The 144179-nt window shown below is 44.9% G+C and overlaps 3 protein-coding genes across 5 annotated transcripts; all 3 read right to left on the bottom strand.

Moving 5' to 3' along the window:
• Window positions 1–23543: 23543 nt before the first annotated feature.
• HLX (H2.0 like homeobox) lies at window positions 23544–29022 on the bottom strand. Its single transcript, XM_079930984.1, has 4 exons — window positions 27965–29022; window positions 27003–27182; window positions 26051–26235; window positions 23544–24304 (listed from the first exon to the last, which is right to left on the bottom strand). The coding sequence occupies exons 1-4, from the start codon at window positions 28554–28556 to the stop codon at window positions 23807–23809; spliced, it is 1455 nt and encodes a 484-aa protein (XP_079787110.1). The 5' UTR covers window positions 28557–29022; the 3' UTR covers window positions 23544–23806.
• A 53133-nt stretch (window positions 29023–82155) lies between these two features.
• Window positions 82156–104623, bottom strand: MTARC1 (mitochondrial amidoxime reducing component 1). Its single transcript, XM_079945186.1, has 7 exons — window positions 104238–104623; window positions 101373–101546; window positions 98109–98271; window positions 97100–97240; window positions 91242–91303; window positions 91079–91150; window positions 82156–83731 (listed from the first exon to the last, which is right to left on the bottom strand). The coding sequence occupies exons 1-7, from the start codon at window positions 104510–104512 to the stop codon at window positions 83602–83604; spliced, it is 1017 nt and encodes a 338-aa protein (XP_079801312.1). The 5' UTR covers window positions 104513–104623; the 3' UTR covers window positions 82156–83601.
• Window positions 104624–108870: 4247 nt separating this feature from the next.
• On the bottom strand, window positions 108871–143734 carry MTARC2 (mitochondrial amidoxime reducing component 2). Of its 3 annotated transcripts, XR_013828429.1 has the most exons (10): window positions 143182–143734; window positions 135813–135986; window positions 129295–129457; window positions 128168–128308; window positions 115729–115790; window positions 115584–115655; window positions 114526–114664; window positions 114226–114360; window positions 111118–111177; window positions 108871–110176 (listed from the first exon to the last, which is right to left on the bottom strand). XR_013828429.1 is itself a non-coding variant. In XM_079921933.1 (8 exons), the coding sequence occupies exons 1-7, from the start codon at window positions 143454–143456 to the stop codon at window positions 114538–114540; spliced, it is 1014 nt and encodes a 337-aa protein (XP_079778059.1). In that variant the 5' UTR covers window positions 143457–143734; the 3' UTR covers window positions 108871–110176; window positions 114526–114537. The 3 variants fall into 3 exon arrangements, 2 of the variants coding, with proteins under 2 accessions (XP_079778059.1, XP_079778060.1); XM_079921933.1 differs by lacking the exons at window positions 111118–111177; window positions 114226–114360; XM_079921934.1 differs by lacking the exons at window positions 108871–110176; window positions 111118–111177 and having other exon boundaries at window positions 112494–114360.
• Between the last annotated feature and the right edge of the window lie 445 nt (window positions 143735–144179).

Here is a 144179-nt window from a genome sequence, read left to right as displayed (position 1 = left end):
GCAAAAAAAAAAAAAAAAAAAATTTAAGACAGAAATAACACTGGAAAAAATATTTGCATTCAAAGAGTCACTGCCTTAATCTGTATAGGAATCTTACAAGCATTCATGAAAGAAAAATATAAAAAAATAATAAAAAATGTGCAGAGGACATTAACTCAAAATTGCCTGAGGGGAAAATACCAATAATAAATAAACTTATGAAAATATAGAATCTTACTAGTAACAAAAGATATTCAAATTGAAATGAGATCCCCATTGCCATTTTTTGCCTACCATATTGGCAAAGATGTTTTTCATTTTATCAAGCGTTTGGAAGAAGTTTGAAAATTGTGCTATCCGGAAGCTCCTATTGGTACCAGAAATCAGAAAACAAAACTTCACAGAAAAAAAAAAAAAAGAAAGAAAAAACACAGTAAACCTTTGATCTGTAGTATTATTTTAAAAAGTTACCCTAAGGAAATACTTCTAAGATGAATACCAAGCTTTCCACAAATATGCTTTTTGTGGCATTATGTATAAGAATTAAAATTGGAATTTTAATTGATTTAAATTGGAACCTAAATTAATAGCTTATCTGTGAGTGTTGTTACAGAGCAAATATTGTTACAAGGAAATGCTCCCACAAGTATTAAGTGAAACAAGCAAAGCAAGCATGTCATGGAATTGGGTAAGCGTCTTGTTATAAAATGGAATTTGGTAGTGAGGTAATGGCAGCATGGAATTATTTTTTTGTCTATTCTGAAGTTTCCAAATTTTTCTGTGAATTATATGTATTATAGTCAAAAATTGTTATTTTTACATGGGAGATATACTGACAACCTCTCTTACTCCAATATCAGAAGCCCCGGAGTGTGCTGTTCTCAGTAGTAATTCAAGTCATACGAATTAGCTCCTAGTCACTTTACAATATTGACACAGACACCCCTCACAAAGATATAATGCTAACAAAATAATTAATATGCATCAATAATAATTTTTTGAACAAATTCTGTTCATGAAAACAGCAAATTTTCCATATCCACAACCCCTTATACAAACACTACCTTGTATAACTGTATAAGAACACTCCGAGGGACAAACTGGCAAACTGGGGCTCAGAGTGTCTAAGTGCTAAGTCCAAGGAAGAGATAATAACTGCTGGGCTGCTGGCTTCACTACACACTTGGGCCCCTCACGCGAAACTAAGTCTGAAGCCTGTGCCTATGAGTCTCGTTGACTCAAGCACTGTGACCCTGGGGGCCCGAGGCCTGAGAGCCTGCTCCAGCCACTGCACAGCCCCAGTTTCTAGCACTGCCAGTGCCCCTCAAGGATCCTCCTGGGCCCTGTCCTCCTCTGCCTGCAGCTACATACCTGCCCCTGCCCCTCCTAGGGAAGGGTGGACCCGCTAAGCAGCATCTGTAGACAGCCCAGGATGGGGCAGGGCTGAGTACAGTCTGACTCAAAGCCTTACGGAAGAGCCAAGCCAGGCAGGAGGTCGTAGCCCAGCCAGAACGGACAAACTGGTCTCTGGCATTTCATCACCTGGGAGCCCTCCTCCTTCACACGATGCTGGGGACCGGCAAGGGGACCTGAAAATACAGCTGTTCCATGCTCAATGAATATTGGTTCTCTGAACGATGTCTTATTACAGGATGATCTTTTTGACAGAACATAAGACAAGCTCATAATACAGATCTAGTTTTGTCCCACTTACTATCATGACACAGACACCCGAACTCTAAGTCCCGGGCTTTAATCACAATTCTCAGGTGACCTACACACCCTTCTCCACGTTATCTACCCAGTCAGTAGTGACTGCATTCTCTGGGGCCCACAGCCAAAGCCGCTACCCTGAAGCCATCACTGTCCTGCCTGCTCTCGCACGGCCCACGCGGATTCCACTGCCCCTCATCAGAGTTCCCAGGGCGCACGCTCACTATGTATACTCCCGTGGCACCTACTGACTGTGTTACAACCCGCTGTCTGCTCGTCCGTCTCCTCCGCTGTGCTCTGAGCACCACGTCCAGTTCATTTCATCCCCCCGCCACCTGACGCAGATGCCGGTACGCGGTCACTGCTGTGCTCCTCCAGTGAGGTAGCTGCTCCTCCCTGGTACTTTCAGGAATCCCAATGAAAAAGCCAGCAAAATAGGACCTCACAGCCAATGACAGGGAAGACATGAGAATCCCAGACATTCCTGCCATGAGATGGAAAACATAACTGCAAAACATGAATGAATGAATACATATACATGCAGACATGCATACATACATCTATACATACATACATATAAATGCATATGTACATACATATATACATACATATATACTTTATCTCCCTGGTTTGGGAAGAACCAAAGACATGAGGAAGGTGTTCACAAGAGAAATGACACAATTTGTTCATGGAAACATGGTGCAAGAACTGGGAATGGGCAAGATAATCCGGGCAGGATATCTAGAAAGTTATCTTCAACTGTGAAGCAAGTGCTACTAGACGAAGCTGAATTATTCTGATTATTGAAGCACTACATGAACCAACCCAGAAAAAGCAGTGCCTGGTGGTGGCATGGATCTGTTGAATACATTGAATGGAGGCCATAACACAGCCAAGTAAACAGAGGAGGAGTGAAACAGCCTTTACTCCAACCCTTTATTTCACACGTGGGAGAATTGAAACCCAGAGGGGAGAAAAGCTGTATCAATACTACCTGGAGAGCTGGGTCTAGAACTCAAGTCTCCCGGCTTTCAACTCATTGGACAGGGGAATTCCTCCCTTAAAAAAAGCAATATGGCAAATTAGAAAAAAAAATTAGAAATTTCAGAGAACTTGGTTGTATATGTATATTGTGTATGTTGGTGGGGAAATATACACTTTTGGGATATTAGACACTTCAAAAGCGCTCTCTTTTCTTGCTGCTGCAGCTTTTTATCTGGCATGTGGGGTAAAGGAAAAGAGGAGCAAATAAAAAAAGGAGAAGGAAAATATCACACAGCCTCCTTCCTGCTCTCCTTCTCCCTGCCCTATACCCAGTCCTCCTTTCTCTACCTGGTACTTTCAGGAATCCCAATGCAAAAGCCAGCAAAATAGGACCTGCCCCAGGGAGTCTGAGCTCCATGACCTGTCACAACCACTAGACCCCAGGGCAAAAGTCAAACCATTCTCCTCCAACTCTGAGAGCAAATGTATGTCTGTGTTACCCTCTCCGCTGCCCTCCTCCTAGAATCTCCTCTTTGACCTTAGAGACTTAAGCGATCTCTTTCTTCTGCCTTGAATGCAAATCCTGAGACCGTGGGCTTGCCCCTAAGACTTGGGATCCCCTCCCCCATCACATCCTAGCCCCCAAGTCTTTCACTATTTCTGACCCTTTGAATCACAGGACCTTAACTCCTGATTTAAAGTCCTAATTGGACCCTTTCCCAAACCTCTCCAAGTCTCAGTAGCACATAAAGGTCTTCCTAGAGAACCTGGCAAATCATCCGAACACTTAAGTTGGAAATGATTGACGAGGGAGAAAAAAAGTGGTCAGTGCTGAGAAATATAGTCCAAGACAGTTTTTTTTGCCCATCTACAAATATTCTGGATTAGTATAATCTAAGAATTAGTGAGGAAGATACCAAATTATCCCAGAGGTGTTGTTAGACTAGTTCCTCTTTGAAGTGGTTGATTTCATTATTATTGGGTTGGCCAGAAAAGTTCATTTGGGTTTCCTGTAACATCTTACAGAAAAACCCAAACGAACTTTTCTGGCCAACCCAGTATTTTCGTAATCAGAGAAAATCGTCATGTTTCATCATATACGCCAAGTTGGAGAGATCAAACCCAGATACCAATTCCAGCTTCACCACAAAAGATAGTGTGAGTTTGGGGAGGTTACTCTACTTCTCCCAAAATTCAATTTCCTTAACGGGAAGAATGAAAACAATAATATCTACCTCAGGTAGATTATTTCTTATGATTAAATTAGCTATGGTACAAAGACCTGGCCCATAGTAGGTACTCGATCAAAAACTAGTTCTCCTCTTCAATTTTCCTCCTCTGCAAATTATTCAGAATGTATCATCAGAGCATGAGGAAGCTACTACCACCTGGTGTACGGGTCTCAAAACTGTATAAGCAGTAGCAAAGGTGAAAATACAACCCCAACTCAGGAAAGCACAAAACCAAAATTCAGAAATGATGGAAAGCCTCAGACTTAAAGTATATCAATTATATGTTGTTTACAGGCCACTAGAGATGCCAGGGTGACGGACAGAATTAATCAGGGCAAACTTCCTGGAAGAGGTACATCTTAGTTTGAAATGTAAGGGGAAAAAGGAAAAAGGATGTGGGCTGATTAGAAAGAAGGAAAAACAATTTCCTGTGCAAGTTGCAGGGAAAATCTTTGAAGCAAAAGAGAAAGGTCTTGGAGAGCACAGGGTGACACATAATGTCAGCTGGTCCTTTGGCACAGCCCAGCCTTTTAAGCCTTTAGGACCTTTGATCACAGAAGAAAATAAGAGAGAACGTGAGTGGCTGGGTGTAAGTCCCCCGCTTTGCAGGGCACCTATCCCAGGACAGCCAGCTGTCAGTACTCAAGCACAGCATCGCTAACCTGGGGGTGTCCTCCTTTTGAGTCGGGACTTGCGTCCATGGGCAGAAGATTTTAGAAGCAACCATGTAAGACCATTGTGACAAAAAGCCTCAGAAAAGGGTGGAAATGTGTTCCTCCTCAGGCATAGAGGTCATAGGCAGAGGAAATCTCCTCAAGACAGCAGTTCTGGCTTGCTCATCTGGTGTCCCCATAATTCCTAGCTCAGAGCCCAGTGCCTGGAGGAAGCACCTTACATCCCTGTGAAGTTGGCTTCCCCACCTGCTAATGATCTGAGGTTGGCCTGTGCAGCAAAGTCCCTACCCAGCTCTCCACTCTGCACCCCTTCCTCTGCATTCTGGCCACACATATTCTGAGACGTACAAAAGAAGACACATGTTCTGTGGAGGTGCCGTAGAAACATCCTGAATGCAGGGATTTTCCTATGTCTCCACCCACCTGTCCCTGCTAAGGGCGTCATGAAGCAAAGAATCCTATCTCCCCAAATCTAGAGGGTCCTAATGGTGTCTCTATTCTGCTCTTCTGCAGGGCATGAAAGGTCACCGAGGCAGGGGCAGTGGCAGGAGGGATGCAACAGAAAAATCAGTCTCAGAATAGTGGTCCCTCCCAGTGGTAGACTTCCAAGTCAACCTTGTTTCTGCATGACAGCACTAATATTTTCTCTCCATAGAGCACACCCTTCCCTTCAGCCCAGTTCTGCCAGAAGACTCCCAAACGATTAAACCACTCATCCTTGGCAGGCACCAATAATATCATTATGCAGTTCTGATGCCACTTACATCCCAACAGCTCTATGTGGTGGCTGCTGGACTATTGCAGTAAGAGGATTTGCCAAGGGCTGGTTGCCATCAGAGTTCAGTCCTCTTGAGTTCCTCACCGCCCCCCCCCCAACCCCGTACTCTCATCCTTTATAATCCCCAACCACCCCAATTCCAGATGTTGCCTTCAAACATGGACCATGACCTTGGCTGGGCTCTGCCCCACAGGCTGATTATGACATAATTACTCCTGCCCTGTGACCATGGGTCTAGCCAAGCCTGACCCTCACTCTATCGATTCGCCCTGAGTCATTTATCAACAGGGTGGCTGATTCCCAATGTCTGAGTGAGCGGGAGAGGTATTTCATCAAGACATCTGACACCTTCCTTTGAAGGGTGAATGACAGAACATATGAATGCCTCTGATTAACATCTAAAGGCAGCCTGGCCGCCCTGAAATCGCCGCTCCATGGAGCGGCTCTCCGTAAATCCAGCCGGCTCTCAGGATAGGGACCTCTACCATGTCAACTCATTTATCAGCAATTCCATCTGCTTCGTTTGGGGGCATTCCATGTGTGCGTGGTCCTGTCATGTCAGGGCCTGGTGCTGCTCCCCCAAGGGTTGCTGGCCTCCACAAAAGGCCTAATCCAGGCCTGTCATCTTGCCCAGTGATAGCTGGAGCAGCTGTTGTTGCTTCCTCTATCGTATGGTGGTTGCCAGAGAGACTTAGGGGCGCGCCACCTGATTGCCATGCTTGGAGCTAAATCTGTGTGCGCATGATCTTCCCTTGAAACTGTAGGAGGGAATGATGCCCCTCTACCTTTTACACCAAATTGATTTAATGTCTTCTTGAGGAGTGGTGAGCTCATCCCTGTTCCCCTTCGACTTCAAAAGACCAACTGTCTCATTAACCTAATTGCCTGACTCTAAGTAACTAGCTTAAATTACCAACTAACGGATGGCCTTTTCTGTCCAAACAAGACATTCTAAAACGTTCCTACTCAAAAGAAATTGCCTTCAACCATGACGGATGGATGTCTCCTTTAGAGGATTATTACGATAATTATGGTAGCTACGCTTCTAAGCCCTGAGAAATTTTTAAAAGAAAGATACAAGTGGCAAATTTGTATAGATTACCAACTGTGGAATCCTTTCTCAGAGATGGCATTTTGAAAAGTTTGTCATTCACCCAACCTACACGAAATTACAAAGACAATTAAATGGCAGTACTACAGAATATTTGTCCTTTTGGGGGGGTGGGAATCCCTCAGGAAAAAGAATATTGCAACTATCAGTAGCCCCTGTTGGCTACATTAAACCTAATAAAATTACTAATGATAAATTTCTTGTCAATGAGCGTTCCCTGCTGTGCTGCTTTGCAAGCTGCTTTGCCAGTGAACGAGGCAGGGAGGTTGAATTATTGGTTAGACTCATTTTATTGGCTTGGGATTTGGGGGGCAGTGGGTTATATGGGAGATTCTTTTCATGTTTTGCTTTTTTCTCTTCAAGAAGCATCTGGTTTTGTCTTTAGTTTCAAATGTCCATAAAAAAAAAATCAGGGCGATCATTAGAAGGTGGGAATTTGTACATGGGAGCTTCCCAAAACACCTGATGTCAAGCTCAGCCAGTGTGCCAGGAAAGGTTGCCCAAGTCTCAGCGGGGGGAGCAGTAGGGGGAGGAAAAAAAGGGCAGAATTGCTGGCCGTGGGCCTGGCTGAGAGGAGGACCCTGGGAGAGGAAGGGAGGAGGGTACCTGTTAGGAAGTGGCAAAGGGAAAGAGAAGCTGTGAAATGCGTGGCTTGAACCTGTGCTACAGATGGCTGCAGCCCCGTGGGCTCCTGCACCATCACCCAGGCCCGGCCCCAGCCTCTTGCTGATCCAAGCTTGGTTTTAAATTTCTCTACGGAGATGGCAGCTACGGTATGCAGGGTATCAGAATTCCACTGCCAGTCTTCAGAACAGCATGGGTTCCTGCAGACAAGATAGGCAGCATAATTTCCTGGGACTGAAAGCTGATGGAGAGAGAGGACCGGTGCTGATTTCAGAGTGTGGTTTCCTGAACTCCCGGGATCCTATTACCGCTCAGTCCCTTTAATGTCAACCCAACAGCCTTTTGCTACCTTAGACTAGGGCACTGGGGATAACAAAGAGAAACCCAAACCCTGGACTGAGACTGGGCCTCAAATCTCTCAGGCCATCTCCGCTTAACTGGAAGGGCCCGGACTCAAGGTTTCCATGGAAATGCTGGAGCATGTGTCTGAGCAGCTAACTCTGGCACGGGACCCTCCTCTGAGAAACACAGCTCAGGGATCAGGACCGCAATCCTGCCCGCAGCTCAGCGGTGGGCTGGTATTTCAGTGCACTTGCAGACCGGTTATTCTCCAGACCCGTTCTCTCTGCTCTGCCCTGCCCTGTACCCAAGGAGCTGACTCCTATGAACCTTACCTCCCCACTTAGCTGATGGGATGCAGCAGCAGGAGGTCAGGGCAGGGGTGCGGCGGAGAGAAAACAGGTGAGAGTATTTCTTCCTCCTGTTCCCTCCAGGGACAGGGGACAATATTGTGAAGGTGGCCGTGCCTTCTACCTACAGCCATAGCTGAGTGTGCTCTCTTCGCCAGCTCTGGGCTCCAGGAGCACCATTCTTTGTGTGGGAGACTGAATAATGGTCCCTGAAGATAACTAGTTTCTAATCCCTGGAACCTGTGAATGCTACTTCCTATGGCATTAGGGACTTTGCAGATGTGATTAAGGATCTTGAAATGGGAGATTTTCCTAGATTATCTGGATGGGCACTAAATGCAACACGTGTGCTCATAAGAGGAAGGCAGAGGGAGATTTGACGCAGAAGGAAAGCTGTGTGACCAGAAAAGCAGAGACTGGAGTGACACAGATGCAAACCAAGGAACTCCAGCAGCCACCAGAAGCTGAAAGAGGCAATGGATGGGTTTTCTTCCCGCACCCTTCCAGAAGGAACCAGCCCTGACCACACCTTGACGTTAGCCCAAGGAAACTCATTTCAGACGTCTGGTCTCTAGAAGTGTAACAGAATAAATTTCTGTTGTTTAAGTCACTCAGTTTGTAGTAATTTGTGACAGTAGCTCTAGGAAATATGTACACCTCCCCAGTCCTTAGACCTGGGATCAGAATGGTTTCCCAGCTGTTACTAGATCCTCCACATCTCTTGTGGGTTCCCTGAATCCTGTCCACACCACAGTAAATAGTCCCTGCTGAAAAAGTCTCTTCAAAAATCTGCTGAGTGTGTTTTCTGTTTCCTGCCAGAATCCTATCTGATATATTCTACTGCACTCAAAAAGAATTTAAGATAGAATATCAAAAAATATAGGGTACAATAAGATCCTGTTCACTGAGAAAAGAAAGAAAGAAAACATGGATAAAAGAAAAATGCTGCCAAGACTAATATTAGTGTGCAAAATTCACACCATACAGCCCTGAACACTTTTCAGGAATTAGCCCGCTAAGCTTCCCAGCAGCCAATGCAAAGAGAAAAAGCATAACCAATTTTAGTTTACTACTTCTTAAACTAGCCTGATAATAGGAATCACCTAGATACCTTGTTAAATATCTAGTCATCACCTTATCCAAGACCTAGCAAGGCAGAACCTAGCAGACAAGCAGTAAGAATCTGGATTTTAACAAATATCCAAGATGAATTAGATGAGTCACAGCATCTATAAGGTAAGAACACAACATGGGAATCATTGACCATGGGAACAATGTTAAAGATGTGAAAAAAAGAGCCATCATCTCAAGGCTGGAAAGATGTCTGCCATTGAATACGCTTCCAGCTTGGCCGAGCACTGTCTTCTACACCCATAGAGCACACGGCTTATACGACAAAAGAAGTGATCTTAATCACGAACAATAAGATGACAACTTAACTGTGCCCTAAACGAAGATGCATACAGTAGTGGATTCCTGTATTGCCTCTTCAGTTTCCATTCTCTGTTCTCCTTTCCAAATACCCTCCCTCCCAATGTGCTTTCAGGGGTCCCCGTGATCAGGACTAAAGAAGCCACCTAGGCAAATGCAACCAGATGTTCCCTTCCTCTGACCATAATGAGTAGAGCAAGAAGGAGTGTGTGAACTAAGCCAACCCCACCAGGCCTTTTTCTGGGAATTCTGGGTTACAGACAGTTTCTTATTCAACACAGTATAGTATGTACAGCTATGAGGGAGGCCTTGATACCAGGAGAGAGGCCAGGTTGAGCATGAAATGAATACAGCGAGAAGATGAGAAACCCACAGAAAACAGAACAAGAGCCTTGATCAAACCATGCATGAAACTGACTCGGCCACTATACTTTTTCAATCATGGGAAGCAATAAATTTCCTCCATTGGTTATGCTAGCTTAAGCTGAGCTCTTTTTTACTTGCATCTGAAAGCGTCCTACACAGTGTAGCTATTGTATTTATCTAACATTTTCGATTGAAAATCCACACTGAAAATTTTATTTTTTCAATAAAAAAGTGCAGAAAACTAAATCCTCGGAGAGAGATGAACACTACCCAAAGGAAGCATTGAATTCTTTTCAGTCACTAAGGTGATTTTAGGGAATATTGTTTTCTTTCCTCCTGCCCACTCTACCAAAAGGATCGTGAAATATTCTGATTTTTGTCCTTCTCATGATCGTTAACCTTCACCAGGCCCTAGAGATGCAAACAGAGACTAATCTCGAGCTTATTTTTCTTATCTGCTATTGTAACATCAAGCTTTCAGATACTTCCTGGAAAGTATTTCAGAGATTCAGTGACTTAACCCACCAGTCATCATTAACTCCCTAAAACCAGGATGAGCAGTCATTTGGGGAACATCACATCATCCTCACCTCTAGGCTGTATTCAGTGCTTAGTCAGGAGGGGGCTGTTGGGATCCAAGGGGTTAAAGACAGAGGAATCAATGGAAAATGCACATTCAAGGGAGACTGATTACATCTGGGGGACTCTGGCTGTCCTTTCCCAACCAATTCAGCTATTTTAAATGACTAATAGATTTCTTAACTGGAATCGTTAGTACTTAGTCAAAACCATCGACTAAAATTCTAAAGCCTGGAGCCTAATTCACAGTCAGCATAAAATATTACTGATAAGGAGTTCTTTTTGATGGATATAGAATTTCAGTTTTGAAAGATGAAAAAATTATGGAAACTGGATATCTTACCACTATTGCACTGTACACTTAAAAATGGTTAATATGATAAATATTATGTTGTGTGTAGTTTACCACAATTTTGTGTGTGTGTGTGTCTGTGTGCGTAACTGAAAGGGGAGGAGAATTAACTTTTATTGTCACCAGGTAAGGTTTGGACTTTGTATATGTAATAATAATAATAATATCATCCAACACACATGTAGTAGTAATTTCGGGGTTTTAAAAATTTATTTTATTTATTTATTTTTGGCTGTGTTGGGTCTTTGCTGCTGCGCGGGCTTTCTCTAGCTGTGGCGAGCGGGGTCTACTCTTCTCTGTGGTGCACAGGCTTCTCATTGCGGTGGCTTCTCTTGTTGCGGTGCACGGGCTCTAGGTGCGCGGGCTTCAGTAGTTGCAGCATGTGGGCTCAGTAGTTGTGGCTCACAGGCTCTAGAGCACAGGCCCAGTAGTTGTGGCGCACAGGCTTAGTTGCTCCACAGCATGTGAGATCTTCCCGGACTAGGGTTTGAACCCGTGTTCCCTGCATTGGCAGATGGATTCTTAACCACTGCGCCACCAGGGAAGCCCCAGTAGTAGTAATTTCAATGTGCCAGTTACTCATTCTTGAGTGCTTTTCACTTACCTAATTCAATTCTCACAACAACCCTATAGGTAAGGTATATTATTATTATTATTATTATTATTATTATTATTATTATTATTATTCCAATTTCCTGATAAGGAAACTGAACCATGGAGAAGTTTTCAAACTAACCCAGAGTCATCTGAGCTGGGCTGAGCTATAAGCCCATTCAGTTTATGCTCTTCATGACTGCCTCTCCACCGTCTATTATCAGGAACTATTACCCCCTTTTTACAGAAGCAGGAATTGATGCTCAGAGTTAAGAAAATGGACCAAGATCATGAAGACAGTGAGTGCAGAGTCCAGACGGAAATTTAGCCTCTCTAGTTCCAACGCCTATGTCAAAGGTGTGACCTTGAAAATACTGTAAGGGAAGAATCTCAAACAGTATTGGCCTCAGATCTTCTTTACCATCTTAAAAACTGAGGATGCTAAAGGGCATGTGTTTGTGTGATTGTGTGTATTTATATTTACCTGTAGATTAGTTCTGTCCAATAACTTCCTATGATGATGGAAATATTCTTTATCTGCACTGTCCAATGTGAGAGTCCCTGGCCACATGTGGCTACTGAACAATGGAAGTGTGGCTGGTACGGCTGAGGCAATGAATCAGTGAGGCTGAAATATTTAAATGAATATTTCATTTCACTTACATTCATTTGAATGTAAATAACCACACGGCACAGGTATAGATATTAAACTAAGTGTGCTAGAAGTACATCTTGAAAAGTACTAAAACGTGAACACATTCCACAGGCCGTCAGAGCCATGACATCACCATGCTTAATGGGACTTTTGGGAAACTCCATTGTACACTGGCAAAAAAGTCAATAACCTTTTATTGTGAAAATAGTTTTGACCTCAGGAGTTCTCTGAAAAGGTCTCAGAGACCCTTAAGGATCCTGGGACCACACGTGGAGTCTTAAAGGACTGACAAGAAGAGCTCAGCTCCTCCCTGTTCCGGAGGAACAATGCTTCATCCACCCTCCTCTGGGGCTCCTCCCTCCCTTTGAGGGAGACTTTTGCCTCATCCCTGCCCCCGTAGTTGGTTTCTCTTGCTCATAGACCCAAAGTCCTCAGTGTGCTAGAGCAGGCAGGCAAGAGACCAAGGGCCCAGTCTGGATCAACACAGAGGACCTAAGGGAAGGAGAGCAGAGATGGTGGCGGGCTTGCTGCGGGAGAATTTTCCCTCCGAGCTTCCAAGTCTCCAAGGCAGTGAGGATCAAATCAAGAAGTAGAAAGAAACGCAGAAAGTGAAATTCAAGATGCTGGAAAAGATGGAAAGGCCTCTTCTCCCTGGAGTCTCCCCTTCTCCCCTCCTTCCGGCAGGCAGGAAAGAGGAGGCTGTTCCAGGCGGGGAGGAGAGGACTTCAGAGGGTCTTCTGGGGCAACTCAATCAAAGAAATTATTTTCCCACAGACGAAGCCAAGAAAATCGTAATGGCTTTTTCCTGATTGAGGAATAAATCTATTAATTTATGGCCCAGCCCCAAACCAGTTGTGTCAACCCCGCCCACCCCTTGAAAAAAAAAAAGTGAGAAATGCTTCAAAATCCCACTTATTTTGTTGGTTGCCATCTTCTCCCTCCTATTTCCCGTCTCTCTTTTTTCACTCTGTTCTCTCATACTCCACCCTCCCCCTCTTACTCCTGCCTCTTCACCTATTTTCCAATAAATGGCCATCTTTGTCAAGGCCACATCCCTCTCCCAGGACGCACCCAATTCAAGGTGCTAAAGTTCCGGAGGTGCGCCTCTTCACCTTCCCCATGCAAAGTAAAGAACCACCGACAAGAAGAATTAGGTGTCCTTGGAGAGACGCTGTAACAGCAAGGCACTCCTGCCTAAGTGGCCTTCTGCATCCCGGAGCCTGCGTTTTAACCAAGCCTGGGGTCTCGGAGAGTTTCCAGGTACACAGACCCGGGCCCAACAGTAAATCAAAAGAAAGCAGAGGGTGGAGAGAAGCCGGTGTCAGAGAGACTCACAATTACTACTGCAATTAACATGCCCCACGGGTAATTGCTAAATGGCCGGTATTTATGGACTCTGCCACCCTGAAGTTTTTAGAACAGTGCCTGACACAGAAGCACGCAACAATTTACTATGTGTCAGTTGTAAAGCTGTGCCCGGTATTATTGGTTAAACTGTGTTAAGCTAAACTGTCCTTACAGGGGCTTGGTTATGTGGTTACACTGCAAGGCACCAGTCCAGGTGACAACACGAATAAAAGGACCTGCCTTCCTCTGGCCTCAGTGTTCACAGTTCCTGTGCGTCAGTATGGCCTGGCCTGGGAAACTGTGGACACATTTGGTGCTAAGCAGGCAGCAATGAAGTGTGAGCGCTCAGATCTCTACCTAGTCGCCCCCGCGTTGGCCTTCCTGCCCAGCCGGTTGCGGACCATCTTAGCCTGCACCGACACCCCAGGACCCAGTTCTCATTCAATCTGGCTTTTTTTTATATAAGTAATTTTTATTGGAGTATAGTTGCTTTACAATGTTGTGTTAGTTTCTGCTGTTCAGCAAAGTGAATCAGCTCTACGTATACATTTATCACCTGTTTTGGGGATTTCCTTCCCGTTTAGGTCACCACAGAGCACTGAGTAGAGTTCCCTGTCATATACAGTAGGTTCTCATTACTTATCTATTTTATACATAGTGTATATATATCAATCCCAATCTCCCAGTTCATCCCACCCCCCCCCCTTCCCCCCTTGGTGTCCATATGTTTGTTCTCTACGTCTGTGTCTCTACAATCTGGCTTTTTGATGGGCCCTTTTATCTGTCACCGGTGGAAGGGCCGAAGACTGAGTCTAGGCCTCGACGTGACGCCGGGCGTAAGCGACACATGGAACCGGTGACCTGTTCGCACTGCGGACCATTCAGCCCTACACTGGGCTTACAATCCCACCCGCACCCAGGGCGCGATTCCCAACCTCCAGTATAGATGCGCCTCTGAATAGGTTTCCTAGGTTTGAGCCCACCTCCCGCCCGGACTTTCGTTTTCAGCCGCTCCCTCCAGGGATGTTTATGGGCTTAGCGTGCAGGAAGGAGAGACTCGTGGGCACCATACACGGCCGGGCGCCTGCGGCCCCAGTTCGCGGCCTCGGCTCGTGTGGCACCATGCTGCTGGTGCGCGGGCCTCTGGAGCCAGAAAGTGTACACAGACCATAAATTTCCCGCCCCGCCCGGCGCTGAGCTCCGAAGCCGGGGTCCGCCCGCCTCCCGCCGCCTCCCGGCGCCGGGCCCCTCATTCGGGCCCGGGTGGCTGAGACGGGCGACAGAGCGCTGCTGGTAGCGGCGGCGGCGGCTGCCCGGGTCGCCTCGCTCTTCCGTCGCCGCAAGGGCAGCACAGCAGCGCTAGGAGTCCGGCCACAGCCTGCAGGAAGCTCCTCTCCGCAGCCAAAGAGGTCGCGGTGGAGAGATGGAGCGGAGCGGGAAGGAGGCGAGGCCTGGGGGAGGCCAGGAGAGGATGGAAAGAGAAAGAGGTAACTGAGCGCCGAGGGGAAAGCGCCTTTGAGTTCAAGACCGCTCACTTCTGTCCAGCTGAAGGTGGAGGGAACAGTCAGTGCACGTGGCAACTAGTCGCTTAAAGGTGTTTTTGTAGTAGGCCCTCACCTCCCGAGGTGGTCATCCTCTGCCTAGCCGGAATGCGCTCTCCCTACCCGGAATGCGCTCTCCCTACCCGGAATGCGCTCTCCCTGGGGGTGAAGCGACTGGATTCTTAATAGATTTCTATGTGGTTGCATCTACACTCACAATTTAAGGTGGGTATTTGATAGAATGATCCGAAGAGGTCATCAAAAAAGAGAGCAAAGCTTTTCGTTGAACTTTGAACTTTTTCTTTGTAGAGTGACTCACAGAAGCCCACCAGTTCAGGAATTGTGGCAAGAAACTTGTGGGTTTCTGAGTCGGAGGTTTGGCCACGCCCCCTGCCAGCTGAGTAGGTACCAGGATCAAACTACCCAACCTCTACGTCTTACTCATTAAGAGTGGAAGAATAGTGTCTTCCCGCCCAGTGTTGCTGTGAAGGTTAAATGAGATACAAGATTTTCAATTCCCGCTGAAAGAGTGGAAGAGGATCGTGTCTGTTTCCTCTACTTTCACTTGCATGCCCCCACCGTGGGTGATTTCAAACCGCGAAGAAAGGGGCGTCCCCATCCAGGAGAGATTAGCGGTGTGATGATGGTAGTACTGGTGACAGTTTAATAACAATTTCCGCTTCTTGCGCGGGAATCTGTTTACCAGGATCACTGTGACCCTGCTCTGTGTCAGGTATGTTCCCCTAACGTAAGTAGAGGGGATACTGAACTGCCTCCAGGTTGCTGAGCAAATTGACTGTCAGGCATCGTGGAAGAGGATTCGGGAAGCAGGATGGGTCTCCCTACGACCATTCTTCTGCGATAGGAAAACCGAAAAAGGTGGGAAAGAGACGAGAAAGAAAGGTTCCGGCTGCTGAAACTTTTGGTTCGGAGGACACACTTCCGGGAGCCTTCAGATCGCTGCAGCCGGAGCCGCCGCCAATCCCTAAACCAGAACCCGCCCAGCACGGAGTCGGGGCTCAAACCATGGGCGCGTGTGTTGATGGATGACAGGGAGGCTACGGGTGGCCCGTGAGTCACAGACACATCGCCCTCGGCTCCTGAACAATGCCTCTGGGGAGGAAGGGCCCTTGAGGGTCTTTTATGTTGTTTTTAGGGGCCCATTCCTTTTTTTAAAATCATAAAGTAAATCACTGCCTTTCGGTACATTTTGGTTCATAGACAAGGCTGGAGTCCACCACCTCTGGGAGTGCCAGGTCGCTCCTCTAAAGTCACACACCCTGCCTCTTACGTTGTCCGCCTTGATCGCCCCAGAACCGAGCCAGCGTGGCCCAGCTCCTCTTCAAGACCTGAGTGGAACCTTGAACAATCTCAGAAGCAACGGAAGACCCGAGCGCAGGAAGGGAAGAGGGAAAAACAAAAATAAATGGGATGCCCAAAGCAAGAGAGGAGGAGAAGGGAGAGTGAAGACCGAAGTAAATAGGAAAGTTTAAATCACACTCGTCATTCAACGTCTAAACTGTGTATCTGACTCCTTTCCTTTCTAGCTTTTCACCCCATTTGTTCAACCACAACCTCTTGCTGCCTGTGCTGACCTCTGCTTGTGCTGACCTCTCTTGGAGAGCAAGAGAGGTCAGCACAAGCAGCGGGGACTCTGCGGGAGGCGGGGACAAGGGGTCTGGCTTAGATCGCTGAGGAGGACCCGAAGCAGCCTTACAGGGATGATCTCCCGGGCGCTGCCCACCCGCGCGGTGCTGATGTCTGGACCAACCGCGGCGACGTCGAAGCCCGAGGGCCCACACTGACCTTGTACTGGGTGCTCGGCCGGCGGGTTGAGGATCTGAGAAGACAGAGGACCCGGGACCCTCCACTAGACCCAAAAGAGTGGCGAACGGGGCGGAGTCAGGCGACCCCCGAAAGCCTGAGGCTTCGAGCCGGGTCTGCGCGCTGGGGGAGGGGGTGGCGGGGAGCTCGCACAGCGCTGAGCCTCCTGGGCACTCCCTTGGAGGGTGTGCACGGCCTGCGATTCTCTCCATAGAGGGATCCAGAAAATGGCCGGATGCAGCGACCATTGCCTGCGGGGATCGCGAGATAACGCAGTCTTATTCATGCATTAGTTCATTTGCTCCTTCATTTCGTCATCCGCTGATTTCTTGAGCTCCCACCACGTGCTGGGAACCAAGCGGTGTGCATTCTTCACCCCGATTCCGACAAACACAAATAACAGCCCTGATAAAGCAAAATGAGGCTGAAATTCACTGACCTGAAAATCACCTGAGGCGAGTTGCGGGTGGGGGGGCGGTGAGGGTAACTGCGGAACCGGCGAAACAAACGGGCGCTGCTGCGCAGCAGGCGGAGAAGGCGAGATGCAGACCCACCGAAGCCGGCTCATCGCCCCTTCTTTCCGGCTCTGCACTGCCCTTCCCTGCGCCCAGAGATGCTCCCGCAGCCCCAGTGCCCCGCGCGGCCAGGCCGCAGTGGGGTCCGGAAAAAGCCCAGAAAGCTTTTGGCTTCAGTCCTGGTCCTTCTGTCGACCGCTAGCAACGTGACTGTGGACGAGTTATTCAGCTTACAAGATGAGGCCAACAGTGCCCATCTACACTCAACACTAGGATGAACTGGCGCGAACAGCGTTTCGTCTGTTGTATTGAGCACAGCTTGTGAATTCGTTTTCTCGTTGCTCTGTGATGGCCTTAGTATCGGGGACCCTTGGGTATCCTCAGTCAGATGCTTGGTGGCTTCCAAGTCCACTTCTCCCAGGGTCACCAGTCGGTAGCTCTGTACTTTGTTCTTAGCTTCCTCCTGTGTTTACAGTGCTAACCAGGCGATCCTATTGTTCCTGAGACTCTACTGAGACTCTAAATTACCACAGGGGCCACAGTAATTGTGTTATTCGTTTATTCAATAAACATTTTCTGAGTAGCCTTCCCTGTGCCGAGCCCTGCGCTAGGTGCTATAATTTCTCCAACCGCGCGCAGAGGGTGACTTCCGCCACTTAAAGGGGCAGTTGATATCGTATTTCCGTTTTGAACACCCCCCCCACTACGCGATTAATTAAGAACTTAATAAAACTCCTGAAGTGCTATGTGTCCTGACATGATCTCAGCAGCGGGCATATACTTTTCCCTCCTTGGACCCCTGACACTTGGTTAAGCTTCCCTCAGAGCCAAAGTGTCAGAAAATTCTAGCTTCGTCCCCTTCCAACTCCCAAGGAAAACTCCCAACCACACCCACACGCACTGCACTGAGCACCTACTGTGGGCACAGAGGACAGTGCCAGGAGTACCAAGAGGAAGAAGTGCAAATGGGTATCTCCTGGAGTCTGGGTCTGCGAGGCAACCCCTGCTGTCTTCCAGAAGCAGGTCCAAGCACTCTAGGATACTCCTTAAAGGCTTTTCTCCCCCCACCCCGCGCCCCACTCCAGGGGGACACTGTGACTGCACACATTAAAGAGCCTCCATGTATGGATTTAATTTCCTGGAGAGTAAGGATTGTCATGCATTTTTTTCCAACTGTGCAAATACTAATAAGCACCTCAAATACTGCAGTGAATAAACGAATGAATGAATTTCATAACATCTAAGCCGACAGCACTGATTGTATGCCACCCACTATTTCATTTCACGTTTAATAACGCAATTAACCCTCAGCAATTTATAAGTTAGGTAACTTTGATTATTTCCTACTATACAGATGAGGACACTGAAGCCAATTGATTAGATAAATTTTCCAAGGTCTCGCGGTAATTGGTGAATGAATGAATGCTTCTTGGGCTAGCTTGGGTTCCCCTATTCCGGCTTGGGATCAGGCTTCCGCGCTCCACCCGCCGGCCTCTTCCCATACCCGCTCCCCAGAAAGAGTCGTTGGGGTCACCGAAGACGCGAGCTCTGAGCGTGCGCCAGGTGATGTAGCCGCTGTTCTTGATCTGTGGATTGCACAAAAGAAGGATGCTCAGTATCTACCGCGGCTGGGGCCAGTCCAAGGGCAGGGAGGAGAGGAGCTGGCGTGGCGGCTGCGGGGGCAGGCGCCGTCAGGCCTCGCACCCCGCGTCCTGCCCAGAATCCCAACTATCAGCAACGACCGACGAAAACGGAAGAGCACCAAGGATGTCGCAGACTCCTGTGAGCAGGGTGTGGCCCGGGCCCTAGACACTATTAGCAAAGCTAAACCTGTACGGAAAGGGCGCAGGCTGAAGGGCAGGTGCGTCAACCCCGGGGGAAGCCCAGGCCTGCGATTCCTCGAGGATCCCCCTCCTTCTTTGGCACCTCAGAGACACTAACCCCATGGCCCATCCGAGTCCTGGCACTCACTCTCTAGAGGATCTTGGGCAAACGTCAAGACTCCCGGCCTCCGTTGCCTCATCCTTTAAAATGAAGTAATCATACCTGCGGGGACATTTAATCTTCATTCCTAAAGTGAGTGAGGGCAAGGCAGCTAAGGAACCCAGGGACCTTGGGATTTTCCAAGCTCAGAGGCCCCCCCAGACGGTCTGGGCAGAGCCTGTGCTCCGTTAGAACCCGGGTGGACTGATACCTTAGAAAGTACATCCCATGTAAGTAGTTGGGATTCCCAAAGGGCACCGCTGCAGGGGTGCGCACTGCAGGTTCTAATATCCGTGTGTGTGAGAAGCCGCGGAGAAGGAGGATCGTTCGTTTTTGGGACGCCGGCCAATCCCATCACAACCTCAAAGGTGAGGCTGTGAGCCAGACATAAGCACAGTAAATCGGGGTGTATCACCCCCAGCTTGAACACCTGCCGTTAAAGTCCTCCTTAAAACCCAGCAGTTGCATCTTCACAAAGACCACAGTGTGTGCAACCCCCTTACACCTACCCCAGGCTAAAGGGGGGGGGGGGTTTGAGGGCCCTGAGCCTTTAGGGCCCTCTCGAGCATCTTTAAAGTAGTATCACCGCGTCGCACGGGGAGGTCTGAGCTCTCAGTCCTTCTACCAGCATTTCCTTCTTAAATAAGGACGAAGGTGGAGGGAAGACTAGGGCGCGCAAACCGGAGGAGGGTGTGTCGACCTCAGCCTCTGACTTCTCATTTCTGGCTCCAGATCTGCGCCTGGCGCATCCTGCACTCCCAGTCTGTTTAAAGTCCGCCACTGCTTGAGGACTTTGGTGGGGTCAGATCCGGGAATAGGTTAAAGCTCAAGTCTAAAACGCCCGCAGAACATCCCCTGCTGCAGCGCACCCCAAAGCTCCCGGAGGCTGTGGCTACGGGAGAACCCGAGGTCACCTTCCCGGTATGTCGGCTTCTGGTACCTAGAGCAGGAGGGACCAAGTAGGTCCGGCACTCAGAGCTCACCTGCGCCAAGCTGGCCGCAAACTAGAACACTTGCCCACACCCCACTTCAGACCCTAGTTAGAGGGAGCGGCCACAAAAAGATCCCAGAGCCGCTCGTTCCCTCTGAAGTTTGGAAGGATCTGTGACAACTGGAGTCTGAGCAACTGCCCCCCACCTCCACCATACGAGCGAATCCTAGCTGGAGGGGGGGCGGGTGGAGACAAGGAATGATCTCCATTGGAGGGTATGAGGGCCACAGCCTCCGTTAGAGGCAAGACCTCTCCTTGAAGTGCCACAGGATCGGACAGTTTTAGCCTCAGTGGGGACAGGACGGCGACGGCTACACGCTCCCAACAAGTCCCGGCATCGCGGCCCCTGCCCACCCTCGGCTGAGGCAGACAAGCGCAGGGGAATGCGGTGCCTGCTTTCAGTGGCTTAGTCAGCGAATCTTGGCGCAAGAAAACTTTTCTAGAGACAAGCGCCCCAGGCACCCACACTGGCAGAGGAAGGCGGTGTGAGTCTCTTCACTTTGCTTTGCCATCTGGAGGAGAACGTGGAACTTTATTTGCTGAACTAGCCCGTCCGCGTCTGCGTTTCTGTGTGCCTCTGAGGGCCTGTGTATTTGTATTTGACCTACGTGTGTAAGAGTTGTGTGTGTGTGTGGCGTGCGTGCACCCGAGGGGCGTAGCCGATCCCCCTCGAGTCCCAGAGAGGCGCGCGCTGCTCGCCCGCCCTCTGCGCGCTCAGAGCTGCGCAGAGGTAACCTTGCTCGGAGGGCTTGGCGCCGCCAGGGCTCCGGGGCTGGCGAGGTGGGGCCCTGCTCTGGGCAAAGAGTTATTACTGCTTTCAGCAAAGGGCGAAGCCTGGGGCGGGGTGCGGGGGTAAGGGCGGGGAGCTCGGCTCTGCTCTTCTCTGGGGCCCTGGGCCCGGGCGAACCCGCCTCCTCCAAGCCCCAGCTCTGCGGGCCAGGGCCGGTCTGGGGTCCGCGGACCTGGCGCGCTCTGCCTTTCCTTCCGTGCCTGCGAAATCTCGGTCTTAGTTCAAGAATTTCTAGCTTCCCTGGCCACTCTTGCTAGCATCGAGCGCCCTCGGGAAAATCCCCGTACACGGGGCCGAGCGAGCAGTCCCGGGGATGACGCGGCCTGGCCCGAAATGCTGCTTTTCCATCCCGCCTAGAGAGACCCTCCGACCCGACAGCTTTCCTTCAAAATGAACTTTAAACTTCTCCCGGGCTTATTATACTCCGTTCCTGATGAAAATCTGGAAGACCTCCACAGCCCAGGGGACAGACCCGCTAATGTTTCACGGGGAAAATATTCAGGAACGACAGACCACCGTGGTGGCTGAGGAAGGGGCGCCTCCTGTGACGACCCCCCCCCCCCCCCGCCCAGGAGCATCCTGACTCCCGATGGCCCATTTCATTCCCAGCCCTTCAGCTCCACCGTGCCCTGTAGTCTGGCGAAACCTGACTGGGGTAAGGGCGAATTCTACCTGAGATCACATGCCTGAAGTCCCTGAGCGAAAAGTTCTCCTTCAGTTTCAAAAGCCCAGGACCCAGACAGGAAAATGCAGCGCGGGTGTGGGATCATGAGCTCCTCGCGGGCCTCGTGAGGAGGGGTAGCTGCGATGTGCAGAAAGCACGGCCCCCTCCTCAGCTTGCCTTCCCAGCCAGAACTGAATTTAAGTGCCTCAAAATTCGATGTTCCTGGGATGTCCTGGTTTCAGGATTTCAGGATTTCTGTAGTGGGAGGAAATGAATTTCGGAAGTGAAGGCAAAATAAAGGTACAGAGAGACTCCTACCGTTCAGGTAGCAAAGCCTGTGGTGTAGAGGAGTCATCCTAACCCAGGGCTGGGACTCACAGCAAGTGTGGAGACTGCAATCACCCCAAAACATATGCTCCATTTAGGGATAACAGCTGGCTGGTGTCCCCATTTAACTTGAGGTCCTTCTGGGGCACTTTACCTTTCTCATCTTTCCTAGGCCAGACCACCCCGGTGGTTCCCCTCCCCCCTGTGCACGTTTCTCTAGGGGTTCAGCTCCATTGGGGGGGTTGAGTGGCTCACTTCAGCAGGCAATAGTCAGCCTTGCATCCCTGGGCTGCACTCTGGGACTTGCCCAGGTGACCAGCTGAGCCAGGCCAAGAAGACTAAATCTGAGACCTCTACTCTGCCCTTGGACGCAGACGTCTAGAAAAGAGGTCTCTGTGCTCAAGCGAATGGGTCAAAATGGGGAAACAGCCAAGCCAGACCAGGGAGCTGCTAGGAGCCTTCTCGATAAGGCCAGGGGTCTGGAGTGGGTCCTAGGCTTGCTGGCCTCAGTATCTACACAGGGGCAACACTCTCTCTCCCTAACGGGTTCCATGTGACAACCTGCTTCCCATAATGGATGACGGGCCTGTAAGAGGCCTGTGGCTTTGCCCCAGCTCAGTGTCAAATAGACCCGGGTGATCAGGTTTGTCCACCATGTCTATTTGTTCTAAACTCTCCTGAAATCACTTTTTACCAACTCCGAACATTTCGTGGTTTCCAGGGGAGGGGGCATGGGTGTTTTCAGAGAGAGATTTGACGCTTCAAGATTTCAAAAAAAGAGAAAAGAATTAAATGGTCCATCCCAGTAGCAACATGGAGACAAAACAGATGTGCTATATTCCAGTTGCAGTGTGATGGGGAAACTGCCTTTCATCTCACCCCAGCTTGGGGTGGGGTAAGACTTCAACTGGACACCTGTAGCGGCCCAATTGCAAAGGAAGATCGTGTGTGTGTGTGTGTGTGTGTGTGTGTGTGTGTGTGTGTGTCTGTGTGTCTGTGTACACGCCGATGGGGGGCAGATGGTGTGCGGTTTAGCAGATCCTTCACTGGCCAAATGGGAGCCAGGAACTCCGAGTTCTGGTTTGGGCTCCTCCTCAACCTTGGACAAGGGAGGGGATCTTGAAAAGATCACCATCCTGCCCTGCAAGTGTTTTAGCAGCTTTCAAGCTATCTCAGCCTCAGGCTTCCAGACCTAACTCCTGTGACCTGTCTATTCCGTCTACCCTTTTCTCTACACACTACAAACCTGCTGCGTCCCCTACTCCATCCCCAAACAAGGGGCAGTTTGCGCTGGAATTGCCTCTCTAGTACCAGCTGTCGCTAGGCTGACCCTGTCCCGCACCACTGTCTTCTCCACTCAACTCTGCTTAAGCTGGAGCTGCGGAAGGCTGGTGCGCACACTCCTCGCGTCCTGACTCCAGCTGGGGGAGCCATCTGCCCGACAGGCCTGACAGATTCTATGGCTGACTGAGCTCTCAGGCCACACTCAGCGTTGCGATCGCCGGATCAGTGGTGGTTAGCGAGGCCTACGAGACCTCTGAACTGGTGGAACCCCTAAGCCCCGGCGCCGATCTCTGCAGCAAGGTGGCTCTGAGGTTGCAGCATGTCCCCCCGAAATTCTAGTCCCCCACCTCCAGCTGCTGGGACCTGCAGTGTCCCGGGGCTAAGGTCCGGGTCGGAGATTCCAGACCCTAACGACTGCATCGCCCCAGCAAGCCAAGCGGCCTTTACAAACCATAGTAAACATTTTATTTACAAGTCTGTGGCATCCTAAGTGCATCGTCTTTCCGCCACGACCCCTAATGCGGGGAGGACTGTTTAGTCCAACGCTTCACAGTGCGAGCTGCTTGTATCCAGGCAAAAGTGCTCGGCGGGCGCTGGGAGCCTGGCGAGAGGCACTCCGACTCCCCTCGGCTCTGGGCGGGGTGAGCTGCACCGGCCCGGACAGCGATGCGCAAGCTGGGACTCCCGCCGCCACTGGAAAGTAGGCACAGAATCCAGCCCACAGTGGAAGGCTGGGAGCCTGCACGCAGGGCCCCGCGTCTCCTCCAACCTCGTCCAGTCTAGAGGCCGCCGAGCGGCGCCGGGGCGAGCTCGGGGCTTTTGGGGGCGCTGCCAAGGGCTGGCTGGAGCGCAGGGAGCAGCTCCGAGGCGCCGCTGCCGCTGCTGTGGCCGCCGGAGCTCCCGGCGCCGCCGGTGCTGCCGCTACTGAGAACGCCGAAGTTAAAACCGCCGCCGCCGCCGCTCCCGCCACTGCCTCCGCTGCTGGCGGCGAGGAGGGCGCCGGCGGCCGAGGCCTTGATGACCGTCGTTTGGTGCAGAGACCGCTCGGCCCCTTCAGTCCGCTCCGTGTCGCTGGGGGCCATGTCCAGAGACTCGGAGTCGCTACTCTCGCTCTCAGCCTCGCCCTCCGAGCGGCTGGGGCTCAGCTCCGGCTCGCCGTCGCCAGCCGGGGCTCCGCCCGACGGTTTCTCGCCAGCCTCCTTGTCTTTGTCCTTCTGGGCCTGGGCCTCCTTGGAGTGTCGCCACTTCATCCGCCGGTTCTGGAACCACACCTTCACCTGCGCCGCGCCGCACCGGGAGACAAGTAGGGACACGGTGGTGAGACGCAGGCTCGCTCCTATTGGACTTGCGCGCACCCTGGGGCACTCCCAAAGGCGGGAAAGCGTCGCCAGTTGTCCCCAGCACCTCTACCACAGGCCAGGTACTGTGCTAGAAGCAGGGACCGAGAGGCAGACCAGGGAAACCACGAGGATCACCAGAGATCCTCGCCTAGGGAAGCAACTAGGACTGTTTCTCAAAATGTGGCCCTCCGACCGCTAGACTGGAGTGACCTGGATGCCTGTTGGAAAGGCAGATCCCTGCACCTTGCCCTCAAACTAGGGAGGATCAATGCTCTAAGTCGATGCTTCTTGACCCCACTTGAGCCAGGAACCCCCCTCCCACGAATCTGATTACAATTATGGACCCCTGACCCAGGAAAATGCACATATACCCAAGATTTTGCACACAGTTTCAAGGGTTTGGTGACCCAATGTTAAGAATCCCTGCTAAGTTGGGCCCCTCCTCTACTGCCACTACCCAAGGCAAGTCCCTACAAAAACAATTCTTTTTAAGGAGCAACCGTGGAAAACAAAGGGGGAAGGGGGTTCAAAGAGTTAATCCCAGTGGGGTGGGGCACCAATGGACTTTCTATAAGAGAGCATTTCCTTGGCATGTGTGTACTCAGAAGCTGATAAGGACCCTGCTCCTGCCCGGGATAGACTAATCCTTCTGTGGGCTCAGAGAACACTGGAATTAAACCTGTGCAAAGTGGAGGAAGGGGGTAGGGATGGGGCGGAGAATCTATATAAATATACAATCCCCTGGGGGTCCAATGCGTTCACACAAGTTCCAGCTTCCCTTTTAAAAATAACATCCACAGCTGGTGGAAAACGGCTGGGCTCTTCCAGTGTGTGTGCTGGGGAGGGGAGTTGTGTGATGGAGGACAGAAGCACCCAGGGAGCAAGGGCCATTGTGGTGAGGTGTTCGAGAACGGTGACTCTTCTATTTTCAAAACTTAAAAAAAAAAAAAAAAAAAACACGCCTTGAACTTGAGAAAAGAAAACATATTGAATTCAGGCACAATAGATTTGCTATTTGAAGATTTGTCTTGGAAAAAGAAGAAACTCAACTAGGCAGAACCTGGTGAAATGCTCTTGGATGTTCTAAGAAAATCTCTTTTTCTTTCTCTTCCTCACTTCCCCCTCCCATTATGCCGTTAGAAAATCGGACTGACTGTGGCAGCTCCAAGTGGACTTCTTGCCCTACTGGGGCTAAGTAATTCCGTTTGAAATAATGTTTTCACTTCCTCACAACTGGGGATTTCACAATCCAGCAGCAGCAGCAGGAGGATGAGGGAGGGAGGACAGGAGGGGGGAAGAAACAACAACAATTTCTTGACTTTGGAGTTTTATCTCTTCTGAAATAAACTGCCTCCTACAGCAAATTGTGCTACAGTCGAGTATATAATTATTATCTCCTGCTGCCTCTTTGCCTTCTCGGCAACATGCTTTCGCTTGTTGGCCAAAATAAACACGCAGCGCTTGTTGACAAACCTCTTTGGGGATGGGCTATTCTTTCTGTCCTTCTCCCCCACCCCCTTCCTCTCTCCTATCTCAAATTGAGAAGTCCACCTAGTCTCCTGAAATTCGAGATCTAGTGTTTCCACTGCAAAAGGAGAGTCGGCCGGCGGAGGGGGCCTTGGGGCTAGGCCGCGAGCTGCTGCCCGTCAAGGGGGCTGTGCGTCAGGGCCAGAGCTGGCTTACCTGGGCATCGGTGAGACCCAGCATCGCGGCCAGCTGCTTTCGGTCTGGCTTGGTCACGTACTTCTGAATCTCAAACCTTTTCTCCAGACCTTTCCTCTGCAGGTTGGAGAAGACCGCCCGTGACCACGAGCGCTTTCTCTTGTACGTCTGCGGCATGGTGTCCTTCGTGAGCACAGCGTAGGGACCTGCCACCACGCGGGAGCAAGAGAGAGACAGGAGGACTCAGTTAGTGCCCTATCCACGGCCTGCACGCCTGGGGCTCACTGTGATGCTTAAACTTGTTTTACGTTAACAGTCGGCTCTGAAAGCCCTTCACGCAGACACAGAATGGCCTCTCTAAGAAGGAAATGTACGGCTCTTAAGACCATAGGCCGAAGGCCTAACGCGAGTCTGGAGTGGAGAAGCCCGGCGTTTCACCGATTAATTCCAAAGTAAAGACATAAACCGAATGCATGGCCATCAGGCATGCTAAGAGCAGGCGAAAATGCACCTCGGCCTAAAGGATCTAAAGATGACATCCTCGATTCTCCACTCTGTGTGTGTGTGTGTGTGTGTGTGTGTGTGTGTGTGTGTACTCGCATCCATGCCCATCGTGAAGACGGAACCTTCCGGCAAATGTTTAAGATCATTCCAAAATGAGTGTATGTTAATAACACCACCACTTGCTGCATTTTCAAAGCACCCTCTCGGGCGAAAAGACTAGAGAACCCCCCCCCAGCCCACCCGCTCGCGCACACTTTCTTCCCTCCCCAGGCTCCCCACCCCTTAACCCCGGGAGCCGACCGAAGAATGAGCTAGCTCACTGAGAAATCTTTCGGTTTCTCTCCGGACGTGGTAGCCTCCCGCATCAACTCCGGGATTGCTACACCTCGGTGGCCACGTGATACTCCAGTCCTAAGTGTTTTGGCAGTCGACCTGCCCGTTAGGCCGTCGATCAGGAGGGTTTCCGTACCTGGAAAGGTGTCTTGAAACTGATGCTGAACTGAATTTCTCGGGTTCGAGCTTAAGGGACTCAGGATGGCAGAAGCCTCGTTAATGGGATCTAGAGACGCGAAGAACTGGCCGGTGGAGGGCTGCAGAGCGGGGAGGTGCATCCCCGCGGGCCGCCCGCTGGTTAGCAGCGATGTGAGATCTGGGGAGGAGGGAAAAGAAGAGTTGTTACCCCTCCGGCAAAGCCACACTCACACTCTCTGGGACTTGTTCGTCTCCTCCCCCACCCCTCCGTTCCGTTTTCCTGAAGGGAAGTGGTGAGAGACCTCTGTCTCCGCGCCGCCGGGACGCCTCTCTCCCAACAGTGGCCCAGGGGCACTGCACGAACTGTTCCTGTGTGTCCCACAGGTCCACGTCCACGCATACAGCTAGGAAGGACTTCAGGTAAAGAGGCCTAAACGAAGTCACTTTCAGGTGCCTTCCAAGAATTCCACAGACCTAAACTGTCCCTCCAAAGGATCCCTCATCCTGCTCTCTTGGGAGTTTAGAGTCAATATTGTTCATCTATATTCCTTGGGTGGAATTTCACTAGAAAGCAGACAAATGGACGGGAAAGTGTTCCCCAAAAGGGCTTTTCCTGCCAAATAATGTAGTTCTCTTTGTAGATACGTGATTAAAGAGACAGAGAGATGATAGTCATTTTAGCAAATATTATTTACACCAACGTTTTTATGAATACTGATTCTGTGGCATGTGTTTTTAAAGCATCTCTGGATTCTTCTTCCTCTTTTTTTTTTTAAATGTAGAGCAGGTGAGTTTTAAACCTAATGTTTCACAGTCTCCTTACAACTCATTTTCTTCTCCCTCATTTTACCGATTTGTCCTTAATTGTGAAAACACTCAAAGGAATCCCAAATGGCCCAAGGATCGGGGAGTGCGTCAGTGCCCTGTTCAGAGGCCTGCAGCCTCTCGCCCAAGACCTACCTCTCAGTGTGTTGCCTTCCTTGACTTTTGGGTCAAATTCTGCAGACAAAATGCGGTCAATTCCAAATTTGAGGTCCTTACTGGAGGGGGCCGGGGCGGAAGCGCTATGGTGGGGATTCGGGACCAGCCGCGACCCGGAGGCTGGGGGCTGCAAGCTTCCAGCCCGGGGTGGAGGCGGAGGCTGCTGCTGCTGCGGTTGCTGCTGCTGCGGTGGCTGTTGTGGGTGATGGTGGTGGTAGGCGGCTGAGAGCGGGGACAGCCGCGGAGGGAAGCCAGCCGGGACTTCGGAGGGCGCCACCACCGGGGTGGGTCGAAGCGGGGATCTGGTGGCAGCTTGGAAAGAGGCGTGCGGGTGAGCCGATCCCAAGTGTGCGGTGAGGGCAGCGGCCGAGGCCCCCGCCAGACCCTCCGGAGCCGCCCCCGTCTCCCCAACGCCGGCGTGCAGGATGTCCGCGATGCAGAAGGAGGGTTTCTTGACGGCAGCGGGGTCCAGGGGGAAGGAGCAGCCGCCCGGGCCGGCGGAGGAACAGTAGGCGGCCGACCAGAGGCTGAAGTTGGACGCGTAGAAGGGAGCCAGCCCGGCGGCGAACATTCTGGCGGGGTGCACGGAGCTGCCGCCGCGGCCTGGCCGGGCCCGGTGGGTGGGGAGGGGCGCAGGGAGGGGCGCGCTAAGTCCAGGAGGAGGCGGCAGCCTAGCCGGGGACGATCCGCTTACTCTTCTCCGTCCGAACTGAAGGGAGGCCAGGGAGCCCTAGCGCCACCGAGGGAGGAGGCGAGGGCCGGATCCCGGCCACTCACGGCCTCGGTCCCTGGCCTCACTTTAAAGGCGGCGCGGCGCCCGCGCTCCCCGCGGGCTGTAGGCGAGCGAGGGGTGCTGGAGCCGCTAGGCGGGCGGGGGCCGCGGCTCCACAAACGCCAGGGAAGCCGGGGAGACAGGCGCCGGGCACCGAAAGAAACACTCAAACAGCTAAGCCTTAACAGCTAAATTTAAAACAATAACAATAATAGTCCGTTAGTTTAAAAAGAAAAAAAAAGTAATAAGAAGAAAAAAAAAAACTCCTCTCTAAAAACTCCCAAAGTTTTGGCAGGAGCTTTCGAGTCAGACCCAGGGTAGGACCTCGATCCGAGCGCTCATTGGCCATCCTGGTGACCAATAGGAGTGGAAAGTGGAGGGGAACTGGGAAAGAGGGCGTGGCCCGCCCCTTCGGCCACGCCCCGGCCACGCCAATCTGTTTGCTGCTGGCGCGTGGGCTGTGCTTGGTCGGGCGCGTCCTTCTCCAAAGGGCAGGGGACTTCGAACAGCTGCTCCAGGGAGTTCTAACTCCCACTAACTTCTGCAGCTCCGAACCGGCACCAGGCGTGGAGAGTTGGTCACAGCGCTCCTGGAGCTCTCGCCTAGGGAAACTGGTGCTCCCGCAGATTATCGCGGGTGCAAGGCCCGCCTTCTGGAACTCTGGCGGCGCCCTAGGTTTCCCTCCTGTTTACATCACTCGGGCCAGATTTTTCTCCAGTCGGCCTTTATCCCGAGAGTCGGTGTCTTCTACAAAGCTCCGTCCTTCGTGGGTCCCCACCCCCACGCTGCCCTGCTCTGCTCTCGCGCGGGAATGCGGCGGCACTGGGTCCGCTTCCCTGCCTCGGAGATCCTCAGGGAAGAGAGGAGGGGCGGTCGCAAATTAGCTGTATTCCGGGCTGTCACACACTGACAACTTGAACCAGTAACTTTTCAAACAAAATAAGATGGATGTCTCCGAACGTCTCTCTTGGACGCAGCCAACCTGAGCCTCGGAGACAGCAAAACAAGCAGCCGTCCGAAACCTGGGAGAGCGGCACGCGCGTCCCCTCCTTTAATGCACCTTGTAGGAAATGTCACCCTCCCTTCTCCGCCACATCCCCGATCACGTGGGGTCCATTGTTTTGCAAGGGCCCACAAGAGTAGATTTCCTTGGGGTTAAATACTACTTTCAATGCTGTGACTATTTCTCCAGGGAACCCCCTGGGCCTGGTCGCAGGAGAAGCTTCAGTGGTGACCGACGTCTTCACTTCAGACTTCGGGTCTTCAGAGCGCATAGTGGGTGTAGTGCGGGGTTTTCTGCAACACCAACATTTCTATTTTAAGAATTCGTTCTCTTTTAAATTATAGTCAGAGTGGATTTCCCCACCCCTCTCCCATACAAACCACAGGCCACCCAGATGAGCTCTTCTTGCACATTTTCAGGAAGAAAATAAAATAATAATAATGAAACAGAGAAATCTTTTGTTTTCGATTGTCCTAATAAGCATCTTCTAACAGAACAGAATCTTCTGTGGCGTTTTCCTCCCCAGACTTTCAATATAGTTGCAATAAAGTTTCTGTGGCTTTTTTTTTCTTCCCCACTTCAGTATTTACAGGGCTTGCCGAAGAAACCCAGGAAGGCAACTGAATTTGCCATGCCTATCTCGAGTTCAGGATTTGGGGTAATGAATTTGGTTTCTAGCCTCTGGTTGCAGATGCCGTCATTTTAAGCTTTTGACTTTGTCCTGGAAAGTATCAATCACTAACCAATCATTTGTAACCAGCCAGCACTGAGAACAACCGCCGCCCCCCTGCCCCCCGCCACCAGCTTCTGTCTGTCTCTGTCTCTACCTCCCTCTTTTACTAAGGGGGTTTCTTGCCCTGCTCCGTGCAGCCTCAGCCGCGACAGAGGTGTTATGTCCAGAGATGGAAAAGAGGGAGGTGATCTGCTGAGGTGAAGGGCACCTGGGGTGAGAGAAACGCAGGACAACCAGTCCTTCTGTTTCTAGCCAGAGGCCAAGGGGTAGACAAGCATAAAGCCACTCGAGGTGCTGGACCCTCCTTGAAAGGCTCCAGTGCAGGCCTTGCAGGAAAAGGCTGATGATTCTGGGGAGACTCCTGTGGGAGGGGGCGGCCTCAGTATAACGTCACTGCCCTCAGGGTAAAACACTAGCGCGAGTGTGGTAAGGGTGGCCTTAAGCCCTCTCTTTCTCTCTTTTCCGGTGTCACTTCCAATTCCGCTGCAAACATTGAAGCCGCGGCCTAAGCACAAACTCACAGTTCGAAAAGAGGCGCTAATATTTAGGCCTCACCCCCGGCAGCCGGCCGGCAAATAAGACGAGACCCTCGGGAGTGGGTGCAGGGTAAAGGCTGGGCGGAACGCGGGCTCTCCGGGTTTCCAGCTGCATCCACCACCCGCCTCTGCAGCATTTCAAGGCCCCGGGGAAGGAGGCAGGAAGGGTGAGGACGAGGCCCGAAGGCGAGTTTTCCCCCGCAGACTCTGAGCCCCGCCTCCCGCTCCTTTCTCCCGGCAAAACCCGCGGCTTGATTGTAAATTGCAACTTGCCCCGTGCGCCCTTCTGCTCTCCCAGACTCTCGGCTTCATTGCAACCGCATCAGCGCCACCCAGACCCACCCGGAGCTCCCGGAGGGAAACGCGAAAAAGGAAACCTTTGGAACGACCTCTTGCCTACCCTCCACACTCCTTCCCAGGCCCGGGCTTCGGCTCTGCGGGCCCCTCTCCCTCTTTTGAGTCCGCAGAATCCCCTCCTCCTCCTTACTCCCCCCACCACCCCTCAGAACCAAGAAAGCAGCAGGAAACCCTGGACTCGCCGGAGTTCAGGTCATCTCCTGTTTTTTGATGGGCTCAAACTCGGACTAAATGAGCGGATGTGCCTGCAAGATTGGTCTCAAAATAGAAGCGCCCTTAGTATTTTAGGATACTGCAGAAATCCTTATTTCTTCCGGAGAAAAACTCTATAATGACTCCTAGCACTTCCCCTTTCAATATTTGTACAACTTTATCTCCACCGACAAGTTGCTCGGGTGACGCAAATCCGCCCTTGTGTATTACAACTACCAAAATAAATGCGCGGAAATCAATTCCCTTCTAGCAATGAAAATATAAATATACAGCTGCGACTTTCCCCTTTAATCTTTACTTTCCGAGCGGCTCCGGGCTGTGGCGAAATGAACTGGTCCAGAGCAATTGAGACGGGGCGGGGGGTTACGGGGGAGATGGGGGGAGGTCCTGGGGGCAGAGGCGAGGGCTCCGGGGGCCTGGTAGCCGCGGATTCCGGGCTCCAGCAGGAGTGAAGACGGCCTGACTAAGCCGAATTAACTTGAGCTTAAATGTGGCTGCACCGTCCTTTGAGGAAGCTCAGATGAAAAGCCGACTTTGTCTGAGGTTGTATAGCTGCACGGGCAAATTACAGTTGACAATAGAGCAACAGAGGTAGGCGTTTATACTGAAAGGTTAAACAGCTTTGGGTGGGGGGGGCGCACTAGATGGGGAGATACCATAATAGCAGGGGTTTCAGATCAATTCTGATGGCTGTCTTTAATGTTTACACCCTCCCCTTCTAAATCAGAGGTTTATGCGTTGAAGGGAGAGATGGGTCTCATTACCCTTCGGTTGTCCTGTCTTCTGAGTCTCCATCCTTAAATCACCAATGCTTGGGAGCACAGATACACACCAAATGAGCATAAAAGCTCAAGGAGAGTGAATGTTGAGCTTTGCTTATTACATAACATAACTCTTCAAGGGCTTAACCTGTCCAGATGTGCTTTCTGCTTTTGGACTCTGGAAAAAATAATGTACAAGATACACCCCCCCCAACGCACACCTTTAATTTCAAATATTCATTCAAACAAAGAAAGAGATGGAAATAATTAAATATTCACGGTCAGAACGAGAAGGAAACAGCTCACCTAGCTATCAGGATATGAGAGGTTTGCGGCAATGTAGGAATCTGAGCATATTCTGCCTGTCATTCTGCCAGCTGAAGATTTACAGACTGATGGGCCCAGGGCTCGCATTTAGCGGTCGGTGCGGGCCTTCTCTTCCTTGTGACGCTAGATACTAGTTTAGGACTCTAGAGAACACACACACACACACACACAAACACACCTTGGATGATTCTAAGTAGGCCACAACTCCCTTTTCCTGGAGACCTTAGTTATTCCAGAAGTAAATATAGTTCCTGAGTTTTTTGAAGATAGTTAGGCTTTGATAGGGGGAAGGAAAGGTGAATAACAATGTGGTAGGACCGCAAGGTCCATAGTCCCTTGATTTATTGCTTTTCCTTTTCTCATTTCCCAGGTGAGGCAGACTTACAGGTGGCCATCTATTTATGTGGCCATAGCCCTGCCCTTGATCTCTTGCCAACAGATCTGGCTTCAGAGCTGCAGACAGCTTTTCGGGTCTGATCCCATTTGCCCTTTCTCCTCACAGAGTTTCTCACATATTTCTTTTTCCCCATTAATAGGATATACCACTTCACATACATGTACCTTCTCTCTCCCTCTTCCTGTCTTACACAAAAACAGACACACACACACACACACAAATATGTTTGCACACACCCATCACTGGGGGTCTTAGAGACTAGGGAAAAGGGCAGGACAGGCGGTTTGGGGTTTGCTCCCATTGCAGAAAGCTATATCTCTGTCTCTCCAAGTCTGCTCTCCACACCTAGCCAAGAAAGACCTCAGACCTCATAGAACCCATTTCCACATGGCACATTGTAACACAGACTCACACATATTTGCAGTGAAATCATGGCCTCATAAGAATAAAATATGAGAGACCATCTTTAACATGGAAGAGATTTAGTACTTCATTCAACAGGTTTCTATTCGGTCGCTGGAACCAGTTCTCACCCCCTCTCCACGTATTAGTCACGTATTAGCACATTAGCTGGATGTGCTGCCTGAGTTATTGAATCTGAATAGCTGGGGTTTTATTTCTAGTGAGTGAGTTGAACGTTAAGGTAGGAGAAGCAGGTGTAGGTGAAAATCATATAGTCCAAACAACTCTGGTGTTGCCAGAGAGAGAAGAAAGGCACTCCCAAAACAATATTTATCTAAACAAACAAAGCCTTCCTTTCCTTTGAGACAAGTTCCCCAAGTTAGAGCACAGGTTCTAAGAACAGGAGAGGGATTCAGACCCAGACTAAGAGGCAGGAACGGGAAGGAATTCTCTGAAGGGAGAAGATCCTCAATCCAAGGTAGATGGAGCCAGAGGGTTGCCCCCATCTCAGTGATTCCAATCTGTCCACCTGCACCCCTCCAGAATTGGAACAGCTCTGGATTTAACAGCAGAATCCTGCCAGCCCCCTTTCAGCTCCCCAGGCCCCTGCATCTCCTCATTCCTAATAAGCCTGCTTAGTACCAAAAGTTGGTTCTCTGCTGACACCTGCTGGGCCATCTCTACATCGCTTTCTGGCAGCACCCATCCTGTGCCAGCGATGTTGCTGTGATGAAAGTTGACTCTTCCTTTTGCGAAAACGCAGGTTTCTAAAATTGGCTTGGACAAGCAGCTGTTTCCTTCCATATTGCCGACAATATGAAAAGATCTTGTATTATGTGTTTGAAATCACCAGACAGGGTGAGGGAAGCTGTCATCCTTCAGTACTAAAACCTTACATTTCACAGATCTCAAGGCCAACTTCACATTTATTATCTTACTTATTCTGTAAGATAATCTATTGTAAAGATGAAGGGGAGGTATTATTGCCTGATGTGAGTTTAAGAAGTTGATCCTCAGAGAGGTTAAGTGGCTTGTCTGAGGTTACATAGTTAGGAAATGGTGTGGCAGGGGGCAGAGGCTACATTTTCTGACTCATCAGCTATGCCACTCAGTCAATTTCTTTAGGAGAAACAGTTTATTCAGAGGGAAAACTCTCTGCCCCCCAGTCAGAATGTGCATTTGTTACAGGCAAGGGGCTGGGGAGTAGAATTGTGTCTAACCCAGAGATTGTCATAGGAACACTGTTAAACAAGGACAGATTGGTGATCACATCACTAATTTGTGATTAGAGGTATTAGGGAAACCCTGGGTTCGCAATGTATCCCTTCCCTCTGCTCGAGATAGCTGAAATTCTACTCCTGCAGAATTCCTTCTTTGAAGATGAGACATCATACTATGAATTCATGTATCTGATCCTTTTCATTGTGCATATACCTGAGGGCAAGGAGGTTTTTTTGTTTTTTTGTTTTTTTTTTTTTTTTTTTTTGCGATATGCGGGCCTCTCACTGTTGTGGCCTCTCCCATTGTTTTGACCAGGAGAAGACAGAAGGAGATTCTGAGCATGAAGCAGCCAAGGGCACACGCCTTTGTGGGGCAGAGAGAGCAGTGTGAGAGCATTGGGCATGGTCTCCTTGCAGGGAGCTTAAGAGGAAGATTGCAGGATGGCATTTTAGCGTTTCTCTAGGGTCTGTCCTCTGTCCACAAGTTCTCTAAATAATGAGAGGGGAGCAAATATGGGTACTCCAAACTCTGGCACTGTGGCATTTATTTTCCCCCATCAGCACCAAATAGTTTTATAAGGTTTCAATGCTCAACTGAAATACACACAAAAAAATAGCCTTTCACTTTTGAAGCTCATAGTTATACAGTAGTATAACTGTATTATAGTTATTTCGTGTAGGTACAGTGGTTCTTTTGTCTGAGTCTTAGGTATTAAAAAATGACCATAGGGGCTTCCCTGGTGGTGCAGTGGTTAAGAATCTGCCTGCCAATGCAGGGGACATGAGTTCAAGCCCTGGCCGGGGAAGATCCCACATACCACGGAGAAACTAAACCCGTGCGCCACAACTACTGAGCCCGCGTGCCTTAGAGCCCGTGAGCCACAACTACTGAAGCCCACGCGCCTAGAGCCCGTGCTTCACAACAAGAGAAGCCACCACAATGAGAAGCCCGCGCACCACACCGAAGGGTAGCCCCCGCTTGCTGCAACTAGAGAAAGCCACACACAGCAATGAAGAAACCAAGCAGCCAAAAACAAATAAATAAAATAAATAAATTTATTTTTTTTTAAAAAAAGACCATAATACTCGTCTTCATGGGTCTTAAAAAAGAATCAGAATCGTGAAGAAGTAGAAAGGCAAGCCTGAGGTCACCAAGACCTCAGTGGGACAGGGATCTTTCTGCTAACCAGTGCCCACCCAGCTCAGTCCGGTTACAGAAACTTTATCCCCGAGAGAGAGATGGGGATAGCCTAAAGTAAAGCAGGGGTGATGGGTGTAGATGGGAGGTAGAGGGAAAGAATTCAAGATGCTTAAGAGGTAGAATGGACAGGATATTCAGTGACTTCATTTAACAGTCCCTGTTAAGAGCACATACTGTATTAGAACGTGGATATAACCACATTCAATCACAAATTTGTAGATGGAGTGCTTGATGGTAATTTAACACTCAGCTTTATGGTTTGTTTTCTCTTGTGCAGTTGCTTCCTTCTTTGGGAGATGCTAACAAAATGTTCATGATTCTTCCAAGTGATCGGTTGTGTTTGAGTTTATACTTTTGAATTCAGGGCTCATTTTTGTGTTTGTTTGTAGTTAGGTTCACATAAATAAGCTGGTAGGTTCAAAATAGAAATATTTACAAAAACTCAATTTGGTGATTTGGGATGGCCATGAGCCTGTTGAAGAGGGCAAGATTTGAAACATAATAGTACTTCAATACCCTCACTTTGTAGAAACTAAAACACAATTAGGGTACATTTAATCTTCAGGGGGTTTATCTTATTTTTCATTTAGTGGTTGGCCTTAACAGTGCTTTACCAGTAGAATGAGAAATCCCACCACTCGGAATGTATGAGGCCTCCTGGAGATGGAGAAGAAAACCATCATCGCAGAACCAACTGCCATTTTAGAGCATTAGTTCTTCCCTTCAGTCCCTTAATGGTCCTCACTGGGTTGTTTGTTCATTGTGTTTTTCAGAATCCACAAAGGAAAGAAGTTTTATTTCAAGAATACTAACATTTCAGATGCTCACTCCTATCACTAAATGGGAAACCATGTGAGCAGAAAATGAACACAAAGATCAAGATGGCCCACACAGGTGACTCTTCCTTCCCCACATGGAAGAAGGTGAATGGTTGACAATTCTCCACCTAATTCAGGCCCGACCTCTCAGAAGAAGTTGATTTGCCATTGAGTTCATGTGAATGATTCCCTGACTTCTCCATGTATATGGAGCACCTGCTCAAACTCTCTACTTGTTTGACTCATTTATACCTCACACTGAACATGTCCCAAACTGAGCTCATCATTTACTTCCACAAACCGTTTCTCCTCTGGGGTTCTTGGTAAAGGCACCACTGCCTTGCTGTTTTGTTTTGTTTTGTTTTGTTTTTTAAGCCCAAATCTGATCATCATCCTGGACTTTTTCTTTCACTAACCACATCTAATCAGTCTTCCAACTCTCAAGGATATCAAAAATCCTTCCACTTTTCTCTGTACCCTGGCCCCCACCTCAGTCCAGACCGCCATCCATCCTCCCCTGAAATATTATGGCGCCTCCTAATGGGCCCCCCTGCAACCATGCTTGTCCCCCTCCAATCTGTTCTCTATTCTGGAAACCAAGAGACCTACTAACAAGTCATTTTTAATCATAGCTCTCCTCTATCCAAAGTCCAACACTGGCTTCCCACCACCCTTAGCATACAGTCTCTAATCTAGCAATCACCTACAATGCTGTGCATGATTACGGCCCTGGGCACTGGTCCAGCCCCATCTGGCTGCACCGTCTTCACTCTCTGGATGGAGCTGAGTCAGCTTTCTCTAGATTCTGGGAGCACACCGTGCCTTGTCTGCTATGGGGCCTTTGCAGGACCTTTTCCTGGCTAGCCCTCTGTGCAGCCAACTCATTTCTCTTTCAGCTGTCAGTTTAAAGGACATTTCCTCAAGGAAGCCTCCCCTGATTTCCCAGCCAAGTCAGGTCTGCCCCTCTTTGCTCCAGCCTGTAGTTCTAGGTACCTCTTGGAAGTGGTCCTCATCACATTTGTAATCATTTGTTTCCTATCTGTCCTCTGTCTCTCCTATGAGGACAGGACCTATGTTTCTATATCTGGCAAAATGCCTGATACATATTAGGTGTTCAAGAAACATTTGGGGACAAATTCATGGTTGAAATTATGAGTTGGCTCCTTGATTTCATATCTAGGCTGATTCATCTTAAACTCTCCCATCTACTGCCACCCACATATTCTCTTGCCTATCTTCCCTTCCAAAATCAATAGACAGAGAAGTGGGGAAAATGCTCTCTTCACTCCTTTTACTTGTAACTTGACAATTTCCTTTGTTCTTACCACTGAATGGGGCTGTTGATGTAGTGGGAGAACCTGTTCCCTTACACATGGGTCTTCCTCTTACCCAAGACATCTGGCTTTATATAGCAGTATCAATAGATAGCAGAAATGTGGAAGACAACAGGTTGAGTCTCCTTCTCTCTTTGCAGTCAGTATCATGGAAAATTGAAGGTTATGAAAAGTTTTCAGTAGTACAGGAAAGTGCTATACATGTTAAAATATTTTCATTAGCAGTATAAGCTGAACTATATTTATACATGTATATGCATAGGGAAAAGATTAGGAAGATATCAGAGTGGGCATCTCTTATCTTTTCTATCAACCTAGCACGCTTCCTTTTGGAAACTACCCACCTTTTTCCTGAGAGCTTGGGATGTAAATCATGGGACCCTGCACAGGACAGGTATGTCACAGCAGACATGTGACAAGCTTATGAGAGTAGGACTGGAGTGGGACCATCAGATTCCTTCTTCAAGATGGATGGAGCCAGTGAAAAAGAGGATCTCTCCCTTTCCCTGGATTTACCAGTTCTGAGGAAAATATATGTCTGGATCGTGTCATCAAGAGGAGAAAACCTATCCAAGAAACAAGACAAGAACTGAGAGAGAGAGGGAGGCTTGATGTCAACATCTGACATTCTGTATGCTGCTGGGTGGGGCTGATAGCCTCCCTTTGCAAACTTCACTTTGTGCTATTTATTTCCAGGGCTTTGTTGCTCCTGTTGAAAATCGTGGGCTTTCATTTAATTTTTCCTTCATTGCTCATTGCTTTTGATTTGCGTAACATTCCATAATGTGCATGTATGGTAATACATCATCCCTGTATTGATGGGCATTTACTAGGTTTCCAGTTTTTTTCCCACTATGATCAATACCAGTTCTGCAAAAAAGCACTATTGTGTGTTGGTCCTTATATACTGGTTACTCTGCTTCTTTTAAAAAAATGATTCCCAAAAGTAAGGCTGCTGGGTTAAAGGGGACATAAATGTATAATTATATTTTAATTAATTATTAATAATTAATTAAAACTATTATATATTTAAATCTGCATATATATCTGTGTATACATATTAAGTAGATGTTGTCAGATGGCTTTCTAAAATAGCTGTACCAATTCACACTTTCACCATTAGTTATAACATTACCCTTCTTCCCCATAGCCCTGACAGCAATAGATGTTACCGGTCCTTTTAATTTCTGCCAATCTGATGGATATAAATTGATATCTCATTATTATTTCAATTCACATTTCCCCGACTTCTCATGAGGGTGCCCAATTTTCCCACAGTAGATGTTCACAGACTTCAATTTCTGCAGGTCTAATTGGTAAAAACACAATAACTCTTCAAGCACCCCCTGTTTTTGACATCCCCTTGTCAAGAGGAATCGCAACTCCATGAGCCCTCCACCCTAACCTTAACCCACTTTCTCTCTCCAGCACTCAATGTACACACTTCCTTGTCTCCCACCTTTGGTATCAGGCTGCCCATGATCAGAATTCAATGAGGGCAAAAGACAGTGTCCAATTCACAAGTGAAATGAAATCCCTCCGTTCATATTCAGATGTCTGTGCATTACTAAAAAGGAATCACCTTGAATACTGAAAATATTTGATCAACTAGGTATGGTTTGGAAACAGGCCTAGGAAGGCATTCATCCAAACCATCTGACCCTCTACTCGCGCCCTCAATCTTAACATCCAGGTCACCTTTTTCCACTGCAACTTGAAAGTGGAGTCTATTTTGGTTGCCAGCAAAGCCCCAACTCCAGCTCGATGACCCTCTGGCTCTGAGAACGCCTCTCAGCTTCAAATGTTTCCTCCTCTCTCTAGCATCTCCCCCTCCTCTCTCCACCCCGCCCTTCTCTCCCCAGCAGCCATGTGTGTTGGAGAATTCCACAGGAAAGGTGCAATCTGAGGTGCTCAAGGAGCAGAAGCCCAAGAAGCCTGGGAGTGGATTTTAAGAGGCTTCCTTGCAGGAGCCCAGAAGCGAGCATCCCGGATGGCAGCGAGCCTCAGACCTCGACTCAGGCACAGCATGGACCGTTACCCCAATCTGTGGGGAGGTAAAAAAAGGTTTCAGCTACCCTCTCCCTTCCTTTGCCCTTCTCTCTCCTCCTCCATAACCTGTATAGTTTAATTATCAAAGTCATGGAGAATCTTCTGAAATTTCTCTTAAAATGTTCCAAACTTATTGCCAACCTCCCTGGGTCAGGGTCTGCTTGCTGCATGCCTAGATATACACAGATAGTGAGCGCTAGGGCCCAGCACTGTGCGAAGCCCTTATAGACATTATCTCACTTGATTCTGAAAATAAGCCCAGTAAGGAGCTGTCATTAGTATTTCCATTCTACTTGGGAAAGCAGAGTTTTAAATGGCTTAGTAACTTGCCTAAGGTCACAGTTAGTAAGTGGTGCACACTGGATTTGAACTTGGTTTTTTTTTTGCCACTAGGGCCCATTCTCATCTCTTCTTTGGCCTTTCTTTCTTCTTGTTCTTTCTGTAGATAATGAGCCATAAATTTCTCTCACAGACACCATTGCCTCTTGAACAGTAGCTCCCTGCTCCAGAATCCTTTCCAGCCTTTTGTCTCTGAAATCCTTCATCTCCATTGACTCAGCCAGATTCCCTTCACCGAATCAACTCTGTTCTCCTCTGCTCCACTCTCTCCAACCTGATCTGGCCCTCTGATTTCATCTCCTTTCATTCTCCCTCATTAAATGTGCTTCAGCCTCACAGCCCTTTCTGTCCCTACAACATGCTAAGCTCAGTGACTTTGCATTTGCTATTCCATCTGCTTAGGACACTCTTCCTTGAGCTTTGCATGACTTGCCTATTTTGTGTTATTCAGAGCTCAACTCAACTGTTATCTTGTAAAGGAGGTCATCCCTGAAGCCCACTTGTTACTATCACACTGTCTTATCTTCTTTTCTTTGGAGCATTCATAAATAACTGGAACTGTTATTTTCCAGTTTCCAGAAAAACATGTTTTTCACACATGTTTATTGTCTATCTATCCCTACTCACCTGTAAACTCCATGAGAACAAATCTTTATCTGCAGGGTCACCACTGCTTCTTCTATAAATGCACTAGGCACGTAGTAAATGTCCAATAACTGTTTGTTGGTTGACTGATAACCAGAATACATCTTAGTGTCTTGATCATTCTAGCATCCCCACTGAAATAGTTTCATCCTCCCAAATCTACATCCACTATTTCTTTCACAATTCGAACAAAGCTCACTTATGCTATGAAGATCATCTTGATTAGTCCCTCCCAGTGATACCTGTTCAATGTCCCTTTTCTAAAAATCTACAGGAGGGCTTCCCTGGTGGCGCAGTGGGTGAGAGTCCGCCTGACGACGCAGGGCACACGGGTTCGTGCCCCGGTCCGGGAAGATCCCACATGCCGCGGAGCGGCTGGGCCCGTGAGCCATGGCCACTGAGCCTGCGCGTCCGGAGCCTGTGCTCCGCAACGGGAGAGGCCACAACAGGGAGAGGCCCGCGTACCGCAAAAAAAAAAAAAAAAAAAAATCTACAGGAGGTCTGATTCCATGCTCACTGCTTTCTCATGTGTCACTTTTCAGATGCCATTCCGTATGTGCCATTGTTTGTCTTATACATCCTATTTCTTAGGGGTGCTCTTTCTCCAAATATTCCAAGAAGATGAGACATATTAGGTAGTTTAAAAGGAAAATAGAGGTTTGTAGTTATCAAAAGAGTTTATCCATAGCTTTGAATTCTCAAACCTGTGATGTGTTAGTTTTCTATACTACATGACAAATTCCCACCAATTTATTGTTTTAAAACAAAACATCTCTTATTAGGCTAACCTGGTTCTCAAACCCACTACTTTAATTCTGTATTTGATCTTTCATGGAATTGACATTTTCACATGATTTTCAGTTTTCTTTATCTAAACTGTCTTTTCTTAATCTTTATTCATTTCTTTCTGATGAAACTTTCATGTTTTTCTTATTGGTCGTTGTGAACTTTTATATATTGAAGATGCGTTATAACTTTTTGTCATAGTTCCTTTATCCCAGTTTTGTGGCTTGCCTTGATTTGCTTTATCCCTGTGCCTTAACCTCCATGAGAACTTGGGGCCTTGCTGTACAGGCCGAGATGTCAAAGTGTGCGTGTCCTCCTTATAGCCATTGCTATGCTCCCTACACTTAGGGGACAACCCCCTCACTCCTTGTCAGACTTGTCCAGTGACGCCAGATTTCTTGTGCTGCCACCTATAATCTGAGGTTATGGCTTCTGCATATAGCAATAGCCTGTTGTGTCTACTTGCAGACCTAGCTTCCCTGGCAGCTGAGACTTGACTCTGCTTAGTTTTAGTTTCAGCTATTCTCAGTTAACCCCCTCAAGGCTGAGCTGAACATGTCAAAAATGTTAAAAGAGGGGAGCGGATAGTGACCCTTAATCTATCCCCAGCCAAAAATCTATGGCCAATCCTTTGATGAGCAGGGTTTGGTGGTCACAACTCATTACAGGTTGCTTTGAAATATATGTTTAGTTCAATTGTTTAGCAAATTTGATTGTAATGTTATTCTTGTGTTTATTGAATTATTTTAAGTAATTCTTTTTGTGCTTCACTATGAGAGCTGTTTGCTTCTTTGAAGCAGGAATGTCTCAACACTTTGTTAATGTAGACATTGTCTAATAACCACAGAAAAATGTAGGTGTCTATAGAACTATCATAGGAAACAATGTAACTTCACTTCTATGAACAGATACTATAAAAGGGGAAATATGTCTCAGACATATTGACATATGGAGTTTGACATAGCAAACTCTACACTTAACAATTGTACATAACCCCAATGGAAGATGCGAAGAAACCAACATGGGTATATGGGGAGGAGGGATGCTCTTCAATAGGCTTCAGTTTTGAAGCCTACCAACATCAAGCTTGAAGTTACCAACACCAAGACCAAAAGAGTGGTAGGAACCTCTACGTGTATTTGCCAAATGGCTAGAGCCCGTGGTGAAGTTAGACGTCTAACTTACATGATTGTTTAAAAAAAAAAAAAGACTTCTAAATCTATGTCTGAAAAGGATGAGAAAGCACCCGGTTTCAGTGAAAATCATGTGATATCAGCTGATAACAAAGAGAAATCAGAATTATTCAACTCATTTTATTTGTCTTCTACAGGGAGAATGGCTTTCAAATTGCAAGTAATTTTTAGTAGTCAATGTAAAGTTGGTGTTCTAATATAGTATACAGTATACTCTTCTATTATCTCTTCTTCCTTGGAGGGACTGAAAAAGAGCAGTTACCTTATATTAGTTCAGTTCTTGAGCTCAGAGTCACAATATCCCAAAGTGCTAAAAAGCATTCCAATATGATATTAGATTAATTGTTAACTATATCTTTGGGAATTTGTGAGGAGTGGGAGAGGTACCAAAACCGAGAGGCAAAAACTAGGCCAAATTTTAAAGGATTTTTAAACTTTAAACTGTTAAAGATGGTGATGTTCTCTAGTTCTGGGTTGGAATATCCAGTTGATAATTTGTCTGATTTTAAAAAACGTATAGGATTCCACTGAAGCAATATGGATTTTTTAAGAGAACAAATCATGTCAAACTAATAACTTTTTTTCCTTAAAAGTTACTAAGTTGATAGAATAATTCATTCATTTCATTCACAAATATTTATTAAGCCAGGTTTTACATACCAGGAACTCTTCTATGCAACCTAGCAGAAGAAAACGGATGAGTCCTTGCTTTAAAGAAGTTTGCATTTTAGTGGTGAGGCAGGCAAAAAGTGAATAGGTATGTCATATGTTAATGGTGATAAATGCTGTGGAGAAAAATAAAGCTGGATAAGGCGTTAAACGTAAGAGGAATAATACTGGAAAACTGCATTTTGATATAAGCAAAACATTCAACAGTGGCTGCATAATATATTTTAGGACAAGAAGGTGAAATGTGGATTAATGATGTGATGCTAGCCAATTGAATTTTTCGACCAAGCCTGACACACAGTTGTTGACAGAAAGACAGGGTGATTGAAGAATATGCCTCAGACTGTTTCTGGTCCAGTCCTGATCAACGCTGGCATCTATAATTTGGATGGAGATGTAGAAAGCACCTTAGGATGCAGTGCAGCAAAGCTAGGAAGAACAATTGGACAAAGCCAATAGAAAACCAAAAAAGGGCAAAATAATCGTAAAAGACCTCTGAAAATTCACTCCTTTATAAAAACAGTAAGAATACTGGCAAAAGTGGTCAAAATAAAAATTTTCAGAACTCTAGAAATTAACCAAAACCTTGCCACACTTTGAGAAATATTTACAGTATTTGAGAAAAATGGCTGAATCGTTTTAATGACAGTGTGCTTTGTGGCACTTTAGCTTGCCCCATTTTGACCCCCCTCTCCCCAGTTACGCAGTAGCCGTGAAAACCAATAATTTCACAATCATAGTACAATGAAAACCAGCAGCCTAGCAGCCATTAGACTAAGTTGAATAATTTTGGATTTCCCCCAAAATCCCATCCCCAGAGAAATGTCACTATTTGACCTCTCTGGCAGTTCACTGGAAACTTCCACTCACAGGGCTGACCTTTTTTTCTAATATTTGCTTTTTTAAAAAAAATTATTTAAGTTTTAGGTATAAAGCATCATAGATCTTCATCTGTGTATACTACAGAGTGATCACCACTCAAAGTCTAGTTAACATCTATCACCATACGGTTGACCCCTTTCACCCATTTTGCCCACCCCGCCAACCCCCTTCCCCTCTGGTAACCACTAATCTGTTCTCTGTATCTATGAGTTTGTTTTTGTTTTATTTCATTTGTTCATTGGTTTTGTGGGGTTTATTTTTAGATTCCACATATAAGTGAAATCATATGGCATTCGTCTTTCTCCATCTGACTTACTTCACATAACATAATAACCTCAAGGTCTATCTATGTAGTCATAAATGGCAGGATTTCATTCTTTTTTATGGCTGAATAGAATTCTATTGTGTATATATATAATATGTATATATTTTGTATAGATAGATAGATCATATCTTCTTTACCGATTCATCTGTTGATGGATATTTAGGTTGTTTCCATATCTTGGTTATTGTAAATAATGTTGCAATGAACATAGGGGGTGCAGATATCTTTTTGAATTAGTGTTTTTGTATTCTTCAGATAAATACCCAAAAGTGGAATACCTGGGTCATATGGTAATACAATTCTTAATTTTTTGAGGAATCTTCATACTGTTTTTCAATGTGGTTGCACTAATTTACAGTCCCATCAATAGTGTACAAGGGTTCCCTTTTCTCCACATCCTTGCCAACATTTGTTATTTGTGGACTTTTTGATGATAGCCATTCTGACAGGTGTGAAGTAATACCTCACTGGGTTTTTATTTGCATTTCTCTAATAATTAGTGATGTTGAAAATATTTTCATGAGCCTGTTGGCCATTTGTATGGGGTTTTTTTGAAAAATGTCTACTGAGATCCTCTGCCCATTTTTTTTAATTGGGTTGTTTGTTTTGTTCCTGAGTTGTATGAGTTCTTTAGATATTTTAGACATTAATGCCTTACCAGATATATGATTTGAAAATATCTTCTCACATTCAAACCTTTTCAATTTGAAGATGATTTCCTTTGCTGTGCAGAAACATTTTAGTTTGATGTAGCCCCATTTGTTTATTTTTGGTTTGGTTTTCCTTGTCTTTGGAGTCAGATCCACAAAAAACATCACTAAGACTAATGTCAATGAGGTTACCACCTATGTTTTCTTCTAGGAATTTTATAGTTTCAGGTATTACATTCAAGTCTTTAATTCAATTGGAGTTAACCTTTTATGTATGTGTAAGATAGTTGTCTAGTGTCATTCTTTTGCATGTGGTAATCCAGTTTTCCCAACACCATTTATCAAAGAGACTGTCCTTTCTCCATTGTGTGTTCTTTGCTCCTTTGCCATAGATTAATTGTCCTATGTGTCAACTACCATAGAGTCTTGATACTATAGCTTATAATTTGAAGTTTGGTAGTGTGATACCTCCAGCTTTGTTCTTCTTTCTCAAGATTGTTGTGGTTATTTGGGACCTTCTTTTGTTCCATACAAATTTTAGAATTATTTGTTTAAGTAGTGTGAAATATGCCATTGGCATTTTGATAGGGATTTCATTAAGTCTGTAGATTGCTTTGGAAAGTATGAAATTTTAACAATGTTAAATCTTCCAATCCATGAGCATTGTATATCTTTCCATTTATTTATATCTTCCTCAATTTCTTTTATCAGTATCTTACAGTTTTCAGTATACACGTCTTTCACCTCCTTAGTTAAGTTTATTCCTAGGTATTTTTTTTATCCAATAGTAAATGGTATTTTTACTTTCTCTTTCTGATAGTTCTTTATTAGTGTAAGAAATGCCACTGATTTCTGTATATTAATTTTGTATCCTGCAACTTAACTGAATTCATTTATTAGTTCTAAAAGTTTTTGGTAGAGAGACCTTCTACATGAAATATCATGTTATCTGCAAACAGTGACAGCTTTACTTTTTCCTTTCCTATTTGGATGACTTTATTTTTCTTGCATAATTGCTGTGGCTTGGACTTCTAATAGTACGTGTTGAATTAAAATGGTGAGAGTGGGCATCCTTGTCTTGTTCCTGAAAATCTTTAAGCTTTTGCCATTGAATATGATGTTAGCTGTGGGGTCGTCATATGTGGCTTTTATTATGTTGAGGTATAATCCCTCTATACCCACTTCATTGAGAGTTTTTATAATAAATAGGTATTGGATTTTGTCAATTTTTTCTATATCTATTGAAATGATATACAACTTTTATCCATCATTTTGTTAATGTGGTGTATCATGTTTGTAGAGTTGTGGATGTTGAACCATTCTGGCATCCCTGGAATAAGTCCCACTTGAGTGTGGTGTATGACCCTTTTAATGGATTGTTGGATTCAGTTTGCTAATTTTTTTTGAGGATTTTTACATGTTCATCAAGGATATTGGCCTGTAGTTTTCTTTTTGTCATGTCCTTGTCTGTTTTTTATCAAAGTAATGCTGACTTAAAACAAGTTTGGAAGGTTTCCATCCTCTTCAGTTTTTTGGAAGAGTTTGATAAGATAGATATTAAATCTTTTTTGAATGCCTTGTAGAATTTGCCACTGAAGCTATCTAGGCCTGGGCTTTTGTTTGTTAGCAGCTTTTTGATATATTCCAATCTCATTATTAATAATTAGTCTATCCAGATTTTCTATTTCTTAATGATTCAGTCTTTGAAGATTATATGTTTCCAGAAATTTATCCATTTCTTCTAGGTCATCCAATTTGTTGGCATACAATTGTTTGTACTAGTCTCTTATGATCCTTTGTATTTCTGTGGATTCAGTTGTAATTTCCCCTCTTTCATTTCTGATGTTATTTATTTGAGCCCTCTCTGTTTTTTCTTGTTAGTCTAGCTAATGGCTTGTCAATTTTGTTTATTTCTTCAAAGAACCAACTCTTAGTTTCATTGATCTTTTCTATTTTTTAACCTCTTTGTCACTGATTTTTTACTCTGATCTTTATTATTTCCTTCCTTCTAGTAATTTTGGGCTTTGAGTGTTTTTTTCTAGTTCCTCTAGGTGTAAAGTTACATTGTTTATCGGGGAGTTTTCTTCTTTCTTGAGGTATGCCTGTTTGCTATGAACTTTCCTCTCAGAACAACTTTTGTTTCATTCCATACATTTTGGTATATCATAATTCTGTTTTCATTTGCCTCTGATTTCTCCTTTGGTTTCTTTGATGATCCATTGCTTATTCAGTAGCATGTTGTTTAATCTCCATGGTTTTGTGAGCTTTCCTGGTTTTTCCTTGTGATTGATTTCTAGTCATACACTTGTGGTTGGAGAAGATGTTTGATGTGATTTCAATATTGAATTTATTGAGACTTGTTTTGTGACCTAACATGTGATCTATCCTGGAGAATGTTCCATATGCACTTCAAAAGAATGTGTATTCTGCCATTTTTTTGGATGGAATATTCTACATATATCTGTTAAGTCCATTTGGTTAATGTGACTGATACACCATCTTTATTATACATTTACCTTATCAAATGAAATGTTAATTTTTTATGTTTTCCTATTATTAATTAGTGCTATTCTTTTCAGCTTAAGGAAGTCCCTTTAATATTTCTTGTAGGGTCAATTTGGTGTTGGTAAACTCCTTTAGCTTTTGCTTATCTGGGAAACTCTCAGTTTCTCCTTGAATTCTGAATAATAATCTTGCTGGGTAGATAACTATTGGTGAGAAGTTTTTTTCCTTCCAGCACTTTGAATATGTCATGCCTCTCCCTTCTGGCCTGTAAGTTTTCTGCTGAAAAATCTGCTGTCACTGTATGGGGTCTTCCTTGTATTAATCGCTTGTTTTTCTCTTACTGCTTTTAGGTTTCTCTCTTCATCCTAAACTTTTACCATTCCAATTATAATGTGTCTTGGTGTGTGTCTCTTTGGGTTCATCTTATTCAGAAGGCCAGAAGCCAGTAGGATGGTATATTTATCATGTAGAAAGAAAAAGATTACCAACTAACAACTCTATGTCAAGCAAACATATCCTTTAAAATTAAGTAGAAATTAAGATATTTCTATAGAAATAAAATGTGAGAGAATAATTGCTAGCAGCCATGCCCTACAAAAAGTACTAATGGAGGTCCTTCAGACTAAAATAAAAGACTTTTTTTTCATGTATATTGAAAATATACATCAAAAAAATAAAGAGCACTGGTAAAGGCAACTACATAAATAAATATAAAATAGAGTATAGGTGTAATTTTGGTTTGTAACTTTTTACTCCTTATTTAAAAGATAACTGCATAAAGCAATAATTAGAAAGCTATGTTGCAGGGCTTACAATGTCTAAGATGTAATTTATATGACAATGATTCCACCAAGGGGAGCTATTTAAGATCAGAGTTTTGGTATACCATTGAAAATTAAGTTGATATTAATCCAAACTAGGTTACTAGGTTGTTATAAATTAAGATGCTAATTGTAATCCCCAAGGCAACCACTAAGAAAATAGCACCTATAAATATATGAAAATAACATATATATGGACAAGAGAACTAAAATGGTGTACTAGAAAATGTCTAACAAAAAATAAGGCAGTAATGGAGGAATAGATGAAGAGAAACAACTCGACTCATGTATAAAACAAAAAAATGGGAGATGTAAATCTTGTCATTAATTATATTAAATGGAAATAGATTGAACTCTCCAATAAAGAGGCAGAAATTGGAATAATAGATTTTTAAAAACATGATTTAACTATGCTGTCTACAGAAGACACACTTGAGATCCAAAGACACAAACATATTGAAAGTTAAAAATTTGAAAAAGATATATATCATGTGAACAGCACCAAAAAAGATAGGGAATGCCTATACTAATATCAGACAAAACAGGTGTTCAGGCAAAAATTATTACTAGAGCTAAAGAAAGACATATTGTAATGATAAGGTGTCAATCTATCAAGAAGATATAATTATAATCACATATGCACTTAACAATAGAGCCCTAAAATACATGTAGCAAAAACTGGCAGAATTGAGGGAAGAAATAAATAATTCAACAGTAATAGATGGAGGCTTCAATATCCCACTTTCAGCAATGGATAAAACAAGACAGAAGATCATTGAGAAAATTGAAGACTTGAATAACACTATAAATCAACCAGACCTAACAGACGTCTATAAAACACTCAAGCCAACAACAGAAGAATATACATTCTTCTTAAGTATACATGGAACATTCTCCAGGATAGACATGTTAGGCCATAAAACAAGTCTTAATATATTTAAAAGTGCATAGGTCATAAAAAGTATGTTCTCTAACCACATGAAACTAGAAATGAATAACAGAAAGAAATTTGGGAAATTCACTAACATGTGATAATTAAACAACACACTCCTAAATAACCAATGGATTTAAAAAAAGAAATCACAAGGGAAAATAGAGCATATTTTGAGATGAATGAAAATGAAAACCCAACATACCAAAATTTATGAGATATAGCAAAAGTGGTTGAGGGAAGTGTATAGTTATAAATACCTATTTTTTTTAAAAAAGAAAGATATCAAATCAATAAACTTTCGTCATAAGGAAAAAGAAGAGCAACTAAATCCAAAGCTAGCAGAAGGAAGGAAATAATAAAGATGAGAGCTGAAATAAAGACTAGGAAAATAATAAAGAAAATCAACGAACCAAAAGCTGGCTCTTTGAAAAGATCAATAAAAATTACCAAACCTTTAGCTAGACTGACCAAGAAAAAAAGAGAAGAGTCTCAAATTTCTAAAATCAGGAATAAAAGAGGTGACATTATTACTTACGTTATAGAATTAAAAATTACAAGGGGATATTATGAACAATTATATGCCAACAAATTAGGTACAATAGATGAAATGGCTAGAGTCCTAGAAAGACACAACTACCAAAACTGATTCAAGAAAAAATAGAAATTTGAATAGATGTATAGTGAGTCAAGAGATTGAATTGGTAATAAGAAAACTTCCCACAAAAGAAAGAAAACTTGTCACCAAAAAAGCTTGTCACAAAGGCTCAAATGGGTTAATTTATTAATTCTATCAAACCTTTAAAGAAGAATGAATACCAGCCCTTCACAAACTCTTCCAAAAAATAAAAAAGGAGGTAACACTTCTCAATTTGTTCTGAGGTCAATATTACCTTGATATCAAAATTAGACAAAGAAATCACAAGAAAAGTACATAACAATATCCCTCATGAATATAGATGCAAAAATTCTCAACATGATACTAGAAGACATAATCCAGCAACATACAAATAGAATCATACACTATGGCCAAGTGGAATCCAGGAATGCAAAGTTGGTACAACATATGAAAATCAAACAACATTATATACTCTATTAGTAGAACAAAAGGGAAAAAGCATATGGTCATCTCAATAGACAAAACAGCCTTGAAAAAGAAAGATAAAGTTGGAGGGCTCACACATCAAGATTGACTTTAAATCTTACTATTCATACAAAGCTACAGTAATCAAGACATTGTGGTACTGGCACAAAGGCAGATATGTAGACCAATGGAATAGAAATGAGAGTACAGAAATAAACCCTTACACTGGTCAAAAGATTTTGACAACAGTACTAAACCAACTCAATAGAGAAAGAATAGTCTTCAACAAAGGCTGTGGAAAAACTGGATATTTATTTGGAGAGAATGAAGCTGTTGCCCTACATCACACTATATATAAAAATTAACTCAAAATAGATCATTGATCTGAATGTAAGAGATAAAACTATAAAATTCTTAGAAGAAAACATAAGACTAAATCTTGGTGATCTTGTATTAGGCAATGGTTTCTTATATGACACGAAAACACATTCAACAAAAGAAAAAATAGACAAAGTGGACTTCATCAAAATTAAAAATTTTGTGCTTCAAAGGACACCATCAATAAAGTAAAAACAACCCATGTAACAGGAGAAAATATTTGCAAATCCTGTGTCAGATGAGGGACTTTTATAAAGAATATATAAAGAACTCTTACAATCAACAATAAAAAGACAAACCAATTAAAAATGGACAAAGGATTTGAAGAGATGCTTCTCCTAAGAAGATAAGCATATAGCCAATTAGCAGATGAAAAGACGTTTAACATCATTAGTCATTACAGAAATGCAAATCACAACCACAGATGTCACTTCACATCTACTAGAATGGCTAAAATTTTTTAAAAGACAGAAAATAACAAGGGTTGTTGATGTGGAGAAATTGCAACCCTCACACACTGCTGACAGGTTATAAAATGAGGAGGCCACTTTGAAAAACAATTTGGCAGACATCAAAATGTTAAACAGTTATCATATGACCTAGCAATTCCACTCCTTAGGTATTTACTCAAGAAAACTGAAAACATATGTCCACACAAAAAAGTTTACATAAGTGTTCATAGCAGCATTATTCATAATAACTAAAAACCAGAAGCAGCCCAAATGTTCTTCAGTTGATGAATGGATAAACAAAATGTGATATATCCCTACAATGGAGTATTATTCAGCCATAAAAAAGAACTAAATTACTGATACATGCTACACCATGGATGAACCTTTAAAATATTGTGTTAAGTGAAAGAAGCCTGATGAAAAGGCCACATGTTATGACTCAGTATATATGAAAGGTCTAGAATAAGCATATCTGTAGAGACAGAATGTAAATGAGTGGCTTTCCAGGGGCTGAGGGAAGAAACCTGATTGTGGTAATGACTGCACCATTTTGTGAATATACTAAAAACCACTGAATTGTACACTTTAAAGAACTGAATTTTACAGTATGAAATTAAATACCAATAAAAATATTATTTAAAATAAAATGCCAAGGCTTACCTTTCAGTTTAAAAACCACCTGCACAAGTACAGATTAGGGCAATTTGCTTTAACAGGAGCTTATATGAGGAAATTCTGTGAACCAACATGCCAATAAATAATTGGGCATGTTGAGCCCAATAAGAGAAGCAAAAACCATGCACAGGCATGATGGCCACCTTATTTGGCCATATATTTGAAAGAGCATCTGTATAAAAGAGAGTAGATTGATTCTAGGTTTTGAGACTGGGGAAGTTGGGACAGGAAGTGGAGGCAATCATTAACAGTGCAATGAAAGAAGTGTAATCTCAAAGCAAATTTCAGTCCGGTAAATCACAAACTTTTTTTAAAAAATCAAACTGATCTTCTTTGTGACTTCCCTGTCACACACACATAAAATTAATGGTAATAACAATAGCTAAATCATACTTATTCGGTGCCAGGCACTGCATCAAATCCTTTACATGTGTTATATCATTTAATTCTAGCAATGTTTTATGCAAAACACATCAGAAATTGTTCTTACTGCTTATTTCTTTAAACAGATATTCAACAAGGTCCATTTTAATGTATTCTGTAGAAGAAATCCCCCCAAAAGACAATAGTTTCTTTTTAAAGTGGTTGAATATGTATGCACATTAATATTTTTCTATTTTATTATTTTTTCTTCTTTTATATTTATTGACTTTATTTGTTATTGCTATTATTCCTGAGTTGAATGGTTTGGGGTTTTTTTTTGGCCTCACCACCAACTTGCAGGACCTCAGTCCCCCAACCAGGAATTGAACCCAGACCCTTGGCAGTGAAAGTGCAGAGTCCTAAAATGCTTAGGTTATTTTTTAATCTTTCATTTTCTAAAAAATAAATGCATTCTAAAACTACAAAATTTCCTCTGAGTATTGGCCATATATCATTTGTTTTAATAACTGATCTTCTTATAATTTATTTATAAATAATTTCGATTTACTTTCAAACCCAAGAACTCAGAAAGACATGTAAGACACTTTTCAAATGGGGAGATTTATATGTGTGTATGTGACAACCATTTCTGATAATAGTTATTTTTATTGCATTGCACACAGAGAATGCAACCTGTATGATTTCATTCATTTTGGAATGTGTTGATATTCTCTCTGTGGCTCAACATATGTTCTAATTGTTTTGAATATTTTAAAAAATAATATGTGTTTTATATTTTTAATCTTATTTTTTTGTATATCTTTATCAGTGTCTTCTTGCATTTTTATTGGTTTTATTATGTATATTTTGATGTTGTTAGATGTTGAGGTTAGCAAATTCTTAGTGGAATGTACTTTTAATCATTATGAATCTCTTTTTCTTTTCAATACTTTTGGCCCTAAATTACATTTTGTCTCATATTAAGACTCTAATACTAGCTTATTTAAATTTAATTTAAAATTTTTGAATAGTGTTCTATTTACCTATTCCAACCTCGAAAAGAAACAAAAGCATATTCAGAGAAGTTGCCTTTTCACTCTGGTTTTCCCAAGCCACAGAATTTTCCTCCCCAGACACAAGTGTTATCAGTATATTAAATATATATCTGGATTGGGGAGGGGCTGGAGAGACAGACTCACATGCATAAGCTGCCATCTTGATTCAGTCTCTGAATATTATTCCAGTGGGGGGAATGCAGCTAGCATATGTTCTCTTGCATCAGTCTAGAGTTGCAAATTCTCACGTTAGACCCAAAGAGAATTTCTTGTGATCTATCCACTTTGGGCTTTGTGGTCTAGGGAAGTCCTTCCATATTCCTGACCCTAGACTGTTTTCTTCCTTGTGGGGAGGGAAGAAGAGGGTATAGTAGGCATGTAAGTATGACATAGGTTTGAGCCTTGAATTTACTCATCTTGAAGAAGTTTTCCAGTTTTTATTTCTTGAAATGCCTATACATGACAGACCTTCTGACATTTCAAGACAATATGATTCAATCAATTAATTGATCAATCAACCACCAGTTTTGACTGATGCTTATTTGTCTTAATGTGGATAACCATTTGAGACATAGCCAGTTCTTACCACTGGGGAGCTTAAAATTTAGATGGGGCTAAAAATATTTATGAAACAAGTAACAACATGAAAAACATAAAACGAAGTGTATGCCTCAGGAGATCCTGTTGGTCTTAGTGCTATTGGGATAGTTTACAGAATAGCTAGCTAGTTAGCTAACTAGACAGACATATATATAATTATATAGTTATATATAGTTATAGATATATTCTATATATAATATATAGTGTTATATAACCTATATATATGTGTGTGTGTGTGTGTGTGTGTGTGTGTGTGTGTGTATTTCACAGAACTCCAATATATCTCTTTTTTCCTTATGTGAAACTCAAATTTTCTTTTTCCTGTATATAGTGCAATATTTATTAATACCTGGGAAGCATAAAAATATTTTAATGAAGAACATTTAAGTACTAGGATTAGCACTTTATATTTTATGTAGAACTACTATTTTTAAATGGAGCATTTATATCTTTAAAGGGAGCATTGTTTCCTGCTGGCCGTTCCTTACACGTAGCATTTGAAAAACAGCCCCCTGATATTAATGGGAATCGTACCCAAAGTATGATTTATGCTAACCGACGATTTACAGTTGCTTAATACTTTGTACCACAGATGGAGAATTAACTCTTGTCTCTTTCATTTATCACTTTCTTAATCTCCCCCCTTCTTAATCTTTTCTGTCTTTTCTTTCTCCCATGCCCTTTCCTTTCTTTCCCCACTATGCTTCTCCCGCCAGTTCTGATGAAGTCTTCCTAACAAGCGCTCTGAAGAGACCCTCCTCTGTGGGCCTCCCTCCTGAGAAGTTAGGTGGCTGTGTCAGTGCCTCTGATGCCTATTTTTACACTCGTGTTTGTCCGGAGTCTGACGTGGTTTATCACAGTCTCTCCAAAGACCCATTGTTCAGCACTTCAAGAAGAATGTTGTTATATTGACTGCTAGTGCGTCAGCCCGGCTCTCTCTGGAGGAGCTCTTGGATGAAATTAGATAATTTCCATTAGAAGACCGTGCATTATTAGTCCCTGGTGCCAAACTGGAGAATGAGCCAAGATGACTATTTCTGGCCAGGCTCACCTCAGGAAGGAACCTTCTCAGCTTTAATGGGATTTTGCTATTGTTGGTTGCCTTCTGTTTGACACCAGGCCAGCCCAGGGTTGGAAATTGTTTAGAAAGCTGCATGAAATATAATAGAACCCCAGCCATTTGTTGAGGCACATTCCTGCACAATGTTTATTTTGAAGAAGGGAAAAAAATATATTGTCCTTGGCAGACAACAATAAAAAAAAAAAGCAGTAACTTGAATCTCTGACCATATGCCTCTTGTTGCCAGTTGTGTTTAAAAACTCCCTGCTGGTATCAGAGATTTTCACACCGAAGTGTTAAATCTTTTGTAATATTTATAAGCATCTTCACTACAGACCCAGGAAGATATTTCAAGTCATCAAGGCCTTCAAGGCTGAGGCTATATGAAATGGGTGGGTGCCGAGGAGGGGATGGGGACTGAAAGAATATTCCAGACTCACACTGGTCCCAGTCTGGGCCCAGATGTGGGCCCACAAAAATCCCTCTGCCCTGCTGTCTCGTCAAAACCTTTCGCACCCAAGAACTGTGGGAGCTGAGTCTTTGTAAGCTGATTGTGTTCTGAGCAGACAATCATTGAAGCAGTGGAGGATGGTAGGAATAGTCTCTTCATTCTTGAGGACATTATAAAGATCAACCTTTGATCACAATGGTGTGGGGGGGGTTGCTTGGTTTTATTTTTGTTTCTGTTCCATAAAAGCTGGCTCATCATCAGAGTTGACTTTGGAGAAAAAGTTGTTCCTCTTTTGATAGAACTATGGCATGAACTAAGGATATTAAAACGTTGGACATTTTTAAATGAAATTGAAATCCCTAAATTGCTTTCTTAAAAATTTTCTCAGTGTCACAGCCTTGGCTTTTATGATTGTCCAGTCCTTTTGGAGCTAAGTGTATATGTGTGAAAATGGTAAACAGAACAAAATAAAACCAAGGAAAAAAACCTAAGGTGGGGTCTCAATGGACAATCGTAGAGAAAGCAATCCAATTCCATTATAAGAGTTTTTTGGTTGAATTAAAATGCAGTTTCCCAAGACTGCTTAAAGATAAAATCTTCAAGTCTAGAAGCTGATTCCATCAAATGACATTTAGATGTCCTCAGACATGTTGCTTCCTTTCAATTATTTGGCCTTAGCCTTGGCCTTTTGCTCTTTAGCTCATTTAATAAATAATATGTACAACTACGTCTTGACTGTCAACAATGGGACAGAGGGGAAGAAGAGCTAATTAAAAAATATTCACCAAAGCTAATCACCAAATCAACTTTTGACATAAATGTCTCCCCTTTCCCATGAAATCTTTCATCAGAAATGCTGACCCACGGCCAAAACTGACTGAGGGGTGGTAGATGGGCCCTGCACAAGGGGAAATGGAGACAAAGAATTTCAAAGTACATGCAACCCATAGACAGACTTTGCTCTGACCCCACCTAGATAATGGGGTCCTGATTTAACCAGAGGGAAGCCAGCGCACCCATGGACACCAGGAATGAGTTCCAAGTGACTGGCAGAATTCTAAAATGACCTCAAAATTCCACTCCTCAGGTATACATGTCCTATATAATCCCCTCCCCTTGAGTGTGGACAGGACCTGTAAGTAGGGTGGGATATCACTCTTGTGATTAGGGTACATTATATAGCAAAGATGAAGAGATTTTGCAGTTGTAATTGACATCTGAAATTGGTTAGTTTTGATTAAACAAAAGGGAGATTGTCTTGAGTGGATCTGACTTATTCAAGTGAAGGCCCTTATAAGGGGGTTGGGTACCTCCTCAGGAGATACTCTCTTACTGACCTCAAAGCAGCAAATAGCTCTGCTGTGAACTACTGTGGAGAGGGCAGAGTCTAGGAGTTGAGGATTCCTACAGCTGCAGGGAACTGAATTCTCCCAACAATCTGAATGACCTTGGAAGTGGATCCTGAGCTCCGGATGAGAATGCAGCAGGCTAACAGCTTGATTGTAGCCTTGTGAGACCCGGGGCAAAAGACCCAGCTAAGCTGTGTCCAAGCTCCTGACACACAGAAACTGTGAGATAGGGATGGTATTGTTTAAGCCACTAAATTTGTAGTAATTTGCTATGCAGCAGTAGATGACTAATACAAAAGCCCTACAAACAACTTGACCAGTTTTGAAATGCTGGACGCTCTACCTGAAGTCTGCTATTGCTGAAGACCTACCCGTGGCAGGTCATCTATGTGGACATACCTACAGGGGGCTGAAAGCTTTTCAGGATCCATTCCTGAGATCTCTCAATGCCTTCAGTTGGACATGACTGCCTTCCTGGAGTTCCTGAGGCCCTAAGGGACCATTCACTGGCCATTTCCTTTTATTGAGGTAGCATTGTGGATAGTGGGATAAAATGATATATTTTGAGACCACACTAGCCTGGGTTTGAATGCCTCTTGACATTTATTAGCCATGTAACTGTTCAAGTCATTTAATCTCTATGAGTCTCAAAATGGGAACAATAATATAATTTCCAGAGTTTTCATGAGAAGTGAATTATCTATATGAAACACCTGGCCCAGAGACTGGACTCTAGCATGTGCTAATATGTCCATTTCCTTCAATACTTAGCTTAAGCTCTGTCAGAAAGCCAGCTTTGATTCTGCCTCTGCTGCCTGCTAGTAAGTTACTTAACTTTGCTCTGCTTCCATATTATCATGAGTTAAATGAAAATAACATTAGCCCGTATGGTATACTGCTATTGTGAGGATTAAATAAAATAATCCAAGTAAAGCATTTGTCACCTGCATTGTACACAGTAATGTTAGTTAGTTTATGTTTGAATTATCATTCCTCTCCCAATTACCAAACTGGAATGAATCACTTCCTTCTCCATGGTCTCATGTGCTTTGACTGGATTTCTAAGAAAGCACTTCTCATATTCTCAAATAAGCATATTATAAGAAGTTGTATGCATTTCTTTCCCTCCCAATCTACCTCTTGCTTTTTGAGGGCAGGAGCCATGACATTCATTTCTGTAAGCCACCCAAAGCCTTGCCTATTGCCTTCCACATAGTAGATGATCAAGAATATTGGCTTGACAGAAGTTTCAATTGACTCGGACAGAGCCAATATCAGATAAGAGCTAATTACGGAACCCAAGCAATGGTAGTGACCTTGTAGGATCATTGGGTCCTTCCTTCTTGGTAGAGCAAGTCATCCAAGATCAATGTGTCTCTAGCGTTGGTTGAAAGATCCCTACATTAAGACTTGTCCATACCACTCATTAACCAATCATTTGAACATTAATTTTCTGGGAACACATGTATCTAGTAGGTGCTATGGTGGTGCAAACCAAAAAGGAGAAGATAGATTCCTTCCCTCAGGAAACTTCATGATCTGACAGGGAGCGCTACTCCCCTAGACCAGGAACTCGTTCTCACTCTAACTAATATCCGTCCCTCCTTGCTGAAGTTCTGCTCATACCCTCTGCTCTGAACTCAGGAGATGCCCAAGGACAGCTGCTTCCCATCCTCAACCACATGACCCTCACATAGTTAAAACCCATTACGGAGTCACCCCTCAGCTCTTGCCTGACTTAAGCTCTGCCTCTAAAGCAGGGATATTGATGACGACCTGCCTGGTAGGGCGACTGTGAGAAATAACTCATTAAAATGGCTGCAGGGTGCAATGAAAAGGCCAGAGAACAAGGCCAAGCAGCTTCCCCCAGCACTCCATTCATTTTCAAGGGAAAACAACTCTGGATCAGAGCTATAAAAAGAACCCTGAAGATAAAGTGTACCTCTCTCCCCACCTCACTATTTGTCTCCAGTGAGGACCCAGGCACTTGCCAGGCCTCCTTTTCAGCCTTTATCTCAGCACATTTCTCATCTGTTCTTTTATTCATGCTGGGCCATTTTCATTGTCTCCTGCTCAGAAATGTGTGATAAGAATCTAGCTGAGTGGCATTAGGAAAATCCGCTGTTCAACAAAGGAACCTGCCATTGTGCCCCCGGCACTTCAAAGCTCTCACAATATCTTATTTTTATTATTTGTTTTTTTTTTTCAAAAGCTTGAACAATGTGTTTTGCATCCTAGATTGTCTGTGGGAAAATATATTTCTCATTAGTTGGATCCTGAGCTGCTGACGACTGAGAAAATGACGACATAGTAATTCATGCTAAGGTTTGTAAAAACACTTTAAATTCTTTTTTCTTCTAAATTGTGTACAATAGCACTGATTGGATCTCACCGAGGGTATCAGTAGAAACCAAGGGTCAGGATGTTGCAACTAGATTATTCCAGACTCAATGTTAGCACATTTTTGATTAATATTAATTCAGTACAACTGAGTATTATTGTAGCTGTAAGGAGAGTGAAAGGAGCCTACACATTCTTTTTTTTTAATGTGTTTTCATAATTATTATTTTTTTCTAACTTTTTTTTTTACATCTTTATTGGAGTATAATTGTTTTACAATGGTGTGTTGGTTTCTGCTTTATAACAAAGTGAATCAGTTATACATACACATATGTTCCCATATCTCTTCCCTTTTGCGTCTCCCTCCCTCCCACCCTCCCTAGAGCCTACACATTCTTATAGGAAGGGCCAGACGCATCTACCAGAGACTATAGTAAAGGGTAGTAACAAAGGCCTGATGAACGGGTTGGACAATGAGTGTAAAGTTCAAGTGGATTTTAGACCCTCAGGCCTCACATGTCTACAGATCACGCTTAATGGTGCACAGGGCTAGTTTAACAGATCAAATTAATCAAAACAAAACTGATAATACATTATGGACACCAGGAATTAGGAGGGAATACTCCAAATGGCAAGGAAGTATAAATTGAGGGGAAATGATAATGTGGCTTCTTGTGATCCATTCATAGAAACAGAATGAATAGTGCAAACTCAGAAAAAAATGGTTGTTCTGAACTTTTCTTCATCTCAGACACCACTCATAGCCTTCTCTAGTGGCATATGATTAAGACTCACTTTTCCAGGTTACTTCCTGAACTGTAAAGTGAGGACAAGAAATATTCCTATCTTATTCAAACTGTTTACCAAGCATCTAACAAGGTGCTTCATACAGTCAGTACGTGTTGTATGAATGAATCAATGAATAAGAACATAAGCCTAAGAAGCATCTTGAAAGGACCCAGCATTTCTTCCATCAACTCCCTGTTTTGTTTTGGACACTAGTAGCAGATATTTAATCCTATTTCTCTGTCCATGTCATACCATCATCATCAGTCCTTGCAAGGCTCCCTTCTTATTTTAATTCTACTTTATTATTTCCTCCCTCTGTTCCTCCAGCCTGAATCCCATTTCTCTCTCCACCATAAGCACCCACACCAGAGTATCTAATTTATGTTCTTAGTTATGTGCATACTTGTAAATATCATGACATTATTTTATGTTTGTTTAATTTACACTTAGTGTTTATGTGTATCTCATTAGATTTCTTACTTTTGCCATGGAATAGTATATTTTAAAGATCTAGTCATGCTGTTACATGTATATATATGTTTTTAATTCTGACTACTGCATTATAGTCCGTTATTTTTGTATATGATCTTACACTTATCCATTCCCTTAGGAATGGACATATGATTGCCTTTACCTACCCACGATTTTAGTTACTCTTACTAACAATCAATCCTTTCCCCATTTATTTTGTTGATAACTTATAATTTTAATATAACTTGAAACTTAAAGAAAAGGTGAAAGAGTAGTGCACAGAACCGCCATTAGTCTACCCAAAGTCATCAACTGATTACATTTTGTCCCATTTGCTTTCTCATTATCTATTTATCTTTATTTATAAGTGTAAATTTTTTAATCATTTAAGAGTAAGTTGGAGATATGATCAGCCTCCTTTATCCCTAAACATTTTGATTTTATTTCCTAAAAAACCAGACAGAAAATCAATAAGGAAACAGTGGTCTTAAATGGCACAACAGACCAGTTGGACTTAATAGATATTTACAGGTCATTCCATCCAAAAACAGCAGAATACACATTCTTTTCAAGTGCACATGGAACATTCCCAAGGATAGATCACGTGCTAGACCACAAAACAATTCTCAACAAATTTAAGAGGATAGAAATGATAGCAAGCATTTTTTTCTGACCACAGTAGTATGAAACTAGAAATTAATTACAGGAAGAAAAATGAGAAAAGCACAACACATGGAGCCCAAACAACATGCTACTAAAAAACCAATGGGTCAATAAAGCAATCAAAGAAGATATCAGAAAATACCTCAAGACAAATGAAAAAGGAAACACAACATTCCAAAATCTATGGAAGACACCAAAAACAGTTCTAAGAGGGAAGTTTATAGTGATACAGGTCTACCTCAAGAAACAAGAAAGATCTCAAATAAAAAATCTAACCTACCATCTAAAGGAGATAGAAAAAGAAGAACAAAGTTCAGAGTTAGCAGAACGAAGGAAATAAATAAAGATCCAAGAGAAAATAAATACAATAGAGATAAAAAAACAATATAAAAGATCAATGAAATCAAGAGCTGATTTTTGGAAAAGCTAAACAAATTTGATAAACCTTTCACCGGGCTCACCAAGGAAAAAAGAGAGAGGTCTGAAATAAATAAGAAAAACACAGAAACACTGATTCAAAAAGATACATGCACCCCAATGTTCATAGCAGCACTATTTACAATAGCCAAGGTATGGAAGCAACCTAAGTGTCCACCAACAGATAAATTAATAAAGAAGATGTGATACATATATATGTATGTATATATATATATATATATATATATATATATATATGTATGTGTGTGTATATATATATATATGTATGTGTGTGTATATATATATATATGTATGTGTGTATATATATATATGTATGTGTATATATATATGTATGTGTGTATATATATATATATGTATGTGTGTATATATATATGTATATATATAATAGAATAGTACTCAGCCATAAAAATGAATAAAATCCTGCCATTTGCAACAATGCAAATGGACCTAGAGAGTATTATGCTTAGTGAAATAAGTCAGACAGAGAAAGACAAATACTCTATGTTATCACTTATATGTAGAATCTAAAAAATAGAACAAATATAAATTAAAAAATGGAAACAGATTCACAGATATTAAGAACAAACTAGTAGCTACCAGTGGAGAGAGGGAAGCAGGGAGGGACAAGATAGGGATATGGGATTAAGATATACAAACTACTTTGTATAAAATAAATAAGCAACTAGAATATATTGTACAGAACAGGGAAATATATCCATTATTTTGTAATAACTTTAAATGGAGTATATGCTATATAAATATTGAATTACTAGGTTGTACACCTGAAACTAATATAGTAATGTAAATCAACTATACTTCAATTTAAAAAGCAGGAAACCTGGTTTCCATTATCTTCAATATATTTATAATGTAATTTGCTAACCCAAACCACTTCAATGAGCAATCTTTCTAACTAGTTTAATATTTATTTAGAATTCTTTTTAATATAAAATTTTCATGAGTGAAATGTACAAATCTTAAGTGTACAATTCAATGAGTAGTGAATACCCATGCAGTTATCAAGATATAATTTATTTCTATCACCCCAGGAAATTCCCTCATCAAAAACAACCTTCCCACCACTGGCAACCATTTTTTTTAGGGTTTTTTTTCACCATAGATTTTTGTTTATTTGTCCCTTCCTGATCTCATATAAATGGAATGATATAGCATCTACTCCTTTATATTTGGTTTTTCTTGCTCAGCATATACGAGAGATTCCTCCATGTTACTGTTTGTGTTACTACTTCTTTCCTTTTTATTGTTCAGCAGTATCACATTGTATGAAGATAATACAATGATCTATCTATTCTTCTACTCATAGACATTTGATTTTTCCAGTTACTGTCTATTATAATTAAATGTGTTATGAACAGTCTTATAAAAGTCTTTTTGTGGACATATAAGTCATTTCATCAGTCTTTTAAAAGAACCAATTTTTGGTTTTGTTAATCTCTTTTTTTTTCTATTTTTTTCTATGTCATTGATTTTTTTTCTCTTATTCTCTATTCTTTCCTTCCATTTTCTATGGGTTTAATTTGCTTTTCTTTTTCTAGTTTCATAAAGTGGAAACTTAGGTTTTATATTAGGTCTTTTCCCAGTGCATGTATTAAAAGTATGTATATATTGTAATGTATATTATAAATTTAATTATAACATATTATATAATTGATAATAATTTATAAACTAATTATGATGTGATAGAAAATTACTCTGCAAGTTCATTCAAACATATTATATGGTCCTGCATATAATCTATCTTAATAAATGTTTCACATGCACTTGAAGAGAACGTATATTCCACAGATATTGGTTGTAATGTTCTATGTATGTCATTTAGATCAAAGTGTGTTGATAATATTTTTCAGATCTTTTGTATCCTTAATGGTTTTTTGTCTAGTTGTTCTATCAATTTCTGAGAGAGAGGTAAAAGTATCTCCAATTTTGATTGTAGGATTTTTTACTTCTCCTTTTAGTTTTACCAATTTTCATTCAGTGTATCTTGTAGCTCTGTTATCACACAACACATATCTAGGGTCATCATGTTTTCCTGATGGATTCACCATTTTATTATTATGAAATGTCTTTCTTACCTCTGACACTATGTCTTGCCTTGAAGTCTATTTTTGCCTGTTATTAATATAGCCATTCAAACTTTCTTATACTTTTTGTTTGCCTTGTATATCATTGTCCACACTTTTACTTTCAATCCATCTGTGTTCTTATATTTAAGGTACCTCTCTTGTAGACAGTAGATAGTCTTGGTCTTGCTTTTTTACCCACTCTAACCAAATCTTTCTATTAAATTTACCCATTTACATGTAGTTTAATTATTGATGTGTTGGATTCAGGTCTACCATTTGCTGTTTGCTTTCTATTTCTTCCATTTGTTTTTTATTTCTCTATGCTTTCTTTTACGCCTTCTTTTCAGTTAATTGAATATATTTTAGCATCCCATTCTTCTACTGGCTTTTTAGCTTTACCTCTTTGCATTTTTTTTTTTTGCTTTTTTTTTTTAGTAGTTGTTTTAGGACTTTTTAACTAGTCACTTAGAATTAATATGCATTAAATATATGAATATTGCAACAGCATAGTTCCATTCATCCACCCCCCTCAACCTTTGTGCTATTGTCAATACATATTACATACATACATGTCAATATATTATAAGCCCCATATATGTTTTAAAGAAATTAAGAGAAAAAAATACTTTCAATCCAACTACTGAGTTCTTTATTTCAACTATTACATTTTTCACATTCAGTATGTACATTTGACTCATATTCATAAGTTATTATTCCTGTTTCATGTTTCCAATATCCTCTATTAGGGTTTTGAAGATATTTATCAAGCTTTTTTCCATTCCTGTTCTTCCAGTTCATTAATTCTGCTTCCTCTGGCATATGTTGGCCAGTTCTGGCCTTTCTTTCATGATGTTTGTGTTCCTTGGAGGTGTCAATTTTTCTTTTGAACTCATATCCACTGGAGACTTCAAAAGCCTGTATCTAGATTTTATGACTTCCAAGTGAGTTAGGAGAGGGAGAATACTTCAAGGCAATTCAGGGTGATGTTACAATTCCACTAAGATCACTATCTATGCAAACTTGACCCTCAAGGAAATGCCCAGAGCCTCCACCCTGGCCCTGCTCCTTTTCAGAAGCTGTTTTTCTGTGTTAATCACCAAGCCCAAAGTATCAACAGGGATGCTTTGTGAAGAAATACTGAAAGGGGGCTATCTAGCCAACCCCAGGCAGGATCTAGGATCTCACTATGCTGCCTTTGAGATGCATGATTATTTTCGTGTCCTAAGGTCTGTGCAGCAGGCAGTGATTTACTCAAGTAAATATGAAGGAATGAAAAGAACCCAACTGGAAAGTATGTTCCAGGCACAACCCCAGTGCCTTAAGGTTCTCAGAGAAACAAAACTAATAGAAGATAGGTAGATAAATAGATATTATAAGGAAATGGCTCTTGAAATTAGGAGGTTAACAAGTCCCCAAATCTGCAGTTGGCAAGATAAAGACCTAGGAGAGCTGATGTGTAGTTCTAGCCCAAGTCCAAAGGCCTGAGGACCTGGAGAGCCAATGGTCTAAGTTCCAGTCCCAAAGCTGGCAGGCTCAAGACCCAAAAAGAGCTAATGTTTCAGTTCCAGTCTGGAAAAGGTTGATGTCCCAGCTCAGCAGGCAGAAGGAATTCCCTCTTACTCACCCTTTTTGTTCTATTCAGGTCTTTGACTGGATGAGGTTCATCCACATTAGGGAGGGTAATCTGCTACTCAGTCTACCAATTCAAACATTAAACTAATCCAGAGACATCCTCACAGATACATTCAGGATAATCTTTGATGAAATTTCTGGGTACTGCATGGCCCATCAAGTTGACACGTAAAATTAATCATCACACCCTGTCTGTCCCTACAGTTTCTCTCTTAGGTTCTGGCATCCATCAACTTCCTCTCACTTCTCCAGTTTGGGCTCTGAATGGAAGCTGGCACCCTTTGCTAGCTGGAATAGGAAAGCTTCCAAAGTATTTAATTGTCACCTTATTTAGGAAACTCCAAATTGTGGGATTGCTCCAAGACATTTCTTTAAAAAGTGTGGAAGCCTCATTAGCAACTTTTAAAACACTTCTCTGATCTTAAAGAAATTTAAAAGGAAAACATGGGCTTGCTATTTACCAAGTTTTGTTTGATTGGTTGCAATTTTATTTGTATTTTGTTTTTAATAAATGAGTGCTAATGGTTAAAATTCAATATACTAGCCTTATAAGAAATATGGCAGTCATGGGCCAAAAGAAATCAACTATAGGAAGTGGAAATTCTGAATAAGACAATGAAATTCACTGCGTGATAAATATAGTCCATCAAGCAAGCTTTTAATCCCAGAGGAAAATGATTTTTTTTTTTTTGCGGTACGCGGGCCTCTCACTGTTGTGGCCTCTCCCGTGGCGGAGCACAGGCTCCGGACGCGCAGGCTCAGCGGCCATGACTCACGGGCCCAGCCACTCTGTGGCATGTGGGATCCTCCCGGACCGGGGCACGAACCCGTGTCCCCTGCATCGGCAGGCGGACTCTCAACCACTGCAACACCAGGGAAGCCCTACATTATTTTTTTCTTGGCATGGGGATGGTGGGTAAAGGGTAGAAGTAAATTAGCCTAATTTGGAACAATTAGCATTTGTGCTTTTTTTGACAAAAGGGTTTCCAAAGCTGGGGTTGAGGGGGAAGATAGAAGCTGGGCACAGGGAGACCCTCCTTTGCCTTCACCACCCTGAATGACACTCAATTAGTGGGCTGCTCACTCACTTGTCAGTCATTATGCTTTTCTGGAGTTGCTACGATGTGTCAGGTTCTGTTAGATGCTGGGGGTACAGAACTGAAGTATATGGTTCAGGTAGCAGGTAGTCAGGACGTCAGGAAGCTAGAAAGACACAGCACAGCACACCGTGAATTTCCAGTGTGTTCAGTGCCATGATGGAGGTAAGCACAGGATCCACAGATAGGCTGTGGAGGAGAGGAGAGGTAGACCCAGCCGGGCACGGATCACATCATACTGGCATTCCTTATTTACGAATATGTTGCATCTCAGTTACCTGTTTTCCCTAGCTCCCTGTGTAGTACCAGCTCACGGGAGGTGACAGATAATTATCAAATGAATGAATGCATAGATAAGTATTTCAGGTTTTGTAAATACCATGTAGAATGTATAAAGGATCCAATACTTTGCCTACACACACAGGTAGCAAACCAGCAGCCACAGGTTCAGTCTGACCCAGACTCTTGTCTTTGGCCCATATCGTGATTTTTAAAAACTTTGTACTACATTGGACTTTAAAATATGATGTTGGACTTCTCTTCAAAGATCAGCAGAATATCTGGCAACACTGCACACTTATTCCAGAATACTGACTGGTTGGCACTGGGTGGGACCTATATTTTCCTATTGAGCACAAGCCCTGAGGTGGCCGTGTCCCCACCTGTCATACTGCGTGAGCCTGTGCACCTCAGCCAGACATCTACTCTCACGTGTGCTGCTGACTTGGCTCCTGGAAGCATTTGATTCTGGGTCCTGACATTCACAGGAGTGGAGAATATAGCAGGTATAGCTGAGGGAACCAGGGAAGGATTTCTGGAGTTCTAGGGGCCTTCAGAAGCGCAGCACGTGCAGCTGAAGTGAGGGAGGCCGGCCTGGGGGGAGGAGATCCTAAATACTAAAGGTGGAAGCTCTGGCTAGGTGATGGCTGAGGACGAGGTGGCCAGGCCTCTGGTTTCCCTCCTGAGAAAGGAGATTTTCTTTTTTTTGAGAAATTAAAAAATACATTTATTTACTTATCTTATACATAGTATCAATAGTGTATATATTTCAATCCCAGACATACACACACTATTGATACTATGTATAAATAGATAACTATTGAGAACCTACTGTATAGCACAGGGAACTCTACTCAGTGCTCTGTGGTGACCTAAACGGGAAGGAAATCCAAAAAAGAGGGGATATATGTATACTTATAGATGATTCACTTTGCTATACAGTAGAAACTAACACAACATTGTAAAGAAATTATGCTCCAATAAAAACTTTTTTTTTTTTTTTTTTTTTTTTTTTTTTACCGGTACGCGGGCCTCTCACTGCTGTGGCCTCTCCCGTGGCGGAGCACAGGCTCAGGACGCGCAGGCTCAGCGGCCATGGCTCACGGGCCCAGCCGCTCCGCGGCATGTGGGATCCCCCCAGACCGGGGCACGAACCCGTGCACCCTGCATCGGCAGGCGGACTCTCAGCCACTGCGCCACCAGGGAAGCCCCAATAAAAACTTTTAAAAAAGAAAAGACGATGTAAAATAGAATTCCTTTGTGAACTGAATATACTGCATATTTCTCCTGTAAAAAAATTAAAAAATTTAAAAATACATTTATTAAGTCATTCAAAAAGCAATAATAAGCCCATTATATGGTAATAAGCCCATTATATGGTAACATGAAAAACGTATTTTTACAAAATGATTATATTTCCTAAAACAAAAACTTTAGTGATAAGAGTGGCATTATTTTACATTTCTGCAAATATCTTTACGTTTAGCTTAATAGAAGACAGCTGGTGTTTGTTTCTGTATTCAGGCTATAGTGATACGTTGTTTTGATTGAAGTATATGAAGAAAGTAGCCTCACACAGAGATGGAATCAGAAAAGGGAGGAGTATTTTAATAGACTTTTCAGATAATTATGGCTGTCCTTCTTTAATACTATACTCCAAACTTAACAAGTGGTAGGTTTTTTGGTATATTTTTTAAATTTTTATTTTATGTTGGAGTATAGTTGCTTAGCAATGTTGTGCTAGTTTCAGGTGTACAGCAAAGTGATTCAGTTTTACATATACATGTACCTATTCTTTTTCAAATTCTTTTCCCACTTAGGTTATTACAGAATGTTGAACAGAGTCCCCTGTGCTATACAGTAGGTCCTTGTTGGTTATCTATTTTAAATATAGAGAAAGGAGATTTTCAATCAGCCCTGGGTTTCCATAGAGGACTTGGAGCTGCTGAATGTAGTGCCCATTTGTTAAGGTTCTTTCAGGAGAAGTAAGGATTGCTAGAGTTCCAAGAAACCTGACTCCTGTGATTCACCACTGCATTTTGCACTGGAAGAAACTGAGGCCGAGAGAGGGGGAGTGCCTTGGCCAAAGTCATACAGCAAGGTTGGGAGCAAGGTCAACTCCTGCTCTATTTTACTTATTCCTTCACCAGAGAAATCAAGAAAAAGGGAAGGAGGGAGAAAAGGCAGGTGTGAGGAGATAGAAAATTATGAACCAGTGCTCTGCTTTTAGGCTAATCAGAACTTTGAATTCAGAGAGTTTCTTCCTTTCTTTCAAGAAAGAAATGTGTTTTTATAATCCGACTTCAATGGCTGGTGGGAAAAAGTCCTTCGAGTCCCCAAGGACTGTTAAGAAAACTACCATTAAATTCTAGTCTTCAGAGCTGTCTGAGTCATAATAACTGTAACGAACTCTGGGAGTGTGTGTTTTCTTAGGATTTCTCTTTTGGCCAGTCATGTGAGAAATAGGGAAGGGGCGGCAAGAAGGAATAGGCAAGTTTTACTAGCATAATAAGAAAAGGTACAAATTGGGATAATTTCATAATTAAGCGTAGCCTCTCTGGGTCTGGTGAAGATTCACTTCGCTAGACAGTAGCAACTAACACAACATTGTGAAACAACTATACCCCGCTAAAAATAAACAAATAAAAAGTAAATAAATAAGCTGTCAAGACATACAAAAAAGAAACTATATTTGCAGAATTCCAGAGGAAAAAGAGGTTAGGAGAATGAGTAGGATTGGGTTTGCGGTGGGGAAGGAGGAGGTAGACGATATATGGCACATATGGTAACACGTCCCTTCCCAGGAGGAATATGTACATACGTAGGTTCCCTTTGCCGGGAAAGCTTTTCCCCACATCCAACCCTAACCATCCCAACACCCTTGGGATGTGCTGAGGCAGTTATCCTTCAGGGCTCAGCTGAAATGTTCCCTTGGGACCCTGAACTTCCCCATCGTAATATTCATCACACTTGCAATTAATTATTTGTGTCATTAGTTTCTTTCTTCCAGGCTTTCCTGCTGCAGGGTAAGCTCCACTAATGACTACAGTGTCTGTATCTGTTTTGCTCATGACTAAGTAGAGCCCATAGTAGACACTCAATCAGTATTTAGTGAAAGGCTTTAGGACATCTTCCCTGCCTCTAATCCCTCATAATCTTTATGGAGACCGTCCAGAGGGCAGCTAAGCAGGAGAGAGGCTTTCAGTACAGCTGTTCCTGGCCTCCCCTCCCTCCCGATACTACCCTGGCACATCACATCTTCAAACTGCTTAAAGAGGCAGGCTTAGCAGACAGGGAGTTTGTTGGACTGGGTCTAAACAAGCAATGCAGAAATAACTTCTAAAGGCGCTGACTGCCATGCAAGAAGTGAGCCCAGCTGAGGGAACTCCCTCCCCGGTGTGGACATGTGTCTGAGCAGGAGAGAAAGGCCCCACCCACGAGTGAACTGAGAACCCAGTGATTTCAGATGTGACCCCAAAATGCCATCTTAAGGACTTGGTTCTCTGTTGAGCTGCTTCTCTCTTAAGTAACTCGACAGCCCGAGCTCTGGGCAAGTGTTGGAGGTTAGCTGATTTCACCAGGGTATCGATTCTGCTTAAAGATTCTCTAATGTAAAAGTAAACATCTGCAAACTGAAGTTCTGTGAGTTCTCGGTAGCAACTTTCTGTCCACACACCCCAGAGCAACCCCCCAGGGAGGCAACTCGGCAGCTTGCAAAGTGCTTTTTACACACCTGCTATCAGATCCTCACATATACATGAGGCATTTTCATCATCATATGATGTATGTGGTGTTAGCATCCTCATACCTATTTTATGGCTGTTTCAACGAATGCCCACAAAGTTTAGGAAGCCTGCGCCCGGTCACCCAGCCAGCTCAAGCCAGAGCTGGGGCCTGGAAGGGCCGTTGTCCCGGCCACCTGCCAGTTCCCTCTTGCCTGTCTTATAAGGCTGAGGTTTTCCCAAGGGAACCAGTTGATGTTGGAAACTGAAGTGTTGCCTTCCAGCAGGCCGGGGGACCTGGACGTTAGCCTTTGAGCGTGGGATCAAACCTGATCATCTCCGGTTGTGATCAAGAAAAGGAAAACCTCTCCGTGGGCCAAAAACATTGTTACGAAGCTCGCCGACAGGGCCCCAGCCTTCGGTGCCCTTGGTGTGTGGGGTATGGTGGTGTCCAGCTCGGCATGTCACCCTGGGCACTTTGCACTTGCAGAGGAGGGGACAGGGGGACAGCGTGTGGGAACACAACCCGGGGCTGGCTCAGGATGGAAAGTCACTGCGGGGGGCGGGGGGAGTAGGGGCCGATGGGTACAGAGAAAGAAGGCAGGAGCCAGGCCTGGTTTTCAAAATCAGCCTCCAGGGCTTCCCTGGTGGCGCAGCGGTTGAGAGTCCGCCTGACGATGCAGGGGACACGGGTTCGTGCCCCGGTCCGGGAAGATCCCACATGCCACGGAGTGGCTGGGCCCGTGAGCCATGGCCGCTGAGCCTGCGCGTCCGGAGCCTGTGCTCCGCCACGGGAGAGGCCACAACAGTGAGAGACCCGCGTACCGCAAAAAAAAAAAAATCAGCCTCCAGCCTGTTGTCCTCAGAAGAGGAGACCTCAGTCCCGGCACAAAATAAAAGGGTGGTGGGAGCAAATGAGGTTGCTTCTCTCAGTTGTTTATTTTTCCTCTCTCGTTTCCGCTGGTTTTCCTCCAGCCCCAATCCCCCTGGCCTCTGGTTTCCCGCCACTATCTGGTTAATAACCTCCCACATCAGCCTGCTCAGCCCCCCTCGGCTCCCCCTGCAATCTCTTCTCCAGGCTTTGCTGAGGCTGTATTTACCCACACACAGGATTTCCGTAGGTGGTAACCACAGGGCCTGGTGGCTCCGGCGCTGTCCCTCCTCCCCTCATGGGGGTCTATTTACAGCAGGGGAAGAATTCCAATCCCCCCCCCTCAAGAATGTGACCGTCCTTAGACGTCTCTCCTTCGCCAACACCCAGCTCTTGGTAAGATCACTCACCCTCACACCCGTCCCTCCCCGGTCTCCTCAAATGCAGAGACCAGAGATAAGGTACACAGGTGAGTTAACCAAGGTGGGTGGCTCACTCACTCACGAACCTCCAGGCCGAGGGTCGTGGGGCGGGACCTCCGGACGCCTCCCCGTCTGGGCCCCCATCATATCACAGGCCTTGTCGATCCAGATCCCACAGAAAAGGGATACGGCATCCCCGGCAGACATCCTCGCGAAACACGCCCCCACCCCACTGCGTTTACTCCTTCCAGGACCGTTCACTCAACACTCAGAGAAGTATCCACCTCACAGGGTGATTTGCTTTTTGTTTAGCTGTGCATGGATGGGTGATGCACATTCGGAAAAGGGCGCAAGTCGGCAGCCCAGTCAAGTTTCACAATGTGGATGTACTGAGGTAATCAGCACCCAGATGAGAATGTTTCCCACCTCCAGAAGCCCCTTCCTATACCCCAACCCGACCGCTGCCTACTGTCTCTCACCCCCAGCCCCCAGCACCCAGCATCCCGACTTCTGACACCACACATCAGTTTTGCCTCATGGGTTTTACACTTAAGAAGCTGGATTCCAGAGATGCACAGACAAGACTTTTAATTTTTCTCCATCAACAATATCTGGGAGGCAGGAGGCTTGTTGAGCCGGCTCTGGGTGTTCTATTTTATTTTCAACTCTCAGGATCCCTAATTCCCTAACACCACATAACTGTGAGGAATTTTAGGGAAGGAGTTATCTACGTGAGAAACCCTGCAGTGGGCAGCATGCCAAGTGTGGAGGAAAAGTGGAATGAGATAAATAAGATGAAGGCGTTGTGAAGAGATAGGGACCATAAGATGAAGGCGTTGTGAAGAGATAGGGACCGCATGAAGCTGAGGCCTCCAGGAAGGGGGGGGGGGGGAGGTAGGGGGATGGGGACTGCAAAGGTGGCAGGAAACTGAAACACATGCTAATATTTTCACCAAAGGGAGAGAGAAAAGAGTTCCAACCGCTCCCAGCCATCTTCAGCCCATCCTTGCCTCTTTTCACCTTTTTCTCTATTTCTGGAGATGCTATTTTAAGCAAAGCCGTACTCCCTACCTCTTTACTTTAAACACCCGCTGAAAACAGAAGTATAACATACGCCACATTTGTAATTTGTGTGTGTGTGTGTGTGTGTGTGTGTGTGTGTGTATGTGTGGTAATTTACCCTAGTGATATCTAGGACATTCACAATATTGGGCAACCATCACCACTATATGGATCCAGAACCTTTGTATCACCCCAAAAGGACACCTCATACTCATTAAGCAGCCACTCTCCTTCCTCAAAACCATGTTCAGATGCCACCAAGTAGGTGGCAATGCCTTCACTATATGTGTGTGGTCCAGGCCTCCTCCAATCTTGTCAAAAGGAATGCATATCTTCTCTCTTTCATACAAGGCCCACATATGTAATTTTACATTTTCTGGTAGCCATACTAAAAAGGTAAAAAGAAACAGGTGAAAGTAATTTTAATACTTTATCTTATCCATTTTTATGGCTGAGTAGTATTCTGTCGTATATCTATACCACACCTTCTGTATCCATTCATCTGTCGATGGACATTTAGGTTGTTTCCATTTGCAACAACATGGACGGACCCAGAGATTATCACACTAAGTGAATGAAGTAAGTCAGAAAGAGAAAGACAAATACCATATGATATCACTTATATGTGGAATCTAAAATATGACATAAAGGAACTTATCTACAGTACAGACTTGTGGTTGCCAAGGGGGTTGGGGGGTGGGGAGGGATGGAGTGGGAGGGTGGGATTAGCAGATACAAACTATTATACACAAATGGATAAACAACAAGGTCCTAAAGTATAGCACAGGGAACTAGATTCAATATGCTGTAATAAACCATAATGGAAAAGAATATGAAAAAGAATATAGACACATATATACGTATAACTGAATCACTGCTGTACAGCAGAAATTAACACATTATAAAACAACTATACTTCAATAAAATAAATTTTTTAAAATAACTTCTTTAATCCAATATTTCCAAACTGTTATCATTTCAGCACATCATCATCATAAAAATGATTGCTGAGCTATCTTGCACTCTTTCATTTGCACTAAGCCTTTGAAATCAGGTGTGTATCTCTCACATACCATACATCTCCACTGGACCAGCCACATTTCAGAAGCCCCACGTGGCTAACGGTTACTGTGTTAGGTGGTGCAGCTCTAAACAATTTGTAGAATGCTATCAATATGCCAAGTCATCTTTTTAAGGGTGGTTATTAAATACTGAAACGTTTTGAGGCTACAGTTTTGTTTTTAATACTAATTTATTTTCTTCATTATGAAAAATAATATACTTGGAAACTGTGGAAAGAAAAATTACCCCTAAGCCCCAGCACAAGCAAAACTATGATCACTTTCTGACACTCCGTATGTCATGACTTCTTTGTAGTGTTTTCTCATCGTTTTGTGCCCCATACAGCGATGTTACCACCACTTTGAAGTGGAAACTGAAGGCCAGTATGACCATTTACCAGAGGCAACAACACAGCTTTCCCCAGAGTCTTGAGGAGGTTTGTGAACTAGCTTGTGTCTAAGATTCCTTCCAACCCAAACATGCCAGGGTACTAGGATGTCGTTCGTCCCTTCCACCTAACAGACACACACAGACACACAGACACATATACACATACACACACACAGAGCGCAGGTCTTCCGTTCCACCCCATAGAACAGTCTGAAAAGAGTAAGATCACCTCTACTCAGCCTTGCTAACTCTCTGGGAAAACACAGAGATCTAAACGGAAACACTTTTATTTAGCATTCATGCTCAGAAAGAAGAAAGCCTAGCAGAAACCTGACTCAGTATCCAAGAATGTAAAAACATTTCTTTTTAGATTCCCAGCAGCTTCATGCCACAATGCCCCAAGCTGGAAAGAAAAAAAAGTGCCATTTCATATGTTTATAGCAACATCTGATTTAATATTATACAGTTTTGCTTAGTCACAAACCAGAACAAATACTTTCAGATTTATTACATCCTTCCATTCAGAGACTCTATAATCATAGTTAATAATGCAGCCATTCCACAGCCCAAGAAAGAAGGTTTCTAATTTTGGGGACCAAAGATTCCTGAGAGGCAGGTTATTTTCAAGAAGGATTTAAGGTTTTCAAACTCTCAATGAAGCTTGAAATTCATCTTTTCCAGTTCACATGAAAAGAGTTTCCTCTGAATATTGGCTGGGAGGTAGAAAGAGAGGAAAACCAGTTGACAGACAGACTCTTCCAGAGCTTTTAGAGAATGTGGCAATCACTCACCAGCATTCCCAATCCTTACCTTGTCTTGCAAATGAAAACAAAATAAACACAGAGCAAACAGACAAACACAAAAACCATACCATTGACTCCCATGTTCTTTGCGCTGTTAATGCTGTATTTTGGGCTTCCTTCTTACTCGTTGATTCATTAAAAGGCACAAATTGATTTTTAGAAGAAGCAAATATTCTGACAAAGCATACTTTCTTATTATTCCCCCATGCATACATTCCCACACAGGCATTTTTCACACGTCTGTACACAATTGTTCTGCCCCAAGCCTTGCCCGTTCCTGCCTAATTAATTCAGGATTAGTTACTGACTAATCCATCCAGGTCGTGTCTTCAGGGTTCGGCTCTCTTTCAGGGCACAGGTGTCCTCCGTTGCATCCCGATGTGGGTGCTCTGTGGTCCTCTGAGGGGTGGGGGAATGCGTGTTTGGATTAGCGTGAGCACGTCGCCCAACGTGGGCGCGTCATGTTAAACCGCAATGCATTCTAGTGAGTTCCATCTCTCAAAGAAAGCCAGGATTTGTCCCTCCAGTATTTCTTTACACACCATTAAAGAGAATGCCAACGTTAAGGCAGGGTGAGAAGGTGTCAGTGAGAACTTAGTCTGCAGGGAATCAGTTAAGAGTTTAGAAGAGTCTGGGGCCCTTATAAAACTGAGGATTCCTAGGTCCCACCACAGACCTGCCACGTTGGGATATCAGGGGGTCAGATACAGGAATAGTCACTCGGAGCAAAATTCTTAGGGGATTCACATACACACTGCAGCCTACACACACGGGTCTTAAAGTTCCCTTCATTAAGTCATAAGCAAATACATCAAAACAAGACTGTAGGATTAAATCAGGTTCCAGTTGAAGATACTACCGCTCTTTGAATGAGTTCTTGCTAACAGATTTTTAGCAGCACGTTGCCAGAAATCAAAAGGCTTGAGTTCTGTTCTAGCCCATCACCTATAACGTGGGCAAGTTACTTAACCTTTTCAAACCTCCCTGACACTGAGTTATGCAACTAGGGGCAAGTGTGATCACAATACTGAAACAGCTTACAAAAGGCTTTCCCATCCATCCACCTCACTGGATTGTCAGGAGGATTAAATAGTGTGCAGTGGATGAACTCTCTCTGCAGACTTCACGGCACCTGACAAAGGCACAGCACAATTAAGAGTGTGGACATAGTTTCAGATGAAACGTCCTATTTTTTTTTTTTTGAGGTCAAATTATCTGTTTTATTACTGATAAAGGCTAGGCTGGAGGGTGTGGTTTAGGAATATAGAGGCAATGGAATTTCTTTTTTTTTTTTTCTCTCAGTTTAAAATTTATTCACCAAGCCTCAGACAGCACTGGGCAGTTACGGGTCTCTCCCGACTAGGACAGGGTTTTTCTGCCAAGCTCACCACTTGAACCAAGGAGACTTGAGTTCCAGCAGCTTGAAGGCAGGAAGATCCCAGGAAGGAAGGGGGAGGAGAAACAGCAGAACTCAACTGCTATACCCAAGTTTACCAAGCATTTCTCTCCTGAGAAGGAGAATGAGAGGAAGTGGGAAGGGGCCAAGACAAACTAATGCCCCTTCGTTGGATGTGTCAGGGATAAGTGCGATTATAATACTCAAGCAGCCTGAGGGAAGTTACAATCTCTGCCCCCAAATTACTCAACTTTTTGTACCTTGAACCCATTGTGCTCAATCATTATGCCTATGGTCAAGCAGAAGGGGTACCACATCTTCAGAGAGGGAGTCAACCTCCACCGCCAAACCAGCCACTGCTCCACTATAGATCTTCCTGGGCAGGCAGTGTGCATTCTTCTCCTATGAGTTTCCGAGTTGGGTCAGTGAGATACATTATGTTTTTCAAGCCCTTTCTGTAGTCAAGAAGAGAAAAGGTAGTTTCTCTTCAATTTTCCATCTCAAATTACTTCAAGCTACATTGACCAACATAGCCTATCAGAGGTTAGGCAGTAAAATCATGATATCAGAATTTGTGATATCATAAAAGTACCCCAAAAATGAAATGCCAACAATACGATGTTCTACACTTGAACTTAACCTTCTCAGTATCAAATTACCAGGGAGTCCCAGGTCCAAACTTTAATCCCCTTACAAGATCCAAAGAAGTGAAAAGAAGAAATGAAAGCCTGAAGTTAAATTATCTCACTCTCAATCAAGATCAAGTTCAAAGACATTCCATTTCAATTTCTTATTCTCTTTAGCCTCAGCGAGAAGAGTTCTTGATGCTCTGGGTGGGGTTGAGGTGCTGTCAGCAGCTATAGCCTGGGCTGGCTTTCCAGGAAGGGGTCTTAGAGTTTGGATTAATTCAGCTCCAAGCCTTTCATGTGCCTCACTTTCTTTTCTTTTTTATTATTATTTTAAAATTGTGGTAAAATACGCATAACTTAAAATTTACCCTCTTAACCATTTTTAAGTGTACAGTTCAGTAGTGTTAAGTATTTTCACGTTGTGCAGCCACCACCACCATCCCTCTCCAGAACTCTTTTCATCTTGCAAAACTGAAACCCTGCGCCCATTAAACAATAACTACCATCCCCTCTCCCCCAGCCCCTGGCAACCACAATTCTTCTTTCTGTTTCTATGAATTTGACTACGTTAGATACCTCGTATGCGTAGAATCATACGGTATTTGTCCTTTTGTGACTAGCTGATTTCACTTAGCATAGTGTCCTTAAGGTTCATCCATGCTGTAGCATGTGTCAGACTTTTTTTCCTTTTTAAGGCTGAATAACATTCCATGGTACAGATACAGCACATTTGTTTACCCATTCGTCTGTCAATGGACATTTAGGTTGTCCTTTTGGCTATTGGGAATAGTGGTGCTATGAACATGGGGGTAGGTGCCTCACTTAAGACCAACAAGTTTAGACCACACAGGAGATTATCATGGCACTGTCCTCACACCAATAAATTTAGAAAATAATCCAATCCCCTGTAGAAAAGTTTCAGGCAAAAAGTCACATTTCCAAAGCCCAATATGTGCTTTTGCCAAAGGCTATAGCAGATTGAGAAGGGAAGATCCTTCTTAGGAGATTCCTCTAAGGGAAGAAGGGTAAATGGTTTTATCTGACGTGCTCATCAATCATTGCTAGGTGACTGTAATCCACATGGAGTTTAATGATAGTACCGTGTTTACCGAATCTGGGGGAGATGAACTCACCCCTATAAACAGTCTGCTCGCTCAGAGAGTAGCATGTGAGACATTACTGCCTGAAACACATTTTCATGGTTCAGAATAAAAACATGATTAAACAGGGTTTCTTAAAACAAGCATTTATTTTCTGCCCGAGAAGTTTGAAACGTGGATACTGCCAATAAAGGCCCACACTTCTGAACGTAGTGTAACGAAGACGAAAAGTATTTGACCCGTCGTACAGCTCACACCATCTGCCAACATACGGATTGCCAACTGGAATATGCAAAACGTCAGACACACATCTGTGGAAAAGGGCCTCCTCCCACAGGAAACAAGATGTTGGGGCAGGAGGATTAATATAATTAAAACTTGAAGACACAGTGTGATACGGGGAAATACGGTTGAGCAACACATGGTGGAGACTTGAAATCTGTATTTTCTTTCTTTCCAAAAGCCCTGAGAGCATAGTGAGAATACAGCTTTAAGAACTAAGATTCACCCCACCAGGCATTAACGGTGTCCAGAAACTATGTGAGCAATCTTACTTGACATCCCCAAGACGTTAATATCTGTCCAACGCCAAACTAGAGGGGGAAACATGTTAATTTTCTCAGCCTTCTGATAGCACTATACAAGATCTCTTAGCCCCACAAAAAGCTCCAAATATATTCTCTAGGACTTCAGCTGCCTTAAAATATAGGCTTGCATTTATCTTGGCCACATTAACGAGATCTGTTTGACCAATACATTTATATTTATGATGACTAAGGGCAGATTATGGTTGTTAAAATTTGTCCTTGGGACATGAAAACACTCCTCTGTCATTAATACATTCTGTAATATAAACTATGATGTCAGGTCAACGTAAAGGGTAAAAACGTTCCGAAAGTATGCACACATCATTTTTTAAAGCAATTGAGCCTAATGGAATAACAAAGGTCATCATAACAAACCATTACAGCCTTGGTCTTGGCAACTCTGGCCACAGAAGAATCTCCAAGAAACGATCATCATTCCTCCAATGTTATGGCATCCAGACGACAGGGATGGCTCTCAAATGAGTCATACGGGCTCAGATCCTCGGTAGCTATGTGAGCGTGGGACGATCAATTATTCATGTGTTTACAAAGAGCTTTCCTCGTTGATGTTAACCAGAGCTGCTTGCAAAGAAGAGCTCTCCAGCTGTCCTCGGCCGTCCTGGGCCTCCGACTAACAAGCTGCTTTAATTGCTGGCAAGTCATCTGGAAGGTGCCCCTCCCCTAGACCAAGTAAACGCCCTCCCTTTGAGACTTTATTAGGTGTAAAAATACTAATCAGAAATAATTATGACAACAATTATTTATAGTACTCCCAGCAAACTGCCAAAGGGAGACATTGAACTTGGACTTGACATAGATCCCACCGAGCTCCACAATGAGTGGATGGAGTCTGAACCGTTGAAGATACAGGTCAGGGGCTAGTAGAGGGGCTAGAGAGGATGATGAAGGGGAAGAATCGGGGGCTGTGGGCTTCGTGAGGGAGACACAGGGAAGAACCGCATAAAATGCTCAATGAAGGTAAAGGAGCGTGACAGAGAACCACCAGAGAGGTCTCCTCCACATGGCAGGAGCCCTTTATCTCCTTCACCCTTCCCACGAACACACCTCCCCCGCTAAGCACGACCGCTCACCCCTGGCTGGTGCTTCCTCTAGAGATCAATGCAGGGCTTCCCAAAAGATGACCAGACATAGACCTTTGGGGAGGGCCGTGTTAAACACAAATAGAATTCTTCACTGCAGGTCAATCTAGAGCCTTCTACAGGCTGCTGGGCCTTTGGAAGAGGAGTGAGGCATGCAGGACTTCCCAAAGGTATTGGTCCACGGAATTCTTTTTTTAGGAGCATCCTTGCAGGCAGACTTTCAGAACACCCTGGACCAGTAAAACTTAGGGAAGTGCAGTGTTATGTTATCAACAGGTCTGAGAGCCACTCTGGCATCTTTGAGCGACTCTAAAATACCTGCTCTCGGCCACCACGGATTGCTTGCACTTGTCACACTCTCAGAGTTCTGGGGGCACCTGCCTGCGGTCACTGTTGGTGACAGCCTCATAGGTGGCTTTTCAAAGTCACGCTTGGCTAGTCAAACTCGCCTGGCCTCTGCACACAGTTCTAGCAAACTGGCAGCCCTCCCCCAAGGGCATCTCCACACCCCGTTATCACTAAGGGCAGAAGGAGACGAGGAGTGTTTCTCATTGTTGGACAGCTGCCTAATTTCCATCAGGCTCACCCCGACGTCTTCCCGCCCTTGTGTGTAAGTTGCTGCTTCCCTCTCCCATTTGGGACGTTCTCACTTTTTCTGGGGAACAGCTGGGAAAGTGAGCCTTTAAGCAGTCTGCCTAGGCTCTTTCCCACGTGGTTCTTTGCAAGATCTCCAGCTGTGGGTTTGTAACTGTCTGCCGTGACTGCACCGAGACGTTGCCACCCAGAATGAAACGCACGACGACGGTGGATGTTTTGGCCTGACCCTGAATGTCCATCGTCTGCAGCTATAAGGAGACCTTTCTGAGGGTCTGCGATGGTCTACATTCCCGACCTGATATTTCAAGTGGAAGTGTGTGCAGAGGTTCAGTATCCAAAGTAAACCAGACATCAGCCCTGCCTTTGGCATTAACCAACTCATTAAATATAAAATAAACACAAGTAAATGGCTTTTAAATCTCACTGACAGAAAGCTTGGCAACTACCCCGAGATTCTAGAGGTCATTGGAACCTCTGTCTTTAAACTGGAATCTTCCTCACACTCTGAGTAGCAGAAGGAGACTCCAGACAAATGAGGGAGGTGTTAGGGTTAGAGCCCCCTTCCACTGGAGGACTCCTCTGCAGTACACGGAAGGACAGGGTCTGCGTGAGTGTGTGGCCTTTGAAACAGATTGAGTCCCTGGGGAAGTGGCTGTTACTATTGACAAGGGGTTAGAAGTTCAGGTCGAAGGCGTTCAGCTTGCCACTGGTTATAAATATCTCGGGATATTCACCGAACCAACCTTGAGTTTCCCATCAGTGCCTAACTGTTGGCTGCTCTCAGAGAACCGACATTCACGTGGTTTCCTAAATCCTGTGTGCATTCCGCCATGGGTTCACGGGGTCCCATTAGTAATGCCACTTGCTGAACTCTTATTTTTGCCTTAATCTATCTGTAGTTACAGCATAAAGTGGATCTACTGGGGAAGGTGATGGGCCAAGGTTAACTGATTAATTATTCTAATTGAACTTCACGCCAAGTGTGTGAAAAACAAATTGCGATACATTCACCAACCAGAATACATATGTGCACCTGTTACCTTGTAACTTTACCTCAGAGCTAGGCTTGGTTCCAATGATTACTAACCTCTTTTATAAAACCAAAGTGAAACATGCACAGCTTTTGGTAAAAAGCATGTTTACCTGACAGCCCTTCAAAGACAGGCGTTCTCCGGAGGATGCTCTGTGTGTGTGTCAGGTGACAGGGTGATTGGTTTTGCCCATTCACATCGGTCAGCTTTCAAAGTCTGACTTCCTGCCAAGAAGTGAGTACAATCTGAAACTAGTCAAAGTAGCTTCCATTTATTTACAGTTTTGAAACACATTTTTCATGACTTAGCTTCCTAATACAGTCAAAGGGCAAAATGGCAACGAAAGCTATACTTCCTCAGATCTTAGAGTTATATAATCTGATCAGGAGAAAAATCAGATATGGGTTTTTAAGTGAACTGGCATATGTTTTCTTTTTCACCTTTGAAAGGTTTTATTCAAAACCTAAAATAAAGCCATTTATTTCAAATCACACAATCACGTTTCTTCTCATCCATGGACTTCAGAACTTTTTCACCCTGATTTTGAGGAGGAGTAACCAGTCTTGAGTTGATGGGACCAGCGAGATCCAGAAGGACCCGTGAGAGCACAGCCATGCTTTTAGAACCAAATGCCCACAGCAGAGAAACAGAGAGTACCTGGAAGGTACCCCACTTTCTTTCAAAAAATTTTTCTAGGCTAGAAAACTAAAACCCATCCACAAGTTTCCCTCTTTCCAACAGCTGAAAAGCTGAGAAAGGCTGAGCTGTCATTCAATGCCACTAGGTGGCATTATGTCCTTTTCAGACTATTTCTTTTTGCTCTTAAGACGGGCACCATGGTTTCCCTGGGCAACATCAAACAGCATCTCAGACCACATCAGGCAAGGGTGTTTCCCCTACTTAGTGCTACTGTTCACTCTCATGTACTGGGAAAAGTCTGGGCTCACCAATGGGATATATTTGATACTCCGTTTCAAGGCAAGGAAGTTTTGGTCTTGCTTTCCACATATTACATATCAGAGTCTGACTGCAACGCTGCTCTCATGAGTTGATTTTCTACCCTGACACCTCTGCTGTCCTACAGCCCAGAGGTACTGCATGCTATGAAGGTCCATCAAATCCTCATGGACACTGTCTGAGATGATCTATGGAAAATGAACATCCTAAGTGTTTCCTGAAGGTCAGGCTCCTTATGCCCTTTTAAAAGTTTGTCTAGGGCTTGAGGAGAAAAGTGAAGTGACAGTCCAGCCTTATTTGGAGAGCTATTTAATTTCCATTGCATGCCGTGGGCATGGGGTACTAAAAGATTCCAGAACATTCTGCTCACTCCCCCACTCTTACTCTTTCTCTTCTCTCCTCTTTCCCTAAAGAATAGCAATGAGATGATGGAAGTTAGCCCTCTGGGTAGGTGAATGGAGAAGAAGAAGAAAGAATGATTCCACAATCACAGTTATACAAGCGATTTTTAGAATCCTGCCTTGTCATTTAAGTGACTTACTGAAGTCCTATTAAGTTATCAAAACTCTCTTTCTTCACTTTGTGCACTGGGATGCGGGAAGCACTGAGACACAAGGAAGAGTCCAAAAGACGAAAAACTTGGTGATCACAGAGCTAAAGAAAATGCCGAGGTGTCAGGTCCAAAATACGGTGCTTCAAGTGTTGGCATATTTGAGGACGTTTTTTAAAGACATCTGCTATTCCAGGACATATGATTCCTATTCCTGGCCGAGCAGGTACACAGGGTCTCCCACTTGGATGGTCCCTGGGTTTTCCAGAACAAAATACTGTCCAAAGAGAGGTGATTTTCCATATAACTTTCGCTCAGAAGGGTCACACAGGCGATAACTGCAACAGGAGACAGAACACCATAAGTCACAGCCAGCCAGAAGCAAGAGCTCAAACAGCATGTGATTTCTTCTCGCTGAAGGATCTACCCACAAAGGCCAGCGGGCTGCCCAGCTCCAGCGAGCACTGTTCCCACCCCGACTAATAGAACAGCGCCTCCTGGGGTTGTACAGTAAACTGCCCGCCCAATGCACAAACTACCAAAGCATAACCAATGGCCATATTCCCACCTCTTTTCTCCTTGGAATGTTCCCGTTTTCAGCATTAAGAGATTAGGGACTCGAGATGCTCAGACATACTTTATCACTTCCCTTTTTCCTTGGTATCTCTCCATGTCTATCATCCTACCAGTCCATCAGGCTCAGAGCCCTGAGTCATCCTTTATACCTTTTCCCTCACTTTCCACAGCTTGTCCATAGCTGCCACATCCTGAGGTTCTTCCTGTACCACATCTTTTGAATGTGCTCACTTTTTCTCCCACTGTCATAATCTCCCTTCAAGCATCCTCAGATGACTATAATACCTTCTTTTTTTTTTTTTTGGCCACACCGCACAGCATGTGGGATCTTAGTTCCCCGGCCAGGGATCGAACCTGGGAAGTCCCTATAATAACTTCTTAACCAACCAATTTTCCTCATTCTCCCCTCTTCCACTTTCAATTCACTCTTAACACTACCCTACGTTACTTTCTTAATTTTGCTCTGGTCTTATCACTCCCGAGGCTCAGAAACTTTCAATGGATCCCCAGTGCCTGAGGAATAACATTCCAAGTCTTCGGCCTGGCATGCAAGGCTCTTGACCTGGCCCCAGCCAGCTTTCTCAAAACCTCTGCCCTTTCTGTGCACTTCTGCAGTGCTCTGTTGGATTCCTCAATGTCCTTTCACCTTGCTTTGCATTTTCCTGGCTCGGGGGTTCCTCTGTGGGATCCCCTCCCTCCATTACCCAAGCAGTAGAATTCTACCTTTTCTTCAAGGTCCAAATCAAATGCCACCTCTGCTAGGAAGGAAGCCCAGGGTCCCCCAGCCAGGAGCGGTTTCCCCATCCTCAATTTTCTCTGCTTGCCCCTTGCCCCTCACATGCCGTGTCCTACAGTGTCAGGGCATGTGTCTACCTGCTCTACTGTACAAGACAGAGAGTCCGTAGAGAGCAGGGAATGTGACTAACTCCCTTGTACTACTCACACCCAGTGCTGGGCACTGTATGTCACTGGTGACCCACAATCATTTGTTGAACAGATGAATGTGTTGGTGAGTAAAATCCTGTTAGAAGGAGTATCATATCTTTGTCTGCCAGAAAACGCAAGAATCCCCAGGAAGAGTGTACATGAGATGCGTGTGAATGACACGGCAAGATTTTCCCTCACCCCACCTCCACCAGGAGAATGTTTTCCTTCTGTTTCTCATTTAAGCTAACTCCATTTTTTTTAACATCTTTATTGGAGTATAATTGCTTTACAATGGTGTGTCAGTTTCTGCTTTATAACAAAGGCTAACTCCAATTTTACCTCACTTTTATATTTAAAACATTGTGATGGAAAGCATTTTTGTTTCATTCTACTGTGCCTTGAGAAAAAAAATAAACTATTGCAACAAATCAGTCTTACTTTTGTTCTTCAAATCAGAAGTGGCTAATGAGAAAATGGAGAGGGCCACATCTAGAGCTTCTTTCTGCAGACCCTCAGCTCCTCCCCAGCTGCAGGCACCATGTTGGTTTTGCTCATTGCTTTATGCCTACAGCCTGGTACAGCACCTGGTACGTTGTAGCCACTCCAAAGAAGGTTGGATGAACAAATGGAGAAATCAACAAATGGATGGGAACCGTGAACCACTGATCCAGCCAGTCCTGTAGCCAGGTCTCTGCCATGACCTTGGACCCTGGGAAGCAGGCGCCTCTCCTAGCCTGCCTCTCCTCTGTCAGCATGCAATACCAAGGACATCTGGGGATCTGTGTCCGTTGGAGGGTGACTTCTTCAGGATCCGGGCAGATCGGCTACTTTTATGGCTTGGGATTTCTCCTTGTTGCACGCTCCGTAGCCTGAGGCTCTGATTATCTCAGGGAACTGAGAGTTGGCGTTCTGGGCATCATACATTGACACTTTATGAAGTGCATCGCACAGATTATCCCTTAATCCTTCCAACAAGTCTATGTGGGAATGCGTATTGTCCCCACTTCACAGGGGGGCTCGCATAGGAGTGACGGACTTGGCCAAGATCACAGATCTAAGTGGTCAGGCTGGGGCCGGAACTGAGGTCTGACTCACTCCAGAGTCAGGACTTTTCCCACCAGGGATGTGATCCCTGGTCCTCCTTATACCTCCTGAGTACACGCGCAGGCCTGAGAAGAGCTGAGGGGGTTAATATTTATTCTCCCACACGAACGTTCGGCCACGCGCGGGTTTCCCCTGCCCCTTCCCATCAACCACACAGGCACACACTTACTTCCCCGGCAGGTAACTTAGGAGCGGAGGACCCACAGAAGCCGTCGCCCCTCCCAGCCCAGGACCTTAACCTGCTCGGTGTGTGGGGGCGGGGGGGCAGGGACAAACGCAGGTGACAGTCGCAGGGGCGAGGCGACCGGCTTGTCCTGCCAGCCGCCCCAGCTCCGTTCCACCTGCGCCCCTGCTGACACAGTCCCTGCAGGGCTACCGGGGAGACTCTACAAACGAGATCAATGGCGACCCCTTGTGGGGCTGAGACGGTATTGTCAGCGGTCTGTGAATTCACGGGCACACCCAGCCTTGCTCAAGAGACGGAAAACAGGCATTACCTCATATACGGATCGCCTATGATTTTTTTTCTCCAAATATATATATATTGTTGTTGCTGACGATGGGATTAATAAATTACAAAGCCATTTAAAAACGCCTTTCTTGGTGCATTTTCTCTTTCAATAAACATGAAGCAAACGACTGACTCTAATGGGAGACACAAGACGTTCTGTTTACCTTAAACAGAGGTCTCCATCCTTAAGGGCGCCGTGTGAGTGGAAACTGTTACCTATAAAGTGCTGTGCACCGGTGAGGGCTGCTTGGTTTACTCATTTACTGGTCAATGCCCAGACCCTGACTTGAAGGCAGGGTCTCTGATCACCGCCGGGTCCCCACCGAGGGGCACAGGCCACTTCTGGGACCTCCCAACCTGCTATGTATACGGCCAGATCAGGAATAAAACAGCACCGTGAAGACGCCACGGAGAGGAGGAGACAAAGGCTGAGCAGGTTGGGCTGCGTTGCATTTAACGCAGCCTCAGAAAATGGAAAGAAGTGTCTCCAGGATTTTCCCTCTCTCAGAAGGTGTCAAGTTCATAAGCTGAGACTATCGATAACCATAGCCTAGATGGTCGTTATGTATTTTACCATCTATTAGAAAAACAGTATTTATTGCTTTATTCGGGTCAAGGGGGAGTGTGAACCAGGAGATGTATTATTAGCCCAGCTTTTACAAATAAAGAAACTGAAGCAACAAGAGCGTAGCTGACTTGCCAATGTCACACAGTTACTGGGAGCTGATAGAGCCAGATTGGCTGGGGGGCGGTTGTCTCCTTCCAGGGCATCACTACCACGAAATCCTTCTGTCTTTAGCTCGGCACAGCACAGCCTAACACAAGCGGAGAGCGGCAAACGCCCTTACTGTCCAAGTACTCCTGCATCCAACAAAACTAGTGCATCCACAGAACACATGAGCTTTATTCTTTCTACTGAAAGCAACAGCGATAGACCCCCAGCACTCCTGTGGGATCAGTGTGGGAGCCACTCTCCCTTCAGAAAGAAAAGAATAATTCCCTCTTCATATTTTCAAGCCAGCAGACCAGCCTCCACCGTGCTTCGGGCTGTATCTCCCAGACAAAGGCCCCGCTGGGCCTGAGGCCCATAGCTATTCAGCACTGGTCTCCCTGCTGAGAACTCGCATTCCCGAAGCAGCACGGCCCTGGGTATGGGGGACCCAGGAAGAGGGAAGGCAGTGCGGCTCCCAGCATCCTGCCGGAGAGCCGGAGAGCAGAGAGGTTGCTCCTGACACTGCTTTGCTTCGCTTCCGTGATTTATGTCAGGCAGCCGGGGCCTTTCTCTTCCCGATTTATGGCCCTGGGGAGAACATAAATTACTGCATCCATGGCAATTTACATCTCAGTAAGATACAGGGGAAGACACCTAGGCTGGCACTCATCTCCTGGGGTATTAGGAGAAATTAGGTTGGGATGGTTCCTGAGAGCCTGCAGGGGACCAGGAGGGCTGTGCCGCTTCCGGAGACCCTGCCTGCCTGCCCTGGCTCTGCGTTGGGCTCAATTACCCTCCTTCTAGAAACACAGGGCTCCCGATGGGCTGGGGGGAGGCACTGAAGGTTCAGAGGACTGGCCCAAACCCAGGCACTTTGTGACTCCAGAGGGAAAGGTGCGAGACTCCAAGCACAGGGTTGGGAAGAGAGAAAGAACAAGATGTAAAAAGAAAAAAGGATGATGGGGACTTGGTGGTCCAGTGGTTAGGGTTCCGTGCTCCCAATGCAGGGGGCCGGGTTCCATCCCTGGCCAGGGAACTACATCCCACATGCCACAACTAAAAAGATCCCGCACGCGGCAACGAAGATCCCACGGGCCGCAACTAAGGCCTGGCAGAGCCAAGTAAATCAAATAAATAAATATTTTTTAAAAAAAGGATGACGGTCAATTCCCCAAATCACCTGTCTGGTTTGCACACAGAACCATCGAGGCCTGTCCACCAGGGCCTGAGCCAGAGGGGGGCCTGCGGATCACCTGGTAGAACCAGGGCTCCCAACACCCACGACAGGACGCCTTCCCGGGTCCACCCTGCCTCCGTCCTCCGTGTAGCTCCTCCGCGGGCACAGGAAAGTGGGAAGACCAAACTCTGATTTGTTCTCGCGGTGAGTGAGCCAGCACATTCTGAGGAATCGCTAGTCCATCGCTGTGGGTTCTCAGAACCACTCCGCTCTGGAATGTCCCACCACATCTAGTAAACTCTTCCCCAACATTTTATTGGGACCATCCTCAAACAGGCAAACAAGTTCAAAGAATTTTAAAGAGACCATCCAATTACCAACCATCTGGACCCTACATATAACATTTTACTGTATTTCCTTTATCACGTATTTATCCATCCATCCGTCCATCGCAATTTTTTTTTCCATTTCCAAGTAAGTTGCAGACTTCAGTAAATTTCACCTCTAAACAGTTCAGCTGGGAAATCATTTCCTAGGGTTAAAATTTCTTAACTTTGTGGGGAGGGGATAAAATTTACACGGAGTGAAATGTACAAATCTTAAGTGTTCCACCGTATTAACTTTTTACAGAAAATTAATGTTGTTTTGGGTGTTGAGAGATACACAACATCCCTCAGAAGGATGGGATTTGCCTTAAGCTGGTCTGTAGCCCCTTCTTTGAATATTCCCACAAATCCACAACCCATGGTGGGGACTCAGTTAAAAGCAGCCATTTGCCCTTCACATCAAGAATTCCTCTCTGTACCTCCCCTCCCAGCCTCCTTCCAACCCACCTTGTTTGAGACTGTTCCTGACCTCCCTCTCTCTGCCACGTGGCCTGGCCCCTGGAAGGCCAGCTATTTACCTCGCTGTAGCCTGGCCTTGATGCACGACACTGGTCTCCATGGACCACAGGTGCCGGCTTCATGCCTGGGGGCAACGTGCTGTTTGGGACAGAGCCCCTTGTCCCAGGCTTCAGCCTGCCAGGGAGGGGCCAGATTAGTAGCTTCTGGGACAGCAGGATCAGCAGAGAGGGGTGGGGGCTGATCCAAGGAGACTAGATTGTTGGTTCAAAGAGGGCCACGAGCTTGATGAGAGATGGAACGAAAGAGACTCCCATTCCAGGGGAACAAGTTGGGTCACACAAGCCCAAGCATAGCCAGCCCTTAATGTGCTCTTTCATGAGGGCTTTGATGTCAGATGACCAAACTTCCACTGCATTCTTTCCTCAAGTCTTCCAGGGTTTTGCCTAAAGCAGGGACCACCATCCTCCCCGCCTTCCCCCTCCCCCCTGCAAGTGATACCCGAGGACGCATGTCAGGGTCAAAGCCGAGGGTCTCAGGGGCTGCAGAGATGAGACCTGACGCCCCACCTGTGATCCTGCATTCAACATGGAAGGGACCAGTGAAGACGAGCATTTCAGGGTTTCAGCAACATCCTGGCCGTAGATTCGGCAGATAACAGCACAGAAGTGTGTGAATCATGAATGGTTGTTTTAGCAAAAGTACTGCAGGCTGATTCTAGAAAGTTTAGAGGCTACATACCAGAGTATATATTTTCTCCATAATTTCGTTACCAAAAGAGCCATGAATGTTTCAGTTTACAGCCTGCCAGGCTTTTAGCTACTCAGGCACATTTATATATTTTAAAAAGGAAAATCAAATCAACAAAAAAGTCAATACTATATATGTTCATTTGTAATCAGCTTTTTAAAACGAATCTTATCTTAAATATCATTCCATGCAATTTAAACTTATTGTCTGTCATTGTCTTTCATTAAAAATTTGTTATGGGACTTCCCTGGCAGTCCAGTGGTTAAGACTCTGCGCTTCCACCGCAGGGGCCTCTGGTTCGATCCCTGGTTGGGGAACTAAGATCCCTCATGCCATGCGGCACCGCCAAAAAAAAAAAATTGCTATCATGAAAATTTTAACATAAACATAAAAGTAGAAAAAATGGTGCAATGAATCCCCACATAATTATCACCCAGATTCTATTTATCAAGATTTGACACATTTTTCCACATGTTCTTTTGCTAATAGCACACCCCAGATATCACATCACTTCACTCCTACATACTTCAACATGTTTCTCTTAAAACATATAGGCATTTCTTTTTTTTTTTTTTTTTTTGCGGTACGCGGGCCTCACTGTTGTGGCCTCTCCCGTTGCGGAGCACAGGCGCCGGACGTGCAGGCTCAGCGGCCATGGCTCACGGGCCCAGCCGCTCCGCGGCATGTGGGATCTTCCCGGACGGGGGAACGAACCCGCGTCCCCTACATCGGCAGGCGGACTCTCAACCACTGCGCCACCAGGGAAGCCTATAGGCATTTCTTATAGCACCAGAAAGCCCCTATCACACCTAATGAATTTGTGATGTCACCAAGTACTCAGTCCATAATAAAGTTTGCCAAAACATCTAAACCATGTTTTGTTGTTGCCTTGTAATTGGTGTGTTCGGATAACGAATTCTAAATGAAAAATAAAATTAGTTGTCCAAGCAGGCATTCTGGGAACCAAAGCACCCAAGAATGTTTCCCAAGTTATCCAGTCACCAGGACCCCCCTTCCACTTCAAGAATACACCTGCAGGGTGTTTCCCCTGCTTCCTTGCAGAGATGTTAAATCACTTAGTCTCACCTCTTCAGGGTCTCCAGAGGCTCCTTCCTGCTCATGACGCCCGTGTCCGGGTCCACCGTGGTTAAAATGCACCTGGACACACACACAGGGCATCATACACGGGACAAAGCAGACGATCTTCACCCTCCCCGCCGTCTCCTGGACAGCAGTGTATGCGCCTCACCTGGAGCAAGCCATCACCCTTTTCAGTTCCACATCACCAATAAGAAGCTCATTCCATGAGTCCTGCAGACAAAGCACATAACTCGTGTGAGCACTTCGGATCCCCAGCCCTGACCCACCCGTGTAGGGACTTCACGTGGTTCAACAGCTGATGAAGCCACTTCCATCGAAGATGGCCAACTGTACATCACGCCTCGCTGCTCCCTCCCTCTGCCTTTAGTTTGTTGGTTCTTTCCCCTGAAGTGAAATGCTCCCTCTCCTCTCACTTGTAAAGCTGGAATTGAAACTCATCTCCTTCAGGAAGCCTCCCTGACTGACCCCACTTGACTGGAGGTGCTGTGGAAGGCCAGGGTGGGGTTGGCGGAGGGAGCGGGTGAAAGAGAGGAGAGGGTATGGAGAGGGGCGATTACTCTAGGTTGTATCAGATCCCTTCCTGCTGGCCAGAGGTGGATTAATGTCCTTAATCATTGTGTCTGTTTACCTTGTAGCTCCCCTGGCCAGATAGGAACAAATCCAGAGCAGGCCAGTAGCTTTACTTCCCTTTGCATCTCCACGGGAGCATTCACAAAGCTCTCCAGCCCAGGAACCTCCTGGGGCGTTTGTCTACGGCCTGGGTCACTGGTGCTTACTTTTCAGGACAAATCAGATCAATGGACTGTGTCCCTCAAATCCAGAAGGGGAGATAGAACATACACACATGAAAAGTGAATGGTCAATATTCCTTTTAAAAGTTTCAGAAAAATTGAGAAAAACTTTACAAGACAGCACCCTGTGTGCTGGTTGAACTTTGCAGACAAGCATGGAGCCGGTGGCTGGCTGGCTGCTCTGGGCAGGGGAGGTTTTAAGGTAAAGGTAGGATCTGAATTGAGTCTTCCAGGGTGGAGACTTTGAGAGGCACAAAAGAAGGGTGAGGGGACTCCAGGCAGTAACAAGAAGGAAGGACATTGGATTGTGGTCCTGACCTTCTTATGCTCACAGAGAAGGTGCCTGAGAGCCAAAGACAGGAATCCATGAGTTAAAACAAACCTGCCCAGTCCTTTGTTGATCACAAGCCAGAGAGAAAGTTCCAGGCCCAGAATTTTAACTCTGACAGTGTGTATTATTCTTGATATGTGTATTTCAGGGTTTTGTTTTTGGTTTTTTAATCATAAAATGAGTCTCTTCACTACATGTTTCACAACAGTCCAAAAAGCTGGGCACCTCGGATTAGAGCAACCCAGCCTGCTCTGTGTACATTTCTCCACCAGGAGGCACTGTGGTCACAAAAAAAACACAAAAGATCCGAAAGGAGAGAAATGAAGGTTCTGGTTAGGAAATTAATTTATTATTAATTAAAGAAATATTTACAGAACCCCTTTTATGGGCAATAAAAACTGTTGGGGATTGCGTCACAGGTAAATAAGTTAAAAATTCCACCATCAGGAAAGTATCTCTTTGGTAAACTGGCGGAAAAGGAGAAAACTATTTACATGCTGAATGCACACTACGGGCCCAGAACCGTATTAAACGTTAGAGAAGCGCCTATGAAAATCTTCCTCCAGAACATGTTATCTTGAGGTGATAAGAAATTGAAACAGGAGAAGCTGGATATGGTGAGGCACAGACACAGCACAGGGTGGCTTTGGAAAAGAGAAGCAGCTCTTCCAGGTCTGGCAATCAGAACAGATCTCTCAGGGGAGGTGGCTTTTCATCTGGGCTTTTAAAGAAGGCCAGGAGTTTCTAAGTGGGGCGAGAGGCAAGACTTGGGGTGAGCAGGAGATAAGAGAATACAGTCCTTATATAGTTCTCAGTCCAGTCTGTAGCTTGGAGCTTTTATGGAAGTAAAGGCTGGGAAAGCAAAGTGTGGCAAGATTATGGAGGGACCAGAATCGTAGAGTGGGCAGTTTGGGACTTTTGAGAACTGGGGAGCCACTGAAGGCTTTAAAGCAAGGCAGCCACACTGACTGTCACAAACTTTTAGAGGAGAAGAGATCACTCTGGTGCTGAGAGGCTCAGCTGTGACTACATCCAGGACCGCTCAGTGGTCCAGACTTGAGACAACGGAGGTGATCTAGCTGGCGGCTGCGAACAGAAAGGGAGCAGATGGGGCTGGGGATGAGGGGAACATGGGAGAAGAAAGAGTCAGGGGTGACTTACAAGCTCTAAGCCAGGGTGAAAGAAGGAATACGGTTGCCAGGATAGAAGCTGTGAAGTGAAGACAGGGAGTTTGCGGAGCTTATGAGGACAAGTTTGCTAGGTCCACAGAACATATGAAAACTCCCAGCAGACAGTCAGAAATGTCAGCCCAGCACTGCAAGGGGGAGTCCACGGTTGGATACTTGGGAAGGACCCACATAAGGGTGACAGATGGTGAAGCTGCAGGAGAGAGTGTCATTACTAAGGGAAGGTAGAGAAAGAGAAGGGTCGAGGCCAGAAATTTTGGAAGCCCCTTCCTGAGTGAGGAGTAGGGGGAGGAGAAACAGCAAAGGCACAAGAGCAGTGCAGCCAGGGAGGGAAAGTTCCAGAAGCAGTACCTATCGGTCCAAGGGGAGGGCAATGCTGACCAGGAAAAGGTCTCTGAAGGAGGGAGGGGAGAAGGGCAGCCTCGGGCTGAAGTGAAGGTCTGAGAAGTGAGGGTGAGGAGAGCAGATGATGGGTGTGAAGGGATGCAGAGAAGGACCACGATCACGAGAGGCAGGTTCTGAAATGAGGAGGGGGTTCACTTCCCAGAAGCCTCCGCGCAGGTCCTCAGCCTCTGGCCAGTCTGCTTCGCCCAGTGCACCTGGCACCACCTGCCCTAATCGTCTCCAGATCCCTGCCGCAGGCAGATGAGCACAGTGCAAGTTGGTTTTTGCCACTCTCTTGCTTAAAATCCTTTCCAGACCCTTCCTCCGAAGGCGATACCCCTTGACACTCCTCCCTGAGCGCCGATGCTGTAAAAGACAGCAGTTGTCTCCGTGCCAGCGCAGCCCTGCTCGTGTGCCCCCTCCCTCGGTGTTTCTTCCTTCTGCGTCACCTGGCCAACCTAGGCTCATCATTCACTTAGCAAAGAATTCACGCTGGGTGTTTTTCTAGGAGCTGGGAGAACAACAATGGTCACGTTCTGTCCTCAGAAAGCATGTGTAGGGGAAACAGACAACAAATCCCCCAGTAAACACGGTGTATCAGGTGGGGATGTGTGCCGGGGGGGACTAGGGCATGCAGGCCAAGCAGGGTACAGGGTGATCAGGGAAGTCCTCACTGAAGGGGAGGGAAGACCTCAACAGGGAAGTGAAAGAGGTAAGGGAGTGAACCATGCAGATACCTGAGGGAGGACATGCCAGACAGAGGCACCAGTAAGAGCAAAGGTCCCGGGGAAGGAAGCAGCAGAGAGACAAAGAAGGGAAGAGTGACAGGAAGTAAAACTCTGGAACTAGGAGGGTGTGGCATCACACGGGGCCTTGACAGCAATTATAAGGATCCCATTTTTGACTTGAAGAGAGATGGAGAACACAGACAGAGTTTTGAGTAGAAGGAAGACATGATGTGAGTTACATTTACAGATGACTTTGACCTTAGCTGTGATGAGAATAGACCTTGTATGGTGGTGGGGGTCAGTCAAGGATAGACCAGTAAAGAGAGGCTATTGCAACAAACCACAGGAGAGAGAGTGGTGACTTGGCCCAGAGAGGAAGTGGAGGAGCATGGCAAGAGGACAGAGCCACCGAGATTTGTTGATTATTTGAATGTGAGAGGTGAAGGAAGAGAAGAACACAGAGTGGTTCCCACTTTGGGGCCTGAGCAGCTAGAAGGCAGAGCCGCCATACACTGAGATGTGCAAGGCTGGGCAGAGCAGACTTGGGAGTGGAAATTCAGCCCTCGGTGTTGGACATCCTGAATCTGAGACGAGATACCCCAGTGGAAATACAGAGAAGGCAGAGGGAGAGTTCTGGTGTAAAGATGTTAGTCAAGGGGTCCTCAGTGTGGAGAAGGTTTTGAAAAACACAGACCAGGGCATGAGTAGAGACAGAGATTGCTACAGACTGAGGGTTTGTGTCCTCCCAACCTTCATATGTTGAAACCTAATCCCCAGTGTGGTGGTATTTGGAGAAGGGGGCCTTTGGGAGGTGATGAGGTCATGGGGGTGGTACCCTTGTGAATGGAATTAGTGTCCTTATAAAAGGGGCTCCAGGGGACTTCCCTGGTAGTCCAGTGGTTAATACTTTGCCTTGCAATGCAGGGGGTGTGGTTTCGATCCCTGGTCAGGGAGCTAAGATCCCACATGCCTCGCAGCCAAAAAACCAAAACATAAAACAGAAGCAATATTGTAACAAATTCAATAAAGACTTTTAAAATGGTCCACATCAAAAAAAATCTTAAAAAAAAAAAAAAAAAACGGGACTCCAGGCAACTCCCTTGTCCCTTCCACCACATGAGGTCACAGAGTGAAGACAGCCGTCTACGAACCAGGAAGCAAGTCCTCACCAGACACCTGCACAAATCTGCAGGTGCCTTGATCTTGGACTTTCCAGCCTCCAGAACTGTGAGAAATAAATTTCCATTCTTTATGAGCCTGAGCCCATACTGCCCAGTCGCCCCCTTCTCCTGTCTGTGTTAAAAAAGTGGGGTGGCCGGTCACCTATCACCCTCAGCTCACCACCTTCCTGGCCTGTCTTACCTGGCTGTAACTACCTGTTCACATTCTAATCACCTGGACTGTGAACTCCTTCTGAGAAGCTCCTAGACCGGTTTTCCTACAGGTCTATTCACAGGTCTATTCATAGTACACAGGGGCACTAACCCATTGTGTGATGCGTGAAACATTATTCCAATAAATGAGGCTAGCCCAGCTGAAGCGTTGTATTAACATCCAACTTAAAATATGAAAGAATCCCAATTAGGGAACACTCAGAATCAGAGAGAAAGCCTTCTAGGACAAGAGTCAGTTCAAAGAAACCTCCTGAATCTGAGGTCCTACTCTGGGCCGTCCCCTCTTAACTTATCCCATCTTCATCTGCCCATCTCAGAGGGTGGGGTAGGAAGTGTCTTCCATGTGAACCGTGATACAAAGACCAAAGCCAGGAAGGGAGGAAGCTTAAAGGGGGCCACAGTCAGGGAGGGATCGATGGCCTGAACGAAGCTTCTTTACTTTGATTATAGCAATGAAACCACTGCCCACCTCTCTGGGCACTTTCTACGTCCTGGTGCTTTTGGGGGGAGGCGTCAGCTGAAATTACTCACAGTTGATAAACGCAAGAAGCAGAGGTCTCAGAAAGTTCCAGGACTTATCCAGGGTCAGACGGCCACTTATTGAAGCAGGGGGATTCAGATCCAGGTGTCCTGACCCCACGCCCGGCCCCTAGAATGCCCAGAGCTCCTGTGGGCTGTGGTACAGTCTGGGTTCTTGCCGTGGGGCAGCCCTCGGCTGAGCCATCTCAGGTCGAAGGTGGCACTGGAAGAGTTTTAGGGCAGTGCCGTCTCAGCTTGGGGACAGCATCCACCAACAGCAGCCCTGCTGTAAATGACTGTCTTCCCAAGGGAGCCCTCGACTACACAGGAAGACCACCTTCCACATCCTGCTCTGTGGCCACACAGATCACGTATTCTATGCTAAGTACAGTTGGCTCAAAATGAACCTGCCTGCTTGGAATTCTCCTTAGAAGTCTCAGACCCTGAACTGCCCCTTGACGCCAGCATCTCTGCCTCATTTATATTTGTATCCTCCACACAGAAGTCTGTACTGATCAGATGCTCAAGAAATTGCAAACTTGAATCATTGCATAATACGGAGCCAATGCAGAATGCATCCTTCTGAATAATTTAATCCAACATCAAAGACTCTCATACCTTTAAAAAAAAAAGTTAAATCCAAGGAAAGGGGCAAGAAAGGTGTAGCGTTACCTCTGCATAGACACCACACCCTGAAATTATGATATTGGGCCGGAAGTTAGTTGCCTTAACTTTCTTCTCTAGCCTGGAGTTGAGGTCTGCCAACGATGCCTCAGAAAGGATCAGGAAGGGGCTGGCGTCTGAGTACGGGATCTGATGAGAAAATAGGAGCTGTTATAGCGCGAGGCACACAGAGGCATTTCTCAGAGGTCACATGGGTCTGATTCCTGGAACCTTCCACCCCTCCCCCGCCCCACCTCCCCACACAATCTTTCTAAGTATTTCTCTAGTTCTATTTACAGAAAAGTCACAGCGATTCAGAAGCTTTAAATAGCCTTGCAGATACCAGGAATTACATGATGGAGTGAAGAGAACATGGTCTCAGAATCTTAGCGCTGTCCCTTTCTCATCCTCCAAACTCTCACACATTTATTTTGTTAAGGTTTGATGGCCTCATTTGGTGTGATCAAAAGTATTCACTGATTCCACAGATACTTATTTTTCACACAACCTGCAAATCAATGTTCAGCATGGCCGTGGCAATGGCGCTACATAGCATTGTATGTTTTACTCTCATGATGAATTCTTACAGCCTTATTTCTTTAAGGGCCAGTCTGGTCATTTTAAATCTGTGGATCTCCACACCCACACTCATCGGCCCAACTGTGAGCTGCCACACCCTTGCAATCACAGTGTAAAGAGGTTGGACTCCACATGCGATTACAGAATGGAGTGGGAAAGATACTGACCTAGAACAGTTTTGAAGCTGCGTTGCCACCGGAAGGTTTCTGTGAATAGGAATTTTTGCTCTCAGGCAAAAATGCAAGGGTCCCGTAAACCAAGAAACACAGATGCTGCTCCTAGTGGAAGAGCCTTACTTTTTGCAATTGCTTGTGACAGAAGTAGTGGCAAAGTGACAGAGCCGAGCTCAGCAGACATGCCGCCCTGCTCTCCCCCATCCAAGGAAGCCTGTCTTCTATAGGACACACCAAAGGCCAAAGCCAAGGGATGCTCCTCTGACCTGGTCTGTTGGTCGAAACGGGTCTTCGATCTGGTGAGAATTTCTCGGTTGCATGTGAGGTTCAAAGTGCACCAGGCGGTACGGCTGCGTCTTCAGGAAGTTTGTTATCCAATGGGCCGCGGCCTCACCGCAGTCCCTGCCCTCGATCTCCAGGCCCTGCACTCTGCAGGGGTTGGGGGCAAAGAACAGGCATTTGTAGATCTGGACACCCTACCATGTCCTACACATATCCAAAAGGCTGCACCAGGCTATGATGTCGCTGTAAGTCCTTCATTATCAGGAGACGTCATTTTAGCCTGGCCCTGCCTCTGAACCATGTGGAAGCCCAAAATGAAGACGCAGTTTCAAGCCTTGTTCCCCGCCCCCCCCACTTTTTTTTGAAGTATAGTTGATTTACAATATTGTGTTCGTTTCGGGTATATAGCATAGCGATTCAGTACTTTTGCAGATCATATTCCAAGTTATTATAAGATATTGGATATAATTCCCTCTGCTCTACAGTAAATCCTTGTTTCTTATCTACTTGATAAACATAACAGATTTCTGTATGTTAATATTGTATCCTGCAACCTTGCTGAATTCATTTATTAGTTCTAATAGTTTGAGAAAGGAAACCTGAGTCCCAAGGGCTCTTGGCATCTTTACCCTAATCTAAGCTTTCTGATTCTGCAATTTCCAAACGTGACTTTATGTAGTCTGGGGCATGGACCAAAAGCCTGTATGGGACCATGAAAAAAATTCCATATAATTCCGAGTGAACCAGTAATTAAATTTCAAAAATTTTAACCACAAGAAAGTATGCGTACATATCCAACTGTAATAGGGGCCAGGCATGCTCAGCGGGCCGGGCCAGCAGGTTTGAGTAGCCACCCGCGGTCAGCCCAACGCCACGTCCCGTCACTGCCGCTCCTTCCCCAGGAGCCAGCAGGCAGGCCGTGGAAGGCCTGAGGCCCTGGTGCTGCTGGCAGTGAGGGCTGCAGGTGCCACACTCGTGAAATAGGGACAGAGAGGGCGTGCAGCTGTTAGCGCCTGGCCTCGGGGATGGGGGCTGACACTGAGCGGTCCTGGGGCAGGGAGTGTGATGGGAGGCGGAGGGCTCCTTTTCCCCGGAGCCCTCCAAGCCCTAGAGCCTCCGGGTGGGTGAGCTGAGGGCACAGGGGACAGGCTGAGGGCTGTGTCCTGCAGAGCTCCAGAGCCCTCGCCACGGCCCCCCACCGTCAGGGCCAGGCTTGGACCTAAGGGTCGCTGCCGTCTCCATGGAGGGCTCAGCAACTGGAGTATATGGACACTGCCATTAAGGTAAAAGCTTCTACCGGCTTCAGTCTCTCCCGTTCACGTTTCTGATTGGTATTTGTTAACGTTTGTTTTGGTGGAGGTTTATAGGAACATCATGACCTGACCGTGACCTGACCTCAAGACCAAAGGATGTGACCCCAAGAAGTTTGCAACAACTAACCACGCCCTCCCTCACCTCTCCTAGAAAGGGGCTTTGCTGAAAGCTTTCAGAGAGTCCAGGGCTTTTTAAGGCATAAGCCACCCGTCTCCTTGCATGGCCCTGCAGTAAAGCTTTTTCTGCTCCAAACTCCGACGTTTTGGTATCGCTTGGCCTCACTGTGCATCGGGCACACAGACTTGCGTTTGGTAACATAACCGCGGCAGACAAACAGGAACCAGAATATGGAGAAATGTGAAATACAAATTACAATAGGCATATTAAAAAGTTTGCCTCAGACAATGATGAATGCAAATTAAATCAATAAGAAATGACCGTTTTTAACACAAAAATGGCAAAATACTTGTGAACATAATGGTCAGAATGAGAAGAAACAGATATGCTTATAAACTGCTGGTGAATATATAGCTGGTATAACCATTCTGCAAAGCAATTGAGCAACATATATCAAAAGTCTACAGGAGCCATACTCTTATCGCTGGCAAAACCACTGCTAAAATTTTTTTCCCTAAGGAAATAATAAGAGATATGAACAGAGATTTATGCCAAGTTACCCATCACATTCTTCCTCATACCTGGAAAAAACTGAAAACGATCCAAATGTATAAACATGGGATGTGCTAAAATGCATTCGAGGACACCCGCGTTTTTAACAATCTGAAAAAATACTCAACGTACCCTTAAGTATATAAACCATATTCAAGATTGGTACTATTTCAATTTGGTTTTTAAAGTGTTAGCCATAGAGACAGAAAGAAAATATGTCAAAATATGAATCATAGTTATCTCTGATGGGTTTTGTTTTCTTCCCTTTTTTGGTATTTTCTAATTTCTCAACAATGAATATGTATTTTATAATCAGAAAAACCATCAAATTGAAATGAAAACATATTATTATGTTTAAAATTCTGATATTACAGAAATCATATTAGTTCTGCATTTTACGAACTTTTGGGGGTCTTTAGACATTTTTCAAGTAACTACATTTTTTGATGTGATGTGATTTTCTATGATAGGCTGTGGACTAATTAAGCATTCACGTGGCATTTTCATTCAAAATGCAGAAACTGTAACAAGAGTATAATTAGACCCTATTTTAACTTTCTCATAATACGATTAAAAAAATGAACTCTAGGCATGATTTCTTAAAAGCAGAGCTAGTTTCCTGGAATAATTGCTCCCTTGAGGGCCTTCTGATGTTGAGGAAAGACACTCTGTACAGAGCAGTCTCCTGGCTGAATCTCCACACTCACGATTACAGGGAACCCTGGGCATCTGCAGGTCAGAACACTCTTCTGGTTGCAGCAGGTTTTTTCTATTTTGGAACTTCCTTTCATTAGAGCTAAATATCACGGGTCATAGAGCCATTGGCAACTCCCGCCATAACTCAGCTTTGGAAGATTCCCAGTCTTTCCAGGCAACACAGAGATGATCCTAGGGTAATACACTGATCTAACCTCACCTCTTCCAGGACCCTCTCCCCACTCACTCCAACCCCATTTTTGTCCTTTATCCTCTGGTGGTGTTATTTTTCTCTTGTTGACATGTCAATATGCTTTGGATCCCATAGTTTTCTACATAAGTCTTTTATGTTTCTCTGCCCCACATCAACACACATTTCTGAAGCTGCTCCCCTTTTCCACCTTCTTTTAGATCATCACGATGTGGAGGACTTGACCCTACATATGGTACATTTGCAGTCAATGGTTAATTATTGACAGTGTTTCTCCAGATTTCCGCCACATTTCCCATTTTCCCAAAACTGCAGGAATAAATGCTCACGCAAGGATTAAGAGCTATCCTTTCCTTACCTGCACTTGTGCACTGCATTTGTGGTGGGTGTCTTGATGGGCAGCCGCAGGTCCTTCGTGTAGGCTGCACTGAGGGTCAGGGTGTCACCCTCACAGGTCAGGGAAATCAGGACCAGGCGGGGTTCCTGTCGAGCAGTAACCATATTCCCCTCCTTGTTGATTACAAGCCAAAACCTGCCATTTTCAGAACACAAGTTATGCATGGCCCACCATGACAGGCAGTCAGTCTCTGGGGGAGTTTCAGTGATGCACTGTCATCTTTGATTTCCTAAACATCAGCTCATCAGCCCAGCAAGACTGAATCTGTCACTTAATTTCAAAGTGTTTAATAATCACTCGTGCGTCGGACAAAATATCTGCAGAATATTTTGAGCTCCTTGATGGAACAGAAATCAAAGAAGCTAATTATACGTCCATCTCAATTGCCAGAAAGTCTGGTCACTTTCATAAACATGCCCTAAGGAGATGATAGGAATCTATCTCGGAGAAAGACGAGGAGGCATGGTGCCTGGCACAAGGAGGCATTCCTGCTGGTGGAAATAACAAGATGTTGCTGTATTGTTCTCAGAGGGTGGAGTCCAGCTGAACAGCAAACAATGCCACTTACACTTTGCCAAATCCACCCGCAACTTAAAAAAAAAATGAACGTTTCAGTATTCAGAGCTGTGACTCCTACAATTTGCCAAAAGGCCTATTGTTAATATGGACAATATTTTTTGGCCCGGTACTCAAGGTCTAGAGGTACTTCCCAAAACAAAGATAAATGGAGAAATAAAAGCAATAGAAAGGACTGTTTCCAGTAAAAAAAAAAATGATGGGTTTGTATAGGGGACCTTTCAGCTACTGAGGAAGCTAAACTGACATGTTGGTCATTTCCATTCACACTGAATGGAATGATTACAATGATAGGAGTGACCTTGTGCTTTGGGAATCCAGAGACATAAGAAAAAAATATAGCAGATACTTTAGATCATCACCTCCGGCGGGTCATCGTGGTTGAGTTGTTCAGCTATGCTAGAAAAATAAAGTTAGTGTAAGCCCTTTCCCAAAGGAATTCCCTCTGACCAACCCTTCATCCTGGATACAGGATGTCCCATATCCTTGGTACTAGCACATGAATATTCTTTCTGCTAATCCTTCCTAGTAATAATGGTAGTCTGATATTTCTAAAATACACATCTGATCATGTCACCCCCTTCTGCAAACCGCAACCCACCACCGCCGCCCTGTGGTTCCTGCTTTCAGAATAAAACTCTAACTCTTCAGCAAGGCAGGCAAGGCCCTTCATCATCCAGCTACCCTCCCAGCCAGTCTTACCACCTGTGCCCTCACACATGTCAGCCTTTCTTTTTCTTTTTAATTTTTTTAGTGCGGTAAGATATACACAACATAAAATACTTGGCATACTCTTAGGTACACACCCAGAAGAACTGAAAGCAGGGACTCCAACAGATACTTGGGCGCCAATATTCACAGCAACCTTCTGCACGATGCCGAAAAGTAGAAACAACCCAAATTTCCAACAACAGAGAATGGACGTGAAAAAAATATGACTTTAACCATTTTTAAGTGCACAATTCAGTGGCATTAAATACTTTCATAGTGTTTTGCAACCATCACCACTATGTGTTTCCAAAACATTTTCGTCATCACAAACAGAAACTCTGAACCCATGAAGCAATAACTATCCGTTCCATTCCCCTCTCTCCCCAGCCCCTGGCAACCTCTAATCTGCTTTCTATCTCTATGAATTTGCCTGTTCTAGGTATTTCATATAATTGGAACTATATAATGTTTGTCCTTTTGTGTCTGGCTTATTTCACTTAACATAACATTTTCAAGATTTGTCTGTGCTGCAGCATGTATTAGAATTTCTTTTTGTGGGTGAATAATATTCCAAAGTGTGTATATACCACATTTTCAGTTCCAGCTATGAAGTCCTTCCTGACCACCCCAGTTTCTCTTGTTCCTTCCTCTGTGCTCCCTGGCACTTGTCACATTGAGTCAATTACCACCTAGGACTGCAAGCTTTTGTTCGCTTCTCTCCATCACACGTTTTGATAGTATGATGACAAAAACAGCTCACCATTCCACCGTGTCACGAATTGCCCTCTGTCTGGGGAACTGGAAGGGGGAAAAGTTACAACCCTCATCAGTCCTGTGTGTTACCTACAGAAACTGAGGGCTGGTCTGGGAGGGAATCTGAAGTGCAGCCTTACACTGAGGCCGAGGCCAGACCCAGAACAGGACAAAGCTGCTTGCTCTGGCCTTTGAGATCTTCGCAGAACCCCAGGAATTCACACAGGTCGAGACTACCCAGGTAGGGCATGAATAAAAGCCCTATTTACAAAGCACCCGTGTGCTAAAGAAAACAAGAGTCCCGATGCCACTGCTGTGTGGCTCTGAACCTCAGTTTCTTGATCCATAAAAGGGTGCATGAGAGAATTAGGGAAAATAAAGTATGTAATAGCACTTTTTAAGCTGCAAGAATCTGAAACTTTAATCGTTATTACGATTATGTGCTCCACCTTGGTGAGCTCTTAGAGGGTTTGGATCCGTGGCTCCAATTTTCCCCAAGTTCTCAAGAGACAGTGAAAGTAAAGTGGCGGGGACCAATCCTGTGAAGCTCGCCCCTTCCGCTAGACGGAGTTGAGTCAGTTTGCTTGCGCACCTGCTGACACCTGGGGACCTCCTCTGGGGCGCAAGCCATCGCAGGAAGGCAGATCGGGACCCTGGGTCTGCGATTGGGAGGTGATGGCCCCCTTTCCTCTTCTTCCTTGCCGCTCCCCCGACCCCAGCCAGCTCCCACTTTCTTTGTAAGGGAAGGACTCCGCAGGCCTCCCCCGCTCCCGGGCTCAGCCCTACCTGTCCCGCAGGTGACCGCTGCGCAGCCCCAGGGCCGTGCACTCCGCCGCCTTCACCGACACCCCCTTGCAGGACTTGACGGGGTAGATCCAGAGCTCTGCCACGGTGCCCACCTGTTGCAGCCGCCGGCGCCGCCTGGGCCGCGCGCGGCGCCAGGCCACGGCCCCCAGCGCCACCGCGGCCAGTCCCAGCGCGGCGACCCCGAGCCAGCGGGGCCGGGGCTGCGGCGCGGGGAGGCCCAGGCGGGCCAGCGCGGAAGAGCCGGCGGCGCCCATGACCCAGCGATCGCGGGCGCGCCGGGGACTCCAGCGGGGCCCACCCGAGACGCCAAGCAAGCCAGGCAGGAGCGCGGCCGCCGCCGAGGGCTGCTGGCGGAGGTGCCGCCCTTAACCGGGAGCCCAAGGGGAAGGCGGTTCCTGAGTCTCTTTCCTGCCGGAGTACCGTGTCCTGCTCCTGAGGTTGGCCCTTGGGGCGCTGCGGGCGGGAGGTGGTGTCTCGGCTGCTACGCGGTCTACTGCCCACCGCCGCCTCCACTTCCGCCGCCTGCTGGCCACTCGGCGACGTGCCCTCCCCCAGGATCGCTACAAGTGACCAGTTTACTTATTTACGTATTTGTGGCATTGACTTTAAAAAAATGCACAAGGTGAAAGTTGCAAGTTAAGTTTTATTTGGAGCAAAATGAGGACTGCAGCCCGGGAGACAGAGGTTCAGATAACTCTGGAAACTGCTCAGAGGAGGCGAGGGGGCAGCCAAGGTTACATAGGTGTTTGGCAACAAAGGGCAGGTAGTGTGGAATGTCATAAGATTATTGTTAATTAAAGAAAACCGGTTATCTCAAGTTAAGGAATTTACCCCTTTTCTATGTATGGGCAGATGTAGGAGACCAGGCTCACTGAAATCATTCCTTTGATAGGCACCTCAGCTATCTGGGCCAGGATCCTGTATTTTTACATCCTGAGTTTCCTAGGGCTCACGGCAGGGAGTGACTGCAGTCTGATGGCTGCTAGATGGCAGGGATCCTCTTCAGCCCTGAGTTTCCTCAGGGCTCACAGGTTCACGTTGGAGAGTTGCAATCGTTGATGACTGTGACATCCTTTGTTTATTGATATGGCAGGAAATATGCCATTTATAAATATTCCATACCTTTTATAAATATTCCATTTATCAGTGGGTCGTTTATTTAACCTAAAATAAACAAAAAATGTTTGCAGGGGAAAACATAATTTTGAAATTAGAAATCAGGCAGCCGGCAGATCCCTTTCCTGGAGATAGGAGCAGGCGGGCACCACGTGGCCTTCCCAGTGTCCAGCTGCCTTAGAAAACCCTAAAGATTCCACACAGAAAAAAAAAAAAACTGTTATAATTAATAAATGAATTCAGTTAAGTTGCAGGTCACGAACTCAATATGCAAAAATCAGTTGCATATCTATACACTAACAATGAACTATCAGAGAAATTAAGAAAACAATCCTATTTATAACTTACCAAAAAGAGTAAAATACCTAGAAGTAAATTTAACCAAAGAGGTGAAAGATTTGTACTTTGAAAACTAAAACATATTGAAGAAGACACAAATAAATGGAAAGATGGTCTGTGCTCATGGATCGGAAGAATTAATATTGTTAAAATAACCACACTACCTAAAGCAATCTGCAGATTCAATGGAATCCCTAACAAAATTCCAATGGCATTTTTCACAGAAATAGAAAAAACAATCCTAAAATTTGCATGGAGCCACAATAGATCCCGAAGAACCAAAGCAATCTTGAGAAAGAAGAACAAACCTGGACACATCACACTTCCTGATTTCAAACTATATTACAAAGCTATAGTAATTAATATAGTATAGAGTTGGCATAAAAACAGACACATAGATCAATGGAATTGCTCAACTGAGAGCCCAGAAATAAACTCACACATATCTGGTCAATTAATTTCAACAAAGGAGCCAAGTATAAACAATGCGGAATGGATAGGATAGTCTTTTCAATAAATTGTGTTAGGAAAAGTACGAAACTGAAATTTCTCTTCCCACCCTATCCTACACCATACACAAAAATCAATTCAAAATAGATTAAAAACTTGAATAAAACCTGAAACCATAAAACTCCTAGAAGAAAACATGGGCAGTAAGCTCCTTGACATCTGTCTTGACAATGATTTTTAGATTTAACACCAAAAGCAAGGGCAATGAAAGCAAAAATACATAAGTGGGATTACATCAAACTAAAAAGCTTCTGTGCAGCAAAGGAAACCATTAACAAAATGAAAAGGCAACCCATATAATGAGGGAAAATATTTTCAAATCATATATCTGATGAGGGGTTAATATTCAAAATATATAAAGAACACATACAACTCAACAGCAAGAAGAAAAAAGCCAATTTTTAAAATGGGCAGAGGAACTAAATAGACATTTTTTCAAAGAAGACATACAGATGGCCAACAGGTACACGAAAAGATGCTCAACATCACTAGTCATCAGGGAAATGCAAATCAAACCACAATGAGATATCACTTACACCTGTTAAAGAGGCTATGATTGTAAAAGCAAGAGATAAGTTTTGGGGAGAAAGTGAAGGAAAGGGAACCCTTGCGCACTGTTGGCGAGAACATAAATTGGTGCAGTCACTTTGAGAAAAAATATGGAGGTTCCTAAAAATTTTTTAAATAGAACTACCAAATGATCCAGCAATTCCACTTCTGGGTATACATCCGAAAGAAACAAAATCACTATCGTGAAAAGACATCTACACCCCCAGGTTCACTGCAGCATTATTCACAATCACTAAGACATGTAAACAACCTAAGTGTCCATAGACTGATGAATGGAGAAAGACGTTGTGGTGTATATATACACAATGGGATATTATTCAAGCATAAAAACAAGGAAATCCTGCCATTTGTGACAATATGGACGGACTTCGAATGCATTATACTAAGTGAAATATGTCAGACAGAGAAAGACAAATACAGTATGATTTCACTTATAATTGGAATCTAAAAAACCAAGCTCATAGATACAGAGAACAGATTGGTGGTTGCCAGACATAGGGGTGGGATGTGCGAAATGGGTGAAGGTGGTCAATAAGTACAAACTTCCAGTTATAAGAAAAATAAGTCCTGGGGATGTAATGTACAGCATGGTGATTATACATATCAATACTGTATTGTATATTTAAAAATTGCTAAGATATTAGATCTTAAAAGTTCTCATCACAAGAAAAAATATTGTAACTATATGAGGTGATGGATGTTCACTAAACTTATTCTGACTTCATTAATACACACACATATCATTTCATTTATATATACAAATATCATTTCATTTATATGTATACATATCAAATCACTACGTTGTGCCCCTTAAACTAATACAGTGTTATATGTCAATTAGAAAAAGAAAACTATTGAATACAACTCTGAATACAACAAAGACATCTGGGGATCTATAGCTAAGGAGCACAGGGAGGGAGGGAGTGGCTGAAAAATTACTAAGCGGAGACATCAAAGGTAGGGATTCTCTCAAAAACTGGGCTTAGCAGGATTCTTGTTAAAACTGAGCTAGGCAGGTCTGACAAGGTGATAGGCAAGGTGGAGGCCCAGTCGAGAAGAGGGCTCAGAGGAGCTTGAGTAAGTTTTGGCCAAGGAGAGAGTTGCTCTCAGGCTCAGCTCAGCACATGGGCCAGGATGGTACAAGACCTCATCAAAATCATCCATGCACATAGAGGGTGTCTCACACCACAGAAGGGTCAGTTTCCAAAGGACAGTAAATCCTCTTTCCCCAGATGGCAACACATCTCAGGGCCTTTCAGTACTGAGCAAAGATCTGTCCTTGGACATTGTTCCCCACCATAAATATTTAGGCCTAAACAGAGTATATCTGTCCTACCTTTTCTCCTCCCGCCCCAGGTACGTCCTCCCTCCCCACTCCTGTGAAATCCAGGAACTGAGTTCAGAGTACAGAGCTCAGTGCTGCTTCAGTCGTTAGGGCTCTTCAGTGATCTGGCCTCTTCCAGGAATGAGCTGGAGGAAGAAGGGACTTGAATGAATCTAGCTTCCCCAGAAAAAAGGTTGACTGGTGGTGATGTGCACCATGGTGGGGGCGGGCAGAGGGGAAGCAGTGGCGGGGCAGTGGGTTGGGGGCACAGAGTGAACAGCAACACAGCACAGAACAGCCAGGACTTGAGCTCCACGTGCTCCACAGAAAGGGCAGCTCAGGGGCACTAAATTTTGTTTACTTCTGTTTACTTCCCTCCCTAATTTCTCTTCGGAAATTTAACAGGAAAAAAGTTGCTTCTCTACTTTAACGGTTAACTTTAAAGTGAGCATGATTTTTCAATTTCATCATTTCCAAACTTCACCCAGGGATATAGCTAAGTGAACACTTTTACCTCACAGGGTACTGGGAGTGGAGGTGAATTTCAGGCCCAGAACCCAGCAAAGGAGAGTGGAGAAGGAAGGAACAGCTGCTCTTCACAGGGCACCAGGCGGTCCCCGGGCAGTCACTGGCCATCACACCTCAGACGGGCTATCTGTGTAGCTTATGATGGCCCTACCCCACCAATGACAGGGGGTAACATCTGTGGAGTCCGACTGCACCTCTGCTAGTCTATCAGAAAGGGTAAAGAACAACGAATGACAGTGACTGAAGCTTTAATACAAAATGAGACAAGCCCTGGAAGCAGACTCAGAAATACCAAAGAAAAAGTACAATTGAGAATCACATTTATTAATATGAAAGAAACCACAAAATTGTGAGTTCATTCATTCTCATATTACATCAGTGAGAATTCTTGCTCTAGTCATACCAAAATAGTTCAAAAATCACTGGCATCTAATAGAATAGTTTCGTGATTCCATCCTCCCACTCTCAAAATTCCATTCTCTTTCAAATCCCATTCTCTTCTTTATCGTACTTAGAATTCGTACTTGGTGTATCTGTCAGTTACAATTACTTTTACCTGGCTTAATAGAGGCATAATCAAACATAGAAGCAAAGTCTATAGAATAATTTCCATTCTCCAATAAAACCCGATTCCATAATGGTGGGGTCAAAACCACACAAGCAAAAAGGCAACAGGACTCAATAGCAATGGAAAAACCAACCAATAAGAATCTGTGTGTTAACATGTCACTAATAGGAATTTGTATGTTAACATGTAAAGGCATATCAAGAAACCTGATGTTTCCCATGTCTCCTAAAACACAGAACGATAGGTAATAAAATATAAACATTCAAAAACATTGTGTAGCTTTTTAGCTGATTCTTTAAACGTTTTTTTTACATTCTTTTTTTATATTATTTTCCATTATGGTTCATCACAGGATATTGAATACAATTCCTTATGCTATACGTTAAGACCTTGTTTATCCATTCTAAATGTAACAGTTTGTATCTACCAACCCCAAACTCCCAGTCCATCCCTCTCCCTCCCTGCTCCCCCTTGGCAACCATAAGTCTGTTCTCTATGTCTATGAGTCTGCTTCTGTTTTATAGATAGGTTCATTTGTGCCGTATTTTAGATTCCACATATAAGTGATATCATATGGTATTTATCTCTTTCTGACTTATTTCACTTCGTATGATGATCTCTATTTGCATCCATGTTGCTGCAAATGGCATTATTTTGTCCTTTAGACTTTCTTTGTTCAACAATATTAATGTCAGGGATTGCAGAAGTGCCGTAGCTACCATAACATTAATTTTATCGGCAATTTTATTTATTTTAAAAGTCTTCATTATCTAAAATCTACATATGTTATTACTCCCAAATCACCTCTCATACTTTCCTTGCATTAACTCAGAGCATCCGTTAACTCCAAAAAGAGATTCATTTCTACGATGAAGATGGTCACAGGATGGGTAATAAGAATTTGCCCAGGTGGTGCTGCTGTGTTCATTAAAATCCTGATCAGTGCCTCCGGGATGCTGAAACCTGAAAAAATTGTAAGAATCCCTACTTACCTGGCTGTTTCTCTTACCAGCCATAAATAATTCAAACATGCACAAACCAGTCACTTATGAGGTTAAAATGCACAAAATATAAACTATGTCCTGTACCAAATTACCTCGGCAAAGGCCAGAGCCAGGGATCTCTCTCTCATATGACAGGTTGGGGTGCAGATGAGAAGAACCCTTTGGAAAGCAATTGGTCAAGATACTAAAAAATATGCCTACACCCCACGAGGCAATAATTCCACCTTTAGAAACCTAACTTATAGAAAAACAATTTTAAAATGAATATTATTGATAACAAAATTGGATATAGTTCGAGTGTCAAATACTGTAAAATGGTGTTTAAACCGTGCCACGTAATGTTACGAAGCCATCAAAAATGACATTTTAGGACTTCCCTGGTGGCGCAGTGGTTGAGAATCTGCCTGTCAATGCAGGGGACACGGGTTCGAGCCCTGGTCCAGGAAGATCCCACATGTCGCAGAGCAACTAAGCCCATGCACCGTAACTACTTAGCCTGCGCTCTAGAGCCCGCAAGCCAAAACTACCGAGCCCACGTGCTGCAACTACTGAAGCCCGCACGCCTAGAGCCCGTGCTCCGCAACAAGGGAAGCCACCGCGGTGAGAAGCCCGCGCACCACAAAGAAGAGTAACCCCCTCTCGCCGTAACTAGAGAAAGCCCGCGCGCAGCAATGAAGACCCAACGCAGCCAAATAAATAAATAAATTTTTTTAAATGACATTTTAATAGGTTGGAGGACTATGAAAGTGCTTATGATACCTAGTTTGTAATTCATAGATACGTATGCATAAGCTCGTAGTTCATAGATATACATACATGTGTGCGTACATATATCATATGATATGATATGTGGGCAGGGAATGTTGCCTGCCCTTCCAGTAAACAAAAAATGTTGCCCACCATTCTGGTTCTACGAGGATCAAGCCATCAGCAACTGCAGAAGCCCAAGGAAGGTGTGCCCTGAGGAGAATTCAGGATGGAGAAAAACAGAAAGCATTCCGTGCTTTGAATACTGGCCCTAGATCATTAAGGTGCATAACTAAGGAATAATTTCAATGAGCCCAGACTCTTGCACCTTCCCATAGGCAGAAAAGCACTAAAATCATTAACTTGAGATGTCTACTCTTTGTGATTAGCAATCATCTTTTGAAGTTCGACTACATTTTTTTTTTCCCCAGCAAAACACTCATATATATCCTGGCTTCTCCATTATCTCTTCAGAGCAGTTCCTCAGAGCTAGCTCAGAGGCTGTCTCCCAGGCTATATCCTCAGTAAAATCCCCCAATAAGACTTAACTCACAACTTTTACGTTGTGTATTTTTCTTCAGTCGACAGATACATATTTGTATATATATAAATTATATATAATATATATCTGCATTATATATGATATATAATCATACAGATCATGATATAATATAGATCACGGCTACCTTAAACAGACAAAAAACAAACCAAAATAAAATTTACAAATGGTAACAAGGGGTGGTTTTTTCTTCTACATTTCTGGTGTCTTCTAAATTTGCTGTGATGAACATGAATTGCATTTATAATGGAACAGATAAACTTTTGTATAATTATATTTTAAATTGATTTAAAAAAACAACTCAAGTAACCCTGGTGCAAGTATTAACAGCTATTTTTCTTAATGGCTTTAACCAACCTGTTGGGTAAAGGAGACCCTCCGGAATCAGAAACTACAGTAGGCTCACAATCAAAGTAGGGGAGCCCAACAGAAATGCCCACCAGAGAGGAAACCTCTCGGTGCCCTGGGGGGCGGACAGCAGGGATGACCATGTTCCCCTGATGGGACTCTGAAGGGCTGGCCCTCAGGGCACTCGTGGAGTAGAAGACTGTTCAGAGCAGAGAAGCAGGAGAGAGCCATCGGGAAGCGCTCAGGGTTTGGCAGGGGAGTGGTGATTTAAAAAAAGCTGAAAAGTGATTTTAAAAAAGCTGAAAAGGAGCTTAGGACCAAAGGGCAAACAGCACCCACGTCACGCTGAGCATCTGGACACGCCACACTGCCTCTCCACGCCCGTGACCTCCACCCCATTTAAATCACATGCTGTCACCCCTGCCTGGCCTTTCCCCTCCCCTCTCACCTGCCTCCTGTCCATTCCACACATGGCTCTCAAGACGATCTTCCAAACGCACCGTTTTGATCATGATTTGGGCTTACACATTTTCCACAGCGACCTTTACCGGTAAACTAACTTTCAAGAACCTGTAATAGGCTTCAAGCCTCCTCTTGGTCACTGACCTATCTGAGCCTTTGTTTCTTGCCCCGGAAAATGCTGATTATCACATCTATCTCACAGAGACCCTAGAAGGACTACAAAAGATAATACCTTATCTTAGGCTTTCTAACACAAGGGCTCTGGGAGCTAAGATGATTGGAAATGGCTGAATGTGAGTGAAACAGGGGTGGGACACGGAGGGACTCACCTCCGTCCACTGCAACACAACAGGATCTGATTTTGAGGAGGTCTGAGACTGAGCAATACAGAGGACCCCTCACTGTTAAGGTACTTCAGAGGCCAATGGGTCCTTCAAATGCACACAACATGTGAAAGATGTTGGCTCAGGTACCCGTCCTGGTCCTGTGAATGGCGGCCTGGCCAGCAGGGACACAGGATCAGTTCCACTCAAGCTAGATGACTCAGGCTTGGGTCCATTTTCCCCAGATGCTCTTAGAAATGGTAGGCACTTGGGACTTTCACAATTTTTTTTCTCTAGCATTTACTGTATTTCATCAAATCCAAGATACATCAACCCTAAGATATATTATTCTGTGCACACCAAGGTTTTTCTAGAAGACACCCTGAAATGTTATAAGAAGCTTTCTGATTTCAGAGGTTTTAAAATGTGGGGAAAATAGGCATCCTCAGACTGATGAAATATGTAATGTGTAACATGTATGTATGATGTAATATGAAAGATGTAATATGGTTATGTACATGCCTGACCATAGCCAGGAGAAGTTTCTTTCTTTTTTGCCCAGCCTGTCTCATCTTTCTATTCACTATGGCACCTGAGACTGGGCCCTACATGGAGTACTTGTTGCAATGATGACAATAAAGATCGTAACTAATGTTTATGGACCACTTTCCATGCAATGCTACAACTTCATATGAATTAACCCTCAAAATAACTTGTATTGGTTGTTTTGGTGAGTACTATTTTTACTCCCACTGTGCAGGTAAGAGTACTGAGGCTTAGAGGGATAGAGGGATTAAATAACTCAACAGAGTTAGGAAAGGGAACTGCTAGGATTATAAACCCAAGTCTGCCTAAGGATCGATCTAGACTGTCTAAACCACTGTGCCACATTGTCCTGAAGGATGGTCAGGCAAGAAGGTGTGAAAGCCAGGTCAGAAATAAAGAGAAGAATGGTCAAGAGTTTTGGAGATGAAGGGACTTTAAGATCGGGGTTATAGATTTTAGGAGAAGAGTTACTTATAATCTTCAATTTGAAGTCTTCTGACTGACTTTCCCATTCCTATAATTTGGGGGGTAGGCATTATGCTCCAGGAGTCTGAATTTTATTTGGCCCAATGAACTCAACGTGAGAACACTATTTTCTTCCTTAAGATTCAGAATCCAGGCACCTTGTTGCACCGATTTTTTTCACACTATAAACCATATTTTAAAAATACATTTGATATGGACTTCCCTGGTGGCGCAGTGGTTGGGAGTCCCCCTGCCGATGCAGGGGACGCGGGTTCGTGCCCCGGTCCGGGAAGATCCCATATGCCGCGGAGCGGCTGGGCCCGTGAGCCATGGCCGCTGAGCCTGCGCGTCCGGAGCCTGTGCTCCGCAACGGGAGAGGCCACAACAGTGAGAGGCCCGCGTACCGCGAAAAATAAAAACTAAAGAAAATACATTTGATAACAAGCATTTGATTTAACATATTTCCCCCAAGTTGACTTTGAATAGTCTATACATTTCCCCTTCACTTTTCTATCACAGACACAAAAAATAAATACAGAACTCTCCAGAGCCGCTCACCTTCACTTTCTTATTCCTTCATGATGTTCCCTAATGAACTGGGACCCAAACCTGTCTTTCTGCTGGAGCTCCTGCATCCACATTTTATAACTGGATGTGTAAGGGAGGTGGAGGAGGCTGCAAGAATGCTGGTTGCTGCGGGGAATAAAAATAAGGGGCATTTTCCAGCTCCAAAGATCAGAACTCAAACTGCTCTTTCTCCCAAGAATTAAAGCAGCAAAACGTAAAAACATCTCAACACAAGAAAATGTGGTCATGGCGTCAAGGCACTGCATTCCAGAAGCAAAGATTGCCCTTTACCTAGTGGATCTGTCACTGTACCATCCGGTACACGGGGTCACCAACTTTCAGGCTTCCAATTTTTTCCACCGAATAGTAGATCCCAAAAAGTGGGGATGACTGGTAAATGGGCTTCTCGGAAGGATCACACAGGCGGTAGCTGAAAGAAGCAAAAATTCACCCTTAGGCACACAGAGGAAATAACCTAAGTGCTCGCAGTGGAATTCAAGCGTTCATTCTCAGGTTCTCTATAAATAAACAGCAAGCCTTTTCTAAAATGTGGACAGAGAAGTCTTGGCAATTAGTCAAACTGCAAATAATCCTGGTTTTTCTAGAAGTATCCTGAGAGTCTGAACAGTTTTTCTATGGCTTCGTTTTGAGCCCAAAAGAAGAAACTTGTACGTGTTACTTAAAATAAATACTTTGTTTGCATGTGTACTTCCAGCTTCACAACTCATGGAAATAAATGCCTGTACAATCTCAAAATGGACCTGCCCTGAACTCCAGGCTTCCTCAACAATTCTCATATTCTTGACATTGATTCTATCAAATAAATGTGAGTTGCAACAAAAATAAAATGACTCGAGGTCTTAATTTGGAAATACACATGTAAAGGTTATTAAAAATTGATGTGAGAGGGCTTCCCTGGTGGCGCAGTTGTTGAGAGTCCGCCTGCCGATGCAGGGGACACGGGTTCGTGCCCCGGTCCGGGAGGATCCCACATGCCGCGGAGCGGCTGGGCCCGTGAGCCATGGCCGCTGAGCCTGTGCGTCCGGAGCCTGTGTTCCGTAACGGGAGAGGCTACAACAGTGAGAGGCCCGCATACCGAAAGAAAAAAAAAAAATTGATGTGAGAGAGACGATAATTTCAAAATGTAGGATTATACAATTAAAAATTTGTCCAAAGCACTCGAAGATCCATCTAGAAAAAAAAGAGAAAGCCACAAGTACTCACGTACATTAAACAACAGACACAAAACAAGCAGAGAGCAGAGAGGTGCCCAGACAGAGTACCTACAGCCACAGCGGTTCAAAGGATGGGGGTAATACAGAAATACACTGGACACGTGGATGTTCTACCTTTTCAGGGTTTCCAGAGGCTCCTTCCTGCTGATCACTCCGGTATCTGGGTCCACCGTGGTCATAATGCACCTGTCACACAATAACAAAGGGTTAGGGGACAGTTAAGAACCGATGAGTGTGCCACGCGCCAGAGAGTCCTTACCTGGGACAAGCCAAAACCTTTTTCATTTCTACGTCGCCAATGAAGAGCTCACCCCAGGTGTCCTAGGAGAAAAGAAAAAGGTATTTTTTGAATTAAGGCTTCATCAGTCTTTATAGCAGTTTATTCTTTGGCTGGTCCTATGAAGCTAGCAGAAGAAAGCAGTGCAAGAGGATGCCACGAAGTATTCCCCCAAAAGGACTCAAATGGAGGCAGTGTGTTGGTGAGTCCGGGATCCAGCTCTTGACTTGGTCTCAGAAGCCTGCCCCTTTCAGCACAGCAAAACTAGATCTTCTCTAGGGGGTAGTTTGCCATGAGGACCGTAAACAACTCCAGGTCAAGTTCATGATAGATAATGAGAAGCGGAAAACTTGCAAGACTGCCCACTCTTTCCTTTTGCTAAGCTACAATGGAAGCCAAGTTACGATCCGATGGTTCTTTGATGAGTGAGACATGACCCAAGAAAAGTCAGTTCTGAGTTTCATCCATCCAACACCTCCACCTCCGCAGAGCAGCAGCCTGTCCCCTGCTCTGGCCAGTCACGGCCGCCAGCCCTGCTTTGCTTTCCCACCCTTGAACCGTGGTAGATCCTGCCAACGTCTGCCTCAGGGCTTCCATCAAACCTCAGGACTTTGAGGGAGGTACTGTTTTGGTCCCATTTTTACACAAAGATAAGGAGGTAAAGAGAGATTAAAAAGTTTTCTCAGGGTTGCAGCAGTTAGGTTTGAAAAACCTTTCTGATTCTGAAGCAGGACTTTTAATCACCCAGCTTCTAACTATACCCATCTATATATCTATCTACACACACACACACATACATATATACACACATATATGGAGGTTATACAGATTACATTATATATACATATACACATTCATATACACACACATATACACATATATATATGAGGAGGGTATGTTACAGCTCTCTCTTGCTAACAGGAAAGCCATCTATCTGCAAAGCTTGAATTTCACAGGACAATCCTTTGTCCAGGCCGCCAGAGGAGAGGCGGGAGGCATCGGGCTTCACTGGGGCTTCACTCCAGGCTCCATAAACCAACAGTACTTATAACTAGATGCAAAAAAAAAAAAAATGACCCTTGAAAAATTGTTTCCTGATCTCAACCCAAGGGAGGTTTTCGGAGACCATGGGTCTAACGGATTTGGTGAGAAATCAGCCTCCACGTGAGGCAATGAGGCATCTATTCCTCTCACCCACTGGGCTCACTCCCCCAAGGACAGGAGAGGAGAGCAGTCTGTCCCTGCAGGAAGCAGGGCAGAGCAGGGGGTGGGGCCTCTCATGTAACATTTCCCCCTCCCCACGGATGACCAGGCTCCAATCATGCTAGGGTCCTCTTTCAGGGATACACTAACCCCCCAGGGCCTATAGGGGTGATTCAGCAAAGGCACAAAAGGAAGTCCAGTGCCTAACTGGGTCTTCCCAACTCAGAAATCTCCTGCGGGATATGACTGAAGTAAGGAGGTCTCTGTGAACGCCCTGGGTTCCCAACCATCATTTATGAAACTGTTTCTGTGCGGAAATAAACTCTGCGTTCCAAACAACCCGTTAGGGGGGAACTGTGTAACCCTTGTAAAAGGCAAACCCACATAACGTAAAATGGAATCTCTATAGCCTAGCCAGGACTTTTTACAAGCAATGTTCAAACGCAAAACTGCAAGGCAGCCATAGTGCCTAGCTAACTTCCTGGAGGAAGGTGGAATATGACCAAGTAATAACAGCTCCTGCCTCGGGAAGTGATGGGCCTTGTGGTACCCTGGCCCGGAAGCGGCTAAAAAGGCTGGACGCACTTGGCCACACGAGGGCACTGCGGCCACAGTAACGTGAGCCCATCAGGCAGCCTGGGCCGAACCACGCCCCCACTCAGCTTTCCAAGTAGCTCTCCACCCCCGCGAACGTTCAATTTCTTTTTACAAGTGCTGAGCAATCGCATATTTCAAAACAACGTTATCTGTGGAAAGTCGGCCTCGTGACTGTGATATAAAGCAGGAAGTCTGAAAAGTTCAGTTAGGTTTCCTAGTTTAACAAGACATTTAATCTGCTCTTAACGCTATTACACAACTGAAGTACCCAGTTTAGAATAACAAATTACCCGTTTTCATATGAATTGTATGAAGTCCCCCAAATGCCAGTTCTAATTACCTCCTAAAATATTAATCAGTTTATATGATAACATCACCCATCCTGATCTGATTGTCAGCATTTTGGTGTACAGCCTTTAGTTGCAGTAAAAAAAAATTCACTAAGCAAATTAAGTTAAATGAAATTATTAATTATGTTATTAGAGAAAATAATAATGCATTTTAAATTGTAGAAAATTTAAATTAAAGAATATAGGAAATTAAATTTTCCATTACATTCTACTAGACGCCCGAGGTGTCTTCCCTAAGCACAGAAACAGCTCCAAGAGCTTACAGCTCCCCCTGCTGGTAGGCAGCCTCTCTGCAGCCTGGCAAAATCCAGGCCATTTAGAGCGAACACAGAAAAAACCATGGAGTTTTTGAGATGGAAGAAGAAAGGAAAGGAAGAAAGAAAGCAGGGAGAAAGGGGAAAGTACTATACATAAAGGGCTCAGCTCTGTGGAAGAATCCTGAGAATTTACTATTAATTTGCAGGCATTTTGTAAACACTAAATTAAGACTACATGGTTTCCTATCACAAGAAGCATCCAGAGAAAGACATAAAAGAAGGGTTTGGAGTCATTGCTGAGGAACACACAGAACAGCACAGGGGAGGATGTCTGTTTATTGGAGACCTTCATTGGCGTGCATATGGGCATGTGCCCAGCAAAAGCTAAAGGTGCGCCAGGAGATGAATCTCTCTCTCTCTCTCCATATGGCTATACACACACAGCTATATACATATAATTAGAGAGAGGAAATAGCTATATAGAGAGAATAGTTATCCATCATTCTCTATATATGTTATGGTTCTCTCTATATATGTTCTATGATTATATACATATATACTTGTGGCTATACGTACACAGGTATACATGGATATATACATATATTTGTAGAGAGGAAATAGATATATATCTATATATTCCATATTTTTCTATGGATATATATATATATATATATATATATATATATAGAGAGAGAGAGAGAGAGAGAGAGAGAGAGAGAGAGAAAGGAGAGTGCCAGGTGAGAATGTAGGCCCAGGTAAGCTCTTGAATAACCAACTAACCATAGACAGACAAGACATTTGAAAGTAAGAAGGAAAGACAGAGGGCAAAAGGCTGAGTGGGTCTGCTGTTTCGTGGTCTACAAAGGAATTCTCCTGAGGAGCACGGATCAGATCAGCAGTTCTAATCAGACCAACAGCTACAGAGCCTTTGGGCACCTATACCCCAGGTCCTGCCCGCCTACTACCACCTGAGCCCTTCCCCTCCCAAATCTCAGATACATGATCGGTGCTTTCCTTCCGCTGCTCCTGATTCTTTAATGGCTACTCATCAGTTCATTATACTGTGTCATACATACAATTGTTAGAAGAAGTTTTAGGCTATGTTGGGATAATTCGAAGGAATGAATAAGTAAATAAACAAAATTTTTGTCTAGAAATCTTTAAGTAATTTTCTGGCTTGGTATCAATGACTGGACAAGATTACCATAGGCTCAGAAAGTCATCTACTAGAGGCTGGCTACATGCATGCAGACTTACTGTTTGGGTATTAGCAAGGAGGGTGTGAATCTACATATATTAACGCTGAATAATGTTCAAGATGTTGCCGAGTGAAAAAAGCACACCTAGATATATATACTACATGTAGGATGATTCCATCTATGTAAAACAAATCTGTTTCAATACCTGTGTGTATATATTTATAGCAATATATTTGGAAGGCTTCTCAAGTTTAAATAGTATTATTTGCTTTTTATAATAAACTTTTCTTTTATTTTTTTCATTTTACTTTTTATACGAAGCATTATAATCCCAACGACACATTTAAAAACATCATGTTAGTCTAGAAAGTTTCTCAGATTCTTTCTGACAACAAATACATGGTGTCTTATCCAACACCAATTCTGCAATTCTTTGACACACACTGCTGTCCAACAAATTAACTCAATTTTGATACTAACTGCTCTGAGTTAGCACAGACCCCATGGGTTCAGGGCTCAGTCCCACAAGACTGCCCCACTTCAGACGCCAGCTGCAAGTCCCAAGTCTCCCGTACTTCTGACCAACCAGCTATAAATCAAGGGTTCCCATGACCCCCTCTGAGGCTCCATATTTTGCTGGAAGAGCTCACAGAATTCAGGAAAGTGCTTTACTATTACCAGTTTATTATAAAGAATACAATTCAGGAACAGTCAAATGGAAGACATGCACAGGGCAAGGTATGGGGAAGAGCACAGGCAGAGCTTCTGTGCCGTCCCCAAATGCACCACCCTCCCAGCACCCTAATGTGTCACCAATCAGTGAGCTCTCCAAACCCCATCGTTTAGGTGTTTTATGGTGGTTTCATTACTTAGGCATGATTGATTCAATCATTAAACTCAACCTCCAGCCCCTCTCGCCTCCCTGGAAGTCTGGGATGGGACTGAAAGTTCCACACTGTAATCATGTCTTGGTCTTCTGGTGACCAAGCTCCCTCCTGAAGCTATCTACCTGCCTCACCCATCCTGACATTCACCTCATTACCATAAACTTAGGTGTGATTGAAAGGGGCTTGTTATTAACAAAAAATGTTCCTGTCACCCTTGTCAGTCAGGAAATTCCAAGGGTTTTAGGAGCTGTGCCAGGAACAGGGGCCAAAGACCGAATAGATATTTCCCATTACACCGCAGAGTTAAGCTATCTCAAACCAAAATCTGTTTCTCTATTTTTAAGGTACACAAGCAAAATGATATTCTTTAATGTCCTGTTCGAATCTCCCTATAAAGAAACCCCATGGCATTCTTCCTACAACGAGACCCCTATACACACACATACTTTGCACTGAGTGCTCCTTTCTCTGGGCTCTAGAGAAACATAACATGGTTATGTTTCCAGTACCACAACCCTTCTCCTACTGAGTCCTACATCCTGCTTCGTCCTGAGACCCTTGCAGGCAGACACAGTGAGGTCACTTTGGTAATCTTAGCATCCATCCTAGAGATTAGCACCCAGGAAGCCCTCAATAAATGTTTGTTACCAACAGGAATGTTCCAGAATCTTGGTTATGATATGAACTTGCAAGAAATGTTTCCTTAGCTGAAGTAAAACTCCACCTCATGGTCAAACTTCCTTCACAGACTGAATAACACTGGATGCCATACACTGAGAATTACCAACTTACATGAGACGTGACTTTTCATTTACCAGATAAGTAAAGATTATAGGCATCAATGCTGGCAGGAGTACAAGAAAAAGGGCATACTTCCACTGAGCTTGTGGGAATATAGATTGGTGCAGGGTTTCTGCAAAGCAATTTAGCAATGTATACAGAGCGCCTTTAAAGTGCTGATTCAGCATTTCTGAAGAGTAAATTTAGAAATGTAGACAAAGACTGATTTACAGAGCTGTTCATTATTCATGTAAGGGGAAATGGAAAATAGCCTAAATGCCTGATTATACAGGAATGGCTAAATAAGTTATTGCATAGTTCTGTGATGAACTAATATGGAACTATGAAAACTATGCTGATGAGGAATTTGTAAAGATAGAGATGTGTTTGCCATATACCATTAAGTGAAAATGGTGGGATTCAAAATTATCTATACAATATCATACAAACAATATTGGAAACACAATAAAATGTTATCGCTGGCTACTTTTTGACAGTAGGAGGGTGAGGGATTTTTATTCCTTTAAATTTTTCTGTATTTTTCTAACTGTATACAGAGGATGTGGTACTATAAAAAATTACTTTTATAATCAGAAAAAAATTAACTGTATCTTAAAAAGATTCTTGAATTAAATCATTAAGAAGCTTTCTACTTCTCTGCAGCCCTGGTTCCAGATGCCCTCAAGGCTTTCTCCTGACCCCGTGTTTGAGCAACCCTGTGCAAAGAAGTAAATCACTTCATCCTCACATCCTACAGAATTACGGGAGATACATTTCTGTTAACCTAAATGCATAACAAATGTTCCAGGAGGAATTTGCTCTTTGGAGGCACTTGGACTTGAAAAATCCAGGCAGAAGGGAAGGACGTCCCAAAGCTGCGTAAAGCCAGCAAAGCTGGCTTCTGTTCCCTGGAGGGGTCACCTACTTTTCCGAACCCCAGTAACAGGCAACAAAAAAGGAAAGAAGAGACCTTGAGATGTGGCTCTTCCTGTCTCTCTGATGCGTATTCACGGAGGGATAGTTTGCGGGGCTGATGTGACTGCTCGTGTCCCATCCACACACCAGGCTCCTCTCAGGGTGGTTAGAGTCCTGAGGATTCCAGTGTTTCGTGGACAGTAAGAGATCCTAGTCTCCCCTTGGGGTTCAGCTTCTGACTGAGATACTGGGGGTCCCACACCCACCAATAGCAGAGTCTGGGAGAGGCAGCCACCAGCCCCGATTCCCAAAGGCAGCAGCCTGGGCTGCTCTTCAGCATCTGGGTCCAGGTGTGTGAATCACAGCCTTCCGGAGGACACAGAGGGAAAGGGTTGGGCATATGGGGGGGGGGGTCCATCCGATGACTCCTACCCGCCTCTACAATACCTTCTCTGCTTCAACATCTGTATTTGATGGGCTCATCTCTAGGGGTGTTTTGTAAAGCAAATGGCCAGTCCTTGCTCGTGATGTTCAGATGTGTATGTCTGTGTGATCATACCTGCTCAAAGGGAATACCCATGTACTATTGTCATCGAAGGCTTTTATTTCCTCCTTGATCTGAAAAATAACATACTTAGAGGTGGGTAAGATATGATGAACAAAATTCAATGGTCAAATCCCTGCCCCTTGTTGAATTCAGTTCAACAAGATCTTACATACTCAAGGGCTTGTGCATTCAGGACCAAGGATGAACCAGAAAAAGCACAGTGAGGCAAGTCTTGAGAATAGACCTCGTGCAATTGTTAGGAAGATTAAAATGTGCTTGTTAGCTTACTTTTTTTTAAAAGTTGGAATATAGTATGTGCAACATTAGTGTTTGTTTTAAAAAATGCCAACTAACATATATCCAGGAAAACTCTAATTAGAAAAGACACATGAACCCCAGTGTTCATAGCAGCACTATTCACAGTAGCCAAGACATGGAAACAGCCTAAGTGTCCATTGACAGACGAATGGATAAAGAAGATGTGATACATATATGCAATGGAATATTACTCAGCCATGAAAACAAATGAAATAATGCCATCTGCAACAACATGAATGGACCTAGAGATTATCATACTTAAGTGAAGTAAGTCAGACAGGGAAAGACAAACATCATAGGATATCACTTAAATGTGGAATCTAAAATATGATACAAATGGACTTATTTACAAAACAGAAATAAACTCACAGACATAGAAAACAAACTCATGATTACCAAAGGGGAAAGGGAGGGGGGGATAAATGAGGAATTTGGGATTAACAGATACACACCACTATGTATAAAATAGATGAACAGCAAGGTCCTACTGTAGAGCACAGGGGACTATATTCAATATGTTATAATAAACTATAATGGAAAAGAACATGAAAAGGAATATATATATACATATATATGTGTATAACTGAATCACTTTGCTGTACACCAGAAACTAACACAACATTGTAAATCAATTATACTTCAATAAAAAAAGCCAACATGGGTTTCCCTAGTGGCGCAGTGGTTGAGAGTCCGCCTGCCGATGCAGGGGACACGGGTTCGTGCCCCGGTCCGGGAAGATCCCGCATGCCGCAGAGCAGCTGGGCCCGTGAGCCATGGCCGCTGAGCCTGCGCATCCAGAGCCTGTGCTCCGCAACGGGAGAGGCCACAACAGTGAGAGGCCCGCGTACGGCAAAAAAAAAAAAAAAAAAAAAAAAAGCCAACAAAAGAGGTCATGTCAGAGAGGGGGTCTGAGAGACCTTTGTGGTAAAGTGCCTTTTTGACCACACACACACACACACACACACACACATTAACAGAGAGAAGAAAAAGGCAACAGGAATTGTACAGCTCTAGGGCTGCAAAGAACCTTTAAAATCCTTTAGTAAAACTTGCCCACTTTAAGATCAGAAAATGATGTTCAAGGAGGTTAAGGTCAAGCTCACAGAGACAGAAGGACCATGTGGCCCTCCTGGACTCCAGCCAGGAGTCAGACATATCTGATTATCACCTTGCTCCCAAGGAAAACCCCAGGCCAGAGGGTCTGTGCCCTGGCTCAAGCCAGAGTCACCAGGGGGCTTTAAAAAGCTCCTCTGCCCAGACTGCAACTGGGACCCGGGATGGGGATTGTTCCAGTGTGGGAACCACAGCCCAAGCTGATCTCTATGCATTCCCTCCCACTCTAAGTCCACTTGTCTTCCTGCCGCAGGCTTTCAGGGATGTTTTATTTACTGCGTGGATGCAGTGATGGAAAGGGCTCTGTGAGGCTGTACAGAAAGAAGCCCAAAGAAGCGTCCTCCAGTTTGTCCTTTATATGAGAGGGGCCGAAGTTCTCTAGGGTTTGGCTTCACATGCTTCTGTTCTCTCTTTCTCAGCCCCTAAAAGTCTCTGTGGCAAATATTTCGAGTTACTGAGATGGAAACAAAAAAAGCAAATGTATAAGGAGATCTCCTTAAGTAAAGGCATTAACTCCGTTGGCAAATTCTTCAGGAATGTGACTGTATTACTGCTCCCTCCACCCAGGACTCCTGTCTCCCATGTGCTCATCATGTTAGCTTTTCGAAATCAGGACTAATTTACCTGAGGTCCTTGCTTGAGGCTCCTATCAAAGTGGGGATGTCAGAAAAGCTCCCCAGATGAAAACGGGACCCCTTACTTGAAAGGCATGCCATAAAGGGATGGGGGGAGCCCCTGCAGTCCACCACATGCGTACAACACCGAGAGTAAACCCTAAGGTCAGCTATGGACTTTGGGTGACTATGATGTCAGTATAGGTCCATCCTTGGTAAAAAAAAAAAAAAAAAGTATCTCTCTAGTGAGTGATGTTGATAATGGGGGAGGCTACACGTGTGAGGGCAGGGTGTTATTTGGGAAATGGTCAACTAGAGATAAGAAGGATTGGTCAATTTTATTACTTTCAAACTTGATTGCTCTACGTTCCCAGAGTTCAAACACACTACACTAGACCAAAGGAAGCCGCTTTTTAAAATCTGTTTAATATTCTGAGTTACACAGTAAAAGTACAAAGTGCTTTGGGTCACAAAGAGTAAATGTTACACAATGCATCCTCCTATCACTCTCTGATTCTGCAATAGATCATTATCTATTGCATATCTATCCATGCTTAGGTTTGCTATATTTTTTACTATTAGTTGGTCTATGAAATATTTATCTGCATTATCATTTTACATTAATATTTAACAGAGTCCCACTGATTGGAAGGGTTATAGTTGTGTGATGGTGCCACGTAGACAGGTTAACTCATCAGGCCCTTAACTCTTTGTCTGCTTTAGTTAAGGGAGAATAAATCAGCAACATTAGCATCATTTTATAGTAAAGATTTTTTAATGTGCATTTCCAGAGGACTCTTCTATTCAAATAAGAGTATTCTACCTTATGTACTATTTCTGTAAGCCCATCCGTCACAATGCGGGACCAAAACAACAAACAGACTTGGGGGCACAAGGTCCCATAATATTAAAAAAAAAAAAAAGACTCCACCCACTCAAATTGCCTCAGAGAATACAGTTAGGTTTACATCAGCCTTAGGTTCAGTTTAACAAGTTAGAGGTGAGCAAAAATTCTTAGTTGACAAGTTACAGAAAAGCAAAAATTCTTTAGCCGGGAATGGATTATCTTTTCTTCTTATTCCTCTGGTTCAAGATCTTAAACTAAAATTATTATCTTCTGTGGAGACAAATCAAGAAAAATTGTATTCCCTAAAAGAAAGTTTCTCAGAAGAGAATGGGCCAGTTACAGGAGTCCTGTGCAAGAATATTTGCTTCCTGGACTAATTTCTAATCAGTCTTTAGGAACTTGCGTTATTAACACTGAGTCTAATTTCATTCGGTGTTTAACAAGTGTCTAATGACTCCATACTTCTGTACCCTCTGTTCATCAGCATGGGAAAGGAGAACAGGGGAGAAATAGCTGGGTTTACTGGGAATTTTGCTAATGAGGCTTTTGAGCCTCAAGTCCCGGACCCTTTTGAGACCCTGCACTTCATTTCGGTTTTGATATTTTCTTTTCTTAAAGAGTACCGTCAAATTTTATCCACTTCAGGTCACACCAAATCTAGATTATTCCTGGGGAGAAATCAAGTCTCTTCTCTCAAGGAGCTGATGGTCTGGGAATGTTCTTTTTCACCCACCCCCTCCGTAACCCTTGCCCCCTCACCTCTCCTAAATCAGTGCTTCCCCAGGCACTGTTTGCACAAGATTCACCTGGGATGGTGCTGCCGACACAGTCACAGGCATATCACGATTCTGATGCAGGTTTCAGGTTAAGTCCTGCTAATATCTCTCTGGGGATGAAGCATGGCACTGATATTTCTGCCTCAGTTTCCCTAAATTTCCATGCACTTTCTAGAGAGTGGCCAGAGTCACAGCGTGCAAATCATAATACCATGCAATTCGGCAATATTTCTTGGATGAATGCAAACAATAATTAGTTCCTCATTCAAAATCATTACCACAGTATAAAATCCAAACTCCTCGGCATGCTGGCCTTCAGGCAGCTCCAGGTCCACCCTCCTTCTGCCGCTTCTCCTTTACCCCCAGTGTCCCTATGATTCTGAAATACTCCCAGGCACCCTTAATGTAATGGCCTGTCGTGCCTTTAGGCCTCCTAACTGGTGGCCTCCTTTACCCACCATGACCCTCACTCCCCTTCGTCAGCACACACAGTTATGCAGCATGGCTTCTGGGTAGCTTGATTTGACCCCTCTCTGACCCCACACCCCCCTTCTCCAGGTAGATTTAGGCATCCCTACTTCTAAGCATCCTTGGCACCTGAGAAGCAGTGCGTAAAGTACTCCTCACGCTGGGCTGTCATTGCCTCCTAGCCATTCTTCTCCTGTTGGGAAATTCTGAAGGGCAGGATCTGTATCTTTTTATCTCTGTATCCAGGGCTCTTATTATGGACCACAGTGCCCGGCCCATGATAGATGATCAATTTAAAAACATTTTTTAAAAATGTAGAGAGGAATTAAAGAAATTAGATAACAAACAACAGGATAATATCAACAAGTACACAACTTCTGTATACTTTGCTATTTTCTCACTATCAAGTAATATGAAGTACCTCCGTGTGCACGGATTTATACCAGCCTCCATGCAAAGGTTTACCCTAAAAGGCAACCTTTACCAGCAAATAGGGGCACATTTCACTCACGCAAAAAATGTGTGGTCACCCAAGGGAGCAAAGAATTGATAAGGTATTCAAGAGCCTCTCCCCTCAGAGTTAACTACTTGGAATCTCTAGACTGGAACCATGACCCCTGCTCCTCAGAAGCTGGAGTTGCAAGTCCTGGGTTCTCATCCAAAGCCACCACTTCCACGCCTAACAAGTTGTGTAACACCTGCAAGCTTCTGTTTCCTTATTAAAAAGGAGAAAATAGTACAGACTTCACAGACTGTAGGCTTTGATCCTAAGGATCGAATTAAGCAATTTGCATGAAGCCATTCATTGGTTCTGTGCCTGACACCCAGTAAACACTCAGCAAATGGTATTTGTTGTCGTTATTTCCAGTGCTTACAAAGTTGAGCTGACTCCCAATGTTTAATGTGATTCCTGGTCCTTCTCCTTACAGAGCAACACCCGGCTATATGTATTTCTTGTACAGATCGCAGGTTACAACTGGGCTCTGATGTGGCTGTCCTTTTACGGCTACAGGGGGCTGAGTCTTTGGAAGGTGGAAATTTCTAGTTTCAACTACATAGGGGAGTATATGGGTCCTCTGGGAGAGAACTCAGGCCAAGCATGGAATGTCCCCAGGTTCTGGTTCACAGGCAGATCTCCTATATCCTCCTGGGACTCCACTTTGGGGTCTGGGGCTTCCGGAAGTCTCAAATCTTTGAGCACCCCTGGATGCTACAGGAAAGGGAGAGATGGCTGTTCTCTTCATCTTTTTTTTTTTTCCCCCCCGTTAGTTATCTCTGAGCTATGATTAGACATTCTAGCCTTGTCCCAGACTTGCTACAATTTGGAGTTGCCATTAGCTTGCTTTGGGGCCTGAGCACTGAAGAGAGTGAACAGCGCCCCCTGAGGCCAGCGAGGTGATGGCAGCAGTAATAAGTGAACAACTCCACACAAGGCGAAGGTGATCCTTGGAGGAGGAGAGCGTCCCCAGCTGCCAACCTCAGAGGGTCTGACTTGGCACTGCCTAAGGAGCACATCTGGGCATCAAGCGTAAAAGCAGGAAGCCGCTTACCTCCTCGAAGGCATTGCTGCCTGCCACCACGATATTCGGCCTGAAATTGTCCATCTTCACTTTCTTCTCCAGCCTGGTATTCAGATCTGCCAGGGAGGCTTCTGAGAGGATCATGATGGGGCTGCAGTCCGGGTAGGCCACCTGTGCCAAAGACACAGCACGATCATGCCTCGCTGCCCCTGGAATGGCTCAGACCAACGGCACAACTAAGCAAAATCCAGAAGCAAAACCACCTGAGTGCAGAAGGGGAGAGTGGTGCTCAGGAAGGATAGGTGACACTGAGGGCTTGGAAACAGCCAAGTCAGGGTTCCTGCCCACCCTGGACGCAGGTGGGGCTCCCCATCCACACACTGAAGGCAGCTGCCAGGCTCAGGTCCAGTGTTACCCTCCAGCCACATCTCTTGCTCTTTCCTCAGGCGCCCAGCAGTGAGCCCTTTGCCACATCATCAACACCGCCGGACAGGGCAAGGGTCTCCTGCCAATCAGCTATACTCTAGCCATGATTTCCTTCAGCAGCACCATTCAATCACATGCATTTATTAAGCACCAACTGTATATTAGGCCCTGTCCTAGGTGGGGAAATAGCAGTGAACACAGCAGATAAAAACCCCTGCATTCAAGGAACTTTGCGTTCAGGGGTCATGAGGAGAGACTCCCCGAGGTGCGTTTTGAACCTCATCTCACGGCAGAATGAAAGGCTTTGGCTTGGGGGCTGTAGATGACACAGGAGGAGGTGACTTCTCAGCCCCGGGAACAACCACACCCCACTGGCTGTGAAGGGAGGACTTGGAGAAAGTCTGCTTCTGTGCTTTTAGGAAACCTGAATTTAGTCCCAATCAAACTTCACTTTTGCCTCCCAGCCCATCCTCACCTGAGTCCCCATCTCCCCGGGAGTCATCCCTGGCTTCTCCCTCCACAGTTCCTCCCATATTCCATACTCCATGCATCCTGGAGAGCCCACCAGGCTCTCATCCACTTCCCTCTTCATCCCTGATACCTGCCCAGGGAGCACCCTCGGTAACACTCCCCTGGACTATCTCTACACTTTCCTAACTGAGGCCCCAAGAGAGGCTCTCTGTGGACCCAGAAGGAAGCCAGAAGTGAAGGGCAGCTCTCTGCAAGCTCACCTGGTACTTCTGGTCAACAGAAGGGAAAATTTCGCTTGATGGTCTTCCCTTCATGTTCTTTTCAAACTGAACCAGCCTGCAAGCTTCTGTTTTCAAGAAGTTGGTGAACCACTGAGCAGCCTCATCGCCACAGTCCCTGCCCTGGATGTCAAGACCAAACACCCTGGAAGGGTCACAGAGAGCAGTGAGGTTACTTTCTTCATCAACACACCGAGTGATGGGGTCAAGAGGAAAGTGCTGCTGGGACCTGACTCTCCCAGAAGACCAGGAAGCGGTCTGTGGGCCAAAGCTGGGCAGAAACAGGGGGAGGGAGCAGGGAAGAGTTTGTCAAACCCTAATAGGCTTGTAACTCACACAGATCTCGTTGAAATGCAGATTCTGGTTCAGGAGGTTGGGCTGGAGCCTGAGATTCTGCACTCCTAACAAGTTACAGGCTGCTGGTCCACGGACCACACTTTGAGTAGCAAGGATTTAGGTTACTTTCAGAAGGGGAGAAGAACGGTGGTGTGGTAAAGGCACTCTGAGCTTGGAGTCTGGCAAGACCCGGTTAAAATTGGAACTCTGGGGCTTCCCTGGTGGCGCAGTCGTTTAGAGTCCGCCTGCCGATGCAGGGGACACGGGGTTCATGCCCCAGTCTGGGAAGATCCCACATGCCGCGGAGCGGCTGGGCCCGTGAGCCATGGCCACTGAGCCTGCGTGTCTGGAGCCTGTGCTCCGCAACGGGAGAGGCCGCAACAGTGAGAGGCCCGCGTACCAAAAAAAAAAAAAAAAAATTGGAACTCTGCCATCTCTAGTCTGTGACTTTTAGCAAATCATTAAACTCCTCTGACCTTCTGTCTCCAGTTGTAAATTGGAGATAATAATATACCACCTGCCTCACACGGTGGACACAGATTCCACCAGATAACAAAGTGGTCTTCAAGGATTTTTTGCTTGAGTGCCCCCAAAAGATACAAGCTATGTACCCCTCACAGAATTACAAGTTGGCATGTAAACTTTTTCTTTTTTTTAAGTTGAAATATAGTTGATTGATAATATTGTGTCAGTTTCAGATGTGCAGCAAGTGATTCCGTTTTATATATACTTTTTCAGATTATTTTCCATTATAGTTTATACAAATTTTTTTTAAGATTTATTTTTTATTTATGTATTTAATTTATTATTTTATTTTTGGCTGCGTTGGGTCTTAGTTGCGTTGTGGTGCGTGGGCTCCTCTCTAGTTGTGGCGCGTGGGTTTTCTCTTCTCTAGTGGTGGCGCGCAGGCTCCAGCACGCGTGACCTCAGTAGTTGTGGCACATGGGCTTAGTTGCCCTGTGGCATGTGGGATCTTAGTTCCCTGACCAGGGATCGAACCCGAGTCCCCTGCATTGTAAGGCGGATTCTTTACCACTGGACCACCAGGGAAGTCCCCATACAAGATATTGAATATAGTTCCCTGTGCTGTACAGTAAATCTTTGTTGCTTATCGATTTTATGTACCATAGTTTGTATCTATTAATCCCACGCTCCTAATTTTTCCCTCTCCCCCTCACTTTCCCCTTGGTAACAATGTTTGTTTTCTATGTCTGTGAATCTGTTTCTGTTTTGTATATAGATTCCTTTGTATTATTTTTTAGACTTCACAGATACATGTTAGCATATAATATTTGTCTTTCTCTGTCTTACTTCACTTAGTATGATATTCTCTAGGTCTGTTCATGTTTTTTTAAGTTTCATTTGTTATGAAAGATTAAATTTCCATTGAATTATAAATATTAACATTTAAAATAATATCATAATTTATATATTATGTCTTAGTATTATAAATATATATAAATTATATTAAATTAAATAAAATTATGCTTTTAAAAGCATGCAATGGAATCCCGATGCCAGGCCAGTTTGATATCTATTTTTAAAAACAATCTTTTTTAAAAATAAATGATTAAGGGCTTCTTTTATGGTCCACATTTTAAAAATTATTTTTAACTTTTTTTCCCAGTTTTATTGAGACATAATTGACGTACGTAAGTTTAGGGTGTAAAGCATAACGACTTGACTTACATGTATTGTGAAATGATTACAAGTTTAGTCAGCAGTCATCGTCTCATATTTTTTTTAAGTTTTTTCCCTTATAATGAGAACTCTAAGGATGCACTGTGTTAATAGATGGAATGGAAGAAGTTGAGTTATAATAATTTCACTCATCCTTTGAACCCTTCTGTGATCTTTGGCACTTAATAATCATTCATCAAAAAGTCTTTTTAAATAATTTATCAGCAAATTTGATTAGAGGCTCCTTAATCTTAGCGTAAGACAAAGACTTTGAACCACTATCTTGTAGAATGACTTTACCCCATCACTGGAGACATTCTCCTTTATCAACACCAGTATATTTTATTGTTTGGGCCCCATAGGTTTTCCCCTCCCAGAGCAGTGCTCCCTACTAAGACATGGGGAGGGCAAGCCTTTCATCTGTACAAAGGGGAGGTGGAGAGGAGAACTTGCCCCCTGCAACTAAGATCACTGTTGGAGGGAGAACCTATGGGATTTGAGGATCTGGAAATTGATTCCCTTACCCGCCCTCTGGTACCACAGGAAGTGTTTGCACCTCTCTGTGTGTGTGCTTCTCCCAGCTTGAAGGCTCCTGGGGTGATGTATGTGAGGGAATCCAAGGTGGACTGTGGACCCCAAGGCCCACAGTCCTGGTCTGACTGCTACACATGCCTCATTCTCTGACAACCTAGCCCACCTAGTGTCAAATCTCCGTGCTGTTCTTCTGATGTTTTTGGCCTTTTCCTTCTCTCTAAACCCCCTTCTTGGAGCTGCTGTTTGGCCTCGGTCCCCCTGCCGTCTCATAGTCCTCTCTCTCAGAGCCTTCAGCCTTTCCCCTAAAACTCTCCCTAACCAACCAGTGTACTATCTCACACAGATCTGATTGCACCGTTCATCAGCTCCTTAAGTATCTGTTCCTGGGCTGAGCACTTCCCTCAACCCCTTCACCAGAGCCCTCGTGTATAAGTGCGCACACTTCTACCCTCAGCTTCCATCCACTCAAATAAGCTTAGTGTGAGCACTTTGAAAAGTAGAAAGCACCCAGTGGGGCAAGGGAAAACTGATTATCCAGTGCCCCTTCCCACTCCTGAAACATATCCCCCCCCCAATCCTTCCTCCCTCCCACCCCTGCAGCAGACTCTATCCCTCTGCCATTCCACCTTCTTCAATTCTCTCAGAATGTGGGAATTCCCTGGCAGTCCAGTGGTTAGGACTCAACACTTTCACTGCCGTGGACCCAGGTTCTATCCCTGGTCAGGGAACTAAGATGTCATAAGCCATGCGATGTGGCCAAAAAAGAAAAAAGAGTTCTCTCAGAATTTTATGCAAAATACTTGCTTCCACATTCTGATACAAAATGTTCCATCATCAACAGCCCATAGAAAAAAACTGAATCTCCATGTGTGAGTACAATAGAACTAACATTAGTTAGTAATCTACTAATTCATAAAGTAAAATAACTTACTAAAAATACTTAAGAAGACATAAAAGTTTGAATGGATTTTTATAAAGAAAATCCAGGCAGTTTTACTGGAAATTTCCACCAATGATCAAAGAATAAATACTACCAAAGATAAACAGAAAAATAAAATTTAATTGTCATCTAAAATAGGAACAAAAAGTTAAGATATTTAGGACTAAATCTAACAAAAGATGTACAAGTCTATTATAGAGAAAATTATAAAACTTTTTTTTTAATTTTTGAATTTTATTTTATTTTTTATACAGCAGGTTCTTATTAGTTATCTATTTTATACATATTAGTGTATATATGTCAATCCCAATCTCCCAATTCATCCCACCACCATCCTACCCCGCCCCGCTTTCCCCCTTGGTGTCCATATGTTTGTTCTCTACATCTGTGTCTCCATTTCTGTCTTGCAAACCGGTTCATGGGTACCATTTTTCTAGATGCCACATACATGCGTTAATATTCGATATTTGTTTTCCTCTTTCTGACTTACTTCACTCTGTATGACACTCTCTAGGTCCATCCACATCTCTACAAATGACCCAATTTCTTTCCTTTTTATGGCTGAGTAATATTGCATTGTATATATGTACCACAACTTCTTTATCCCTTCGTCTGTTGATGGACATTTAGGTTGCTTCCATGACCTGGCTATTGTAAATAGTGCTGCAATGAAGATTGGGGTGCATGTGTCTTTTTGAATTTTGGTTTTCTCTGGGTATATGCCCAGTAGTGGGATTGCTGGGTCATATGGTAATTCTATTTTTAGTTTTTTAAGGAACCTCCATACTGTTCTCCATAGTGGCTGTACCAATTTACATTCCCACCAACAGTGCAAGAGGGTTCCCTTTTCTCCACACCCTCTCCAGCATTTGTTGTCTGTAGATTTTCGGATGATGCCCATTCCAACATGTGTGAGGTGATACCTCATTGTAGTTTTGATCTGCATTTCTCTAATAATTAGTGACGTTGAGCAGCTTTTCATGTGCCTCTTGGCCATCTGTATGTTTTCTTTGGAGAAATGTCTATTTAGGTCTTCTGCCCATTTTTTGATTGGGTATAAAACTTTTCAAAGAAGTAAAATAAGATATAAATAAGTGGGTAGGGGCTTCCCTGGTGACACAGTGGTTAAGAATCCACCTGCCAATGCAGGGGGCACGGGTTCATTCCCTGGTCCGGGAAGATCCCACATGCCGTGGAGCAACTAAGCCCGTGTGCCACAAATACTGAGCCTGTGCTCTAGAGCCTGCAAGCCCCAACTACTGAACCTGCATGCTACAACTACTGAAGCCCGTGCACCCAGAGCCCATGCTCTGCAACAAGAGAAGCTACCGCAATGAGCAGCCCGCACACTGCAACAAAGAGCAGCCCCCACTCACTGCAACTAGAGAAAGCCCATGCACAGCAATGAAGACCCAACACAGCCAAAATAAATAAATTAAAAAGTTCCTGTCTGAAACAGTTTAAGGTAAAAACTTGCAATTGTGTGGGCCACTTCAATCTGAAACTAAGATGTTTCTTCCTAACAAGCTGAAAACGGTTTCAATAAAAAGCTTGAAAAAAGAAACGAAAAGTCTACAATTCAGTAAATTAGTCATTTAAAAAAAAAAGATATAAATAGAGACATCGCTGGTGGCACAGTGGATAAGAATCCAACTGCAAATGTGGGGGACACAGGTTCGATCCCTGGTCTGGGAAGATCCCACATGCCGTGGAGCAACTAAACCCATGAACCACAAATACTGAGACTGCGCTCTAGAGCCCGCGAGCCACAGCTACTGAACTTGCCTGCTACAACTACTGAAGCCTTCACGCCCGGAGGCCATGCTCCGCAACAAGAGAAGCCACCACAATGAGAAGCTCACACACCGCAACAAAGAGTAGCCCCTGCTCGCCGCAACTAGAGAAAGCCCGCGCACAGCAACGAAGACCCAATGCAGCCAAATAAATAAATAAATAGATAAATGGGGAGGAAAAAGACATAAATAAGTGGGGAAAGATAACACGTTCATGGATAGGGAGGCTCTATGCAACAAAGATGATATTAACTATGTAACAACTAACATTTATTTAAGTGCCTGAGATGCTCCAGGCACAGTTGAAATAAATAAATAAATAAATAAATATATGAATTCATTTCAATTTTCTCTAATTGAGCCTCAAGTTCAATTCAATACAATTCCAATCAGATGGAACACAATCTCCAGTCAGGAGATACAGTTGGTAACGTCTCCACTAATGCCCTTGTTTGCCTGGCAATTCTGAATAGAAGTCCATCCTACCTGAATAAAAGGAGACAAATCCTAAACACTGGCCCTTTGTATCCTCTCTATATCTGTATTCATCATGACTTTTTCCTTTTTATATTTTTGATGCTTTGACATCTTGGGACTTGGTGATGCTGAAGGAACTACCCCTCCCAGGGCTAGTCAATTCCTAGAGATAGTAAAACACTAGGCTTTCATAGGCAAACCAGCCAATCCAGAGCCCTCACCCCTTGTCCATACCACTGTGCTTTTATACCCTGGCCACTGTCCCCTGCTCTAATCACCCAGGACCAGGTACCAGAAAACTAGGGACAGCCCATCTGCCCCAGAGCCAGTTTTCCCACAGCCTGTAGAAACCAGAATAAAGACTCGTGTTCACAGTTTCCCCTGCCCTCTCTGCCTCCTGACCGACCTGGTATTTCCCCATGTGGCCCTGCATGGTATGAGCCTCCTGTTTCTAGGGATCTGTGAATATAAAAAGCTTCTTTCTTCATGACAGTCATTTCTGTATCTGCATGTCTTGCCATATCTGATGAAAGCAAATCTAAATATCCCTAATGCAATATTCTGCTTCACCCACTCATACCTGACCCCTGGCTTGATCCCAACATAGACTAGACTTCTCTTAAGTATTTCCTTTACCAGTCTCATCATCTAGCATGCAAAGTGTAGCAAGGCAGAGTGCAGGGTGGAACCTAAAGGGAAATCAGTTGTCACAGATCCCCAGAGGCCCCCAAGCAGAGCACCTGCAGTCATGGATCTTGTTTGAAGAACGTGGCTTGCTCGGCAAAACCAGCTGGTCCATGCCTGGTGCCCTGAGGATAAGGCAATCATCCTCATAGGTAGTGGAGACCAGCACGAGGCGAGGCTCCTGCCGGGCAGTCACCATGTGTCCACCTTCCTTAATCACCAGCCAAAACCTGCCAAGAAACAAACAAGGGCACATCAGAAAATCTTCTACCACCCTCTCCATAGCTTCCCTCTAGCTTTCTATTTCATCAAAACCCTCCCTCTGCCCCAACTCAGGACCCAACAATTTTTTCCAGACAGTATCCAGGTCTAGCCAAATTTGGGGGATCCAAAATCCTTTGGCTGTTTGGTACAAACAGCCCTGGAAAAGAACATCTGGCCAATGTATGAAAATCCCCAGTCCTGAAAATCCTTCTGGTGAGGCTGATGTAGGGACCTTCTCAACTGCTGGGGCAACTATTTTGCTTACTTTGGGTCTTTGCTTTGGTCAGAGACTCCTCTGAGCCTGTCTCTGGTTGAAGCAGAATGTCTTCCAGGTCTTTTTGCTGTGGAACAAGATGGGGTTGACCAACTAATGGCCCAAGCAGACTGAAACTCTAGACAAAGGTCTTGAATGTTTGTGACTCCAGTGGACGCAATCCAGCCTCTGCTGGGTTTAAATTGCTGGGACGTGCGGACCCTGATCAGGAAACCCCTAAACAGCCTTTCTTCTTCATACGCACATTAAAACTTATATAATGTTATAAGCCAATATTACCTCCAGTTTGAAAGAAGAAAATATATCTATACAATGGAATATCATTCAACCATAAAAACAAAGGAAATCCTGCATTTTGTGACAACACAGATGAAACTTGAGGGTGTTGCAATAAGAGAATAAGTCAGACAGAGAAAGACGAATACTGTATGATCTCACTTGTAAGTGAAATATAAAAAGGGGGGAACTGCTAGAAACAGAGAGTAGATTGGTGGTTGCCAGGAGTTGGGGGTGGAGGAAATGGGTGAAGGTGGTCAAAGAGGGAAAAGAGATCCTAAGAGGAAAAATTTCTGGAGATGTAATGTACATTATGGCAACTATAGTTAATAATACTGTACGGCAGGGGTCCTCAACCCCCGGGCCATGGACTGGTACCAGTCTGTGGCCTGTTGGGAACCAGGCCGCACAGCAGCAGGTGAGTGGCAGGCTAGTGAGCGAAGCTTCACCTGCCGCTCCCCGTCGCTCCCCGTCGACCGCATTACCGCCCGAACCATCCCCCCCCACAACCCCCGTCAGTGGAAAAACTGTCTTCCACGAAACCAGTCCCTGGTGCCAAAAAGGTTGGGAACCGCTGCTGTATGGTCTACTTGCAAGTTGCTAAGAGAGAAAAGTCTCAAATGCTCTTACCATAACAACAAAGCAGAAATTATGAGAGGTGAAGGATGTGATCACTAACCTTATCATGGGAGTCATTTCACAATATATATGTGCATCAAATCATCACATTGCACACCTGAAACTCACACAATGTTATACGTCAATTATATCTCAATAAAGCTGGAGAAGAAAGAAATTCATGCAAATCATGTGTTAGATAGGAACTCCATTCACCTTCTAGAGACACCTCCCTCTGCCCCCGTTGTAGGCTCAGCTTTCACACGCTGTGTATCACATCCAAGGGGACAGTGGGGTGCGGGGTGAGCTGAAGAATGGAATGGGAGGCTGACCTGCTTAGGTTGGCTAGGCTTTTATCGATAGTAGAGCATGTATTTGGGGTGACGCTGCACAAATGATTTGATGACTAAGAAAGAAAAACATGCCACCCCTAGGGGAAAGGAGTTTCAACATCGCTGTTCTAGACAGAGCAAGTGCAGTGGGTGAGGAACTCTGCGGGCTCTGATGCGTGAGCCACCACTGAACGCTGGGGCCTCCCACACGTGAGCAGGATAAAAGGGACAGCCCCTTCCAGAAGGAGGGAGATATTTCAAAATGTGACTGGAGCCAGATGGAACGTTCACAATAACCTGATGAGGACATCTGCTATTATCACAGCACAGGGAACCCAGGGTCTCCTGACCCTGGCAGGTAATCTGCCCTCTGGAACCTCCCAGTCAGGCAACCTATCCCTGTCCAGGTTCTGGATAACTCCCTTCCCCTGCAACCAGGCCAGCAGACAGGGGCTGGGTCCTGAGCCCTGCTAACGGGCATGTGCGTTGGTGCGAGGGTACAGTGGCGGGGATGGTGAGAGTGCAAAGGCATTTTAGGAATTGCTGCGGCTACTCTTCCCAGGAGTCGAGGATGCTGGACAGTAGTAGGTCTCCGACCCTCTGAGGAGGCCACCTTTTTCTTTCTAGGGATCTTTGGTTCCCAGGGTTCTCTAGCCTGTTCACCTATGGGGTGAGGGTGGGTTCTGTGACCCAGGGATTTCCTGTCTACTTTGTGACAGCCCTATTCCCTCGGGCTTGGGCCCCGTTCCTTATTTCCAGCCTCACCCTTGGGTGCAGAGGCCTGGATGACCCTGTTCCGATGAACTCCACCAAAGTCTGCACTTGAACTTCCAACGTGGCCCGTCCCCCTCTGAGACAAGGTTCGCCCTGAGAGCTGCACATGACCAGACACATGTCCAGACAGGAGACACCCCCCCACCCCACCCCACCCCCCACCATGGCCCATTATTTCTGACAGTCAGCCCCCTCTCTGGGCTGAGTCTTCTCACCTGTCGTCCATCCCCCAACTTTAGCCCTTCACTCTGGCTCTCAAGCCACGCCTCCACTCTTGCCTGTTGTATAATCACCTGGGGGTTAAGCCCTGGGACGTTGCAGGAGAAGTGGTGGCTAGAGGTTCTGTGCTAATCCTGCAATGGAAGGGGCAGGTGGCAACTTGCAAGCAGCCCAACACTGCGGTAGGATGAAAGACCACAATAAAAGATGCAAAGGTGGGCTTCCCTGGTGGCGCAGTGGTTGAGAGTCCGCCTGCCGATGCAGGGGACGCGGGTTCGTGCCCCAGTCCGGAAAGATCCCACTATGCCACGGAGCGACTGGGCCCGTGAACCATGGCCGCTGAGCCTGCGCGTCCGGAGCCTATGCTCCGCAACGAGAGGGGCCACAACAGTGAGAGGCCCGCGTACCGCAAAAAAAAAAAAAAAAAAAAGATGCAAAGGTGCCATCGGCAACATATCCCAGCCAGCCACCCCCATCACCCTGTAACCGGGATGGTGATAGTTTTCTCCTCTTGCACACAAATGATGCGCAGGGAATGACTAATGACCTCTGTTCTGCCAGCTCGGAAAGAAAGGATGTGTCTGGAGTGTGGATTTTTTCACCACCCATTTTTTCTCGTCTGCAACCCTGAATGCCAGCATCTTCATTTTACAAAGAAAACATGAGTATGTGGCATGAAGAGCAGTGCAGAGACCAGAGCTCAGTCTCTAAAAGAACAGCAATGCCCTGAACAACCAACAGCCGTGTTCAGGAAGCAGAGTCCAAGACAACTGGAAAGTCCATTTCTAAACTGGCAAACTGACCTGGGAAGTAGGAATGACTGAGCTGGAAAAGGGGGGAAAACAGGAGCCCTACCACAGAGAGCTGGAGGGTAAGGGCAGGAGGGAATGACACTTGGGATAATGAACTTAGCAGACTCATGTCTCCAAGAGGTAATAGTCTATGCAGAAGAAATGAAGGGCTGGATTTATCAACGGGCGAGTCATACACGGTTGCTGAGGACAGTGAGGGTTTACAAGGTCAGGGAGGGCAGCCATGCCCTCCCAGCATCTATACCAAGCAGCCAGTGTTAGCCTTCTGCTGGATGGACTTGAGCTCAAAGCTCAGAGCTCTCAGGCCAAGCATTCGCACAAAGATGCTAAAGGCTTTGAGCAAAATCGCTCTAGAAATTTAAGGTACAGAGCACTTAGAGAGGACGTTCTTGGCTTCTTAGAACAGTTCCAAAGACACAGATTCAAATTGGAAATAAATAAAGGCAGGCTTTTCCTGCATTCTAGACTATTTGTAGTTTTGTGATTGAACTCTCAATTTGAGAGAATAACAGCATTTAGCAGAGCCCTTTCCTTGCTTTTGAGTTTCAATTATCCTTTAATAAATAAAATCTAGATTTGATAACATCTTGGAGATCATCAAGTTCAACGTCTTTTGCAAATGAATAAAAAAATGAGGCTCAGAGAGGTTAAGTGACTTTGCCTGGGGTCTCCTGATCCTTGGCACAACCCTTGCCCTTGTAAATCACATGCTGGTTTTATAGGAGGGGCATGAGCGCTGCACTCAGAGATCTGAGTTCAAAACCCTCCAGCACATAACGGTCTTGTGATCCTGGGTGAGATACTCATTCTTTCTGATACTGTTACCTTATTTGCAAAGTGGACGCAATACCTAGCCCACAAGATCGTTCTGAGGCTTAAATTACATCATCTGTTGAAAGGACTTAGTTAAGCATCTGCTGCCTATGAACCATTGAATAAAAGTTTATGCCATCGTTTTTCCCTGCCTCATCCCAGTCTCCATACCACACCACCCCATCCCAAGCATTTATTGTTCAAAACAAGGGAAAGTTGATACAGTTCCATCTATTTTCAGTTGCCCACAGGAGCAGAAAAGCAAAGGACAAATATTCTCTTTCCATGGAAGCAAGAGTCACAGCAAAGTAGTGACCATGAGCAGGGGGAAAGCAACAGTTATTCTGATGAAAAGAGGAAACACAGATAAGAACTGAATCTCTCTGTGAAATAACCTCAGTCCTTCGCGTGAGGAAGGAAGGAGCACAAGTCCATTTTCTCTGGGTGTGCGTCCTGAGAATCTACCTCTTCACTCTGCCTGAGGTCTTGCCAGCAGTCAGAAGGCTTTTCTAAGCCTTCACACTTGAATAGGCTTGAAAAATGCTCTTATTCTTAATGGTCACAGAGAAAACCCTCTCATGATGGCATCAGAATCACCTGGGGGGATTTAAACACCCCACACGACTTTGCTTCACTCTTGGTGATTCTGAGTCCGTAGGTCTGGCATGGAAATCTCAGGAAATTATAGTCTTAAAAAAACTCTCCAGGGCTTCCCTCGTGGCGCAGTGGTTGAGAGTCCGCCTGCGGATGTAGGGGACACGGGTTCGTGCCCCGGTCCGGGAAGATCCCACATGCCGCGGAGCGGCTGGGCCCATGAGCCATGGCCGCTGAGCCTGCGCGTCCAGAGCCTGTGCTCCGCAACGAGAGAGGCTACAACAGTGAGAGGCCCGCGTACCGCAAAAAAAAAAAAATAATAATAATACTGTTATCTAGGTACTTCAGAGAGGAGCTAAACCAGAGGTTATGGGGAAAGGGCCTGTCCTGGGAAGGCCTCGGAGAGTCCTGCTCGGTTACAAAGCCTCTGCCCCCCGCCCCCTGGAGGAGAGGCTCTGTAAAAGGACAGGGTCCGACCGGTTATCTCCAAGGCTCTTTCTAGTTCTAAGCTTTCTGATTCTTAGTATGAGCACAATGCTAGAAAAATAAAACGTTATTGGCACTAGTGGGTAGATGGGAGCAATGCTGAAACCAAGTTCAAGGACACCGGCTTTGGCCTTGCTGGGGTTTGCCCCTCACAGCTTCTGGTGCTGGGGAAGGTGCTTGGGAGATGCAGGTGGTGGGGGGCCTGACCCACTTTGATACAGAATGAGCAGAGCGAAGTCTTCCTTTGGGGAGAGGAGGTGACAGGTAGACTGTGCGTATAATACTTGCCATTAAAACAAAAGTGTGTCCCCTCCCCCCAGAGGCAGGGTGCTTTTCAGTGAAGAACTCTAAAGTCCCTACCTACACAGGGCCTGGCACATAGAAATGTCATCCTCCTCCCTCAGAAAAGAAAAGGTGCCCTGACATTTTTCTCCCCGCAAAGGTGAGTCCACAGACACATACTCATGGACACAGAAAGGTGCAGCTCGCTACGGGGAAAGCACCCTTGACAGAGAAGGATGCTAAACCCTGAAAAGAGTGAACAAGGAAGAAGAGAACCTCCTTCTTTGCTTCCTTAGGATGAAGATGCTTTCCTGTTTGGCTTGGGTGGATTAGCTGTGGTCCTGTATCTAGGGGGAGGGAGGTTTGCAAATTGGTCGTTCAGGGAGCCTTCTAGAGAGGCTGTTTGCTGTCCTGAGATCACTCCAGGACACGGGTATTCTCTCATCTCTGAAGACTGCTGTCCTCTTAAAGAAATGTGGGCTCCCATGACACTGAAAGACTTCAGCTTGTTGTAGAGCACCACTGTGTGTGCAGACCATGTAACTCGTGGGGCATTTTCCATCCCCTTTCACCTCAGATTTCTAATCCTGGAGAGTTTTTTTTTTTTGCGGTACGCGGGCCTCTCACTGTTGTGGCCTCTCCCGTTGTGGAGCACAGGCTCCGGACACGCAGGCTCAGCGGCCACGGCTCACGGGCCCAGCCACTCCGCGGTACATGGGATCTTCCCAGACCGGGGCACGAACCCATGTCCCCTGCATCGGCAGGTGGACTCTCAACCACTGAGCCACCAGGGAAGCCCGATAACAGTATTTGATGCACATTTCCTGAATTGCTTTACAGATGTGACAACCCCCCATCAAATGGAAGATGTTAACTACTTGATGATCAAAAGTGCATAGCCCCAGGCCTCCTGGAGCCAAAGGAATGATGATGTTAACCCCTGTGACACGTCCTCTTACCTCACCATCAACCAGCTAGAGAACTGTGCACGAGCTGATCACATACCCTGTGACACCCCCCTCTCTCACCTGGCTTTTTTTTTTTAACATCTTTATTGGAGTATAATTGCTTTACAATGGTGTGTTAGTTTCCGCTTTATAACAAAGTGAATCAGCTATACATATACATATGTTCCCATATCTCTTCCCTCTTGCGTCTCCCTCCCTCCCACCCTCCCTATCCCACCCCTCTAGGTGGTCACAAAGCACCGAGCTGACCTCCCTGTGCTATGCGGCTGCTTCCCACTAACTCTCTATTTTACGTTTGGTAGTGTATATATGTCCATGCCACTCTCTCACTTTGTCACAGCTTTTTAAAATGCTTTGCCGAAACCTTTCAGGGAGCTCTGGGTCTTGGGGGGCCTGAGCCACCCGTCTCCTTACGTGGGCTTGCAACGAAACTTTCTCTGCTCCAAACTCCAACCTTTCTGTTTGTTTGGCCTCACTGTGTCTTAGGGCACAGGAACTTGCGCTAACATCTTGCCTCCACTACCTTTCCAAATCTGCACCAGACACGAACTTCACCTTTCCAGCTTCAGGATCAAAGGCAGAGGATCCAACAAGCAGCCCAGGACACGCACGTGGCAAACTTCCCTTCTCCTACCCTGGGACAGGCCCCAGCTCCCCAGCCCCGCTCTCTCCCTCCTCAGCAGGTCCTGCGCTGTCGCCGCGCCCGGCCCTACCTGTCCCGCAGGTGACCGCTGCGCAGCCCCAGGGCCGTGCACTCCGCCGCCTTCACCGACACCCCCTTGCAGGACTTGACGGGGTAGATCCAGAGCTCTGCCACGGTGCCCACCTGTTGCAGCCGCCGGCGCCGCCTGGGCCGCGCGCGGCGCCAGGCCACGGCCCCCAGCGCCACCGCGGCCAGTCCCAGCGCGGCGACCCCGAGCCAGCGGGGCCGGGGCTGCGGCGCGGAGAGTCCCAGGCGGGCCAACGCGGACGAGCCGGCGGCGCCCATGGCCCAGCGATCGCGAGCGTGGGTCTGAGCGCGGACTAGGCAACGATTGGCGTGGGGAGGGCGCCCGGGCGCTCAAGGCTGCAGGCGAGCGGGAGGAACAAGAGTTGGCCCAGGCACAGGCCCTGGCACCCTTTCCGCGCGCCGAAAGGACTGGCTGTGCGCAGGGAGGGGACGCCTAACTGGGTGCCAAGGACCAGGCAGTAGCCGAGAGAAGCGAGGCAGAAAGCGAACTGGGATGCTCGGGTGCCCTTGGGGGCGGTTCTGCAGGCCCCACACCAGAGGCCTGGCTGCCCACTGTCGCTGGAACGGTCACTTTCGCTTTACTTCTCCCCTTTTCCGGGGCCCTGCGACTCAGCGTAACTCCTCACCCGCCCTCACGGTCCCCGGCTCTCCACTGCCCCTTCGCTCCCTGTACTGCCCACTTTGTTGCGTGATTGCAGCGCAGGGAACAGTGCAAGTGGATGGTAGATCGCAGAATGGGTGATTTTAAATGTTTAGGAGCTCCTACTGGCAGATCGCTCTGAGAACTGCAGAACTTTCGGCCCATAACCTGCTCCGTGGAAACTTATGCACTCTGAACAAACTCGAGAGTAGCTGCTTCTTTTTTTTTTTAATACATCTTTATTGGAGTATAATTGCTTCACAATGCTGTGTTAGCTTCTGTTGTACAACGAAGTGAATCAGCCACGTGCATACCTGTATATCCCCATACCCCCTCCCTCT

The sequence above is a fragment of the Stenella coeruleoalba genome, assembly GCF_951394435.1.
Source record: "Stenella coeruleoalba genome assembly, chromosome: 1".
Lineage (NCBI taxonomy): Eukaryota > Metazoa > Chordata > Mammalia > Artiodactyla > Delphinidae > Stenella > Stenella coeruleoalba.
The sequence above is the reverse complement of the archived record's forward strand: the minus strand, read 5'-3'. Positions and strand labels throughout refer to the sequence as shown.

What these genes read in the sequence shown, in the direction of transcription:
- MTARC1 (XM_079945186.1), bottom strand. Translation starts at nt 104,512, where the DNA reads ATGGGCGCCGCCGGCTCTTCCGCGCTGGCCCGCCTGGGCCTCCCCGCG. An exon ending in CGTTTCGACCAACAGACCAG is followed by an intron (nt 97,241 to 98,108) that starts GTCAGAGGAGCA and finishes TTTTCTCATCAG; the next exon opens with ATCCCGTACTCAGACGCCAG. An exon ending in CCTCTGGAGACCCTGAAGAG is followed by an intron (nt 83,732 to 91,078) that starts GTGAGACTAAGT and finishes CTCCTGTTGCAG; the next exon opens with TTATCGCCTGTGTGACCCTT.
- MTARC2 (XM_079921933.1), bottom strand. Translation starts at nt 143,456, where the DNA reads ATGGGCGCCGCCGGCTCGTCCGCGTTGGCCCGCCTGGGACTCTCCGCG. An exon ending in AACAAGATCCATGACTGCAG is followed by an intron (nt 129,458 to 135,812) that starts GTGCTCTGCTTG and finishes TGACCCTTCCAG; the next exon opens with GGTGTTTGGTCTTGACATCC. An exon ending in CCTCTGGAAACCCTGAAAAG is followed by an intron (nt 114,665 to 115,583) that starts GTAGAACATCCA and finishes TGCTTCTTTCAG; the next exon opens with CTACCGCCTGTGTGATCCTT.
- HLX (XM_079930984.1), bottom strand. Translation starts at nt 28,556, where the DNA reads ATGTTCGCCGCCGGGCTGGCTCCCTTCTACGCGTCCAACTTCAGCCTC. An exon ending in GTTTCAAGACACCTTTCCAG is followed by an intron (nt 26,236 to 27,002) that starts GTACGGAAACCC and finishes GCGTGGTGGCAG; the next exon opens with GTCCCTACGCTGTGCTCACG. An exon ending in TGGGTCTCACCGATGCCCAG is followed by an intron (nt 24,305 to 26,050) that starts GTAAGCCAGCTC and finishes GGCGCGGCGCAG; the next exon opens with GTGAAGGTGTGGTTCCAGAA.